At 41.1% G+C, this 144,179-nt stretch overlaps 1 protein-coding gene, 2 long non-coding RNA genes and 1 pseudogene across 4 annotated transcripts; 3 read left to right on the plus strand and 1 right to left on the minus strand.

The window, feature by feature from the left end:
- Nucleotides 1-9,095: 9,095 nt before the first annotated feature.
- Nucleotides 9,096-19,717, minus strand: F3 (coagulation factor III, tissue factor). Its single transcript, XM_079151478.1, has 6 exons — nucleotides 19,511-19,717; nucleotides 18,261-18,366; nucleotides 14,286-14,485; nucleotides 12,089-12,267; nucleotides 11,239-11,398; nucleotides 9,096-10,068 (listed from the first exon to the last, which is right to left on the minus strand). Exons 1-6 carry the CDS (start codon nucleotides 19,608-19,610, stop codon nucleotides 9,932-9,934), a joined length of 882 nt encoding a protein of 293 aa, XP_079007604.1. The 5' UTR covers nucleotides 19,611-19,717; the 3' UTR covers nucleotides 9,096-9,931.
- Nucleotides 19,718-19,877: 160 nt separating this feature from the next.
- On the plus strand, nucleotides 19,878-26,267 carry LOC306654071 (large ribosomal subunit protein eL32-like; annotated as a pseudogene). The gene is made up of 2 exons (XR_013766920.1): nucleotides 19,878-20,597; nucleotides 22,403-26,267. The product of XR_013766920.1 is annotated as a large ribosomal subunit protein eL32-like (transcript).
- An 11,864-nt stretch (nucleotides 26,268-38,131) lies between these two features.
- Nucleotides 38,132-42,450, plus strand: LOC306663237. The gene is made up of 3 exons (XR_013764401.1): nucleotides 38,132-38,733; nucleotides 40,497-40,563; nucleotides 41,845-42,450. It is a non-coding gene; the product is annotated as an uncharacterized lncRNA (long non-coding RNA).
- Nucleotides 42,451-67,764: 25,314 nt separating this feature from the next.
- Nucleotides 67,765-90,379, plus strand: LOC306669128. Its single transcript, XR_013766037.1, has 4 exons — nucleotides 67,765-67,847; nucleotides 81,138-81,259; nucleotides 87,617-87,720; nucleotides 90,286-90,379. It is a non-coding gene; the product is annotated as an uncharacterized lncRNA (long non-coding RNA).
- The last annotated feature ends 53,800 nt before the right edge of the window (nucleotides 90,380-144,179 follow it).

A 144,179-nucleotide genomic window follows, 5' to 3' on the forward strand; every position in this document is an offset into this window, starting at 1 on the left:
TCCGATTCTTAGCCACTGACTTCTATTACATAATCTAGTTTTGCCTGGTTTTTAACTTGATGTATATTAGATAGCCTTTCACTTATGATTTTGTTCTTTTTGTTGTGAGACAGCTATTGTGACAGCAGTTCCTTTAGTTACTGCTGTGATATTTAAACACATGAACAGGCACTTTTCACTTAGCCATTACTGTTTTAGGTTTGGAGCTATTCCAGTAGTCTTTATCAACATTCTTACTGTCTTCTCCTCCTCCTCCTCCTCCTCCTCCTCCTCCTCTTACTCCCCACCCCCACTTCTCCTCCTTCTCCTCCTCCCAACCCCCCCCCCCCCGTTTTTTTTGATACTATGGCTTGAACCCAGGGTGCTTTATCACTGAGCACATCCCCAGCTCATTTTATTTTAATTTTGAGACAGGGTCTTACTAAGTTGCTTAGTGCCTTGATAAATTGCTGAGGCTGGCCTAGAACTTGTGATTCTCCTACAGGCGTGTGCTACAATGCCTGGCTCACATACTCTTCACAATGTGGTTGACATTCTCCATGGTGAAGATCTTTTTTACCTCCCCTCGAACCTGCAAACTTTGGTAACTTCTTTTAGTAAGTTCAGGTACACAAGAGGCAGACAAGGAGATGAGATCTCAAGGGGTTGTACACACAAGCTTTATTTGGGCAGTGGTTGGACAGGGTTGCATAAGAGGGGAAATCCCTCCCAAGAGAGACCTTCCAGAACTGGTGGCTCTATCAGAGATGTGAGAATTTGAGTTTGGCACCAGCAGGATTTGGGATGGTGGTCGTAGCCCACTGTGAAGACGTACATATGGCGCATCTCTGGCCCACTTATAGACTATTTCTGCAGCCAACAGAATGCAGATGTTCTTAATTAGTATAGTTAAATCATTTAACAATCAGTTCACTTTCTGAAGAATGTGTAGTATTGTTCATCGTAGCACGAAGAAGTGTTCTTTTCCTACCATCTTTTTCCCTCTGTCTGATTTTCATTTTCTTAAACCTCGTCCTTTCTGCAATAATTATAACAGTAGTTCTGCATCATCTCCAGTTGTGCCATCACCTCACTGTTCTGTTGCCTCTGGAGATGTTCTTACAGCCCTCTGTCCTGGACTCTAGGCTGGTGGTGCTGCAAACTGAGTGTCAGCCACACTCTGAGCTTGCTCCCTGGACCCTAGGTCTTCCTGTGTTCGGCTTACTCCTTCCATCAGTGGACCATGTCTTGTAGCAGCTTCCTGGAAGAGACTGCAGGGGAAGGGAGAAACATCTATTCTGAAAATATCCATAGTCTATTGAATTTGTGGAAAGTTCAGTAGGGATAAATTTAATCTGATGATTAAATTTAATACTCCTTAAATACTTTTGTTGTCCTCTCATATTTGTTTATTTTTCATGTCCAGTCTGCTGTTGAGAAGTTTCAGTATTCTTATTCTTCTTTTCACATGATGATTATGATTATCACTTACTTACTTTTTCTCATCCTTCTGTCTTTTCCTACCTTGGTATCTCCTCCCTGCCCTCCAAGAATGCTCTGCTCCATCTGGCAAGTCCTGGTGCCTGAGACTCTGGAAATCTTCATGGCAGCAAATTAATTTTCTTTCCTTCTTTGTCCTGTGCATATTTTGTAAGGTATGGATTAACGTCATCTCTCCTTTTTGTCCCTAAGGAACTAAACCTTTTATATTTGCTTAGTATCATTGCGGAGTCTTGGGAACGAAAGGAGAAATGTTTCATTTATAACCAGAAGTTCACAAAGACTCTGAGGTCCCTATGATCATATCTTTTTCTACAAAAGATTGCTTATTTTGGCATTAAAGAGTTTAATTTATTTAAGAAAACTAAAATAAATAAAGGGCCACAATTCTGGGGTGTTCTTTAGACTCATTTTCAGTTATTTAGAGCTGACTCAGGATGCTTAATTTCTTAGAACTTCCTGTTGGTGCAGGTGAAGCTCCTTTTGGAAGTTCTTGAATGGAAGAGTAAGCTCTGTGATCTGGTGGTTATTATGGTTCAATTTTAAAAATTGACAGTCATTTAATTTTTTGAAAAATTAATAAGCCAATACTTTAAAAATATTTTTAAAAATAATTGGCCCCATTCTTTTTTTTTAGCCAAAGTTATTTTGCTAAATGACTGACATTGGAATGTGTGAGGCAACAAAATGTCCAACCTTCATCCAACACACACTTCTGCACTGTCTGTGCCTAAGATGTTGCTTGATGGCACAAGCACCCTCTCTTCCTGGAACACTTCACAAGCTTTTCCTACTTTTCCTGGTGAACTGTGTCCTTCAGCTAAGATTTTAGGAAACTCAAATCCAAAGTAGATGCAAGTTCCTCCAAACACTCTGCTTTCTCTATTCGTAACATTTATCTGCTATTTTAATGACTTATTTGACATTTTGCCCTAAAATGTGTAAGCGCCATAAGAGCTGAGATTATAGTTGTCGTATTTTAATAAAATCCATAATGTCTGGCACATAGTAGGTGTTCCAATATTAGAATAAATTAATCAGTGAGTGAATTTAAATGAATAAATGTGGTTCTTGCCAAGGAAATCACAATCCAGAAAAGGGACTACAAAAGGTGAATGACGGCTGTACCATATTAGAGTTGTAAGAGTGTAGCAAGTAGTGAGGTCACAATGGGAATCCACCAGGGAAGAGCTCTTACGAGACTGAGGAAGCAAACAGTTTTAAAGGCAGGACCCACTGATCACTGGAATTAAGGCAGGAAAACTTGTGATCTATAGAATGTTGTTGATTAAGGCAGAGATGCTCCTAAAGTACTGTCTCCTGGAAATATGTGATATTAGCAATATGATCGGGACTCTATTTTTGGCATGGATTAACAATTTGCTGATAAAATTTAATAAATGGTATCTTCTCATCGAATCTATGCAATTTCTGCCCATTGGTGGTGTTTCTGTCTCTCTTCTCCATCCTACTTCCTCCAACCACTTTTGTGAAGGAAATCAGGAATGTGGATTGAATAACTGGTGTACCAACAAGTCATCTGGAAAATGCAGATTCTGATTCAGTAGGTCTGGGTGGGGCCCTTGAATATCCATTTCGAACGAGTTTCCAAGTGGTGCTGAAGCAGCTCTCCCAGGCCACACTTCAAGTAAGCAGCATCTAGAATGGCTCCTCTAGCCATGGGCTAACGTGACCATTTCAGGTACAGTTGCAGAAATCTGGAAAAAAGTCGCTGGTTCAGTTATTCCGACCACCCCTTCACCCATGTTTCTTCATTTATAATTATTTACAGATAGGGTATTTTGGTGTTTATGATTCCTTTCGACCTTTTATAATGTAGTCTATGAACATTCTGTTTGACCCATTTTGTCCCATCATCCCAGATGTGGAATGCCTATAAAAATTTAAATTGAGCATTAAATATACCACTTTTGGTAATTTTGGAATAATTATATATTTAGACATCTCTTTTGAGAAAGTAATAGGTGACTGATTAGGGCATTTAAAACATCTTTAAATTCACTGGGGAAATGGCGTGAAATTTGCTGAAAAAGTTACATCTAACCATTCAAGTGAACAAAATGTTTCACACATAACTGATATAATAAATGCACTCATGAAAGTATTTTCTAGAACTAGGTTGTCATTTTAAGGAACATACTATATTTCAGATTATCAAATACTATATATTGTTCCATTGTCTTATTTATAGGACAATTTGTATTTTGGCTCTTGATAGCTAATAAGGGATAACTTTAGATTATGATTTGCAACCTATTTTAATGCACCTGCATCAATTTTGTTGAAATATTTTCAGAATTGGAAACTTGGGACTTAATGGGTTTTAAGTTGTCCACACTTCTGAGGAACTGAAGATGGCGCCATAATCTTAGTGACCAAGTTCACTTCCAGTCCAGATGCTGTTAATAATGGAAGTATTTCCTGCCCTTTAAGGGTGATGTCTTTCTTCTTTGACCTGAAATATACTCAGAAATGCAAATTACTGTGCAAGATGTTGCATGACCGTTTTCAGTTGGTTTTTGAGTATTAGACTGGCTATATAGATCGTCATGTCAGGAATCTTTCATAGTTTTTTTAAGATCCCTATTGTAAAGTGTATTAATTTTTGTATTGCAATTTCTCAGTTTTACAACTGTTGGATTCTTCTCCTTTTTGTATTTTTCATCTTCCCTAATAAGAATGATTTTTAAAAATTGTTAATTATTGAAGCTCTATCTAATAAAATGTAATCACAGACTTTAGATTAAAAAGAGACTGAAGACTTATACTGATTAGCTCACTTGTCAAAAGAAAAAACACCTCCCATTTTTGCTTAAGGTTTCTTGAAAGCGTTCCTATTCTTTGCAACAGGGAAAATCCTAGCAGCCCATGTGTGACAAACCTTCATAAGGAGTGTGCAGTCTGCAGATGGAGGATCTTGCCTGCTTTTTCTGCATCATTTGTCTTGACTTTGGAACTGGTTGTGTACTGACCTCTCCATGGGGATGGGGATGCCAGATTTAGGTCTATAACTACCGCCAGCCTCTTTGCAGTAAACAGTAAAGGGATATGACAGTGAAAATGAGTTTCCTCTAGTTCTGGAACAGGCAGGACTAAATACATAGACAAGAGATTTTAAAGAGACTGTAGCAACAAGTAGCAATAAGGCTCCCCTACCCCAGCCGACCATCCCTAGATACAACAAGATTTCCTAAGTAGAGGGAAAAGTTGAAGGGGAAATGGAGGGAGCTAGAGGGCAGTAACGGCATAGTGGGGTTTTGGACTTTGACACAACTGCAACAAAAAGGGATTTTTTACTGACGAAATCACCAAATTGCTTGTGACAGTTTCTACTGTAGAAAGGGAGACTAAATTAAAAACCCAGTGTTAGGAAAATGAAGCATGTTATGGTTACTGTGTACATGGACGTGTACCCCTACTTGTACTGTTATGGAGGTCTTGTGTGTGGGAATTCATGAAGACCCATGGCTCTGGAGCAGGGTGTAAGTGGCTAAATAGCAAAGGGCTGGGTGGTTTCCTGGCAGGGCAGATCCCCTGGTGGGGCAGGGCTGAGCAGCAAGCTCTTGGTGCATGGACCAGCTTGTGCTGAGCAGCCTTTTGATCTTCATACAACCAGGGCAGCCACCAAGAAATCAGATGCTCTACTCTGAAAGCTGGGGAGACCTCAGTATGGGCTCCCATTCACCTCTTTCTTGAGGCCTTTGTAGACCCTCATAAAAGAATGTGGTCTTTCTCTTGGACTCCCAAAGAGAGAGAGCTGGCAACGGAGAGCTGGGGGAGAGCTTGTGGAAGATTGTATCTGGTGCAGGGTGTGGGGTCACACTATTGGTCAGTAGGGGTCAGGGAGAAAAGCCAGTCACAGTAAGGGAGAGGAGGGCAGGGTAGACACCTCTGCATTTGTCTCTCACCACTTCTAACCATGCTGACCTTGTAATGGTTGTTGCATTCCTTCTCCTGTCTAAGTTCTGTGCAGAGATCCCTTTTAGTTAACTCTAATCTAGAATACTACCAAGAAGAGAATTCTGGGAAACATGGTTCCAGATTATCCAAATTGCAACATTACAACTTCCCCTCCATCATCATAGAAACAACCCTCTTGAAAAGTTGAGAGCAGTATCCTTAAAGACAGAATTTACATTTTAAAAGGATTATTCTCGTTGCTATGAGGAAAATGGACTGTAGGGACCAACTGTGGCAACAGAGAGGCCAGCTAGGAAGCTACTGACTTATCTAGTAGGAGAGGAGAGTGACCTGACGCAGAGAGAGCAGAGAAGGAGTTGACTGTTGGAATTAGGACATACTTTACAAATGGAGCTAGCCATCTTGACTGATGGATTGAAAGCAGCATGTCCGAAGAAAAGAAGAGTCAGTGATGGCACCAAAGAACTTGACCTGAACTGCTGATGCAGCTGTTGGTGAAATGGGAATGATAGGAGAGAAATGGTTTGGGGTTGGGGAGAAATTAAAAATTTCTCTTTGGAAATAGGGAGATTACAATGCCTGTTAGACATCAAGTAAAGATGTCGTGTATGTAGTTATATCTACAGTGCAATTCTGGAGTTTGGGAAGGAAGCTGGGGGATGCATTTGGGAGTCATCGGTATACAGATGCTGTGGGTGTGTAGCACAAGGGAGCTAGATAATACAGCATGGGCTTGGCTGTGTTGCCCAGAGAGGGATCGTTGAGGGAGAGTGGGCTCACATGCTAATGAAATCCACTCTTTAGAAGTTGGAAAGCAGAGGGTGATGTCCAAGAAGACATAGGAAGTAAGGAGAAGATGTACATTAGGGCTTTTACAGAGTATGGAAGATTGCTTCTTTAAGATAGGAAATAATACGGTATGTCTGTATTCTGACATACTGATCAGATAATAAGGGAGAAAGAGTGCTGGAAAGGGAAAGCTTTCGGGGTAAAGTCAAGTAGTTGAGAAGGCATGAAAATGGCATGTTATTTTACATTGTAAGTTTACATTCTAGGCACCTTCTTCCTTTGCATTTATACTGCATAGTCTAGTGCTTATATGGCATCACTTAGGGTATTTTGACCACTAGTACCAGAACATCTGACCCAAGCTTGCTTAAATGATGCATCAGATATGTCCAGTGAAAAGTCCATGGGTAGGGGCTATGGGAGAGGCTTGCTTTAGCAGCTTGGTGATGTCACCAAAGACTTAGTTTGTTTTCTTCACTCTTTGACTCTCCAATGTGTCAGCTCCCTTAAAAGCTGGTCCCCAAATGACTGCCAGCAGGTCTTAGGGCCACATTTTCTTCACTATATTCATCAAGAAGGCGAACACTCCTCCATTCCCAGAAAGACTGAGACTCACTCTTCTTAGATTTGGTCAGGTCTCATGCCTAACCCATTACTGCAGCCACAAAGAAGGAATGTGCTGATTGGCAAAGCCAGAATCACCCAGGTCCCTGATGGAAAAACAAGGACTTTGGGAAAGAACTAATGTCCTCCCAAAGCAGGATGAATGAATGAAATTCACTTTGTAATTGTAATGCACCTTCTTGGGCAACCCTTGGAAGAAAAGAATGTTAAATACACTTGTCCTAGAACAAGTAAGAAGGGGGCTGGGGAGATAGCTGTTGGTAGAGTGCTTGCCTCAAAAGCAAAAGGCCCTGGGTTCAATCCCCAGCACCAGGGGGCAAAAAAAAAGGGGGTATTTGTGAATGAGGTTTATCATTTCATGGATACATCAATAACTAAGCTAAAATGTGGACTTCATGAATATTGGTTTCTTATATAAAATCCAAATTTAGTCAATAATCTAAGATGGAAAAAATATCTCTTCAAAGCATGAATGTTTACTAACAGGTTATGAGGCACATTACAGGCCAGGTAATGAAGTATACTTTGGCCCACTAGAGGGCAGTAGTTTCTGGATACAAGTATGGTTTTTTGCTCCAGTGCTGTTTAATTACACTGTTGGCTTTAGCAGCAGCTGTTTCGTGTCAGCAGTAAGGAGAGGTGTGGCAACCTGAGGAGTGGTTAACGCTTGCAGTGTGGAAGCTTTCTGAGCCTCGCGGTCCAGCCTCATTCAGGTTTATAATGAATTCCTTCCCTGTGAACATCCAGATACCCAACTCATTAGTACCCAGACCTGCTTTTGGTCTGCCAAAACTTTCTTCAGTGGGATAATTCAAATTCCTTAGATTATGAAGCCAGGGAATTGCATAATGCTATAATTATTCCTGGCAGGGAAGTGCCTGGTTGGTGAGACAACCACTCCTGTAGCTTGCTGTGCTCCTCGTGGGGTGCGTGGAGTTCTTTGTCCTGCCCCACGTGAGCAGGAACTCAAGATAATGGCTCATGCATCCTCTTCTGAGGACATGAACCCACGCCTGGGTCCTCTCTTTTGTCCACTCTGAAGCAAGTGCTTCCCCTTATTCTCTGGTGCAACAAAATGCTGCACCAGTCAAGATTCAACCTAGGCAGAGACTAATAATGGCAAGCAAACCAAAATAATCAAATAAACTGCTGATCTTTTTCCCTCAATTTCTCCCTAATTTATTTTCCTTTTGGGCTACCATTTTTATGGGGACATCAAAGTTTTGTTTTACTTATTCTTTCTTGGATGTGATATTATATCCAACATTTCATACTTGGATCTATTGACAGGTTTAGAGTTCTTTGGGGCAAAGGAACAAAATGGATTTAAGATTTACTAACAGCCAGCAAACCGAGTCTTTGCTCATTTTAAGTCTTTCTCTGTCTTTGTGAGACCACTTCCAGGTGGATGTATCACCTGATATTCTTCCTAAATGACAGCAGCCAGCTTTCCATAGCAGGACACACAAGCAGTTTTGTGACCCAGCTAAGTGCCAAGAACCTCATTTTCATCTCATTACAATCTTCTTTCTATAATACAGGTGACAGAACACAGGTCTGCTGTATGTGAATGGAGCACACAGTTTCACGTTCTAGAGGTAAAGCCAGCTCAACTCAGCTGTGCATGGGTAGCCTTCCTGAAGAAAGCCTCCCAAGTCTGCCTGCCAAGAGCACTCAATCTGGAGACCTCATTCCACTTCTCTCCTTATCTTTTAGTATCCTTTTACCTAATTTTTTTTTAACACAATGATCCAAATAGGTTTTTTTTCTCCTCTTTAACCTTTATCCACAACTCAAACTAACATCCGTGGGAAGAAATCTCTCTGAAGTCTGCACTAGACCGCAGCATTTTCTTCTTCCTTTTAAGACGACATCACTATCCATTGCCACAGGCTTGTGGTGCTTGTGAGGGGGGCAGAGTGTTGGCATATGAACAGAAGTGACATGGCCAGTATGAAGCATAAGTTTTAAGAGGTGGCTGAAATCCTGAAGATGGGGCTGCCTACTTCTACCAGTTTTTTTGCTTTTACCTCTGCCCCGATCCAAATAGACTTCTTTGTTTTGGGTCCTGCAATGAGGAGACACTATGGGGACTTACAGCCAACCTACAGTTACTGAAATATAGTACAAGTGAAAAATAAAGATATGTTGTTATAAGTTACTGAAAAATTTTTAGGGTCATTTTTTTACTCTAGCAGAGCTGACTAATGCAAATACCACATTGTAAATGATAAATGGAAGATATAATAAATACAATAGTCTCAATTCCCAATCACCTTTATTTCTATAAAAGTACATTAAATAAATTAACTCAATATATACAAATAGAACCTATATAAATAGAAAATTCCCATATACAAAACCTTTTTAAAAAAATTATATAAATATATACAATGTTAACCACAGAAATTTTTAAGTACCTTAAATCATAAACTACGTAGTTTCTTTGTATAGTAGTCTTATAAAAATATAGTTAGCTGTCAAATGTCTAATTGACACCACTTAGTCAGTTAAAGTGCTAAACTGTAATGCATATTAGGAAAGTGTCCAACAGAGAAGTCTCCTGCATTTAACATATTAGTGTAAAAGTCTGCCAATTGCTTTCAACTTCCAAAAGTACTCCTAGGGGGGAAAAAAGAAAGAAAAATAAAAGGAACCTAAACACCATATTACAAAAGGACAGATGTATGTTAGAAAAGCCCACTGAATTTCCATTTTACTTTCCGATAGCATTTATAGTCAGTCTCTCAAACAGCTCTCTGCAAGTTTACCTGGGATGTTTTAAGGCATCTCTTCATTTGTTTTTTGCTTGCATGACCTAGTTTCTTCTTTAGTGCAGAATATACATCTAAAGCATGATCTGTGCAAAAGGTGCCATAGTGTTAAAATAAAAATGACTTGGAATTGGTTGTACCGTTCATTACATTCCAAAGTGACTAATGTGATGTCCAAACCAGAATGCTCAGGAGCTCTTTTGGGATCCAGTGGTCCTTGTGCTCCAAAGTACTCATTTGTGTTTCCATATCTCCTATTGTCTTAAACATTCTTGGTCACAATGCAGCGTAGCAGGTGTGACAGCAGCTCCAACATGCGCTCTCTACGCAACGTTTAGTGGCGAGCGCTCCTTCCCATTCTGCCCCGCTCTGGTCTTTCTGCACTTATACAGTGATAGAGACAGGATGATGATGAAGATGATGACCACGAACACCACTGCTCCCACGATGAAGAACGTTTCTGAAAAATAAAAAAACACCACTCAATTTGGAGAACTTGAATCCACTACTGGTGGCAGAATCGATGGCATGAGCCCAAGTTACACCATCCTTTTTCTGCACAATTTGAAATTTCTTCCACTCTTCCCATCTCACTAAGATTAGGAAAGAATTTGTCAAACCTAGATGTTTTCGAGGAGTTGATGATGGTTAAAAGCATTAAATGGGCCACTTAATGATGTTCACAGTCTAGAAAAGATACACATAGCTGGAAGTAAGAACAGTTGTTGGAAACCAGTAGCTAAAAATGATGCTGAGTTTGGTGGCAGGGCTTCTTGTAGAGGGAGACCAAAGTTCTACCAGGCTGCAGGTGAAGAGGAGAGAGAACTAGGTGACGTAGTAGGTGGCCTTTGAAACACCTTTAGAGGGCACATTTCAGCAGACAGAAAAGACAGGGGAAGCAGAGACCTGGCTGTGCACAAAGGCAGAGGTTATAGAATTAGAGCAGGCTGCGGGTGTGATGGTTTGGGACCAAAAGGAGGGGACTTGTCAACAGCAAAAACAGGAGAGAAAACTTCACTCAGAACTGGTTTTTACAACTGAAAACCTTGTCTTACCAATGAGTTAGGTCACCATTACTGTCCCTTGACTCTTTTGGTCCCTGAAAATACTCAGAGCATGTTCCCTGGGCAGCCTGGAGAGAGACTCATAAACTTGCAGCCTCAGGCACCTGTCATATCCCCAGAGTCACATGTCTGGGCCCCAGGTGTGTGCATACGCACAGGGACGTAGTGTAGTCCCTCTGGTAACAGCCCATCCTGGTGCTCAGAAATTTCTACTGGGTGTTGCTGTAGTTGGTCCAGAAACCACTTCCCTAGGATCCAAGTCAGCAGGAAAAAAACAAACAAACAAACAAACAAAAAAACAAAGAAATCTGTGACTTGATGCTAAATCCTAAACATAATAGTACTCTACAGAGAGTTTGGCACATGGTAGGTGCTCAGGGAAATACTGCTAACACAAGGGAACAACACAGAATCATTTCTAAATGTCCCAAAGCCTGAGAGAACCCAAAACAAACCCTAAAACACCCAAGGTAGTTTCTCCCTGAAGGTTTAACAAAAGAAGTCCATCCTGGTCCTGAGGTGGGGCATCCAAGCCTCCTGGACTAGTCACAAGCAGGGCCACTCACCTTTGAAGACACTTTTCTCTTGGCTTGTACACTCGATGAGGCTTTCCGGACTCTTCTGGTTGACTCTTCGGGATGGTATCACAGCTTGAACACTGAAACAGTAGTCTTTTCCTTTATCCACATCAATAAAAAATTCATTAGTGTCTGTCTTGGCTGTTTTCTGTGAAAAGATAAAAGAGTTCTTAATTCCTCCAGGCTCAGAGCAAATTCTTTACCCTTTATTAAGTCACTGTTGAAGTAAAAACTGGAGCTCTAAGCAAAGCCCATGTGGACAGAGCTGACATAGGAAGAAGTAGAAGTGACTTAGTTAACCAGTTACTCCTGATAACTACTAAGGATGCCTTTTCCAAGACTAAAAAGACCCAATTGAGGCACATCCAACCCCACGTAGCCACTTTAAAAGATATCTGTGGGAAAAGAAATAAGGCAGGCATAATTATTAAATAGAAAGTAAATTTGGGGGCTAGGGATGTAGCTCACCATGTGTGAGGCCCTGGGTTTGATCTCTAGCCCAGGTTTAAAAATAATAAACAAAAAAATGAGTTAATTTTGTCTCTGGGATCCTTAGAAGAGGAAGAAGTGTAAAATGTAAGGCTGATAGGACCTTAGAGATGATCTGGTCCAGTCCCTTGGCTGAGGGTCCTGAGTTTCCAAGGGGGCCCTACACAAAGTGACAAGACAGCTCAGAGTCACAGGCAGAACCAGGACCTGTTGTCCTGTCCCCTCCTACTTCACCCACTACTCTTTCGACCACCCGTTCTGCTGTGTTTGAATTGGGGAAGAAGTGGGCTATAAAAATCAAGGATCCACAATTTAAAACAAGACATAAAAACAAATGAAAAATTCTCACCTTTCCTGTGCTTGAAGCTTTCCAATAATAAAGTGTATAACGTAAGTCTTTGCCGAAAACATCCCGGAGGCTTAGGAATGTGCCATTCCTTCTGACTAATGTACGTGCATCTTGTACTGTCACATTCAGTTTTGTCCCAACTTGTTCAAAACTCTGAATCGTTGGCTGTCCAAGTTTTGCTGAAATGTAGAAATTGATCTTGGTTGAGACCAAATAATTCTATACAAAGTAAACCTCATTTAGTTGTCACAGTTAACAGCTCTATTGTTTCCCATATAAAACACTCGCACAGAATCAACTCCCCAGCCATCAGCCAGTCGTGGTGGCCACGGAGCTGAATGCTAAGACATTCCCTGGCAGCACTGCTCAAAGGGAATACAATGGGAACCTCAGAGGAATTTTTAAATTTCCTCATGGTTCACATTAGAAAAGGAAAATGGAACAGATGAAGTTAATTTTAATAACATACTTTGACAATATATCTATACTATTATCATTTTAAGATAAAACTGACATAAAAACTTTTGAAATATTTTACATTTTAAAAATTCAGTGTATATTTTACACTTACAGCATTAGCCATATTTCAAGTGGTCAATGGCTATGATACTGCAGAGTGCAGTTGTGAAAGTTCCTGTAGTTTATGTACAATAAATTGGGGACTGTGGGAAGGCCCAGGATATGTCCTTGGTATGTCAAGGAATTAGTTTTAACCTTTAGATCCCTGCAAGGGCTCACTTATCTCATGTGCTTTGGTTGAATAACAGCAAAACAAATCCTATTTAACAACCATTTCCTGCAAGTCACAGAAAAGGTATGTGTGTGTACATGCAAAGAAAAAATTCTATTTATTTACTTATTTTTGTATGGGCATTGAACACAGGGGTGCTTAACCACCAAGTCACATCTCCAGCCCCTTTTTAATAGTTTATTTACAGATGGGGTCTTGCTAAGTTGCTTAGGACCTCGCTAAATTGCTGAAGCTGGATTTGAACTCACAATCCTACCTCAGCCTCCTAAACTGCTGGGATTACAGGCAGGTGCCACCACGCCCAGCTAATATTTTTTATCTTGTACTCACAAAGATTTGAACTGGATCACAAAAACTCAACAACTATAGGAGGAAATCATGAGATATCAATGATCCTGCAGTTACAGGAGGGGCAGTGGCTACATCTATGCTCTAGCCCAGTGCCACAGAGATACACAGGTATGGCACTGAGTTTGAAGAGAGTCTTGCCAATGGGGGCCCTGGGAAGGTGGCCACATTCACCTGGGGTAATGAGACTGGCAAAGTGGATACAGAAGAGGAAAGGTTGGCTGATTGTCCCTCCACCCCTTCTCACCATCCCTGCCTGGAGAACCCTTTATCATCACAGGGCAGCTAGAGGGGTAAATATGAAAACACCAACAACTAACCAGCAGGCTTTTTAAAAGAAGGTGATTTCACTCTTGTTAATATGGTACACGTTTATTTAAAATGCCTAAATCAGAACCATAGTTGTGATAAAAATGTTTGAATCTGCTACTTGGCAGGAATTCTCTGAATTCCCTCCTTAGATCCCAGGGTTAGCATGCTAGAAGAAGACAGGCAGGAGAGCACTTCACACTTTCTAAACCAGAATGAGGGAGGCAGGCTGAGAAACACCTCCAGAACTACAGGATCACCGACACAGGCCAAGGGCCGGCACAATGCGGGACACTCAAGTTCAATTGATTGAAAAAGGCCAGCACAAGCTCAAGGGGAAACTCTGGGTTTCCTCATGGATTTGTGACCATTTGGGAATTTCCTTCACTGGGATTTCTGCTCTGATGATGGGACAGATGGGGTGTGATATGTATGGTGGGGAAAGCTGAAAGCCACCCCTGGCCACACATGTTCAGCTGGTTACTGGTAGGGACTGGGGGCAGAACAGTGGAGAAAGTTACTTGATGATACTGTTATCAACTCCAAAGTTCACATTTTATGAACCTCCTGCCATATCTGGAGTGAGGAGGGCTACGGCACTTACCAGTTTCTGAGAAAAAAGGTGTGATTATGGATATATATTTTATCTAGGGGGCCCTAGGAGTCAAGAAGGAGCTTGTGAAATCACTGATATATCTCGCTGGACCTGGATTAGGATCTTAGGCCAAGTGGGAAGAATATCTAGATGCTTAGAACAAGAATGAAGGTATGACAAACGGAGCTACTTACTTTCCAGGTAAGGGATAAACTTCGGGGCATTTTGAAGGACAGGGTCCCCCATAGAACCAATGGTATCTAAGTTCCGTGGCGGGTAGGAAAGAACCCTTGCAGAGTATGTCTGCTGCACATCCTGCACAATCTCCTCAGTGAGGTCACACTCTGTGTCTGTCGTGTAGAAGCATTTGCTCTTCCAATCACCTAATCCAGCGCTAGAGGAAGGAAGGAAGAAAAAGAAATGGAATATAACAATCTGCATCCAACAAGACAGCTGGCTTTCTGGCTGTGGTGTTCTGTGCTAAGGATAAGAGTATCCACAACCAGTCCTTCAGAGGCTGGTGAGTCTGCCCAGCACCCCAAGGGCTGACTTTACAGAGAAGGCAACTGAGAGAGTGAGATTGGGTGACTTGCTCAAAATCACACCTGCATTTTGAACCACTCAGTTGTTTGACTCCTGAGTCTGTGTTCTGAACCATGCTGTTAAATATCTCTTAAAATGGAGATGCTTTGTCGTAGTTACTTGGGAGAAAGAGAAGTTTTGAAAGTTTTCCACTCAACTTTTCCTTACAGTCTACTTTCTATATCATACTACATTCTGTTTATTACATCACATTCTACATTCTATGTAGAACATGGTCTCTACAGTAATAGTTTATCTAATAATATATTCTATAGCATTCTATTCTATTGTCACCATTATTAGTGTGGTTATTAGTCATTTGTTGACTCTGCTGTATGCCAGATACTATACTGGGTCTTTTATACATGTTACTTCATTTGATCTAATCCTTCCAAGAAGGTACTGGATTTTTTTTTTTAACATATGGGAACATGGAAGCTCAGAGACACTACCTTTCCAAGATCACATGGCTAAAGAGTGGCAGAGTGGTTTGTTGGTTTCATTAAACTACATGCTAAATGTAAATACAAGATGTGAACACATCTCATCAAAACTTACAGGATAACACTACAGGTAGTATCTACCTAGCAAAGTCTGAGAGGACAAGTCTAAAAGACAGATCTTTCTTTTGTAAGACATTAAGCATTGCAGAAGAAAGGATTTAAAGAACCTTACTGAAAATGAAATTCTTCTAAAGGACCCAAACAATCACAGGTTAAGTGTCACTGCATCGTGACCCACTGTCACTGTTCTGCCCTTCAGCCTCATCCTGCTGGAGTCTGAACCATCATTTGAGGTCAGGGTCCTAGGCCCCTTCCTCCAGGGATCTCCAGACTGAGTGCTATGCTCAGCATGGGTCTCTCCCTTCCCTGTCCCCGAGCGCCACACTGCCACTAATGCACTTAACCTGGCAACCTCTCTTTGTACCAGGGGTCCTGGCTCTTATGGTCCCTGCCAAGTGGCAGGGCTTTAGCGCTTTTCTGTGAATGACATGGTCTGCCTTTACAGGCTGAACTAATATATCATCAGGAGCATATGAATTCAACTGTCTAAATCCATGTATAAGAGCCATAAATGGGTATTCTTTAAAACTTAGAACTAAATAACCAATCTAAAAGAGTTCAGGTGAGCATAGTTTTTTATCCTAAAATTCACAAACTAAGGTTGCTATTGAGATATTTTTGTTTCTTATATTTAAAAAATTTTCTGTGATAAACATACAGAGGCTATTTGTTTCAGAATGACCCAATTGAATTTTCATCCTATTTGGAAGGGTGAACGGAAACGTGGTGATTCCTCTCCATTGTTGTGGCAGACAAGCCATTCAGTTTGCATGCAGCCACATACTGCCCGGGAGATACAGTATTTAATTACTCCCAACTCAGAAACAGGGACCATACACTCTTTGGCAAAATTTAGCACAAGGGCCTATAGCACGGTGAGTAGTGAAATCCTGTCAATGTAATGAAGGAGCAATTCTCTAGTGATGGAGGGCCCCTGAATACCACAGAGCACTTTAAGAGTCTTCGAGGTTCCCCTAGGTATTGCACAACCCCCACTTTTGGAAATAACCAAAGCCCCTCCAAAATTACTAAAAATTCCAACAGAATACACACCATCACTGAGTTATATGTTGTTTTCAGGAAGCTTGTAAAGTCAGTTTTAGCACTAAGAACATCCCCATGGAATCAATATTACAGGTGATGGTCTGGTGTGGAGGACTGAGCCAATAACATTTCCCACCCACCATTGAAATCTGCTTCCAAAGGGGAAAATGCAGCTGGAGCTCTGCATAGGGACTTTAGGGAGGGAGGCAGAGCTGCCCTGTGATGGAGCCAGGTTTCTAGGGTCAGGGCAGTGGGCAAAGGTAAGATGTTTCCTTAAGGGAAGAAAATGGGAGGAAAGGAGGCCCACCAAGGAGATATGCTGGGTAAGGATTTCCCTCTTCTTCCTAGCTTCAGGACCTCACATTAGACTGGAAGAGCCACCAGAAGAGGATCTAGGGAGACTGGAGCTCCAGGCCTGTGCGGGCACTCACCCACCAGCACCAGCATCATAGATCCTTCACCTTCCAGAGCAACAATTCCCTCATCTAGACAAAAACTGCCGTGCTCCTCTCAGCCTAGAAATCCAGTTTGCCCATCGACAGGTGAAAGAAGAGCTCAGATCTCAGTCTGTGGCTGATGGAAATGCTCCCAGGCCCTTCAGCAGAAAGACCTTGGTGAGATGGACCATCTGGCAAGGCCACCCTTCCCCCACTTAGGTCTGATGTAGGCAGGTCAGGGGTCATGCTCATTTAAATAATAGCAGCTTTTAAAAGTCCAAGAACTTAAGAGTTGACTAAGGGTGACGTTTCAAATTCAGGTATATCATAAATATATTTTAACACATTGCTCAAATATAAGATTGAATATATTTAGCATTCTTCCTCAAATCTAATTTTATTATCTAGAAGAAAAGTGTTTACTAAGGTATACTTAAGGTCTGTATTAAAGAAATTAATTACTAATTTTTAATTCATAGAAGTTGAATTGACGAGTTTGACTATAATCATGGGTTATGAAACTGTGCTCACTCTTTATGTATGTACACAGACACATACATACATTCATGCACAAACAGAGAGTCTCTTCCCTGTTGAATTGGCAATAGTTGTCGTGGAGTTCATTTTGAAAAACAAGGATGTCCACCTAAAAGACCCACCCTGTCCCCAGAAGGTGCATCTTAATGCTATAAAAGTCTGACACAAGCCTGACAAAACAACAGAACTGTAAAACACCTTTGATTTTTGCCAGTGATACATTTGTTTCTTTATACAATTAGTGTTAAATAATTTCCACAGCAGCTCTCCTCTATTTCTTAAAATCTCTACCAAGTCTCCCAGTACATTTTAGAAACCAAAAGCTTGTCAAGAATACGGTGAAAACCATCAAGGAAAACATGTGGCACACCCTATACATTTAAATGGAATATGCTCTCCTAGGGAGAGCTGTCATTTAGAGGTGAGGCTTGAATGAGCCAAAGAGCCCCAGACAGCTGAAGGTGTAGACAATGAAGTCCTTCAGCCCTATTTCTGCGCCGCTCAGTGAGTCAGGAATTTGGCTTCCTCCGAGATCATGTATGCAACCAAATTTTGATTCAGAGTCCAAAGATTAATGAATCAACCACTGCTTAAGGGCAATGTATACATTATTATTGGAATTACTCCCCACCTTTTCCCTAACATGTTGGACACAGCTTAGTCTAGACAGCAAAACAAAAAGACATCTATGTTTAGATGAGATTAGTTACCACTGATCTTAAAGCACAGGCTCAGCAACTGCTCAGGATTGTTCACCTCTCTACAATTTACACTCTGCTTATGAATTTTCTCAACATTTCCAAAAACAGTGAAAACGTTATATAAGTTTAAGGTCTGGAAATGTTGTAGGCTTGATCAGGCATGACACTGGCCAGCGAATTATCATGTAAGCCCTCTTTTTTGTCATCTGCTAAATAACCTCATCCAAGAATCAGCTTTAAAGACATCTGTATTCAGAGCAGAAACATCAAAAACCTTAATTCTCTCTCTCTTGGACCTAACTTACCTTATCTGAACAGTGTAGACAAAATCGATGGGTTTGGGTTCCCACTCCAAAATTGTCTTGAAATTAGTTGATTTCCAAGTTAAATTATATGCTCTAACTGGAGTACCTTCGAACAACAAAGAAAGAGCTATTATTACGTGTTCTCAGTCCATAACTTTGTGCTAACAGTATAAAACACCTTCCCAGCCTCCCATCGCTATAAACTTTTTACACTTCTGTTTTCAACTGCAAAGGTTCTGCTATTGAATTATTAAGCGGGCGGGGGAACCACTTCTCAAATTTTCTTTAGACCCAGAAATTCCTCTTGGCAAGATCTACCCTGTAATCTATGGAAGCAGGCAAGGATCTTGAAATCCTTGTTTGGAAGTATTCAGAAAGCCCTGTCATAACTTGACCTGGAAGCATAGCCCAGGAGCCACGGAGAAATGCACAACTCAGGGTCACCTCACCAGAGAAGGGTAGCTAGGAAGGGTTTTCGGTAAGTTAGGAAGAGGGCAAATCCCACATGGGTAAGAGTTAGGAATGCATACAAATGAAAAAAGTCAAACTTGACCTTTTCCATTTTTATTCAAAACGTCTCTATCCTGAAACTTTCACCGAGATCAATGTGGACATAGTGGCCGGTCTGTTGGCTGTATTGTATTAGGATGCTTTGTTAAGGTCTTCTGGGTCATATGCTAAAGGTCGAAGTCTCTGCCGGGTCCCAAACACGGAATAGGCATGGGGTAGGCACAGTGTAGTGCCTGATCGTGCAGCAGTGTTCTATACAATTCTAAAACAAGGACCGCCACCACCACCACCACCACCACCACCAAAAAAAAAAAAAAAAAAAAAAAAAAAACCCAAGGGCGCTCTTTATTAAGGGAAGATGAACATACAATGAAAGATAATATCCAAACCATACTCTCTGCACGTCGACCTGTGCGGATAAGGGGGCACGTCCCATCAGAGTCAAGGTCGAAACTCACTAGTAAGCTCTTGACTCAAAATTAAAGCGGGAGCCCAAAATTCGCTTACACAACAATGGATACACCAAGCAAAACATCTCTAACAGAAGGCGAAGACGGGTCTGGGACACTTACTACCATCCCGCCCGTGCGCCTCACGGCACGGGTTCATTCAAACCCGGCTAGGGGAGCGCGGCTGAGCTCCTCCGAAGCTGGGGGCACTACGCAGCACGCCCTCAGTCAGGACTGCCCCTTCTCTCCCGCGGGCTGCGCGCCCCGGCTTCCTCCACATATGCAACTCACCTGCAGCCCTAGCCACCTGGGCAAGGACCCAGCCGAACAGAAGCGTCCGTGTGAACGTTGTCTCTAGGCGTGGGATCCGGGTCCAGGCAGGACTCGCCATGTCTACAAACGGGCTGCAAGGTCGGATGGATTCCGAGACGCCTCGGAGGCTGGGGAGGCTGGGCTGCAGGCGCTCTGGGGTGAACAGGACGAGCAAGGGGGTGCTGGGAGCACCGAGTCTGCCCCAGCTCGTGAGGGGTGCGCTTTAAAGAGGCGCACCACCGCCCGCGCCTCAGCTGGCCCCGGCGCCCGCCCCCGCCGCTCTCCCACTCCCCGCCCTGCGCCCAGGTCACTGGCCGCCGCGGTGGGCGGCCCCTGGCGAATCCACACCCCTGCCCCGCCTTCTCCCCGTAGGAAACTCCGGGACCCTGCAAGGAATGACTCACCCGTGATTCAATCGCACCGCCGAGCGCCAAACTGCCCTTTGGCGCAGGCGGGTCCAGGTGCTGAGAGAATCAGGGCTCCGGGCATCCCCAGTCCCCCAACCTTCGGTCTGGGTGACCAGCATATCTACGGGGAAGAAAGAGGGGCGCGTTGGGAAGCGCTCTCGAGTTGGAGGGAAGGGATTCTTCCGTGTGGTCTGTACTAGTGGGAGCGGAAGCGTTGAGAGCATTTCGTAGAAAGTAAGGGTTCTGGGCTCAGCTGGGGTAGAGGAGGGCATTTCCCGCGACCTTGCGCATGCGGGGCTGAGGCTCTGCTGGTGCCGCCAAATAACTGCGCGGTGGTGAGCAAGCCCCACTCCCAGCCCGTCTCCTGGGTTACCTGAAGAGCAAGGACCTCCGGCCTGCCTGCCAAACAGGGCTTTTAGGAGCCCACTGTGTAAGGGTGTTGCAAATACAGATGTCTGCCGTGGATATAAACGGCCCTCAGCCCACAGGTCGGAAGGCCAGTTGTCCCAGGCGCCATGGGGTCCAACTCGGATAGTGATTGAGGAAGAGCAGCCTCAAATCTGGCAGTTTGCCTCTGGAAGAATTTCAGCGTGACATCTGCAGCTCTGTGGTTCCAGAAAGGATGGTTCTCACGTTGAAGAAGACGTCTGTGGGATTGAGTGAGTTCTCCCAAGTGTAGAGAAACCAAAAATGAAATTGAAAAATATGATCAGACTTTCAGGCTACTTGTTCTTCTCCCGGCATCCCCGCCTTACTTTTTTCCCTCGCCGGAGGCTGGGTACTGAAACCAGGGTCTTGCACATGCTAAACTCACGCTCTACCGCTGAACTGTACCCAAGTCCTGTGCCACTAACTTTAAACTTTGTTTTTTTTTTAATAATTTTCCGGCCTCCTCTTCTGTGGTGTGAAGTTGTCAGGCATAAGAATGTTAACAATTATCCTTTTTGTGTGGCATTGTACACCATCTTGTCAAAGTCTTTCCCATCATTCCTTCTTTTTTTTATATTTTATTTTATTTATTTATTTATTTTTGACTATGGATAGTACGGGAGAGTTCTTGGAGAGTGGAGTTTGTGAAGTCAACCTTGCATTTTAGTATATACTATACACACATTCCCATATATTCTGCTGAGGCATAGTATTATGAAATTCATTTTAAACGAAGTAAACTTTGCAAAATTTTAATTTTCTCCCCTTGCCTGAGTGGAGACAACACAACCAGGCTTAACATTTGCCATCCTTCCTAAAGGGGAAAACTGTGCTTACTGGTTTCCTCCTTGAGCTCTCCTCCAGTTCTAAAACCCACGAAGTTTATATTTGCAAAACTAAGCCTGCAGTCCTCTTTTTTGCAGTCTCTGGCTGGAGTCATTTTCCCTACCAGATCTTCAGCCCCACTTGGGATGGATTCTTCCCTCTCTGTAGTTAAAGATCAAGAAAATCGTTACACTTCAACCAAGTTTTCCAAAACCCAAGAAACTGATTGTTCCTCTCTGTGCAGAGAAATTCCATTTGGAGTTACTAACTGTCCAGAAATCATATGGAAAGAGTTTTAAGGGATGTTAAGATCAACCATTTGATAATAAAAAAAAATGTGACACAAAGTGCCATAAATACTGATGAATTAGATGACTATTTTGCATATCCATTGTCAGTCAGGGAACAAAGGAATGTTTAGGGTGTTTGAATAGGTTTTTGAGTAAATATAGAATATTGTTATTTGCTGAAATTGTTCCTATTTTCTAGAAGAGGAGGAAGAAAACTGGTCATAGCAAATCATATTTCATGCAAAGTTTTTCTCTAACTGATCTAATTGTGGCCAGATGATTTCTAGAACAACTGTTGTTTGGCACTATTAAAAATACATTTCTACCTGGGCACGGTGGTGCACACCTGTAAACCCAGCTATTGGGAAGATTGAGGCAGAAGGACCTCAAATTCAGGGTCGTCCTGGGCATCTTGGAGAGACTGTCTCAAAATAAAAAATAAAAAGGGCTGGGGATATAGCTCAAAGACCCTGGGTTCAATCCCCAGTACCAGAAAAGCAAATAGAACTACATTCATGAAATTTCACTATTGATATTTACTGCACAGAAGCAAATTTATTGTTTAACCTACTTCCTACCTTTACGCAATTTTTCTTACTCTCTTCAGTAAAGTTAAGCTTTTGATACATCTTAGAGGTTCTGAAAAGTTCCATAAATTACTAAGCTATCATTATAATCATGCTGGCCTGACCAGTCCTTTCTGATTAAATCTTAGAATGTAGAGGGGTGGAGAGGATCTCACAAACATCGTTTTCAAATGAAGATCCTGAGACCCAGATGACCGACAGAGCAACACAGATCTGATTTTCTCACTCCAAGGGCTTTCCTTCTATGACCGTGCTTCCTTCTATTCCCAGGGCACACAAGTAAGATTGGATCACAAACTCCATTGACTGAAAGATTAATTTGTCCACCCACAGGTACTCAACAATGTTCTGCAGTTGGTTCAGAAAACACTTGTGGTGAAACCAGGCACATTGGCCTTGCCTATAATCCAAGCTACTTGGGAGGCTGAGGCAGGAGGATTGAAAGTTCAGGGACAGAACTTAGCATGTCAGTGAGACCCTCAGCAACTTAGTGAGACCCTGTCTCAAAATAAAAAATGACAAGGGCTGGGGATGTAGTTCAGTGGAATAGTGCCCCTACCCCTGCCCCTGAGTTTAATCTCCTGTACCAAAACAACCCTCCCAAACAACAAACAAACCCCCAAAAACAACAAAAAGAAAGAAAGAAAGAAAGAAACTTTGAATTTGGGGAACTTGTTCTTAGGCAGAAACATCCTGTCAGCTATTCCTTACAACTTACGTGCATGAGGAAGGTTTGAGTTCCCTTTGCACAATAGTGATGAAATGTGGTGAAAATGTCCAGGTGCCGTTTCATTACCAACTCTTATTCATCAAGTATTTTACTTGATCTCAGTTGTGCACTTTTTTGTCAGTCTTTCCCATTCTTGTTGCTTGGGAAAATAGGAACTGCTTTGTTTGTTTATTTGTTTTGTTTTGTTTTTTTCATCTCCCAGTCCTTTGCACAATTACAAGCACATAGTAGGTGCATAGTGCATTTTGAATCAATGAAAACTTTATGGAACCATGCATGCATCAAAATATTTTCATGGAGTTAAGCCAATCCCCCAAAACCAAAGGCTGAATATTTTCCCTGATAAGTGAATGATAATAAATAATGGGAGTGGGGGAGTGGGGGATGGGGAGTGAGAAAAGAATGGAAGAACTTTAGATTATGTAGAAGGAAATGAAGCAGGGGTATGAAAAATAAAGAAATGAGACAGACATCATTACCCTATGTATATGTACGATTACACAAATTGTATGAATCTACATCATGCACAACCATAGAAAGGAAATGATGTACCCCATTTGTGTACAATGAATCAAAATGCAGACTAAAAAATTTAAAAAATAATAATTTTATAAAAAAGAGAGACTAAATCTGTCACTGAACTTTTTCTGTTTAGGGACCAGACAGTGAGCAGTCCATAATGTTCAGATTGCTAAGAAAATGCAAATCTATGGGTAGAAAGGCAGCATTTGACAGCAAGCTCCAACTGTCTAACCAGAGATTTGACAACCCTTCCTGTGGCCAGAAAGTCTAATCAGGAGTGTAGTTGAGAGCAGAAACAAATGCAAAGTCTGGGAACTGGTCACATTTTTCTAAAAGCTTTCCTTCTAGTGTGACTCAGAATATACCCAGTCATGCGATGCGATGATGCTGTTGATAGCTTTCCTTGCTTACAGAGGCTTCATGACTTTTTGGAATAAATTCCTCAAAATGTCTGTGTCCCCAAGAAAGGGATAGGTTAAGATTTATGCAAACAGGTAAATTTGAGAGTAATTAAAAAAAAAACCAAAAACCTATTTTATGTATATGAAATTGCAAAAAGAGTGATGAAACCATTTCCCCCAAAATTCAGGTAAAAGGCAAAGTATGAAAAAGACCAGAGGGAATTAAGAGTTAGTGGGAACATAGAGTTCTGAAAAAAAAAAAAAAGTGACTCAGCAGAACCTAAGAAACATCTGGTAGGGCATAGTTAGTCATGGAAAAATTGGTAGTCATGATTATGCATTTTGTGAAAATAATCATGTACTAGTCTAACGGTTTTTATTTAGATCAAAATTAAATAGTTGAAAGACCATACAATAAAAATGGTTATCCTGATCATTCAAGAGACTCCTATTAACCATCTAGAATAGCTCACAGAAAACTTTACCCATTAAGTGCTCAGACAGTACCAGTATTCTGAAAAAACATAACTTCAGAGAAAAATCTTCCAATACAAGCCTTAGGCAAGGATTCATATTTTCAGCACACAACCATCTTTATAAACTCAAGGCTTATCAAACTGACAACTTTAATTCTGATAAACAGTTCACATTTTATTATCTACATACAATGTGACAAAATGGATATCATAAATATGAATCATGGATTTTTTTAGTAAGAAAAAGCCATTTAAAATGAAACTTTTAGCCCATGTTCATATTAGTATAGTGCTTATACAATTTAAAATTTTGTATATGGTATTATTTTCTGCACACATCCCTTAACTCCTCATTTCTGTAACTTCTTGTATCTGACACACACTAAATTTGATGAACACAAATTCATTCATTTGACAAATACTGAATGCTTACTAGAGGCCAGAGTCTCTGCTAGACCCTTGAAGCACAGAGTAAAACTGAAAAGTCCTTTTTTTTATTAAATATATCATCATTAATTCAGCCAACATCTTAATGGTTTGAATGATTTTCTATCAGCATTTTCTTTGATATAAAACAATCTTAACAATGATGTTTATTAGTAAATTTTGTTCCATGTCCTGACCCAAACAAAAAGATGTAGGTATATTATAGTCAGTCAATCAAACAGGTATTTTTTAACTCAGAAAATTGAAGTATATGTACTTTATCAGTTAGAATGTATTAATGGACTCTAAGTTTTGCATATGCATGAAGTATATGAAGCTCAAACATAAAAAGACAACTCTATAAAAGTCTGGAAGAAAAATTTCTCAGGTAATGAAAATATTAGTAAAACAAAACAAAAACAAAACAAAAAAATTTCTCAGATAATGACAATATTAGTAAAACAAAGCAAACCAAAAAACCAGCTCAAAAGCAGGTGTGCAGGAAATTTCATTGTTATTTACAGGTATACTTGTTGACATTTTATACAATAAAAAGTTGAGAGATGCTCCCAATTTTGTGCCTCCCATTCATCTAATCACTTGCTGCTTTTGATAGATGATATTCCCTCCAATTACACCAATTCCTCTTTCGAGTAGAGCTTTCAATCCAGGAAGTAAGTCCCTAATATGTGAAGTTGTTTCCACACTGGGAACATGTTCATAATGTTTACCTAGTTATAATTCTTTCTAAACCATTACCCATTAAGTTAATATATTCCAGCAACTTAAAATTTTAAATAAACTACAAACAAACCATGAAACAGCTTCTATTCCCTATCATAAAGGGGAAAACAGGATGCTATAGCTTGAATATTGTACCCTCTTTCTCCCCAACAAATTTGTATCTTGAAAAATTAACTTTCAATGTTATGACTAGGAGATGGGACCGTTGGTAAGAGACTAGGGCTCAGGTAAAGCCCTCATGAATGGGATTTATGCCCCTATGAAAAACTCCAGAGAGCTCCCTCTTCCCATGTCATGCACAGTGAAAAGAGCCATCTATGAACCAGAAAACTGAATTTGTAAGCAGTTTCTGCCAGAACCTTGATGTTGGACTTCTCAGTCTCTAGAACTGTGAGATATAAATTTCTGTTGTTTTAAAGACACTAAGGCTCTTCTTCAGCGCTGCCTATAGAGGCGTTAGCCATCTTATTTAGCATCATGGCCGCCCTTCGAGCTCTTGTGAAACACAAAATTGTCAAAATGAGGACCAGGAAGTCATTTGGCAACAGTCAGACTGGTATGTAAAAATTAAGCGCAACTGGGCAGAATCCCAGAGGAATTGACAACAAGTGCAGAGAAGATTCAAGGGCCAGATCTCGATGCCCAGAATTGGTTATGGAAGCAACAAGAAAACAAAGCACATGCTGCCCAGTGGCTTCCAGTTCCTAGTCCACAATGTCAAGCAGCTGGAAGTGCTGCTCATGTGCAACAGATCTTACTGAACTGAGTTTACTCACAATGTTTCCTCCAAGAACCATAAAGCCGTTGCAGAAAGAGCAGCCCAGCTGACCATCAATCCCAATGCCAGGCTGTGTAGGAAGAAAATGAATAGACAGTTCACATGCACTTTGTGTGCTTAAATAAAATCTCAAAAACTAAAAAATAAGTAAATAAATAAGGACACAGTCTATGATACAGAGCTAGAATGGACTCTAGAAGGTGCTTTTGGTACCATGTCAGTGACTGGCTTTTCAGAATTTGGTAAACTTTATAAACACTTACTGAAATAACCAAATTGAAAGGCTTGGTCTTAAGCCTGGACCTTATTTTAAGAATAGTATTTTTTGCATCTTCTATCATTGTAGATTTGTCAACCAATATCCTGCTTTCTGTAGGTTAATGAATATTTATTGAGTTATTACTATGTATGAGGCAATGTACCAAGAATTTTTATATTTGTCCTTTCTAGATATACATGACAGTTGAGTGTATTTTGACATATTATATATACATAGAATAAGTCTAATTAGTCCCAATTAGGACCCCATTATTGTGGTTGTAATATGATATGGAGTTGTGTTGCTCATGTATTCATGTGTAAGGATAGGAAAGATATGTCCAATTCATTCTACTGACTTTTCTATTCCTAACCCCTCCCTTCCCTTCATTCCCCTTTGTGTAGTCCAATGAACTTCCTTTCTTTTCTTTTCTTTTTTTTTTTTGTGGTGCTGGGGATTGAACCCAGGGCCTTGTGCTTGCGAGACACTCTGTCAACCGAGCTATATCCCCAGCCCCCAATGAACTTCTAGTCTTCCCCTCCCTTGTTGTGGGTTAGCATTCACATATCAGAAAGAACATTCAGCTTTTGGATTTTTGGGGGACTGGCTTATTTCACTTAGCATGATATTCTCCAGTTCTATCCATTTACCAGAAAATGCCATAATTTCATTCTTCTTTAAGGCTGAGTAATATTCCATGGTGTATATGTACCACATTTTCTTTATCCATTCATCTGTTGTAGGTCACCTAGGTTGGTTCCATAGCTTAGATATTGTGAATTGAGCTGCTATAAACATGGATGTGGCTGTATCTCTATAGTATGCTGATTTTAAGTCATTTGGGTATAAATTGAGGAGTGGGATAACTGGGTCAAATGGTGGTTCCATTTGAAATTTTCTGAGGAATCTACCAGGAACTATTATATTAATCCTTTTTGTAAAGTGTCTTGCAGTATAATCGGGGAGGACACAGAAACATAAGCTTCCACAAAGGAAAGCAGTAGAAATGAAGTGAGATGTTGCCACGCTTCTCACTAGTAGCTTGAGAGCTCTGTGCTCCCAGAGACTGCTTTATCTTTTTGTTTTTTAAGGTAGTTTTCCCCTTTATTCAGAATTAGATATTAGATAATTCGAAACAACTTGTCCTAACAATGTGAAACTGTCTAAAAAGTTCTCTTCTTCAATTCCAAATTGTGACAGACACAGATCCTGGCACATAGTAGGTGTCCTCCCATAGCCATCAAGATGTTTAAAGATATAAAAGGTGCTCAGGACCTCCAAAGAGAGCGTTTGCTCCTGACTAGAGTGATGGGAGAAGTTTTCCTGGAGGAAAGCAATATTTGAGCTATGTCTCAGTCTGTTTGGACTGCTATAACAAAATATCTAAAAAAATAAGAAATTGAAAAATACATTAGACTGGGTAATTCATAACAAGAATAGCAGTGCTGGCAGCTAAGAAGTCCAAGATCAAGATGCCAGTAGATTCATCGTCTGCTGAGGGCTCACTCTGTGCTGCACAGATGGTGACTGTTGGCTGTGTTCTCACATAGCAGAAGGGACGAACTCTCTTCTATGGATGTCAGGCAGTTTCCGCCTGAGGGAATGCTTAGACAATAACCAAGAAGCAGCCCTGACAAGGTTATGACAGTCTATCATGGTTATGGCTGATTTTTCTGAGAATCTAGGAACTCTGCAAAATGACATTGTTCCCTCTATTATTTCTTATTAGCTCACGTCGTAATACCAGTGGAAGAGCAAGTGATCATTTGGGAACATTCACTGGCTACCAGTACCAGTTTATTTCTATTATTTTCTACCAGTGAAGATGGATTTACTTATATAGTCCTCACAACAATCCTGTGAGAAATAGGTAGAAAATTTCACTTTACAGATGAGTTTACTGAAGCCCTGATAGATTAAGCAGCTTGTCCTTGCATACAGTTGGAAAATGGCAGAGCTGGTGGTGGAGCTCCGGGACACATCCCTGTAACCACCATGTCATGTCACCTCACCTTAATGATGGTGCTAAAATGCACGCGTGTGCCATGAAGGCTCAGGGAAAACTACTGCATCAATCCAAGTCCCATTTTCCTATTTCCCCCATGTTTCTGCCTTGTAAAGCTAACCCTCTCTGAATCCCTGGCTTTAAAACATGGGGAATTTTCAAAAGAAAACTGAGCCAAAACCTGGTCTTAGTAAAAAATGAAGGGCTCTTTATTTTGCCTTGTTTCTAATTCATTTTGTTCTGCATATTTCTCCATATTCAGATTGCTTTTTTTCCAGAAAGAAAAAGAAGCCATATCTGAAAATGGCTCATTTTCCTTAAGAACATGAAATAAATGCTCCTTGGCTCTTTTTGTTATTCATTAAGTAATATGGGGGGTGATTACAATCAATAAACTGGAGTCTGGGTTAGGAAGCCCTTTTTGACCTACTTCTTGCTTATGCAGAAGCGAACTGATGAATAAGTTTGATCCATAATCACCTCCATATATCTACCGGCCCTTCCACTGCGATTTTCTCACTTATGAACTCATGTCCTATTCATCGTCATGATTCAGTGGTCCAGGCTCATGATGGGACTTGTCATGGAGTCACTTGTATTTTCACTGGTCTCTTAGTATGATGATTCTCCTTACTTGGCAGCCCAGTAGGGAGCCTCTGCCATGAGCTCTCCCACGGGATGTCAGGCAGTCTCCCACTGACCCAACTCCTCCATGGACACTCACTTCCCCAAGCTTGGTCTAGATTGTCTGATGCCAACCTCAGAATCTGCCTCTGGGATAGGCTAGGGGGCCCCAGTGCCTGGGTATCAGGTCCCTCTTTGTTGATCAGTCCCTACCTTGTGTCCTCCCCCTGTGGTCATCCCCATTTCACCTTTAGAGTAGCCACTGATGTCTGCAGAAAGCATGGTGAGGCTGATCCCAGGAGAAACCTCTTGGTGCCCTTTTCCTCTCTTGCATCGGAAATATTTTCATGGTTTAGAAATCAGGTTCATTAAGAGCAGTTATAAAAGAAAAACCCCATGGAGGCAATGGTAATTAAGTGAGACAGTGTATGCGTTGGAGGACTTGGGGGAAGGAGAGAGTCTTGGTTTTATAACAGGAGGAGTATGGTGTTGACAATGTGGACATTAACCCTAAATATCCAGCAGCAGCCTCTCAGTGTCCCAAGAGGTAAAGGAGAGTTCTGTGCCATACCTGAGAAAGTCCTCCAGCCTCTGCCCTGATAGGACAGAAAGGCCATGTTTTAAGTGGAGATAGGGCTCCAGTTATACCAGGCAGTGCCAATAGACTAAGTCCCAGCTGCTTTTGAGACTGGGGGGTAGGGTGGTTAATCACAACTTCCTATGGTGATGGGTTATGATGACCCTGGGTGTGAAGAAGTGCCATCTCTGTGGTTTTCTTTCATAAAGAATTCCACCCACTCCAAATCACCCAAGAGAACTGACTCCTTCACGGCTCTGGATGGTACACGCCTTCCTGATAGCATGTGAGGCCTCCCCGGATAACCTAGGCTTCCTCCCTGGCCCAGCTTTCAGCTTTGGTTTTGGTATGCTGTCTCCATTGTGGGCCCCATGAAAATCTGGTCCTAGGATCTCTGACCCAGGCCCTTTCTGTTGCTAAAGAGGTGTGCATGCTGGCTCTTGGCTTCCTTTGGTGCCTGAGACTTGTTAGGTCAGGCGCTAAATGCTCTTCTGTCAGCAATTCAAAGAGAAGATTAAGGACAAGTTAAGCCTTTAGTTCAAATGGTTCACTTAATCCAGAAGCTAAGCACACTGAGTTTTGAGGCCACGTGAAATAGCCTTGGTCTTAAAATCAAACACGGGCATGGAAAAGTGGCACACCCTTCTGCCACTAAGGGTGTGTGTGCACACATGTACTTGAATGTCTAACTATTCAATTTCTGACCATTTTAGTTTCCCTATCTGTGACGGGGACAAGGGACTAGTGATTCAAAGTTTATATTCTATGCTTTGCTTCTTAAAGACTCGGATGTTTGGACTGGAGCTTATTTACACGGCCGATCTATGCCAGTTGTATTGAATAATTACTATGTCTGAGTTTATTTTGAAGTTTTTCATTGACATTTATCCTTTTATCATGATTATATTTCATAGGTTTTTTTTGAACATATGTTGATAATTCACTTATTTCAAACATCTGGTGTTTTCAGATATAAATTGGTTATGAGAATTTGACACCAAATGCAGACTCATCCTTTCTTTTCACTAGAATTAACTCAGACATAAGGGCACTTTGCTTGTGGGTCTCTTTATTTCATTTCAGCATTGGCACATGCAGTAATTATGGTTATTGTGGGCTTAGCACTCTCTATTTTTACTGAGACTCAGCCATGTAGTCAGTGCACAGTGAATGCCCAACTCTTAGGGAAGAATAATTTAGGCAAGAGGGGCCCATACCACAAGTAGAACAGGATGGGTGAGGCCCCAAAGTGAAGGCCAGGTGGAAACAGGTTGCACGACAGATTCTGTACCTGCTTATCAGTGTTCATCACTTTCCATTTTCAGCAGGGATGTGCTGTTCTAGACAGGCTTTGGGAGGAAAGAACTGGGGAGAAACAGAGAGTGAGGCATGAAGCAATTTTTCTGGATTCTCCTATGGCCTATGAGAGCTTCCCAGGCAAACTCACTGAATTCTCCCTTCAACGACCAGCTCCAGAACTCTCAATTCTTCAAAGCCTTCTTGATAATGGACATGTGATTGTGGGTTTTCCCCAGCACTCACCACCTAAGACTCCATCCTGTCTAAGCACCAAAGTGAGTAGGTTTCCCTTTGCCTGAACACTTCATAAATAAGTAATTGGGTTATCAACATTGATAAAGTCTGCTTAGGTTGTTATTTTTTAGTCACTAGTAATATCCTAAGTATTTTGAGTGCTTGCCATGCACTAGAATTATCTAACTTACTTTTCTTGGAACCACAGGGGTTGGGTACTACATTCTTTTACTCTTGAGTAAATGGGGTTAGCAGGGCTAATTTAACTTGCTTAAGAACACACGCTGGGATGTATAGAGCTAGGGTTCAGAGTGACACGGGTGTGGACACATGACCATGACCCAGCCTGCTAGTACCCTCGCCCAGAGCACTCAGTATGCATCAGCACAGAGAAAGGTAACAAGGGGCACCTCAGATCCTCAAGGGATGAAGGCAGAAATACACACTGTATGAGAATATACTGGGTCCATTTCAGGACCAAGTGGATCAAAACAGTGCTATGAGAAAATAGTCATCAATTCTGAATGGGAGACTATTTTATCTTTCAAGTTCATCTGGCTATCATGAATTATTATATACTAAAGTGATAACTCAGACTTTTAAAACTAGGCAAAAGGGACTTTTCAGACACAATGGCTTCAAGTAGAATTTCGGAGCTTGTTTTCTCATTGGTGCCCCCTGGTAGGCAGGGAATATTTGAATGCATCGCTCTTCTTTTTGTTGTTGTTGTTTCTCTTACTGTCTATCCTCTCCAAAGGTGAATTTAGCTTCAGCTAACTTCATTACTTTACGAGGCATTAATGCCGATGTCAAGTCTTAACACCGAGGGAGGAGAAGGAACATCCTTAAAATGATCCACCCTTTCCCACACTGGTTCAGCTGCTTTAGTCAACAAAGCCAGTTAAAAAAGCAAACAAACCAAAAATCCACCCAACCCTCAAGTTCCCAAATACTTCTTTGATTGATGTGTAATGTTTTGATTGGACTGCTCCAGTCAATAACAATAGTGACATTGTTTTGATCTTACAGGCAAAGTCTAAAATTTCACTGAAGTTTTCAGGTGTTGAAAGTAGTACAAATCTTAGATTTGTATCATGCTAATTAATTGCTACTTAAGAATGGATCCAGACAGAATTTTTTCCTCATACGTATTCACTTATGATGAGGCAGCAGGAAACCATGGGTTGAGATGGGTTGAGTTAGAATGGACACAGAGAACTGAGGCAGGGAGGCTTTCCAATCCTGTGGAGTTCCAGGCTCCAAATTCCCATGGGGGTGGAGGGTGGGGAAAGGTCCCAACTAGTTTCCAGTGGAATTTATTCTTTCTCAAAACACAGATTGAGAGATCTGTACAAACTACAACATTATATCCACCATCCTGTGGCCAGGTAGGTGGGGACACTTGGCTAGCGAAATCCTTGATTATGCTTAAAAATTTAACTTTTCAAGGCAGGCAATACTCTTGGAAGCAGAGGTTTTACACCAGGTTGTTCAGAATTGGACATGATTTATTCCCTCTTATGAAACAAATGTATTTGCACTTTTAAGACACAATAATATTGTCCAAGAATGTGAATTTGCACATATTGATAGAAAAAATTGAGTATCTTGAATAATGAATGGAGTTTTCTTTTTCCTTATCAGCCATAAGAACACTTTTTTTAAAGGTTTGCAATGCCAAAAAAATGTTCATGTTTTTGCTCTAATTACTAACAAACCAAAATGTAAATTATAGTACTGGATTAGTTAAATTATCCAGGCACTTTTTGCAAAGCACTAATTTAAGAGGAGAAAATCAGCCTTAGATGTAAATAACATGTCTGTTTTCCACTCCCTGCCCACTCCAAATGGGGAGAAATGGGTTGCAAGGCCTCCTTAGTCAAGAACTGGAAGAACTTCCTCGGGTTCCTGCAGAGCTGCTTGGGGCCTGTCTTGTATCTGGCTGTTCTGAGGTCAGAAGGCGAACTAAGAAAATTTTCCTGTTGTTGAAAGAGCTCCAGAAGTATTGACTGGAGGACTGCAGGGCTGTCAAAGACCAGCTTCACATGACTCTGACTGGTGTCTCTACTCCTTTGTCCTGGTGGGGAAACAATCCTTCACTCTCCATCAGAATCTTTGGAGGACTTGGGTCTCTAGCAGCAATTTCTGGATTTGAAGTTGCATGGATTTGCCACTCCTGCTATCTTGAAGGCAGGGAAGTGTTTTTTTTTTTTTTTTTTTTTTTTTTAAGAAAGTGTTCATCTCTGATGCTCCAGTTCCAGGCATGCAATAGGCATACAACAAATGTTTGTTGGGTTGAGCCAAAGAAATTAGAATCCAGGGAAAATATAATTGTTCTTTATGGTATTATCTCTATTAATGGAGCAGGTATGTCCTTTTTGCACATTTTACTATGTAAATATGTGAACCAGGAATAACAGAGGATGTAAGACTGAGACTTCTCTTTGGCCAAACTCTGCTGGGATACTCCCTCATCCCCTTCCTTCCTCTCCCCATTCAGATGGGATAGCCTGCATCACTGACTCACATGAGGGGTTAGAGGCTCCCAGTATTTGTTTTATTTTCTGCAGTGCTTAAAATACTGCCTGATATACTGTAGGGGGTCAATGAATAGAAATTCAGAATGAAAGAATAGACCAATGTTACTTATCCCAGGGACATAAGGTCCTCACAGAGCTGCAAGCTGGACAGTGACCTCTGTAATCTTGGACATGGACATGAGTAGGTCTGGATGCTCAGCCTTCCACCTCTTGGCCCTCCCAGAGCCTGGGACTGACTCTGTCCTGGTTCCTCCTCAAATAGTCAACCTCTTTCTTTCTCAACCAGCTTTATTATGACATGAATTTAGTTCTTTACGTTAACTCTGCTTCTAAATCTTCTATGTAGCAAACTGAACATGCATTCATTATTCTTTAATAATTCTTTGGAATTAGTGCTTCCTGATTTTAGCCCATTCTTGGGGCCCTCTTTCTCACTTTCCTAAAAATACTTTAATATGTTTGATAATGACTTGGTGTGTCAGTCAGCCTTGCATTACTATAACAGATACCTAAGATAATCAATTTACAGAAGGAAACCTCATCTATTTTATCCTACTGTTTCAAAGGTTTCAGTTCATGGTATTTTGTCCCCCTTGCTTTGAACCTGTAGTGGCAGTACATCACACAGGAGTATGTGACAGAGGATGCCTGTTCACCACATGGTGACCAGGAAGCAAAAAGAGACACAGAAAGGGTCTGAGGTTACAATACACTCTTCAAGACATGCTCCATTGAACTGACTTTCTTCCACCAGGCCCTGCCTCCTAAAAGTTCTACCACCATTCAATAGCACCTTAAGTTGGTGACCAAATCTTTAATACATGGGCCTTTGGGGGACATTCAAGATCCAAACTATGGCAGTTGAGGAGAATACCACTTTTGCAGGAATGAGAAGAGGAAAAGTCCTTGCATACTACCTATTCCTCTTTTACCTACAGTAACACTTCCTTCCTTTCCTGACCTCACCCCTCACCTTGCCATATCTGCAACCTATTTCTTACCACATTGTTGATTTCAGCATGGTACTAGTCATTTGCATGTTTGTCCTTGGATTCATGGTTGGCCCCTCTCTGTCTGGCAGGGAAATAGATTTCCTAGGCTCCCTTGCCTTACAGCTTTGGTTATATTCAGTAATTGGGAGGAACCAGCAGAAGAGTTGAAGGTGTAAGAAGGGAAAAGCAAGGGCATTTCTGCCCACCCTAAGCCCCTGCCTTGGTCAGCATGTCCATGGTTGGCTGTGCCTCCTCCTTGGACCCAGTTGGGCAGTCCAACCCCAAGATCTGGTAGCACCATCTCTTTTTATTATCCCCTTTTCCATAGGAATGGTAGCAGATGTCAGCTCTTGTTCCTCTTGGGATTGACTCACTGTGTCCTTTCTGGCTTCTCAGCTCTTCCATCATCTTTGCAATTAAATTCCTCTATCAAATCTACTCTGTTCAAGAAACCTAGGGTGGTTTCTGACTAGACTCCAACAGATGCAGACTACAAATACTACTGCCGATTCATGTGCGCCTTCACTTTCCTTCTAACTGCCCAATGGAATGAAGCCCTCTCACAAGGCCATGGGCATTGTGTTAGACAGGTTTTGCATCACTGTGACCGAAACAGCTGACAAGAACAACTTAGAGGAGGGAAAGTTTATTTTAGCTCATGGTTCCTGAGGTTTAGTCTGGGTCAATTGAGTCCATTGCTCTGGGCCCAAGATGAGACAGAAACATCATGACAGGAAGGTACGGAAGAAGAGTGTTGCTCCATTCATGTCAAATAGGAAGCAGAGAGAGAGAAGGGGGAAGGGTTTGCTGGGAAGATGCACCCTTTAGGGCATGCCCCCCGTGAACCCCCTTCTCCAGCCAGCCCCACTTTCCTATAGTTACCACAGTCAGTTCATTCAAATGGATGGAATAATTAAATTACAACTCTCACAGTTCAATCATTTTACCTGTGAATATTTCTTCATTAACCCAGAAGCTTTTGGGGGGCAGCTCATATCCAAACCATAACAGACACCCTCACAAGATGCTGTGATGATCAGTTGTTTGTGAAATATCTCTGAAATCTTAGACTGGCGGGTAAATTATAAGTAAGTACTGTACATGTTAATTAATTAGTGTTTATTTAAACCCAATTTCCCCTTGGTGTCTGTGGGAGATTGATTCCAGGACCCCCTAAAGATATCAACATCTGCAGAAATTCAAGGCTTTCATATAAATTGGTATTATATTTGCTATATAATCTACACATACCTTCTTGTATTCTTTAAATCATCTCTAGGTTACTTGTAATACCTAATTCAAGGTAGATACTATATAAATAGTGGTTATACTGTGTTATTTAGCAAATAATGACAATGAAAAATAGTGTATGTGTTCAGTAAAGATGCAATTGTTTTTCAAATATCTTCAATATGAGGTCAGTTGAATTCAGGATGCAGAATGATGAACATTCTCTCTGAATGCTGAAAGTTTAATATCTATCTCTTTTGGAGCAAATCTGAAATATCCCAGATTGAAGAGATTGGAGCACTGTTTTGATGACAGTTTGACTTGCTTTCCAATTCTGAAGGCAGCCCTGGGACCTGGCTTGTTAATCCCTCAATGTCAGGCTACCTTGTATCTAGGTCAAAGTCATTTGTCCCTCAGGTTCCAAAGCCAGTGAGCCCAGAGCTAGATTCAGGGCAGATACTCCAAGGGCTAGAAGATGATGCAGGGGTGCAGCTTTGAGCTGACAAGGTGTAGTGGGAAGGGTATAATCTTTGTAGCCAGACACACCTAAGTTCAAATCTTGGTTTTGCACTTTTAAGCTGTTTGGGGAAATTACTTAACTTCTTTAAATCTCATATTTTAACTCCAGATGCAGGAGAAGAAACCCATTTTGCAGGGCTTTAGGGTTGCAGATGATGGGTGCCTGGCACTTCACAGGGGGTTTTGTAGATTAAAACAGCTCTTTAGTAATATATGTTTGCCTAGGCTGAACCTGAATGTAAGAAGTTCTTAGTTGTATAAAGTGGGCTTTGACTGGCAATTTGTAGCTATGTCCTAAGTAATAAAGAAACCCAAGAGGACAGAATTATGTTTGCTTTGTAAAATAAATTATCACTAGTTCACTCTGCTTCACTATGTACTGGTAGCAATTGTAAACAGTTCATTTTCACATTTCTTTTTCACTTAATGCTATTGCAAAATAGTTTTGCTTTCTTTTTCCTCTTTGCACTGTCCATTTCATTGCACTTCAATAATTATAAGTCAGAACAGCAACCCATAGATCATATATAAAATGTGTTTGCTATTAATTCAAATATTTTATGGCATAGCAATTAGACAAACAATATTTATTTATAGATTACTCTGTTCAGTAATTAAAAGAAATGTGTGAATATGTATCTCTCTTTCAGCAAAATAACTCTGTCCTATATTGCTCTTTCTTGCACATTGGCCAAATTTAAATAGCATATGTCAAAGCATTTTTGCTTTGAAAAATGCCTTTTAGTTATTCAACTGGAATAGGTGAAATAAGATAATATTATAAAAAGTTTTAATAGTCCCAAGATTTTGGCATGGTAGCTATATGGGTAATGATATTGTGTCTTTAAGTTGAAATTTAATTTTAAAAATAATGAATAAGTCTTCATTGAATAATTTGTAATACATGGAAGAATATAGAGAAAAAGTAAAACTCCCTCTTCTCCCTGCCTAATTTTAGTCTCCTTTCCAAAAGCCTACTATCAATTTGAGGTCTGTCCTTCCAGGTCATTTTCTGTGTGTTTACATGCACATATGGGACCTATGCAGGTATTCTAGTTTTATGTATTACATAAGTGAGATTATATAGAATGTATTCTGAAGTTAGCTTTTTGTTCTTTCTTTTTTTTTTTTATAGTATGTCTTGAAGAGCCCTATGCATTGGTTGTTAGTATTTCTCTTTGCCTGCTCTCTTTCTTTCTCTCTTAAAAAAAAAAAAAAAAAAAAAAAAAAAAAAATCCAAGAGGCCTCTGCTGTAGAATTCGAGTGTTCCTTCTACACAATTGGAGTCTTGCCTACTGGGCTCAGGGATGAGGTGCCCAGGCAACTCCCAAGACTCTGAAGCTTCCTGGGCTTTACTGCCAATGGGTTTCTATTAGGGTAAAGACATCAGACTTTTACTTTAGGGTGGTTGCCTCAGAGAAAAAGACCTGCCTCCTGGGAAGACCCAGTGGCATTAAGGCCCCAGCCAGCATTTATAAATCTAAGATCTGGCTCCTGGGAGCTAGCTCTTCTCCTTTATAATTGATACAGTACATAGGGTAGATCATGCTTTACGAGATCTATTGGGAACCCAAAGCCTACTTCTATTTCCAGGTGCGCTCGTAAATAACCAAGAACCTAAGACCTTTTAAGGAACACAAAAACTAAAAAAGTTAGCTTCCTTAATTGATTTCTTTTCTGTGTATATTCATCTGGCTTGCTTATCAAACACATTTGATTGCTTAGTCCTTGCAAGTAGGATACATAAAGGAAAAGATAGGCAATGTTTAACTTTGAAAAGTCCTGAATTCAGACTCAGTAATATTAAATGATGTTGATAGAAATTGGGGTTCTGAACGCATGACCTTGAGGTACTAGAAGGTATTTTCCATTATGAATTGTGGGCTGAGTTCTAGCTCATTCAGACTCTCAGCTGGAAGGCATGATATCAAGGTCATGCTTTTGGTTTGAGTTCTCTTGAAAGCGACCTATTTATGCTGTTTAGAGAATATTGTTGATTCTGTTGATTTGATTTAATAACTCTACTAAATGTTTTCTGCCATTTTTTTTTTCTCAAAAGGAATCTAGTGGCAACTCACATTACAATGTTTTAAAAAGTGAGGTAGGTGGCTGAGAAATGCGAGGGAGGAAGAATTCTGCATCCCAAACCATCCCGTGTGCTGGTTGAGTGGACTGGAAAAGCATAGGGTGGGAACAGCTTGGTGCAGCACTGCTTTGTTGCTGAGCAACCACATGCCTGAAGACCGAGATGGACTAAGAGGCACAGAACATCAACCCTCATCTGACAGAGGGACTTTACCTAAGGAAGGTGACTGAGGGACCTGACTGGCAGCTGAAGGAAGCCTTTCTTTCCTCTTGCCTTTTGAGAATGGGGGTTGGGTGGGGAGAGTGGATCCTATGTGTTCGGAGTTTGTTGATTTGCAAGAATGCAAACTGGTAAATAGCCCAGAGACAAAGTACTTCCAACTTTTAAAAAATAGCTTAGAAGCAGCATATGGGGAGGTTGATCCTAAAATAGCTCCTAATGAGAATGTAGTGAGGGTTTAAGTGAATGGTCCTTATTTAGAATACATGTTGTTAGAATGCCTCTCTTTTCAACTTTCTTCCCTAATCTATAGGTATTTGCAAATTAGCTCTTAAAGAGCATATGAGGTTACCTGTTTACTCTCATGTGCCTGTGCTCAGAGTGAAAATAAACTATAGCCAATAGTCAATTAAAACTTTTAGTTCTGCAATCTGCTTGTCCAGTATTTTATATTTTCCTTCTCCTGCTCTATTTTTATTTTAAATTTTTTAAATAACACATTTTTTTTCTTTCTAAAATACTACATAGTCCTTTCTTTAAAAACAAAATCTTGTTGATTGATGGTCTTTTCCCACCTACCCTCTAGACCACAAATTTCTTGAGAGCAGAGATCTTTGTATATTTTATTCATGGACATATGTCTGTGGTACTTAGAATAGGGCTTGAAATACAACAGATGCTCAGTTAATATTTGTTGAATGCATAAGTGAATAAATCATAATCGTGATTTTATATTTTATACATCAAAAGGCTGATAACAAGATATTTTTTCATTTAGAAACTGTCTTTGGGTGACAGTAGCTCAAAGTCTCTTCCAGTCTACCTCTAGTCTACACAGTTGTCTAAAATATGTGGTCAGCTGATTGGACTAGCAGATTCCAAGTGGGGTATCTTAGCCAGAACATGCTTTATGCTCACTGCTGAAGGCTGTACTGAAAGGCCGTGGAATTCAGAATTACAGAATAGTTGAATGGTTGAACTTAGTGAATTTGCCTGTTGAGTAAGTTTTGTACATTAGGGAACACAATTCATTTTTGTGCTTCATTATGTGAATGAATTCCATGCTCAACTGCTGTCTCCAACCATAAATCCAGTTAATGTGCCAGATTAGAAAAATATAACCCTTAGGCAGACTAGATAATCAAACCAAGTTCATTGGCATGGTCTTTCCCATTGAAAAACTACATAGGTTGTCAAATTATTGGCTTCATGGTACTGGAATCAGAACCAGGGAACATATTTCTAGGACTCAGCTGCTGAATGATCCCGACTCTGATAGCTCGATGTGTTCTTCTCCTCCTATGCCTTCATTGGTGAGAGGAGGCTGTTCTCAGATAGTTACCTCCAGTCAAGACACCTGCTATTCTCTTAGGATGAAGCAAATGCCAAAGTCCATTTCTGAAACACTTTTTTCTTTTATTTCTGTGAGTTTGTGGGTGATAAACACATTGCTCCCTGAAATGAGTTAACACCTCAGTCAAGTCTTACTCTGGCCTGAGCATCATTCTGTCTCACTATTAGATCTGACATGCATGCACTCAGCAGGTATTTCCTGAGTGTTCACTCCAAGTTAACCAGTAGAAATGGCTCTTCTCTAATCCACTGAGTGATTTGACTTTATAGTTTAACTCTTCATAGGGTATCCATTGATCCCTTTTCAAATGGTTGGGTTATCATTCTATCTCCCCTACCTACCACTTTTGCCTATCCAGCAACCCCTTCCTGTTGATGAATTTGTTCTCCTAAGCAGTCTTCTTCTATTCAAGGAAAGAAGAGTGAAGTACCTGACTCAAACATTCTGATCCCTGGCAATTGTTTTCTTCTTATGTATTGGTAAGTTGCCTTTTGAGTATGAAGTGAACTTGAACAGTTTGACTTGTTCCTCTACAGCTTAACCATTTGTAGGTAGTAAAAAGTGGGGAAGTCACTATAGGATTGAGAGAGATGTGGCTTAAGGTAAATTCACATTATGTCTCTGTGAGGGCTCCTTATCCCACTCCCAACACCACCTCTTGGCTTCTTGTGCAGTGGCCCCACCCTTTAGCTTTCATTACTCTCCCTGGGTTTGGAGCCTAATCTATGACAAATCTATGGGTTAGCTTGATCTTTGGGAGGTGAAAAGATGAATTACCAAGATGTCACACAGAATGACCCAGAAAAGCCTGTCTTTCTGGAGAGTCAGTGTTCTTCTACCAACTCTTGAGAAATATGTCCTTAAGATCTCAGACAGAAAACCTCAAGGCCTTTGTTCTGAATCTGTAAGGTAGAAGGCCTCAATGCCAGGGCTCCTCCAAGCGCAGGGTCAGTGGGGAAGAACCACTCTTACCATCTTCAGGATGATGGGGCCACTGAGAAATGTTAAGAACAAAGCTCTGATGATGTAGACCATTCAAACATTGTTCAAAGTTGACCCAATTACATTAGCTATGCTTTTAATGACTTTGTTCATTAAAACCAGAAAATAAACAATACATTTTAGAAAATTTTTCTGTAATCTTGAAATAACCAAGGATTTCTTTGTATAATTCATTTTGTAATACCACTGCTGACTAACAGAAAAATAATTTGAGTCCCATATGCAATTTAAAAGTTTCTAGTAGCCACATTTTAAGAAATAAAAAGAAACAGATGAAATTGGTTTTGAGAATATATTTTCTTGACCCAATATATTCCAAACATTATCATTTCAATATTGAATCAGTATTAAAATTATTAATGAGGTATTTTACACCTGGGCTCTCTCTCTTGGTACGAAGTCTTCAAAACTAAGTGCATAATTTATACTCAGAATAGCTCAATTTGGTCTAGCTGCATTTCAGGTTCTTAACAATCATATGTGTCCAGTGGCTATTATATAGAACTGTACAGTCATAAGACTTTTCTTTTTCATAAAATTTCTGAATAATTGAAGTTTTATAGTGAATTATGACTCAAAAAACTCGTGAGTTCTGTCCTATGACTATTGGGTTGTCCTTCTTTATTAATAAACATTCCCCTCACTCAGGGAGGGTCCCTTGCATGTGTTTTTTTTAATCACTGGAATTTGCAGTAATTTTCCTGTCCAGGTCAGGTGTACACAGCCATGAAGAGCTGTTAAGTAACCATCTGCTCTAGCAGGGCCTCCTGAGTTCAGGCAAAGCCATTAGCAGCTGTGTGCCTCCCATGCTTCTGCCTTACCTTTGTCCTGCTTTTGAGGAGATTGGGGACAGTGCTTCAAGCGCTTCAGAATGAAGCATTTAACATGACTACTGAGTGCCCTCCTGCAACACCTCTGTGAGGTTGTGAAACATCAGCCTTGATAAGAACTACAGAACAAAGCTGGGAGGTTGCTGGTCAGGGCTGGTATGAGACCTGTGACCATGGTAGAGACCCATTATCAGGCTCCAACCTGAATGTCCCCAAGTGATCAACAGACACCAAGTTTCAACCAGACAAACTGCATGATTTCAAGGGTGCATTCTTGGAACTACTCAGAGGGAACAGTGTCATTAGGAAACTCGGCTACAAATGCTGTCACTCAATCCAACTTGAGTGAATGACAGAGCATGCTCAAGGATATAAAGAACAGAGCCTTTATGGCTGAGTAGTATTCCATTGTATAAATATACCACAGTTTCTTTATCCATTCATCAATTGAAGGGCATCTAGGTTGGTTCTACAATCTGGCTATTATGAATTGAGCAGCTATCTATGTAAATGTATGATTACACAAATGGTACGCCTTTATCCCACGTACAAACAGAGAATCAACATGTATCCCATTTGTTTACAATAAAAATAATAAAAAAACAGAGCCTCATCTCTTTTGTTAGTGTTCTTACTTTATAATGATGTAATATGCTATAAATGCAGTGACTTCTGATTAGTTGTAGGACAAAGTTAAAAAAAAATATATATATATATTTTTATAGTAGTGGTGATTGAACCCAGAATCTTGCACATGCTAGGCCAGCAATGAGCTACATCCCTACCCATTTTTATTTTACTTTGAGACAGTCTTGCTAAGTTGCCAAGGCTGGTCTCAAACTTGTGAAACTCCTACCTTAATCTCCCCAGTAGCTGGGGTCACAGGCATGGACCACTGCTCTTTGCTAAAAAAAAAAAAAAAATCTTTTTTTCATATGAATATGAAAAAAATATAAAGACCACAAGACATTGTGAACTACATCTCAAAATTAAGCAAATTATCTAGAATTAATTAAAGACTGCGAGATCTGTTCCTCTTTTGCATGACTGAGGTTGGTTTAAAACATCACTTCTTTAGTGAAGCCTTCCTGGATTACCAAAGCACAGGTCTCCCCTGCTATTCTGTCTTGTACACGATTTGTGTCTTTAACAGTATGTATCATAAACTGTCATTATACATTGGTTTGTTTGTTTTCTTGTTTTTTATTGTGTCCCTGACAAGACTACAAACTCCACAAAGGCAAACACCCAAAGATGTGTGTACTTTTTAACTACATATACTGAGAAAAAGGTTCTATACTTGGCACATAGAAGCACCTAAAAATAATAGTAAAAGAATGAATGGATTAGTGATAGTCTTTTGACAAACATCTTTAAACAAAAACTTCTAAAATCAAGATAAAGCCTGTTCACAAGTCACTGTTGTCAGTATCGATTACAAAAATCTGAGCAGTTTTTCAAAGAGGTAACTGACTAAGTCCAGGAGTTGATGCATGTCAGTTCTTGAAATTATTCTAATTAGGCATACAATAATTTGAATTCTACAATTTTATATTTATTTAATGTTGATTTATCAAAGTTTGCAAACTTAGGCTTTACCCAGAGAGGATAGTGACAGTAAGGATGCTGGTTTAACAAGAGCCAGGAGTGTGAATTCAAGTTGGATTACAGCTGAATTAATGGATGATTCTATTTCCCAGATTAGCACACTAAGCTTCATTCAGTTCCACAGATACTAATTAATGAGCACAGTACTCTAGATAACTAAATGACTTAGATAGGGTTTCTTTACTCAGTTTTTTGGTACTTGATAGACTTAGTGTATTGGAGAGAGATGAACTTGACAATTTCGATAAACACTAAACATGGACACTGAATTAGTCACTCAGATGAGAGGTGGCTAGTTTCCCAGGAGCACTGAGAAGATGTGAAGTTCAGCCCTTGTAAAGTCTCATCTTAGGGTCTTGTTGTCTGCTGTCCCCTCTCCTGGAACAGACTGCCCTCAGATTTTCTAGAACATCTCAGGTTGCCTCCTCCATTACTATTTCTGTTTTCTTCTTGATGTGTACCATTATCTGAAATTATCTTGAAATTTATCTGTTTATTATCAGTCTTAACCCTCAAGAATATAAGCTCTGTCAGTGTAAAGACCTGGTCTTCTTTATGCATTGTGTTTCTATGCACAGTGCCTAGAAATGCACTGGGAACGAAGTAGGAATTTGGTAAATGCTTGTGGACTAACCCATCTGTTATATCAGCTCAGCAGTAGTGGGGAGTCCTTAGAATTTATTAATTGCAAAGTGACATAAAAAAATCACTCTGGAAAAGTCATTCTGACAGTGCAGCTTAGAAATAATTGTATGGGACACAGACTTAGAGTAAGAAGAACATTAGAATGTTCTTGTAACTTAGATATGAGTGATAATAGGAATTCAACATATTTATAGAATAAATAAACAGATTGAATTGGGTAGGAAGGTGATTAATAAGAGACACTATCAGAGGACACAGTCATTAGGAAGTTAGAGTTTGGTAGAAGTTACAAGTTCACAAGGAATGCTCTTCATTAAGACAGACTCAGATAAGCCTGTGTTATCTTCTTACTGTATTGAGAAAAGCATTTAAAACAGTGCTTAACACATGGTTGGCCCTCAATCTAAAATGAATGAAAGAACACCTTGTTTGCTTTTCTAATTACTATATGTTGAGAAATTCATAAAAATGACATCTTAAATGAATAATTTTTTTTTCTCCAGAGATTTTTCAAAGTCATACTGGGTTTTGCTACTATTTGTATGTACTGGTGAAGCTTTGCTGGATTTATTAAACCATCTGTACCACAGATTGTTTTAATGGTTTTCTCAATGGTTTCCCTCGAGGTCACATCTTAATTTACAACTGGGTTAACAACTTAATTCTGATATTATACAAAGCTTTGCTCCTGTAGCATCCCTCTCTCTTTTACTGTTGTTGTCGTATATGTTACACGTAAGTTATGTCTTTACATAGTGTATTCATTACATATTAATTACTATGTACTTATCTATTTATTGATTCTTTTTAGTTATACATAACAGCAGAATCTGTTTTGATATAATTATATGAGCATGGATATATCTTATTCTAGATAGAGTCCCATTCTTATAGCTGTTACTATGTGCTTATCTTTACCAGTGCTCTTTATTTCTTCTTGTGGGGTTGAGTTTTTGTCTAGTGTCCTTTTATATCAACCTGAAAGACTACCTTTATAAACTTCTGTAGGGCAGGTTTGCTGTGAAAAATCCTGTTTTTGTTTATCTGGGAATGTCTTAATTTGTGCTTCATTTTTGAAGGATAGTTTTATTAGATACAGAATTCTTGATCCATAACTTTGAATATATTATCCACTGCCTTCTGGCCTCCATAATTTCTGATGAGAAGTCAGCTATAACTCTTATTGAGAATTCCCTATGTCTGTTAATATAATAATTACCTGAGATCAATCAACTTATAAGGAGAAAAACATTACTTTGGCTCATGGTTTCAGAGATTTCAGTCCATAGCATTTGGCCCTATTGCCTTTGGGCTGTGGTGAGACAGTACATTATGGTGGGAGCATGTGTTAGAGCAAAATTGCTCATGGAGGCTGGGAAGAAAAAGAGAGAACAAGGAAGGGTGAGTGGGGGTCCCAATATCCCTTTCCAGGGCATGACTTCATGTGACTGCAAGACTTCCAACTAGGCTCTACCTCTCAAAAGTTCTACCACCTTCTAATAGTGCCACAGGCTGGGAACCAAGTCTTTAACATGGGCCTTTGGGGGACACTTGCAAAACCTAGTGTCTTGTATGTACTATATAATGAGTCACTTTTTTCTTGTTGTTTTCAAGATTCTCTATTTTTATTTTTCAGTAATTTGAACCTAATCTGTCTAGGTGTGAATCTCTTTTTAGCCTATCCTACTTACAGTTTTTCATTGTTGTTTTAAGCTTCTCAAATGTGTAGATTAATGGTTTTTAAAAATGAAATTTGAATCATTTTTAGTCATTATTTCTTTATATATTCTTTCTGTTCCTTTTTCTTTTTTCTTTCTGGTAACTGCCATTATGCACTTAGGGTGTCCCACAGGCTTTTTTTTTTTTTTTTTTTTTTTTTTTCATTATTTTTTTTCCCTTTTCTTCAGACTAAATAGTATAAACTGACCTATCTTAAAGTTTACCAATTCTATTTTCTTAGTGCTCAACTTCTGCTCCAGTGAATTTTTTATTTAGGTGATTGTACTATTAAACTCCAGAATTTCTATTTTGATCTTTTAATAATTTCTATCTCCTTCTTTAGTGAAACATCCTTCTCATGCTTTCTTTTAGTTGTTTAGATGTGCTTTTCTTAGTTCTTTGAATGTATTTAGAATAGTTAACTTAAACCTGCATCTAGTAAGTTCAATATTGTTCTCTCAGGGAGTTTCTAGTGACTGCTTTCCCTCCAGATGTGTTTTTTGCACATTTCATAATTTTATAGACATTAAAAAACATGACTTGACAACTCTGGAAATCAGATAGATGCTCTCCTATCCCCCTGGGTTTATTATTGTTGGTTTGATTTTAAATTAATTCTGTAAAGTCTATATTGTTTGTCATGTGTGGTTACTGTAATCTTTGCTTAGTTTAGTGGTCAAATAGTGATTGGACAGAAATTTCATTAAATATCTGAGACCAATAAGCTTTTCTGTCTTTGGTAAAGAAATCTGTGTATTTGGAATACACCTTCAACATTCAGCCAGGCAGTTTCCAGCTTTGCCTTGACCTTGCTTGTGCAGAGCGTCAAAGTCAAGCAAAACTGAGAAATTAAGGTCTTTCCATGGTGTTTTTTGAGCATTGGCACAGGCCCAGGCATGCATATAGCATTCTAGATTCCCAGGAATATATTAACACTTTTTAAAGCTCCTTAAAGAAATTTCAGGTCTCAAGCTTTCCTTTTAACCTTTTTATTTAGTTTAATGTTTGACTCAACTATTACTTAATATATTAGGCAACTGTAAAGTTCCTAACCAATGCTTCCAGGAAAAGAGTCTTCATATTGGGTATGCTCCAAATCAGCTCAAATAAAGATAGCTTTTGAGTGAAATCTTTTATGAAACACCAGACAGCAAAATAATGATAATTCTCTGTGGATGGGAACTTGAAAGAGCTCCAACCTCATTATACCCCCTCCAGGGTGCCATGGTTCCCAGGATGTTGTTGGTATTCACTATATTTGAAGGCTATTGGTTTTCAAGGCTATCATTGATTTGAGGAGGGGAAAACAGGGGTAGGAAAATTAAAATTTCATAAATCTTGCTGCTGTTTATGAGATTCAGACAACTTTTTGAATAAACTCTCCTTTTATTGCTGTAAGCCTTTGGATAATTTCCAGAGTTCTGAAAGTTAATTCTGATAATATTTTCCAGTGTTCTCATTGCTTTTATGGAGAAAAATTTCAGAGGTCCTTACTCTGTTATTTCCACTAATGTGCCTCCACATTCAGTGCCATTTATCCTTTCCTTCACATAAACTATTGTTTTCTAAATATTGAAAACACTAAACCCCCAAATGGTTTATATTTGTTCTGTTTTCAAGAAGTGAGTTTTATGAGATATTTGTTCTTATAAAACCACCAATGAAACAAGGCAATTAAAAGGATGTACAAATATATAAACCACAGAAAAACAAATTGCTTATGGCTGTCTACTAATTGTGAAATTATTTTGTCTTTTTCCTTGTTGGTCTCAGAATGGACCTGGTTAACTTGAAAACTGCAGTTACATTTTAATATTGTGTGAGTTCCTCATGTCCTTCATGGGTCCAGGCAAATCTGTTTTCACAGCCCCCTTACTGTTGACCACCAGTGTTGCATTAGTCAGCTTGGGAGACCATGATGAAACACCACAAACTAGATGACTTAACAACAGAAATTTATTTTCTCACAGTTCTGGAGTCTGGAAGTCTAAGATCAAAATGCTGGAAGGTTTGGTCTCTTCTGAGACCACACTCTTTGTTTGCAGAAGACTGTCTTCTCATTGTGCCATAACAAAGCTTTTCTTCTGTGTGCCCATGGTCCTAGAGACTCTTCTTTTAAGAATTTACCAGTCCTACTGGATTAAGTTCCAACTCTTAGGACTTCACATAACCTTAATTATCTCCTTAACTCATTTTGTCTCACTATCCCAAATGTGAAACACCTATAAAAATTTAAACACAGTATATAATTACTTAATAGTAACATAACAGTATCATAACATCATATTAATTAATATTGTGTAAATAGGTTTTCCATGGCTATAATCAAAATATCTGACAAGAACAACTAAGAGGAGGAAAAGTTCACTTTGTCCTCATAGTTTCAGAGGTTCAGTCCATGGTTGGCTGATTCCATTGCTCTGCTCTGGCTTATTCCATTGCTCTGGACCAAGGTGAGGCAGAACATCATGGGTGGAAGAGCATGGCGGAGGGAAGCTACTCAGCTCACAATAGCCAGAAAAGAGAGAGAGAAAGGAATCAGGGAGAAAATATAATCCTCAAGGACATGCCCCCAGTGACTTACTTCCTTCAGCCATGTCCTGTCTGCCCTGCAGTTACCATCTAGTAATCCATTTGAATTATTCATCCAAATGGATTAATCTGCTGATTAGGTTATAGCTCTGATAATCTAATCATTTCACCCCCAAATATTCCTGTGTTTTCTCATACATGAGGTTTTGAGGGGATACCACATATCAAAACCATAACATTGACATACAAACACATGACTATACACACACACACACACACACACACATACACACAAACACACACACACATGCTCTCACTTTCTCTCTCTCTCTCCATTATAATTTCCAACTTATTTTAATGCACCTGTGTCAATTTTGTTGAAATATTTGCAGAATTGAACACTTGGGACTTAATGGGCTAAAGGCCCCATTTCCAATACAGTCACATTGGGAGTTAGGACCTCAACGTACACATTTTGAGGGGACACAATTCAGTTCATGACAAATTCTTAACATGGTAAGTTCTCCATAAACACTGTCAGTGATTACATGCAACCTCTTTTGCCCCGGGTCCTTCACTTTTCTGCATCATTCTTATCCCTTTGTGAACATCTCCCAACGGTCTCTGTGACTTCTGGTATAGTGGGAGAGCAGCAGTATGTGGAGCTCCAGACCTGGAAACTGGACATCTGAGTCAAGATCCCCCTCTGGAACCAAACAGCCATGTGACCTTGAGCAAGTCAGTAAACTCACTAATTTTCTCTAAGTTTTGCATTTTAGGATGTGATGGCCCAATTCTCTTTTATTGCCCTCTACCCTCTGGTCCTGAATTTGTCACCAACCTCCACTAATTGCTTGTTTCATCCTCTGTCTGTAAATCTCAGGACTAACTAGCAAATATATCCTACTAAGTGTGCTGATTAAATAGTTCTGAGTGGTCTTCATTTCTGCCCAGATTTTTTCTGGAAGTGTTGTCCCTGCCATTGCTGCTCAGATGAGAATGGCATTAATATTGGTGGGAAGCTTAGTCCAGGAAGAAAGATGACATGCAGTAAGAGAGTGGGTGTTGATGGATGCGGGTAATTATGGGTAGAGCACAATTTGGGAGTTCCCACATGTGTATTTACTCAACCAACTTTTGCTGAAAATCTATTTGTTCCAAGCATTGTGAAAAATGGATCAGAGCTTACATCAGGACATTCTCTGATGATAGGATGTGGACTTGCATGAATTATAGTTGTAGAAAAAGGAAGATGACCTGTGTTCAGGTCTTGGGTTTGTTTATTCTATTGTGACCATGTGAGCAAAGGCAAGTCACTTAGCTACTCAGTCTTGATTATTCCATTTTAAAAAGAAAGGATGGATCAAGGAATTCTATATGGCTGGCTGTACCACTTCAACTTTCACTTTCTAGAAAAAATTATGTTTCATTGGGAGTAGAGTGTGGATCCTGACTAAGATAAAATCAGTGGACAAAATAGTCCTCGTTCTCCAAATGGAATTTTCTATATGTCACCAGTTTTAAAAGAGTGCCAAAGTCTGAGGCAGAAGGATCACAAGTTCAAAGCCAGCCTCAACAACTTAGCAAGGCCATCTGCAACTTAGCAAAACCCTGACTCAAAGCAAAAACAAAAGCAAAAGCAAACTGTGGATGTGGTTCAGTGGTTAAGTGCCCCTGGGTTCAATACCCAGTACCAAAAAAAAAAAAAAAAAAGCCAAAACCAAAACCAAATTTTAATAGTAACATTGTTCCCTAAATTACTAAAGAACTAGATTTCATTACTTTCAACAAATTCAGTAGAAGTTGTCCATACCTTTGGAGTTAGTGATTTAAGCCTTTGGTTCTCCAGGACCTGGTGGTGCCTTTGTGTTCAGCCTAACTTGGCCTTGGTGTCAGCCTTCATGGGCAGATTGTGTTCACAAGGAAGGTTGTAAAGTATAGTGGTTAAGGCTTGGGCTTCAGGCCAGAGTTGGATTCAAGTCCTGGCTCTGCCATTCACAATCTTGTCACTTTGGCAAGGTGCTAATTTCTCTAGACCCAGCTTCGAAATCTATAAAACAAGGATGATACTGTTACCTACTTCACAGAGTCACCGTGAAGATTAATTTTTCAACTACATTAAAGTACCCAGTGACTGGCACAAAAGTTAAAAGCACAAAAAATGTTAGCTTGGAAAACTGATAGGAAGAACTCTTATTTTTCTAGGATTTATACAGTCTAGCTATGATTATTTTTACTGTTCTTTAAACTTCTATATTAATTTTATCAGGAGATTTGGATGGTTCTGAATTGCACCATGGTTACTTGTCCAGACTGAAGTGTCATTAATTCATCTTTCAGACGTCTTTTTAGAGACAAGAACTACTATCCCTTGTTGTTGAACCACTATCCCATGTTGGTGGAGTGCTTACAAAATCTGGAAGAAACCAAGAAATATGCAGTCAAAAAGAGTCAGGAAAAATTTAAAATATAATTTAAAGCCTAATTCTTTTAAATATATACAGCTATCTCATACATTTATGTTTATAAACAGTACCATGCTATTTATGAAAAATGCTCAAAATCTTTGAGGATAGACATATAATTTCTTCAAATTCTGTCCAAGATATAGAACATAAACAAGTCCACAATACTGGTGTAAATATTTTTAAAGTCTTTCCAAATCAATGAATCTAAATACTACCCTTCCTTTTATTTTCCCCATCCCCCTCCTTCAAAGGAACACTCTTGTTTTCTTTAGACCCCAAAGTTACTCTGAAATCATGTTCTGGTGCTCAGAGGATAAAATATCAAAAATTCCCTGTCTAACGTATGTAAAAATATTTTAAGCCGTGACACTCTGATAAACAGAGATTGGAAGTAAGCAGACTTCGCCTCTAGTTATTGGAAACTTAATAGTACTTTAGAATCTCAAAACAGATCTTAGGCAGGGTCAATGTTGTATTCTTAGAGAAGGGGGAAAATATGGGCTATATCGAAAAGAAAGGTTTTGGCCACAGGAGAGGCCAAAGAAATCTAAGATAGGAAGATAGATCTGCCAGGACCTGAGTAAGTTTCACTGGATTGAAGTTACAATAACCTGTGGCTGAATGAGGTGTCCTAGTTGCTCTGAGATATTTACAGATGACTTTTGAGTAACTAGAGATGTTTATATACACATGCAACTTTCCATGTACTCCTTGCAGATCACTTGTGCTTATGCAGTTCACTTTCCTGAACTCTAGATCGCCTCCTCCTTGTAACCATCATGGTCTCAAATACATAATCACATTTTCCCCCCTAAGGCTGGTGGGGGGGAAGCAAAGCAGAGCAAAGTCCGAGCATTGGAAATATTCTTTTTTTTTCTGTGTGTCAGTATAAAAATATTCTGAGTGTTTTTTTCAAGTATGCAATTTTTTTCAAACTTCCAAACTCTGACAACAAATTTTGCTCCACAACATATTAACCAAATGCCCACCAGACAGAATGAATAATCTGGGAGCATATTCGCTACAATGGAATGCATTACAACAATTAGAATAAACAGCCTACTGTTAATGCAACAATAAGGCTAACTCTCATTAACAAAACGTTGAGTGAAGAAGCCAGGCGCAAGAGTATACACTGTATGGTTCCTGCTACATAAAGTTCAAGAAGAGGAACATGAAGCAAGGTAGGGATTACCCAGTGGGGAAAGAGATGTAAGTGGGTCTTCCAGGGTGCTACTGGCTTTTTTGTTCTGAGTCCTGATTATACAACTGTAGTCTTTATAAAAACTCATGAAATTGTACACTAAAAAGTACCTTTTATGTATATGTCACTTGGTTAGAAATCTTAGTTTTTGGATATCTGAAAATCAAGTGACTCTTAGTCCCTTGGCCAAAATCTTTTCTGATTATATTTGACATCCCTCATTTGTGTTTTGGCTCTTTCTGCATTTTGTAATTGTGTTGGGAGAAAGTCCTTTAAGACTTTTCAGAATTTTCCATGATGGCCTCCCTGGTAAACTTAATCAAGCATTTGTGATATCTGAGGCCTAATGATTCGCAGATTTCTCTATTTGGTTTTCAGGTATCTCTGACAAGCATGGACTTTTCAAGGTACTCTTGCTGGGGTCATGTGAGCCGTCAGTTAAACTACTTTTGTTCACAAAGATTTAGGGAAAGTACATGTTCTTTTATGGCAAGATTGCAATGGTGATTATCCACTGGCAAGGGCTTTGTGTATTTTAGTTAGCAATGGAGAGTTCTTAGTGTCGCCTGATGTTAGAGGGCAACTGGAATAGCTCAGATGTGAGGATGACAGAAGGTCTTGTAAGCTCTGACATGCTAGCAGTTTTTGAAATACTGTTTGTTCTTTATTTTTGTACTGACTGGTCAGTATTAATAACAGACTATTAATGAGACAGGAAACCAAATTGATTATTTCTTCAATATAAAATCAAAACTGGTTTTAAAAGTTATTTAAAAACCTGCAATAATGTGGGAATCTGGACATATCTTGAGCTCATCAGAAGGAGTATCTTAAGACAGTTATAAAGTGTTGAGTCTTCAAAAATGTCCAAATGTAATTAACTATTTGTCTTAATTAAATTACATTTGAAGGAAAACCAAATACACATTTTTCTTGACTAATATTGAAGGCTACTAGGATGTAATGTGAAAGGTTGTTACATATCCAAGAATCTTAGTAAAGCTTTAAGCAATGTCCTTTAAATTTTTTTTCAAATAAAAAGCTATATTTTGCCAAGAAGGAAAAGTTTAATTTGTCTGTGTGTGTGTGTGTGTGTGTGTGTGTGTATTGAACCTGGGGCACTCTACCAGTGAGCACACCCCCAGACCTCTTTTATTTTATTTTGAGACAGGCTTTTGTCAAATTGTTAAAGCTGTTCTCAAACTTGTGATCCTTCTGCCTCAGAAAACTTTAATCTTAAGTCCTTAGATTTAAATTATAAATTCTTTGAACAGCAGGCTTCACATTCCAAACCATAGTGGGGAAGAAAGTACCTTATCATTTTTTCTCTCTGTCTAGTCTTATTTAATGATGAGTTAGCAGCCAAATAAAGTAATCCTTTCTTCTATATTTTCATGAAACCATTTTTAGTTTTGCCTTTAACTTCTATTTATATAAATGTGCTATTACACAACCTATAAAATAGAGATAGAAGAGTATAGTTGAATAGCCCTGGATCTTCAATAAGGATTCAAATTCATTGAAATTTCTGCTGTGTACGAGATATGAGACAAGTTCTCTATTTTCTCTTATCCTAAATTTCCACATTTGCAAATGGGGTTAGTAATTCCTGTCCTGGCTAAATCACTTGACTGTTGTCTTAAGTTAATGTAGCTATGAATGTTTTGAGAAACCACTTTTAAAAAAACTGGACTTAAAACTGTCTCTGATAATTTAAAATATTTAAAACAATAATAACATAAGAACCATTCCTAAATGAAGAACTCTCAAGTTTCCAAAGTGTCAACCTTTCAAGGCTGTAAGATTTCTGGGTAACCAGCTTCCCCCACAAAGAAATGCTTTGCTCTCCCAAGTTGGCTTGAATCTGACACCACTGTTTCTTTCGATTCAGGATGGTCACTGTCCTTTCAGAAACCCTCAGTCCCCCAACAGGGATTGCCTATTTCAATTTACTTCTCTCTCTCTCTTCTCTCTCACTCTGTCTCATCCTCTCGTCCTCTCTCTTTCCTGGGTCAGGCTAGGGAACAACAGTCAAACCTCCCTTCCTTCAGAAGCAGATGAAGTAACCTGATGAAGGCTCAGGGATGTGTGAGTGGGAGGAGCGGAAAGGTGGCCTCAAGTCCGCCCCTCCCCTCAGCTGGCCCAGGGCTCTCTGGCACAGCAACATAATGGGGGACAGAGAGACGCTCTCCTCCAGTCAGACTTCTGACTTTGAAAAGGTGACGGTCCCTTTCCTTTAACCCTGACACAGAGGCGTTTTGACTTATCTGAATTTCTTTGTGTTCAAATGAAAAATAGAGTTTCTTCCTGTAGGGCTGGTACTTCTGGGTCAAATGCTGAGACATTCTGCTAGCCTATTAATTTCTGTGTGATCTCCCAAATCAGCACCTTGCTCAGATTGGGCCTTCACAAAAATTTGAAATTCACTAAATACTGACTGTACCTCACAGTTCATCTGGGTCTTGTTATCTTGTAATTTGAAACAGATTTCTTGCAAAAGAAATAATTTTCTAGTATGTTTGCCTAGCCGATGAAGATTGCCAAAAATTGAGTCTCTCTCGGTCAGTGGGAGCCAAGAGGTCACCTATATTAAGCATTGTACCTTCAGGTGCTTCTACTGAAGGGGCCTGAGCCATATCTGATGCAAAAGATCCATCCTTTTGCATTCCCTCCCCAAAGCTATATTCCAGACATAGGAAATGACTTAGGATGTGCTGTTGACCTGCATTGATAAAGAGCTTATGACATGACCTAGCTCAAAATGGTGAATTTAGAAATTCAACTAAAAATACCAAGAGATCAAAGTTAATACTAGCTACCGCACTCAGAAGGGAGCACATTCAAAAGCAGATAAAGCTGGGATCATGCTGTGTCCATTTCATGACATTCAAAATTATAGGGAGTTAACACCCTAAGTGAGCCAAGAGGGAAATAAGACCCAGAAGAGAATGGCAGAGCATGGCTAAAGGTAGAAGGCTGAAAAAAATAAAATGGTTGAGAATGTTTCCTGGATATTTTGTTTCTTTTCCTGGGGTTCTGTGCATTCCTTGTAATACACCTCTATTCTTTTAAGGTGATATATGTTGCGCCCAAAAGGGCAAAACCATAACAATCAGATGCATGCACTTCCATCTTTCCGCTGAAGTTACTTTTGTTTTGGATTCTCTGTGTTAATGGGGCTGGATAACTCATTAGTAATAACTCCTCATTGCCTCCTCTGGTCCCCTGGCTGTGGAAGGGGCACTCCTTCCCACCTGAGAGAATTTCAGCACTTTCACTTCTGGTACTGGTTCACAGTTGGTAGCAGATGGTCTTTGGAGCAAGAGCCATGGAGGTTGTTGACTCCCAGACTTGTTGAGGGATACCAGGAATTCTTTAAGAATGCATTTTGGATTTCTGGCCTGTAAGAAAAGACTACTAGAAAAATGTTGCAGACTATACTTCCATTTTACATAGGTTAAAAAAAAAAAAAAAAAAAAGACTTAAGCAGCAACTGAACTGTGAAATTTGGGGCGGTTCCAGCCAGCTCACCTGGTAAGGCTGGTATCAGTCTGGGAGGGCTGTAAATTCTGTACCTGTACGGGAGGAGACAGAGGTACTCAGGCCCCTGCTTACTGGAGGAGGCACTATGAGGGCCAGAACCACAACCTGGACACCTCTCAGAGCCTTTTCTTCTATTTTCAATGCAGGATTTTTATTGCACGATTGAATGCTTTATGGTTTTTAATCTTAAAACGAGTTCTCTTATTTGGAAAACTGCATTAGAGAAGAATTTAAAATAAACTAATTTAACTAGCTGTTTTTTGTTTTATTGTTGTTGTTTTCTACCTTGAAAAGCATCTGAAGCTGCTTACTAGGAAAATCGTATTTTCTTAAAACATTATAGCTCATTTCTTTTAGTCTTTTTGTGGAAAATCTGTGAGGGACTGTTACTCTCAATCTGCAAAAGCAATTGGAATCCAGGTTTCAAGCTGAGGAGTGGACCATATAGCGTTGGGAAGCCAGCCCAATGGGAACACTCCAGAAATTCCTAACTCACAGGTCACTGTAGGTGTCATCGTCGTAATTTGGAGTATTCTGACTCATCTCTCTAACCCCCAGTTCCGCGAGGCTCAGGAATCTAGTTCTCATCACTGTGGCAGCACAATGGCTGCAACTTAGAAAGACTTAAGAGAAAAAGAGATCATGTGCTCTCTCTGCCGAGCATAAAACAGAAGCCTGTTTGTGCAGCTCTTCTTTGGTCACCCTGCTTCGGTTCCGGAATAATCCGCTACATGAAAAGAGTAGGCAGGAGCCCCAAATTACAGCTTCCAACTACCCCACCCTCAATCCCACATTTCATAGCTCTTCTTTCATTTTAGTGACAGTTCCCATCAGAGGAATGTCCCCAGTTTACCTCAGAATAAAACCCTCGTTTGGGAAAAGCGCCCAAATAATCTTCAGAAACAAGAGGTCTGATTAGCATGGTGGCATTTCTTTCCTGATGGGAGGGGCGATTCGGGCCTGTTGTTCCCTCTGATGAATTAATACCGTCACTAAGCAACCGTCTTAACCCCAGTCCAGATCTAGTAAGATGAGAAAGAATGAGGCCATTTATTCCCCAGTCTCTGTTCATTACAGCTCTTGGCTTTGTCTGAACAGACTGTAAATATACAAAAGTGTCCTTAGGCTTACTCTAGTGGGAATGATGTATTTTAAGACAGAATGACAGAGAACAACAATGGGCTTAAGGCAGGCTGAGTTCACTCCCTGCAGCTCTAATGAGGCATTCAAAATGGCAAATGGGTACCAAGGACCCAGTACATACAGCATGGTTTTATAAACATTATTTAAGTCTCACAACAACTTCAAAAGTAGATGTTAGCCTTACAGAAATGAAACTCAGAGAGGTAAAGTGACTCGGCCAAGATCATGAGAGAACAAGCTGCTGCGTCAGGCCTGGGTCCTGGCTTCGTCTGGTCCTAAAGCACTTGACCTTTCCTCTATATCCACTGCAATTCCCAACTTCTGCCCTGAGAAGAAAGTAAAGTAGCCAGCTATGTAGGTTATGATGTTTATTAACTGATGTTTCCGTTTTAAAAATCCTGCCGAGTTGCTCACTCAATCCAATCCAATCATGGTTTGCTATTTTTCTGGCTACAGTAGCTTACTATTGTTTATTCATATATTTATGTTCATCTAGTATTTATACAACATTCTGAGGCTTTCTGGCTTTACACAGAAAGAATGAAGAAGGAACAAAGTCAGGTCTTCACAGTGAGATAAGGAGAGAATTTTTTCTCTGAATGTACTTTCCCCTGTCCACCAGATAACAATAGTCCATAGGGACCATATCTCAAATTTACTTCCCTCTTTTGCTATCTGGAAAGATCCTATCCTCTAAGAGTCTTCTCAGTAAAGTCTTCATGTTCTTCCCACAGGTCATTGCTCCTTTTCCTGCTCTCAGCCACTTTTATTGAAGGACTTATCACAGTTGCTAGAAGTTTGGTGGGTAGGTAGCCACCAACTGTCAACTTCTGGGGATTACCCCAGTTACCTGTCATTCCCCTTTCTGGGTGGCTCATATTCTATGACTGATTAATGTAGAGCTAAATGTGGGGTTTCTGAGGCTATCATCAAGCCTAGCTTAACATCTCTGCCCATTCTGCTTCCTTCTCTTCCCTTCCACAGATGTTGATTCCAAGCTCTGTCTCAGAGTCTGCTTCCTGGGGAGCCAAAGTGCCATGTTCTCCTTTAGATCTTTTCTGTACCCGAGTGTTTTGTCCATTAGATTGTGAGCTCCTTAGGGTCAGAAGCTGTGCCTTATTTATTATCAAACTTAATAGTGTTTATCCCCTTAGATCTTGGTGGATGTCCATTGGATGAATGAATGTAGTCACTTAAAATCTATTGTGGGAAGAAAGGGAACAGAGAAACTGGGTGCCTGTGGATGTGATACTTAGTTGCTATCTTTTGTTTATTATCATAATATGCCTTTCCAAGAGTACGCATTTCTATTACCTCCCCACAAGAAACTCCCTTGCCCCAACTGGGAATAGTATGGACTCCTTTCTTCTCCCCTAAATTCCATCCTACTGGACCAAAATCTGGAGTTTGGGGTAATGCCCTCAGGAGCTATGGAAATAAAATGAGAAAACAGCATCAAAATCTGTGTCAGCAGCACAAGTCAGCATATATAATGACCCTGTGCACTATAACTTCTTTCAAGTATAGATATTTTTCTCTTAGTGTATTTCTGTTTTAATCTAATTAAAACAACACTTTATTTCATGCAAGATAAATGTGTTGCTCACACCTGGATAGGTGATTCTGAAGGGTTACCAGGTGATGGCCGCCATAGTGCTTTCCCACACAGAGCAAGGTCATGTAGAGTTAGGGTATAAAAATAGCAACAAGCTGAGGAGCTTGAGAAGAATAAGGATTCCTTTCATGACCCTTTTGTGAAGCTAATTCAGAGGTATGGGGCACCTTTCTCTAAGGAGAAGATAAAGTTATTGCATATGTATATAAACACACACACACACACACACACACACACACCTCAAACAGGAATGAGCAGTAGTCCCAGAAGGAAAGCTGTTCATGAGGGACCCCAGTGAACCAGTGAATGCTTTGATGCATGATGGGTCTCATATCATAACCTCTGTGGCTCTCAGGATTACCATGTCAGGGGCTTCCTTGCTAGACCTCCTAGTGGTTTGAGAAAAACATAGTTCACAGGAAAAATTGTGAGGTTCCTCTTTCCTCACAAATAGTGGGTGTCCTCCCCTTTGTCTTGTCTCCTAAGGTGGGCAGGCACATCCCTCATGTCATGTAAAGCTCAGAATGGCTTCCTCAGATGTGACATTGGAGACCTTACTGATTTGTTGCAGGGCAGTTGTGCTTACATGAGCATTAACATCTAAACAGTAGTCACTAGTGTGTTGTACAAGCAGACTCATAAAGTAAGAAAAATGCATATTTATTTGTAGCCTCTCAATGTTCCTTGATTTTCTGCTTACTATTGTTGATGGTTCCCTGCTGTTGATAAAACCTCTAGCAAGCCCAAGATGTTTTGCTTACTCTTAGGTAAAGGAAAAATTCTGGAATCTTTAAACAGTAAATACTGACTTAATTTAGCAATGAGAATGTTCAGTCCAAGACAGCAATTAAAACTCTGAACCTGATAAAATGTCAAACTCTTCTTCCCTAGTGGGTCTTCCAGATGGAAGCCAGCTTTGGAGATTCCATGGTTGGATTCTCCCTAGTCGCTTGGGGGCTGACCCATGCAGGGGGAAGAAGGAAAAGGTGAGGAAAAGTCTTACTTCAGCTGGAATTATCATAGACTAACCTTACATTTAAGGACCTACCAGTCATTTAAATCTGACTCTTGATGTCCTGGGGTGCTCTCATAAGCAATTCACAGGCTCCCTGCAAGGTAACGCCCTTGGTTGGCTCCAAGTCAGGGCATCTCTACTTTGAGGGTTACTAGTGTTTCTTCTTTAGTCCCCAGGCATTTATCTCCAACTTCTTGCTGCTGGGACCTCTCAGGAGGCCCTTGGGACAACATCCAGGATGACCCAGCTTAGCATCTCTTTCCTTACGCCCATTGCCACAATACTACACAGCCCTCATTCCCCAAAATTTTGGGTGCTGGCCATCCCTGCCTCAGTAGCAGTCTCTTGGCTTAGCTTCCTGAAGGCAAGTGGTTGGTCAAACTTTCATTTTGTGGACTCCCACATTAGAGTAACTTGGTGAAACTTGGGGAACTGGTCAAAGGGAACCCCCAAAAGCTCACAATGCAAGCAAGAAAAAGCAGAGAAGACCTAAGGAAAAGTTGTTAGTCTAGAACTACTGGAGTTCAGGAGATTGTGTATGTGTGTGTGTGTGTATCTTAAGAATGGACATGAGTAGGCATGGAAGTGGGGGTAGAATGAGGTAAGAGAGAATACTCAGAAAATAGTTTGAACTAGTTTGTGGTAGGTGTTACATACTACTACAACAAGGATTGCAGGTTTTACTATGTAGGAAGTAGGGAGTCACCAAAAGATTTGAAAAGGGGGTGACATAGTGGGATAGTGGGATTTTTTTTTTTTTTTTTTTTTTGGTACTGGTGATTGAATCCAGGGGTGTTTTATCACCGAGCTCCATCCCCAGTTCTTTTTATTTTTGATTTTGAGACAGAATCTTGCTGAGTTGCTGAGGCTGCCCTCAAACTTGTGATCCTCCTGTCTCAACCATCCAAGTCTCTGAGATTACAGGCATGTGCAACTGCACTGGCTCCTTTTGTCCTATTAAAAAGAAAATTTAAATAGGCAATGTTTTCTAAGAAGGCAAAAGACCAAAAGAAGTCATCAATAGAAAGGGCCTAGAGGCATTTTCAGTTTTCCATGCAGGGATATTCTATAGTTCAGTGATCACAAATTTCTATGGAAAAAACTCAAAGTGGAGAATGAGCTTGTTCCATACTCTTCTGAACAGGCTGCCAATAGCCAAGACCACTGGCAAGGAGGCTCTAGAGAGTAGTTCAGGCCCAGCTTCTCTCTTTAGTGTTTTAGGCTTAGCCTGGCCACCCAGGAGCAGGGCAACCAAGCCTGTTCAGAAGCTAAGCAGGAGAATGACCTGAAGAGGCAGGAGCTTCCTCTGCCCAAGCCCAGGGCACCTGGAAGGCCAGACTTTCCTGCAGGGAATGAGGGAGGTAGGCTGGTGACTGGCTGGCAGACAAACACATCCCTCATATCCTCTGCCATTTCCACCTATAGTATTCCAATATCCGAGAACTTTATCAGAAGAATTCCTTTGTCATTTAAATAATTCTCAATTCTCTGAGAAGGCACAAGAATTGGGAATATACTTTATTTTACTCCAGAAAATATATCTAGTGTTTTGGCACCCACTGAAAATACTATACGTGGAGGATTGTAAAAGAAAACAATGATGCTTTGACAACTTAAAACAAAAGTCACATCGACATTTCACTGTTACCCATGATTTCAGAATTTTGGAGGCTCACTGGATAAAAGGACTTTATTTTCATTTTCACAGAATGAAACAATATAGGTCTGAGGGAAGTCTTAACTGTAATATTTTATTATTTAGAACAGTAACTTTGAATACTTGGAACTTAGATTTGAAAGATTAGGCACATTGTAAAGTCCCATTTGTCTGGGAGCTTTAAGGAGAGAGGTATTTCAGAAGAATAAAATATTCAGGTATTATTTTAAGTCATACCCCTTGAGGGACTCAACATTTGTGTGAAACATTTTTGATGAAAGATTTGCTCAAATGTTTTGTGTAACTACTGTTGTGTGCGGTGTGTATCAGATCCCCTCTGCTTTGCTGACTGGAGAATGTTATTGTGAAAACCAGTTATTGGGTTGTTCTGAATTCTGCCCTTGCCCTTTGAAGCTACCAAAGCTTGTTAGCTGCTTATTGCTGCCCTCAATGCACCCAGTTGTTGTTGTTCCAAACATCCTGTTAGCCATTAGTTTTCTCTGTATAGTTTCCTGGACAAGAGTTTGAAGATGTTCTGTAAACTGTTACGTGTGCTACCCTTATCTAGTGTTGGCATTAGCGGTCTCAACCCTGGAGAGAGTTGGATTTGCTTAGGCTTGCTTTGATTATCTTTCTTTGCTTAGTCTTGCTTTCTTGTGATGTCAAAAGATCAGAATTCAAGTTCCATTTTTTCTTCTTGTTGCTATATGACCCTGGTTTTCCCACTAACATAGTTGTAGTAACATCACCCTGCTCAGGATTGAGGACAAACTATGTTATACTCTATAACATGTAGTGCCAATGAGAGCTCATTTCACTAAAGAACACCTGCCTGTGTTCAACTTTCACTATAGACATTTATTTCACCAGGAATAAGTTGTTAGAGCAGTGTGAGTTTTGGTAAGAAGGAGAGCGGTTGTATATATGAAGGGGTAACAGTGGTAGATGCAGCAGCAGAGTTTCATGGTGAAGAGTTATGAAGCTGTTATGAAGCTTAGTGTCCGGGACACTATGGTGGATGAGAATCCGGGTTCCTCTTCCCTTTAGGGGAAATGAACCATTAAAATACCTTCCAGTGGTTATATTGGTTTACCATTTCCCTTATCTTGACTTTGCTCAGGGGTTAAGTGTATCTGGCTGCGTCTTTATTATTTCAGTACTACCAGCCCTTGAAGCTCCCTGACACTTCTGGAAAGCAGCCATGGACTCCTTCAGCCCTAAATGAATCTGAACTCTATAGGTTCAGTATCCCATATCTAAAATGCTTGGAACCAGAACTGCTTAAACTAAATTTTTTTTGTATTTTGGAATATTTACACATATGTACTGAGATATCTTGGGGGTGGACCCAAATCTAAACATGAAATTAATTTTATTTCATGTACACCTCATAGACATAACCTATAGGTAATTTAATACATTTTTTGTGCACCTACATCTTGGCTGTGATCCATCACATGAAATCAGGTACAGAATTTTTCACTTGTGGTACTCAAAAAATTTCAGATTTTAGAGTATTTTGGATTTTTGAATTAGGGTGCTCAACCTATAATGGGATCCTAATTCTAACCCCCAATTCATGGACTTCCCTTGGTGCACAAAGGGAGGGAAGAAGGGCCCTTCAGGCTTACTACTGACCCACTGGTATAATGGGGAGCTGTTGGATTGGGATTTGCTACATAAACTGGACCCTGCTCAGAGCCCAGACTCGTTTAGAGTCCCCTGTTTGGTACAACCATGCAGTAGCCACATTATTATGTAAATTCAGGTTTAACCACAAACAATCAAACAGCTTGTGCTTTGCTGGGCAAGGAGTCAAGGAGGGGTCCTACCCTCTGAAGAGTACTTTCTCTTAATAAGGAGGAAGGACTCATTTTGAAAAAAAAACTTTCAAAAAATTTTTGACAAGAACCCTCAGTATTTCAGATTAGGACTCTGTGCAAATTTTGAGTATTGTACACTTTTGGACCACTGCTCCAGCATGTGATTAAAATGATCAAGTGATTAAAATGTTGTTTTAATGCTATTATAAAATTATATTTTAGTTTGGACACAACCTTAGAAAAATTTGGGTCCTTTCCCACAAAAATTGACCAAGAAATTTTGAAAGAAAGCTCAAGTATTTAATGAATTGAATCAATTCATCAGGGAGATAAATTGGCTAAATTAAAGAAATAGTGAATAGTAGAAATAAACCTTTTATCTTGACGATGTAATAAAAGTAAACACAAATTAAATAGCCTGCAGGATTAATGCAGCTGAGTCATAAAAAGTAAACACAAAATTCTTGTGGTTTGGGCTACATAAAGATAGGCTCTTTCCTGTTTCAGATAATGAATACACCAAGGAATCAATACGAATGTGTCTTAGGCCACCATTCCCATATTTCCCCTTTCTTGCTTAAATTGCCTACTCCACAGGATGTGAGAATTAAATGAGAGAATGTGTCAACACACTCGGCACCAAAAGCACCAAATAGATGTTGTTAAATTGAATTCTGGACAGCATTTTCCTTCTCCTTTCTCCTTTCATCTCTTTCCATCCTCTAGTCTGTTGGTCTTACTGAAGACTGTGTGCCCTGGACTAGGACTAAAGTGGCCCTGCTCTCCACACACTTTGCTCATTCATTTACTCAACCAGTATTTACTGAGCTCCTACTATGTGCCAGCTCTCTTCTAGCCTTAGAGATTGGTGCTGAGGATGTGAAGTTCCTGTTTATATGCAAGGATTAATAAATCGTTACCTTAATAAATAGGAACTATAATTTTGAGTACTACTACTAGGTGCTGTGAGAAAAGACATAGGAGAATAATGGCATAGAGAATGGCGGGTGAGAATTGGAGTTTATTTTATGTGGGAAGATCAGGAAATCTTCTCTGGAGGAGGGGTCATTTTAGCAGAGTCCTGAATTAGGTAAGCAATAAACTCACAAGATAATCCAGGTAACATATGGGCCACAGGCCGAGGAAACAGCATGTGCAAAGATCCTGAGGTGAGAATAAGCTTGGTGTGAGCTTAGGAGACCAAAATGGCCCCAGGTGGCTGGAGCAAAGTGAGCTGAGGAGATGTCGTTGAGATAAAGACCCATGTAAAGTGCTTAGAACAATGTCTGGCACTCAAGAGGAGTTCAATCATATTAGTGATTTTTTTTTATAGTTGACGTGAGAGATGATAGCTTAGCTTAAAATGAGTAGGGGTAGTGACAAATGCTAAAGTCCAAAATTAAATTTGAAGAGGTTGTGCTGGCTCCCAAGAGTACAACCACTCCTAATGATGGAACTCAGAGGTATGTTTTTGCCAGGACTTCTGGAGAGATGGATTTTCTCAGTCTGATCCTATTTTGGATGGGAATTTCTCAGCATCTTCTCCACTGGTATGTCTCTCACTTACAGTGATGTGTGTGGTGCATATTTTATAGAGTGATGGTGAGGATTACATAAGATCCTGTAATGTTAACCCCTAACTCAATGCCTAGTAAATTTTAAGTTTTGATAAGTATTACTTGTCATCATCATCATCATCATCATCATCTGAGCCACTCAGTTTTCCAGCAGAACAGATGCAAATACCTACAATGCCACAGAAGAGAGATCTCCAAGCTTTCCCCCTCTTGTGAGGAGAGCTGCAGAGAACAGGGGCCCCTGGGAACTGTCCTGAGGACAGTGTCTCTGAAGAGGTCTGTCTTTGTGCCTTCAGAAGTACTCCAAGCCCTCCAAAAGATGCTGGCAGGAAGTAGCCCAACCAGGAAAAGAAGAACAAAACTAAACAAAGGCATATGATTAAAAATGCATGATTTGTTTTTATTCCATTGATTTTCCTACATATGGAACTTGCTAAATATTTAAGATTGTGAAATGTGTTTATCCTTGTTCCTTTTCTCACCCATTTGGCTCTAATGAACCTGAAACAGGAGTACTGGAGATACCAGCAGGACCCTGGAAGGCCCCAGAGCTGTAGATACTGAACTCTTCCCAGACCCTGCTCAACACCCAGTGTGGTAGGAGATACAGGTAGCTGCTGGGCCCAGTCACATTGCTGTTGGTTACTCATGCACCATGAGGTAACTTCCCTGGTTTATTTGTTCTTGGATATATGAGCCATAAAATTCCTTCTTCAAAAGTTGTAAAGGCAAGATACTAGCCAATAACTCCACATAAAAAGAGGCCTCCATTTTCTCTTTCTTAGGGTTGGTAAGGTTCTTGCTGTGAGCCAGTCATTATGGAAATGACTCAGTCTTTTCTCTCTTGCTTTAATAAGATTTTACTGTCTATGGTCCTGACTCAAACTGGCTTGGAGCAATGTGGGGAGCATAGAAACGGTACTGGAGTGTGTCACTGGGTAACTGTTTACTTGACTTAGCCAGATACTATGCAAACAGGATCCATTCCAGCCGTCCTTCCAAATCTGCTGTAGCCCAAGTCACAAAATGGGCATCCATCACGCTCCTTCCTCACCTGCCAGGAAGCTGAGGCCACAGTTCTCCTCTCTCTTTAAAGGTGTATTGTGCTCTTATAAGATGGTTAGTGTGCTGGACTCAAAATATGGCATCAGATTTCTCCTTGCATCTCTGACATTGGTAACACTAAATTTCTTCTTGAGGGTCCCAGTGTGAGAACGATTCAGGCCAAGATGTTCCATGAAAACTCATAACAGGGTTACTGTGGGGACTCTAAGTGTAAGAGTTTAGTTGAAATTATTACTCTGTGCCACGCCTGAGAATCCTGGAAGTTAAGAATCCAGCTGGGGCCACACATTATTTGGCAGACATTGCCAATCACTTCCCCAGAGCAGATGGTGGTAGGCTTTGAGGATGGAGAGATGAAAGAGACAGTCCCTCAGGTCAGGGACCGTGAGGTCTATTGTGGGGACTCATGAGCACGTGACAATGCAGAGGATGATATGTGATTAGTGCAAAATGTCTCTGGGTGTTACAGAAGCGGGTACCTGACCACCCACTGGTGGTCAAGAGAGATTTCCTAGGGGAAGGCACACCTAAATGACTCCTGAAGGGTGCAAGAACCGTGTTATCCAAGTAGGGCCAGGAAAGAAGCAGAGGGACATTTGTAGAGAAGCAGATATGGCCAAGATGACTAGTTGTGACCCTAAATTCCATTTTTGCTTCTTCCTGGGCACACAGCTAGATTATACTCCAGGGTTCCCCTTACAATTAAGTGAAACTGGGACCGAGTTCTGGCCAATGGAAGGTGTGCAGAGATGATAGGCTAGCCTGGCCCACAAGAACCTCTCGGGTCTTCTATCCAGGCGCTTCCCTACTTCCACCCACTGGGAGCTGGAAGGAATCAGTTCACAAAGGCTCCTGGATGCCACCTAAAGGAACTCCAAATTATGGAGCAGGTAATAAGCAATTGAACACAGGGAAATTGCCATTCTTAGTTCTCAGAATAATGGAAGTGGCCAGATATTAGTGATAAAGTTAAACTTTACCTGAGCTTATGGACTGAATCCCCCTTTTTTCTGTTTTCAACATTCTTTTATTCTCCAAGTCAAACCTCAAAGGACTGCCCTGCCCGTGAATATTTTGAGTAAGTTCTACCTCCATCCTTCCTAAGACTGACTGGAGGATAACTTCCTTGTTCATCTGCCTGTACAAAGTCCAAGGTCCCTTCCTTTGCTTTGAGACATTTCTCCTCTGTGTACTTTCTCCCTGTTGAAATAGCCAAAATAGAACCATTTTCCTTACTGGTCTTGTGCATTTCATCTTTCACATTAACACTGGGCTAGGAGTCAAAAGCCTTCTAAGTGGAACTTGCTTCCACTTGAGAGTAGACCTTCATCCTGCTTTTTTTTTTCTTCAACACATTTTTACCATTACATATTTATTTATCACTGTTTTTCATTAGAAGCATAAACTTCTTAGGTCAGGGAGGGAAGAATAGAAGTTTATTGGATTAGACAAAGGGGAATGAAGAGAAGGGAGGAGGAATGGGCATAGAAAAGACAGCAGAATGAATCGGACACAACTTTCCTATGTTCATTTATGAATACACAACCAGTGTAACTCCACATCATGTACAACCACAAGAATGGGAAGTTAAACTCCATGTATGTGTAATATATCAAAATAATACTCTACTGTCATGTGTAACTAAAAAGAACAAATTTAAAAAGTTTTAAAATGAATATAAACTTCTCAAGGAAAGAGCTTGTCTCCTTTACCATTGTATCTCTAGGGCCTAGCCTACTTCCTCGCTCAATAATTAGGACAAATTAAGGAATGGCAGTCATCCATCCCTCCTATGCTTTCTACCATCTTGCCTCAGCCCCACTTGCATTTCTTCCTCTGTTTCTCTCCCTCTTGTTCTGTACATCTCTGTGTCCTCTGCTCCATTCTCTCTACCTGCTTGCCTCTCTCCCATCCCTCTTTCTGGATCTTTTCTTAATCCCTCTCTTCTTGCTTTCCCATCTCTCCTCCTTGGGTCTTGGGTCTGGTAGTTCCCTTTTATCCATTCAGCCAGAATGTTTCTTTGAGCAGATGCAGGCCCAGGGGGCAGGGCTCCAGCTAGGGAATGCAGAGTAGCCCAGCAGGATTTGAGTTCAAATTTGCTGAGTTAGTACAACTTTATTAATTTTGGACATGCATTTGGCTACAGATTCCTTGAAAGTTAAAGATTCACTCCAAACTGACCAAGGCAGCGTTTCAGCAACAAGTAGTCAATAAACCTTGTTTGACGCAGGCTGCTCAGAGTGGAAAAGGAGAAAAGAACCCAGATGAGGCTCCTGCCTTCCAGGAGCTTCCAGTCTGGTTAGCCTTGGACATCTGAGTGAGTCAGAAATTTTGATTAATAAAACCTGCAGTATGATTGCTGCCTTTTCCTCTGCGGCTCAGAAAGTTGCATGTGTTATGTGTTAGCGTGTGATGCTCTAGGGGCACAGTTCCAGGTGGGAAGCCAGTGGGAGCTGAGGGCAGAAAAAAGAAGATGGTTAATTTGTGCTTTCACCAGGCAGATGGTGATCCATCATGCATGAAACCTGTTTGCTTTCACCAGGCAGATGGTGATCCATCATGCATGAAACCTGTTTATACTGGCACAGAGCTGAAGAGTCCATGGAATTCCTTTTGTGAGTGCTATTATAAATAGGTGGGCCTGAGTCTTTCTGGGAAGTGCAGGAGAATCATGCATCCTCCTAAGACAGGTTTTTGTAGTTCTGCAATTCTAGGGAGTCAGAGAGGGGAAAAAATAGGTTCCTGAGGCCTGGCATGTGGTTTAGGGGGGAAAGTGACAGCAATGAGGAAAGTGAGCAAATGTCCACCAGGAGAATGATTCTTGGAACAAAAATGGATTTGAGGGCGGAAAGAAGCAATCAGCAGAAAGGAGTGTGTGGGCGTTCGCTGGGGTACCTCCCAGGCTCCTTCAGGAAGAGAGCTATGATTTTACAGTCTCGAGGTCGCCTGTCCTCGCTCCCCAGCTTTGCACCCAAGAGCCACAGAACATACCCCTGCAAAGGCATGCGGAAAGCTTGTTCCTTTAGTCACTCCTTCCTTATCGATGACGGTCTCCCTGCTCACATTTCATTACCGCTGCTGACTCACAAGTTGCCTTAAAAGCAGCAGTTTTTACACCTTGGGAAAATAATTTTACAATCCATGACTGCTGGCTGGGTCTGCCTGTGTGCTGTTTGAGTTGGTGTGTCTGGGAGAGTGATAAGTACCCATCTGAAGCCAAAGTTCATAGCCCAGGTTAATGGATATTTAATGTCAAGTCCTTGATTCCATTTCCAAATCTCCCTCCCCAACCAATTAAGCTATTTAGAAAATAACTAAATGACAACACAAAAAAGATTATTTGGCATCTGTCTCTTCATTAAAAAATATTTTCTGGGTTTCCCATTTCAGTATTAAGATGTCTTAATTTATTGGGGTTCAATGGTAATAAAACAAAACAATGAGTCCTGGAGAAAGCCGAGTAAGAAGGGTCCAATATTTCTATGCTTTGCATATGACATCTTAACCCTCACAGCAGTGAGGTTCAAGAAAGTGACTTAACCTCTTTTCAGAGTTGGAGGAAGTGGGGACCAGAAAGGCTAAGTACCACAAGCAAGTTCACACAGCCAATAGACTTGGCCAGCACCAGAATCCACATCTGCATGATTTCAAAGGCAAGGTCCTGCCCGCCACCCCAGACTCTCCACAAAACCCAGGATGACTTCCCCTGCCCCTGAAGTCACTTGCAGTGGCTACTCAGGCAGTTACTATTGCTTTTTTGTCTCTGCACTAAGTCTTTTGTGTGGAAAAGGAGAACTTTGTATTAACAATAGGAACTTATTTAGGTATAGCTGCTTTTTGGTTTTCAGACTTCTCACATTCATACCATTGAATTCTTCCCACAGTCCCGTAGGTTTCATTATTGGAGCCCTGGGGAACACCTCTTGTGTTTGCCAGCCTGGCATCCAACTCTTTTTCTTCTGGCACCAGCACCTTGGCTGTCCTTAGGGGATGACTCTAACTCCATCCTTAGTCCACATGCTTTGCCTGGGGCTGACCGCACTCACTGGCTCTTGGGGACTAGATCTAAAGCTAGCTAATGAGAGCTCCTGATCTGTGATTGGTTTAGGAGTGAGCCCACGGCTTAGCTGGACAATCAGGGCAAATGAGCGTCAGCTCCTGAACTTTAGCAACAACAATAGGAAATTGAAGCTTGCTTTCCGGTGGTGTTGCAAAGCTGGGGATGTCTTTGCCTAAGCTGGGGACAGCTGCTCTGAGAATGGAGCTAATCGGGAGGAAAACAGAGCTGAAGAAGAGGGAGAAGACATGTCTTTGATGACATTGTCCGGATGCCCAAAAGTCCGTCAGTGTCAAAGTCTAGGCTTCCCTTGACTTTTCAGTTCATCAAGCTAATAAATTTGATTTTGTTTAAGCTAATTTAAGTTGGGTTTCTGTTCCATTTTCATGTATTATTCAAGTTATTGTTCCCACCATCAAAGGAAATTTAAGATTTCTATTTCATCGCTGTCCACCATTGACCATTTATTAATTGTGGATTCTAGAGATGTAAGAAACATCTAACCCCGGAGATGTTTACTATTTTGTTATGTGATGGTGGAGAGACTTGCTGATAACAATATCAGATATTATGAATTAAAGTTGTCCTAAAATCTATTCTCCCACTTTTTTGTTCTTCCCTCCAGATCTTTCTGACAGTGGAAAGAGCACAAGGGAGCAGGAGGAATTGACAGAACTGGGAAGAAGGGAGAGGTGGTACTGGGGACATCGTTGGATGGGAGACAGGACCTCCATGTGAAATGCACATTTGGGCAATATTAAATATGACACTAGGCATTTGATGAGAGGTCAGAAATGAATAAGGAGTTTTAGGTGACATACATAGAGGTGAAAGGTGAAGTTTCAGGAGCCTGGGCAAGGAAAGGAATGGAGAGGGCTAGAACTAAAGGGTGCACAGATATTTGGGAGATGGAGGGGAGATTTCAGAGCTCTTAACCTACTTAGCCCCGTGTTATTTGGGGGGAAACTCATGGCATAAAAATTTATTTTAGACCAGAGTAGAGAGACTTCAGACATTACATCAATGTTCAGAAAAATGCAGATTCTTGTTAGAGTCACAAAATCCATATTCTTCCATAGCTCATGTATTACTCTCGTAGTTGAAAAAAAGTGAGCATTTAAAGCAAATTGCCTTCCACAAGTTTGATCATAGTAAATATTTTTGAAATATTTTGGAAACAATTTCAGAATGTCTGAGAATGAAATATTTTTCATGTGTAATTTATGCAAGCAAAATTTGGAATTAAAACAACATAAAATGTCTATCCAAAAGATAAGGCTGAAAAATTATTTTGGAGCAGAGCCTTATTAAGTTTTCATGTACATTTAGGGTCTTTTGAGTATTTTGAGAAGTTTGCAGGCTTGAAAGTACATTATATGAGAAGATCATACACTGATATGGAAATGCTGATGGAAACTTGTACATAAGAATATTATTTCCTGGCATTATGAGTAAACCCTTATTTATGTAGAATGAAAATTTAGAGAGAGAGGGGGGAGGGAGGGAGAGAGACAGGGGAACACATTGCATCCTGGATTATTGTAACGGACCAAGAGTTATGCTATTGAGTCCATTTGGTTTTGGTGCACATTTGTGGAGGATGATGCTGATGATGTTATCAGTGATTTTCAACAAAGTTCCTCAAAGATAAAGCTCAGTTTGTCTGTTCAGTGCTCTGCACCTGACCCAGAACCAAGCACCATTTTGAAGATAGGGACCCACCAAGCAATGCATAGTTCTTCACTGTGCAGAAGGTCCCATCATTGCAGGATGTTTAATATCCTCATTCCTTCTACTAAATGTTTGCAACACTCCACAAACATTGTGATAACCATGACTTCTCCCACATTACCAAACACCCTCTTCTTAGTCAGTGACCACTGAAGGGATGTTAGCTTTGGGACCTAAAAGGAGGAGGAAGCCTACACCTGAGATCACCTAATGCAACTTAACCCACCATCTCTGTCAGTTATGGCTATGCTGCTCTCCTCCTCTTTACTCCTCAGGCAGAAATCACAGGTTCTTTGGGATATTGTCACTCATGACCATCAGTCATCCCAGATTTTACATGCAAGTGTTATATAGATCTGCTGCATTAGAACTAAGTCTTTGGGGTTTTTCACTGGAAAGATAAAGATTCTGGAATTCAGAAATTTAGGAAGTAAGATGGAGTCAAACAAACTTAGAGAACTGTGGCACTTTCTCAGGGTAACATGTGGTTTCTGAAACCTTCCTCTGGGTGTGGTGTGGGTGGAAAAGATGATCCCTCAGCTCACGTATCCACCTTTGCACTTTGTCCTGCCCCTGAAGAGCTCAGAAGTCTATCTCTCCTGGTCTCTTCTGCCTAGACTTCTCAAACTCAGCAGTTCCTGCACCATAATCCTCTTCTCCAACGGTGCTATTTCCTGTTGCCTAAAGCCCCGACACTGTATAGTTTGATAGCTGGAATCTAGTGTTTTTGAGGGAAAACATTTTAAAGATTTTTTTAAATGGATTACAAAACTTGGTTTCAGCAGTAGAATACTGAAAATTCCCAGCTCAGTTTGGCCACCCTGCGGGCATTAAGTTGCAGTCCCCAAAATATTGGCTAGGCCTCATCACCCCTTCCCTTATTTCTAAAAAGGACAAAACACCCGTCCAATGACTGATCATTCCTTTTTCAAGTGCCCCTGGATTAAGAAGGCAACCTGATCACCTGCCAATCTAGGTATCATTTTCTGACTGCTTTAACTGTTTCCATGGAAAGTTAATCTAAAATGCAATAGGTATTCAGTCTTTAGGAATGTAGATAATTTGGGCTGCCACAAGGAATGTGGAAGATTCATGAATTTCTCCAGAAATTTGAAAAAATAATAATGGTGATGAAGCGAATAGTCGTTGGTCTTCTGTATTCAAGTTCTAACTCTCTTTACTGGCTGTGTGACTTTGGGTAACTTAATTTCTCTTATTTCCATGATTCTCAGGTTTAAATTAGGAATAATAGCATTAATTATGATGGGGGAGGATTGTTGAGAAAATTACATGAAATAAAGGAAGTGAGGAATTTTACTAATTCCTAGAATGTAGCAAGTCTCAATACATTGTAAGTATTATGATGTAATTTATAATTTTCCTACAGAAAGCAGAACAGACACTTGAGAAAAAGTTTTTGTGGGGAAGGGAAAGTAAAGGGAGAGGAGAGATGAGGCTGAAGAAGTATAAACCCTTTCTACAATTAAAATTTACTCTCAGAATAATTTTATGGTTTCAGAGAAAAATTGGAGCTTGGGGGAAAAAGAAAAAGATTTATATATGGTGACATACACAGAATTAATAAATGCAGTGACTTTAAAAAGTAAGGTTTTGAAAGCATTTGAATTAAGATACTAGAATTCATAGCAGGTCTCCTTGCCCACCAAGAGGGCATGTTAATCTGGATTCTTTAGAGATCAAAGAGATTTTTAAAATTCCTTTGAAAGCAATAAAGTGACTCTGGCCTTCAGCAGCCCCATTTAAGGGTGAAAGTTCCAAAGCCCCCAGATTGAACCAATGATAACAAAGGGCCTGTCATTCCACCCGCTGTCTCCTAGATCAGATTGGCATAAAGAAATCAGGGTTTGCCTCTTCAAAGAGCAGGCCAGAAGCAGTTCCTGAGGCTGTGTGGATTGCAGTTAATGCCTGAAGGAATGTGTTAGCTCGCACATGCGCGCTAACACACACACACACACACACACACCCCATTCCCTGAGGCTTGTATTTCCTGTTTAAAAGCCTTGTGAAAGGTGTGTCTAGGGATTCTGGAGAATTAATGACAGGCATATGAGTACCCTCTTAGGCACACAGGAGAAGAAATACAGGTTATTAGTGAGATGATGGGTTCTGAGTCCCAATCCTCCTTCAGAATAATTTTTAATTCTCTTTTCTTCCATTAAGCATTTAACACTGGCCCATATTGATAATAATGATAATGGTGTATTAATAATTAATAATATTACTAATATTAACAATTAATTAGTACAATGTACCCTTCATTTAATACCTACTGGATACTAAACATTGTGCTAGGAGCTTAACATAGAATATCTTTTTCTTAACAACAGTCCAATCCTAGAAAACAAAAATCCAACAAGGTTAATGTATATTACCTCTAATTCGTATACCCAGCCAGACAGTCTTTAGTATTCTTGCTTCAAAAGAAAGGGAATAGGTTTAGAGAGGTATGTGCCCAACGCCACACAGTCTACTGCAGACAGAGCTGGAATTTGGACACTGACCTTCTTGAGGACAAGGGTCTTGACATGCATATCTTTTATACCCTTTATAACAGAGACCTCAGCCCATTGTCTGAAGAAGGTCCTCAGCAAAAGCTAATTCATTATGTAATACTAACAAATATTTACCAGTTATACTCAGGGGTGGTACAATGGTAAGTGCTTATGTGTGTATATCCTGGGGCTGGCATAAAATAATCTGGATATGGTCTCTGAAAGAGCTCTGGGCACAAGTATGCACCTGCCTTGTGTTGCCAGCAGCTATGTGGCCTCTCTCTAACCTCATCCTTCCACATTCTAGAGGTTGTCAGGATTAGAGCTGGAACTGACTCACACACTGTCTGTATCAAGCCCCTGCATTTAATAGATGCCTCTGGTCATAAATCTATAGAGTGAAGCTCAGAGAGGCTGAGTTGATCAAGGTCACAAAGCCAGAGAGTGGCAGAACTGGGACATGAATGAAGAGCTCTTAAGCCTTCACTTGTCCCTTTTCCATTAGACAATAGCAAGACAGGGCATGAGGGAATATCAACTCAGAAGGGGACTCCTCTTGCTTAACTATCCTTGGGGATGCTGAGTCTTGCCATCTGGCTGAGGTAGAGTGACACGAATCACATGCCTGCCTGGTCTGGTCTGGCCAGGCAACACTTGGCAGCATCTGGCTGCATATGTAGGCCTGGTAAAGACCAAATGTCAGGGGTCAGGCCTTCTCGAGAATTAAGAATGTGGACCAAGGGAGAAGGTTTATTTCTTTAAAGTTTCATTCTGCATGTTCCCTTAAGACCCATGGTAATGTTTGCCCAAACAAGGTACAAATTTGTGGCAGGTTTCTCTAGATTATATTTGTTTTGTTTTATTTGCTTCAGACTTCATCTTTTATCCCTATCTAAATATTCCAGAATGAACTAAAGGTATGCAAATTTTGGTATTTAAAAATATAAATACAGGCAGCTGAACAGATTTGATTTTATGAAGTAACTTCTTCAAGAAGGCATTTCCAGCAAGAATTTTTTTTTTTTCCAGCAAAATTTTAATTCCCCCAGCAGAAGGGTTTAGAAAAATGTTCCTGTTTCTCTTTCCTCCATTGCCCCTTCCACTTAGATCTTCCTTTTCCAAATATAAAAGGACCTACCTGTGTGAGTTGGCCAGGCTGCTCTGCAGCCAAAGAATCTGGGGGCTGTTTCAGTCTAGGCACCACCACACCCATGACGGCTGTCCCACCCCCGCCCCCCAGTGTTTATCTGTGGGGCCCCAGCACACTGCTGGGGAGGAGAGGTGAGCTTGCTGGTGTGACTCATGCCAAGGAAGTGGGAAACCCAGACACATTTGGCTCATCAGTTCCTCCCAAGTCCTAGTCCAGGCTTACTGAAGCCAGGCAGTGTGTACAGACATGGGGGAACTCAAGGCAGTAACTGGGAGGCCTGGGGGACCAGCTGTGTAAGATCTATGGGTGACAAGCATGATGTGATGATTGGTGCCAGTGGGTTTTTTCTTTTTTCTTCTTTAACTAATTAGAATTTTTTTTAGAAGGGTGACATATAATGGGTTCCTCAAACTTATTTTCAAACTGAGATCCAGTCGGGATTCTTTAATGTCCTTTTGCTTCCCTCCCATGTATAATAAATAAATGCTATGGTCAAATATTATTACATTGTGGAAGCAATGTCTACTGTGGGCCTTGCAGAAACAGCATTTAGAGGAGCCTTGTTCTGGGTCACAGTTCTAGGCACAGGGCAATTATCTGTTCAGGTCTTGACCTTCTGTGCTTGAGGACAGGCCCAGCTCCAAGTTTGAGCCCTCCTTGGCCTCCAGACATTTAGCACTTGAGGAGATGGATAATAATTTACCCAAGGACAGTGATAAGAGCTCACTGCTTGCATAAATTATTTGCTAGAGTTTGCTTTTCACCTGAATTTAGGCTTAATGGAATCCCGAAGAAGTTAATTTTTCTTGAACATTTTCCTCTTTATTTCTGACTCTTCCTTCCAGATCCTTCCTTCTATTACAGGATTTAAAGGGGATGATAGGGAAGGAAGCGAATGTAAATTGTGTTGAATGAGCAGGTTCCCTTGTGGACAATAGCTCTCATCCCACTGGGGACCTCAGGGAGATGGGGTACAGTTTGCCTAACATTATCCACTGGACAGTTGATAGCCAGGGAATGTGACTACCGGTTCCCATCTTTCTGTCACTGGCAAAGACATTAACTCCCCAGCAAGTCTAGCTTGCCTCTGCTGTGACCAGAGACACCTGACAGAGAAATTCTGCAAGCAGCATAGAGTCCATGGGAGAAGGTCAAACCTCCTCAGGACAAGCAGGCCATGTGGGAATGGCAGTGCTAATGCCTATTGGGAAAGAGGAACAAAGAACCATGGATGTCAGCCTCAAGGCCTCACCTGGGAGTAAAGCGGGTGGGCAGAGTGGACAGGGATGTTGCTTTCTACAGCTCTCTTGAGAGAAGTTTCCCTGTGGAAATAAATAAACGCCCAGAGAAAAGGTTTGAATTAGCTGTACACATGTGTGAAGAGGTTTGCTGAGTCCAAAGATGGCCTCAGTACAAACTGAAAGTCTCGCTTATATGATTCTTGCACAAGCATACACTGGTGGCAGGAACAGGTGCTGGCTAGGGAATCTTCTTAGGTCCTGCTTTTCATTTTCATGTATTCTCTGGGACCAGGCATCCACCTCAGACTTTCTGGAGCCTGCTCCACACTCTAGTATCAGGGAGGGTTTCAGTGCTTGGTCTATCTGGCAAGTAGAAGTTTCTGTGACCTAGAAATGGATCTGTGGGAGGCCTCAGCTGGGCGTAATAAGCCAGCTATTTGGAAACAACCTGAGCTGTCTCAACACCCAGACTCAATAGGGCTAGCAAAATCCAAGTCTAAATCCTTCATCAAGGTCTAGACTTGACCCACACACACGTTGGAAGTTACTCTGCCTGGCCTCCAGGTGCCAAGGACTTTGTAGTACTTATGAGCTGTTCATTAGCATTGGAAGAAATCAGCCCAAACCCTTGCAGGAGAGCAGGGCAAGACAGAGGAGGCGGCCTCTGCCCTGTGCCAGTGTTGTCTGAATAGTTCGGTGATTGGTCAGCTGCCCTCCTGTTTGTGGAGTCTGTGATGGCCCTTGTCACTGCCGGCTTGGAGGCTAGACGGGAGCCTAGGGCTAAGCTGGCAGCAGCTCCACCCTACCCGCAGGTACTGACTAGTGAAAGGAACTGTCAGGGCCAACCCGCATCATCCTTCAGCTAGGATAGGTTCAGGCTCCCAGGTATCTTCTCAACTCCCTCGGTTCTCAACTGTATCACACCTGGGTTTTTTTTTTCCTCAAGAGATAGCAAAGAGAAGAAAGAAAGGTACAAATTTCCCTCTTTGACAAAATGCTCCTCCTGTGGTTAGGCCCCAGCTCCCTGATCAGGTAAGAAGATGAGGGAGCTTTTGGAAACTGATCTCCATCAACTCAGAGTTTCTGGATAGTGGTTTCCAGCCCTGGCTTTCTGTACCATCTTGTTTTTCTCCTTCAGGCAAACATAACCCCAAGGTTGAGAAGGGAGCAACAGCTGGCTAGTCATTCTTCAAAAATCTTGCCTAAGAAGAAAGAAATCAAAACTCAACCCTAAGCCTTATCTCAGATCACATCTCCCTCAGTCACTTCTGCAGCTTTCCCACACTGTGGGGGGATTGGGCCTGTGATGAGCTGGTTAGGTTGTCTGATGATGGCTGATTTTAAGGGGTCAGGAGACTTCTGGGAAGGAATTTGTTTTGGCTAGAGAGTCAGGCATAGTGGTTCAAGCCAGGAGCAAAGTGGCAGGTTTTGGAGGCAAGGAGGATTCTGCCTTCATCTGGGTTGAATCTGTCCTCAGTTCTGACATTATTTGAGTCATGGGAGAGAAAAACCTGCCAGTAAAAAAACATAAAATAAAGTGTTCCCTAAAACTATCAGTTTTGTTCCACAGTTCACTAACTGAGCGACTTTGGGTAAGTTCCCTCTCTCTCCTCTGTTACTGCCATTCTGGTTCTGAACTAAGGATGCTGCTATGAAGTCAAAGGAATTAACGTTTGGAAATGACTGGGAACAATGTAAGTGTTCCTTGTTAAATCAATGAAACCTCAAATATCTGTAAGACTTATGGGCATAAGAAGCTCTTCCTTGGGCTCCCTTGAGTCTGCATAAGGTGTTGAGGAGATGCTGCTGGGAAGGGAGCTCAGGACAGGAGTGTGACTGGATACAACCCAAAGAAAACCTTGCCTACCATCTATGATGAGGCTACCACACTGGTAGAAATTTGGGTACTCTACAGTTTCCAACTGAGCCAGGGAAACATGGTATCTATCCCCAAACCCCAACCTAGAGCAACTTGCCCCAGAAAGAGGCAGGGTAGACCACATACTTCACCCACCTCAAGTGTCTAGCTGAAATCTGATTTTCCCAGGGAGAGAGAGGACAGTAGACTTAAGCTGAATATGAGTTTGGAGTTTTGAAGCAGACTAGGTTGGACACCGAATATTATAGGTAAGTGATGGAAAACCCTTTCAGCATCACTACAGAATGGGGAAAGGTGGTGACTTGCAGAAAATAAAACATCGCACTTGTTCCCACCTGGTTGAGATTCCTCAAATAGTTTTTGCAGGGATTCTGGAAACTTTAAAAAATGTGTTTTCTTCTAACACAAGACTTGGAGAACTAGAAAGATTAGCAAGAGTGGTTGCCTTGTTTGGAGCAAAAAATATATAAACTCTGAAACATTTTTCTGTGCTTGGGGAGCTGTTACTCAAAGATTTGTTGATATTTGGTGTATTAGTTTCCTGTTGCTGCTATAACAAATTACCACAAACAGTGGCATAAAGTAACACATTTTATTTTCTAGAAATCCAATGCAGGTCTCATTAGGACCCCACAAATCAAGGACTACCCTCCTATTTTAGTCAGACTTCACATCTCTTTGACCCAAATACCCAACAAAAACAATTTAAAGGAGAGAAAGTTTATTTGGGGCTCAAGGTTTCAGAGGTCTTAGTACACAGTTGACTCCATTGCTCTGGGCCCAAGGTGAGGCAGCACATCCTGAGGGAAGGGCTCTACAGAGGAAAGGTGCTCAGCTCATGGAAGGGTCAGGAGCCAGAGAAATAGGGAAGGAGGGGAGGGGCCACAGGGAAGATGCACCCTTCCAGGGCATGCTCCAGTCACTCACGTCTTCCAGCCATACCCCACCTGCCTGTAGTCACCACCCAGTCGGCCCATTCAAACTAGGAGGGACTGATTAGGCTACAGCTCTTGTGATCTAATCATTCCAGCTGTGAATAGTCCTGCATTGACTGGAGCTTTTGTGGGACGCCTCATAACCAAACCATAATAACTCCCGTCTAGAGTTTCTGGGAGGAATATATTTATTTGCCTTTTTTGTTTCTAGAAACTGCCCACGGAAAGGATGTGACCTTTTCCTACATCTTAAAAATCAGCATTGGCAAGTTGAGTCCTTCTCATCGTATCACTTTAACTTCCTCTTCTGTCTTCCTCTTTCTCTTTTAATGATCTTTGTAATTCCTTGGGTCCACCTAAATAATCCAGGGTAATCTGGTGATGTGTGTCTGTCTGTCTGTCTGTTTGTCTATCTGTCTTGCCGAGGATAGAACCCGGGGCCTTATTCATGCTAGGCAAGTGCTCTACAGCTGAACTACATCTGATCCTTCTCCCAATCTGAAGCTAATGGGTTAGCAACCTTGATTTCATCTGTAATTTCGTTTCCATTTTCCACACAACCAAACTTATTCACAGGTTCTGGAGTTATATCATAGACAACATGGGGGAGACATTATTTTACTATGTGACTTACATATTATTGAATTCAATTCACTTTAACAAAAATGCATGTGATCCTTGCAAAATTCCACCCCCATTCCATCACCTGCCTCACAGGAGTGGAGGGACATCAGGTGTACTGGGAACCCTGAAAACCAGTACCTAAGAGACTACTGGATGTAGGTCACGTCTGGATAGTCAAAGAAAAGCCATTCATTCCCATTTGGGGCCCAAGCAGGGATGACTGGAGGACATGTACTCTGCACTCATCCCCAGAATTGGGGAACTCCAGTCCTTGGTCACCCAGCAACTATGTCTTTCCCCACTCATATGCTCTGCTGCCACCAGGACTTACCCTTGGCACTAAGTGTCTGCAGGGACCTTGATTTCAAATTTCCAGGTGGCTGAAATGAGTTTCAGGCCCCACAAGATGCTACTGACTTAGGGAACAAGAAAGGCAGTGAAGTCCCTGTCTCTGGTTCCTGAGTGGCGAGGCTCATTCTGGTCTGAGGTGGAATCTTCTGGGGAAAGCTGCATTTGCAAGGGTGCTTCAGCCTGTTGGGAGGAGAGCTAGAGTCCCCCCACCCTCTCTTCAGGGAGGGCTGTGGAGAAGGGCTGTGTGAGACTAGGGCCCAGCACTCTTAACTGTGCTCTTGGCATCAGATTTGGAAATGGGATTTCACGCACCCCACGCTGGCCCAGGCTTGCTGGCCTTTATGAGTGACCAGGGGTGTTGAGGTGGGGTGCAGAACAAGGACACTGAAGCTGAGAGTTCTCACCCGTGATAGGGAGCACTAGCAAGCTAGGCTGCCCTGGGGCAGGGGCAGGGACAAGGGGTAGTGTGTGGTCCAGCCCTTGGACATCAGAATGTTTGCCTACAGTGCTCTCCCTTCCAACTTTGCTACTGGGGCACTGTGAGGACAGCGAACCCACTCTTAGATCACCCTCAGTGGCGGACTCCCTGGCACCTGAGACATTCTATCTTGGTACCTTTTTTCTGGAGTACTGCCCTTGTTGGCTGTTTCACACAAAAGCCGTCATTTGGCTTCTTTCTTTATATGATAAGGTTCTTACATGATTAGGCCTGATAGACAGTTGGAAAGGTGGTGATGGCTTGTTAAAGCAGAACCTCAAACCCTGGGAACATAGGGGAGGAAGAAGGACCATCCTCCTGTAGAAAAACTATACCACCATGACCTTGACATGGCCTTTTCCCCAAAATGTTCATTTGTTTAAGATGAGGTCACCTTCCCCCATGAATAGACCAAATCGTTCCTTCTGAAGCACAAAAATACATAAACTCACTCTCTAAGCAGGTTTTAATGAGCATTATTGTTTTCAAAATGGGAAAAACAATCATTCATGTTTTTAAAAGTTTGAAGAGCAAGGCCATGTGGATTACAACCAAATGAGACACATTTCCAATTAAAATGAGAGATTTCTAGGGTTCAAGCATGTTGGTGGAGCCATAACCTGACGCAACAATTTTGTCTCAACTCAGGAATGACTGCACATGGAAGATTCCTACTCCAGAAAAGGGTCCAGGACTATGAGAAGACACGGTTGTTCACCTCAGGGCTTTCCCTCAGCTTCCAACTGACTTGGAGCCTCCGGTTCTTCTTTGTGAGTTGGAAGAATCATGTAGCTCTCCCAGCCTACCCGCCTACTGGGTTGCTGTGAGAATCTTAATGAGGGAAAGAGAGTGCAAATGTGTCAGAGGCTCCATGGTGTCCTGCCTCGCCATCAGCTGTTCCTGGAGAAGAGACTGTTGTGAATCTCCTGAAATTCTGGTGATTCTATCAGGCAATGGTCGCAAAGCTGTTGCCACTCAAGCCCCAGCTGTCCTCAAGCACAATGTTCAAGGGATGCCCGAGGCAGAGACTAGGTCAGCTGCCACATGTCAGGATAAGCCAGGGAGAAGAGGCAGGGCTGGGTGATGGGGCAGGTGAGAGGACAGACTTGCCATGACTTCCTTTTGCCCAGGACGGCAGAGAGGCAAGGTCCACATCTACTCCAGGGGCACATTTCCCACAGAGCACTTTCACTGCAGGGGTCCCCCACTCTCAGCTGGTGCTGTAGGCCCAAGGTGGGGCTCCAGGGTGACATGGCCTGATGAACAGCCACAGAAGCTAATATGCCCTGCCACTCTGAGACTTCACCTTCCAATCCCGCTCCCTCTCATTGATGGAGAATGTGCATGTTTCTCCTGCTCAGCAGAATTACAGAGCTCTGTTTGAGGACTGCATGCTGTTACTTCTAGAAACTGCTTTCACTAAATTGCATTTCATGTATGATGTCATAGGATTATATTGAAGGTGAGAATAGAAACTGTTCCACTTGGACAACCTCCTGCAACATTAACATGAAGTCACTGTTCCAGAAAACACTTGTCTTGCTTCAGGAACTTCCCCTCAAAACCATTTAAATTAACTCATGACTGTTGAACTTTTCAATAATTAACATCAAACAACTATTTCCTTTCCAACACTCTTTGAAAGCCTCCCTCAAAACCTTTGCTTTCTTGTGTCCATCAGTCTTTAAGGATTGTGCTGTGATCCTTACCCAAATTTTAATCATGCTCCTGTACAGATGGACCTACTTTTAATTTGACCACTAAACCCCAAAATCTCTTTCCTATGAGATGTTAACAAGACTTTGCCCAGGAAGTGCAGGATCTCCCTTCTTGGCATGAGCAAGCAACTTCATTTTGAACTTTCAACAGGTGTTTTTGAATAGTCAACCTTTAACACAGGATGTGCTGAGAAACACTATCTATTTTCTGGGTCTACTAGGATGGTCATTATCCTGTCAGGAAGACTTATTTTTCTTCTATTCCTTTGTTTCCTCTTCATCTTTGCCTAATTCACGGAATTTTGTGTGTTCTTGTACACCATCTTCAACCCCCTGTGGAAGGAGAAAGGGTATTGCTGCTACTGCTGTCAGCATCCCACCTGCATCCGTGGACCCCAAGTCCTTCCTACTAACAGTTCCTGGACTCTGCACTTGTGCCTGAGGGCTCCCCCACCCACCCTGTCCTGACTAGGAACTGGGGAAGGCTGCAGAGTCAGTGCCTCATAATTAACACATCCACAGCTCCCGAGTTCAACCAGGACTCAGGAAACAGTATATAAATATCACAGTTCCCTCAGCCCTCAGTGAAACAGTTTTTCCAACCCCATGTTTTCTGTCTTTTGGAGTTCCCCCTTAGGATTGTTAGTGGCTCACTGTAGTGGCTGACTTCATAGGTACCACTTCTTGGCTTCTTTTCCTTTCTTTCTTTAAAATTTTTTAATTCTTTAAAAAATTTGTTCTAATTAGTTATACAGGATAGTAGAATGCATTTTGACACATTATACAGAAATGGAGCACAACTTCTCATTCCTCTGGCTGCACATGGTGCTGAGTCACACCAGTCGTGTAATCACACATATATAGAGTAATCATGACTGTCTCATTCCACCATCCTTCCCACCCCCTGGCTTCTTTTCTTTACTTGAGTTCCTTTCCTGCTTCCCTACAAGTATTGCCAAAGTAATTTACTTGAATCTCTGTCTCAAGATCTACTTCTGGAAGAATCCAAACTAAAAATGTAATAAATAAGCAGAAAGGCATAGAAACCAGTCAAATGTCTTGCATATTACAAATGTTCAAATAAATGTTTGTTGCACTGAAGAGAATGATGCAAAGTGCACTTGCAACACATAGCACAGAACTGAGCACATAGCAGGTGTCCAATGAATGCTTGGGGAGGAGGGGAGAAACCTAATCTAGGACAAGCTGGATGATACCCTGGTGGATCTAGTAGAGGGAAGGTGAAGAACCATTGGCCTTTGGGCATCCTTCTAGAATTAGAGTTCTTTGAGTGTGACTGGCTGTAGTGGAGATGGGGAACCTTCCGGGGGTTAAGAATGAGGGCTCACTGGGAGTATTCAGTTAGCCTCTCTCATTTCCCTATTGAATTTTCTTTTTTTTCTTTGATCACACAAAATTGATTTTAAACACCATGATAGAGATATAATTTATATACCTTATTATTTACCATTTTAAAGTGCAGAAGAGTTGCACAACTCTCATCACTAATTCCAGAATATTCTCCCTGCCCCCCTCAAAAAAATCCTGCATCCATTTAACAGTCTCTCCTCATTCCTGGCTCCCTCAGATTCTGGCAAACACTAATCTATTTTCTGTTTCTATGGATTTGCTTATTGTGAGCATTTCATATCAATGGAGTCATAAACTATGTGATCTTCCTTAACTGGATTTTTTTACTTGTACAATATTTTCAAGGTTCATCTATGTTGTAGCATGAATCAGTACTTAGCATGATATCCTCCAACTCCATCCATTATTATTATTCTTTGTGGCTGAATAATGTTCTATTGTGAATATATGCCACAGTTTCTTTATCCATTCATCTATTGAAGGGCATCTAGGTTGGTTCCACAATCTAGCTATTGTGAATTTAGCAGCTATAAACATTGATGTGGCTGTATCTCTGTAGTATGCTGATTTTAAGTCCTTTGGGTATAGGTCAAGAAGTGGGACAGCTGGGTCAAATGGAGGGTCCATTCCAAGTTTTCTAAGGAATCTCTACACTGCTTGTCAGAGTGGCTGCACCAATTTGCAACCCCACCAGCAATGTATGAGTGTGCCTTTTCCCCCACATCCTCGCCAACACCCATTGTTACTTGCATTCTTGATAATAGACATTCTAATTAGGGTGAGATGGAATCTTAGGGTAGTTTTGATTTGCATTTCCCTTATTACTAGAGATGTTGAACTTTTTTTTTCATATATCTGTTGATTGCTTGTAGATCTTCTGTGAAGTGTCTGCCCATTTCCTTAGCCTATTTATCGATTGGGTTATTTGTATTCTTGGTGTAAAGTTTTTATAGATTCTGGAGATTAGTGCGCTATCTGAATTGTGTGTGGCAAAGATTTTCTCCTACTCTGTAGTCTTTGTCTTCACATTGCTGTTAGTTTCCTTTGCTGAGAAAAAGCTTTTTAGTTTGCATCTATCCCAATTATTGATTCCTGCTTTTATTTCTTGTGCTTTGGGAGTCATGTTAACGAAGTCTGATCCTAAGCCTACATGATGAAGATTTGGGCCTACTTTTTCTTCTATTAGGTGCAGGGTCTCTGGTCTAATTCCTAGGACCCTGATCCATTTTGAGTTGAGTTTTGTGCAGGGTGAGAGATAGAGGTTTAATTTCATTTTGCTGCATATGGATTTCCAGTTTTCTCAGCACCATTTGTTGAAGAGGCTATCTTTTCTCCATTGTATGTTTTTGGCATCTTTGTCTAGTATGAGATAATTGTATTTATATGGGTTTGTCTCTGTGTCCTCTATTCTGTTCATTGGTTTACCTGTCCATTTTGGTGCCAATACCATGCTGTTTTTGTTACTATTGTTCTGTAGTATAGTTGAAGGTCTGATATTGTGATACCACCTGCTTCACTCTTCCTGCTAAGGGTTGCTTTAGCTATTATGAGTCTCTTATTCTTCCAAATGAATTTCATGATTGCTTTCTCTATTTCTATGAGGTACATCCTTGGTATTTTAATTGGAATTGCATTGAATTTGTATAGCACTTTTGGTAGTACAGCAATTTTGACAATATTAATCCTGCCTATCCAAGAACATGGGAGATCTTTCCATCTTCTAAGGTTTTCTTTAATTTTTTCTTTAGTGTTCTGTAGTTTTCTTATAGAGGTCTTTTACCTCTTTTGTTAGATTGATTCCCAAGGGTTTTTTTTTTTTTTTATTGTGAATGGGGTAGTTTTCCTAATTTCTTTTTCAGAGGGTTCATCACTTATGAATAAATGTGCATTAGATTTATGAGTATTGATTTATATCCTTCAACTTTACTGAATTCATTTATGAGTTCTAGCAGTTTTTTGGTGGGATTTTAGTTTCTTTAGTTTACATTTTCCTAGTGACTAATGATAGTGAGCATCTTTTCATGTGATAATTAAACATTTTTTATCTTCTTTGGAGAACTCTCTTCAAATCCTTCGTTCATTTAAAAAATTGGGCTTTTTACCTTTTATATTGTTGAGTTGTGGTAGTTCTGGATACTGAACCCTTACCAGGTAATACGTCTGCAGATACTTTCTCCCATTCTGGGTATAGTTTTCACTTTCATAGAGTCCTTTCAAGCACAAAATTTTCAATTTTGATGAAGTCTAACTTGTTTATTTCCTGTCCTTTCCTTGTGATTTTGGTGCCATAATTAAGAAACCATTACCAAATGAAAGGTCATGAAGGTTAAGATCTGTTTTCTTCTACAAGTTTTTTAATGTTAACTCTTTTTGTCCAGGTCTTTGGTCGATTTCAAGTTAATTTTTGTAGATGGTGTGAGGTAGGATCCATCTTCATTCTTTTCATGTGGATATTCACTTTTTCTAGCACTTTTGTTAAAAACACCATTCTTCCCCTCACTGAATTGTCTTAGTGCTCTTGTCAAAATCAATTTACCATAAAGGTAAAGGTTTATTTCTGTACTCTTAATTCTATTTCATAGATCTATATATCTTTCTGTAGGCCAGTACCACACTATCTTGACTACTGTATTTTTGAAGTAAGTTTTAAAATCAGGAAGAGGTGTAAGTCCTCTAAACTTGTTCTTTTTCAAGATGGTTTTAGCTTTAGCTATCCTGGGTTCCTTGCATTTCTGTAGGAATTTAAGTGTCAGTTTGTCAATTTCTGCAAAAAATAAAAAATAAAAGCCAGTTTAGATTTTGACAGGGATTTTGTTGGATATTTAGATCAATTTGTAGAGTGTAACCATCTTAACAATATAAATATGAGATTTTTTTGCATGTATTTAGGCCTTTCATTTTCTTCAATAGCATTTTATAATTGGCAGTATACAACTCTTGTACTTCTTTTATTATATTTATTTCTAGTATTTTATGCTTTTTGATGCTGTCGTAAATTGAATTGTTTCTTAATTTTGCTTTTGATAGTTCATTACTAGCTCATAGAAATACAATTGATTTTTACATGATCCCATGAAATTTTAAAATCTATGCTTTTTTCCTTCAAAATCAAGGATTATTAAAAAATATATTTTCTCTATCTTAAGAGAAGGGATTATTTGAGGTCTGTCATAGAGCACCCAAAGTTTGTTGCTGTCCTTGAGATAAACATAAAAAAACTTTGGTTGATATGAAGTATCCTTAGTCCTAGGATAAAGTAGGATAGCAGAAAGTCATGAACTTTAAAACTGTCTGAGATGTACTTGAGCACAGAACACAGATCTGGAAGTAGTACAAATTTATAAAATGAAATATTAAGCTCAAAAGCTGGTATTACAATGATTGCTGGGGAAATATATGTCTGAAAACAAAACAAAACAGAACATAAAAACCCTCCCAGGAAAAATGGGTGTATGTGGTTCACTACCAATTTTGGGTGTTGGTTATGACATTTAGACTGATCATGCAGCCTGTGCGTCTGAATCACCAGATAAGAAAACTGAATCCAAAAAGGTACAGTGACCCAGGGTGCTATAGAGGAGAAAAAGCAAAGGGTCTGGAAATAAATTACCCAAGTCCATAGAATTGTGAGACTTTTAGAAAGGTTGTTTGTCTCCCATCATCCTTAGGTAGTCATTTGTAAAAGGGAAAAGTGAGACCTACCTTGCAGGGTGGTGATATGGAATCATTTATCCAGCCAGTTGAGTCTTTCCCAGGCCTTGTGTGTCAGGTACTGCTCTGGGTGCTGAGGACAGAGTGGAGAGTAGAGTCCATGACCATAAGAATAGGTTCATGATGAGGATTAAGTGAGTTAAATTGATAATAAGGTGCATGGCTTAGCATTGTTTCTCTGGCTCCTTGTAAGATCCAGTTACATTTCCCAAAAGCAGACTCTTAATGTATTCAGTTTTGAATCCTGAATATCACATTCAGTGCCTGACACAATGTAGTCCCTTAAGAAGTATTGAACTAAACACATTTTCTTCTTCTTACCCTGAGTCAAAGGAGGACTTGGAGCACTGAGGGAAGCAATGGGCTGATGGAGTGAAGAAGCAGAGCATCTCAGGAGGAGGAGGTGACCAACACAAAGATCATGAGGCCAGGTCCTGATCCCAAAGCAAAGGTAAATAAATCAGTCAACCCAGGGTTTATTTCATTTTAAAAATGAAAGCAATCTCTTGATAAAACACTTCTGGTCACATTCACATGTGAATGTCTTTTCCCCACAAGATAAATCATTTTATCTTGGAAGACCAAGTTTTAAAATAGAAATAAATGCAATTTATGTCAATATCACTGAGAGAAAAATAAAAGCAATTCTGTGCATACTGTTATGACTTTGAGCCTGTCCAAACTGGGATGATAAGAATGGTGAGGGTGGTGTGGTTACAGGGAGGGGAAACTTCAGGCCTAGGAACAGGAGACCAGGCCCAGAGCCTCACCCTAGACTTCTGCATGGACCCTGCATTCTTCCTGCTGGGTCCCAAACATCCTGAGGTATGCAGCCCCATGGGGAGGGGCAGAGGGAGCAGGAAATGGGATGGGACCATGGGAGCCGTTGATGATCATGAGCCATGTGTCAGGCATTACACAGAGACTGGCCAGGTCTCTAATCTCTCCTTGCCTCATAGAATCAGCCCTTTCTAGACCTTATGACCGAGAGAGCAAAAAGGAGTTAGTTAGTATTGAAACAATACTCAACTAGAAATCCAGAGGGTTGGATTCCAGATCCAGTTGTTTCTCACTGGCTGTATGATCTTGCTGCAGTACATTAACTTTCTAAATATCCATTTCCTCATTGTTAAATGGGAAGCCAGAACTAGATTCAGCATGGCGAATACCTGAGAGGAGTGCCCCTTCACTATAGTTCGGCCATAGCGGACATCACTAATCAATCACACTCCTCTTCCCAGCCAGTTACCTGGGAATCTTTCACAGATCACTGTTGCATACAACCAACCCCAATCATTTGGGATTGGGTGCAAGATACAAGTTATTTGTCATGGGTGACTAGATGATTTTACAAGGGTTTTTTACATTGGACCGATGGGATTATAAATCATTTTCTGTAGGTTATTCACTACGGTCATTATGAGGTAGAAAACTGATGATTCTACAAAGTCAAGAAATAACCCATGGTGGATCTACATAAGTGTAAGCTGTGATGACTATTGTTTTTGTAGAGTACTTTCAACAATATCACCCTACAGCCTCTGAAGAAGGGGGGCTTCCTATGAGCTCAGTCAAGGATGGTCAACATGGAGGTTGAGTAGCAGGGGAGATGAAGAAAGAGTTGTGAAATTTTTTTACACAAAATATAAACATGTATTTCTGTGCCAAGATTAAGTCCATTCCATGCATCATTCTGGCATCGTTGCTAGGAAATTAGCAGCTATTTGTCAGGCTGAGTTAGGACAGGAATGTGTCATTCATACAATACAAACAGGGAAGGGCTTTGAAGCATATGAAACTGGTCTCTGTCCAATTCTATTCAGGGAAACAGAGTCAGGGCTTTTTGGACATTGCTAAGGTGGAAAAATCTTTCAAGGTGATCTAATTTCCAGGGCTGGTGACCTGGAGCGCCACCCCTGGGTCCCATTCCATCTGCCCAGGCTGTCACTGCTGTCCCTTGCAGCTGTTGCCTGGCTTCTGACCCAGGGCCTGGCTGCTGTGTGTCTGGGACCAGAATGATGGCTGAGTGGGAAGGAAATGATGCCTCTTCAGACAGGAACTTGGAAAGCAAATTTCATTCCCCCAAAAACCACCCTTTGGAACTGATTGGGGCTCTGAGGAAGACCCCAACCCGTCACTTGAGAGACTTGCCCCCACCCAGCCTCTCCTGCTCTCCTGCCCTCCCTCCTTTCCTCCACCGGTCAGTCTCTTCTGTGTTGAAGGATTTCTGTGGTCAGAGTTTCTCCCCTCTCTGCCGTGGAAACTCCCGGAGGGTGTGGATTTCTGTCTGGTACGTTCACAGCTGTTTCTTTGGTACCTAACAAGACTTAATAACTGATAATAATAACTGACACTTAATAGGTGCCCAGCATTTGCTAAAGGACTGAAGCCACTCATCTTTTCAATACTTTGTTCACTTTGACAAGATTTAAGTGAATATCTTTTGAATGCCTGGAATGATTCCCCAGGTTTGGGCCTGGGGTCTGGGAGGAGGTTTGAAAAGGAAAGGAAAGTCCTCGCTGAGGATGAAGGGAAAAGGCAAAGAAATGATTGTCCACTTACGTGTCACCTTATAGTTCATCAAGTGCTTTCATGTTCATTGTTTACTTGTGCCTTAAATCAAGCTTTTAAAGTAAGTAGCCTTATCTTGGTTTTTCAGAGGAAGAAATGCGGTTCATAGAAATTAACTTACCCCAAACCACATAGCTATTAGTGGTAAAGCCTAGGCCTTTACTTAAGTTAGGAATGTCATCTTGAGCACCTGGCCACTCTGCTCCCCATCCCTCACCCCTGTCTATTCTCTCTAGTGCTGCTTTTCAGGAGGCAAAGCTGTTTTGACAATCATTGTGGAATAGAGGTTCCTCAGGGACTTGAATACCATTATTTTTTTGGTTTTTTTTTTTTTTTTTTCTTTTTTTTTAACTACTTTGGTTTGAGATATCTATTCCCTATAAGCCTTAAGAGACAGGGTAAGTTCATTTGATACTTATCCACAGGATGAGAGAACATGCATGGAGAAGAGACATTCAAGTTTGGAATCAGATTTCCCAAGCCCCTACGTTTTTGGCACTTCCCAGAATACCCGCAGCAGGATTCCCCGTGGACGGTGATCTCATTTCCGGGGAAGGTTTGGTTTGCACTGTTGAAGTATAAATCCAGTCCATTTCCGGTCCTGGTAGGCTTAGAGATTCTTAGTGATATACTCCATTTTCCAGGCCCCAAGAATTTAGCCCTCTCCCCCAAAACTGGCAACTGGGAACACTTTGAAATTCTTGTGTTTTGGGCAACTGAGGACGCCAAATAGCTCCTTTCTCTCTCTGTCCCCAGTGGCCAGGACCCATCTAGTGTGTAAGTTAGTTGTCCTGAGACCTCTGAAAAAAATGTTTAAATTCTGGTTTTGAGAAAGTTCCCTTTTATTTTAGTTTATTACAGAATCATCCAGAGGTCCAGGCAGTGGTGCCAGTCTGGTTGACACAGGAGGGTGAATAGATGAGTAGATTTCACCACAGAGTAATATCTTTCAAGTAAGTATTTAAGTAATAAAATTTCTTTCAATGAAGTTTTATTATATCTTGTTTATATTACCTTATTTTTCTGGGCTACTGATTTAGTGTGTAAAAATCATTTTGAAATCATTTTAGTTGATTTCTTTTGCTAGGTTCTCAGGCAGAAACCACATCTCTTAGAAAGGGCAGAGGTATTTGCTCTTACCCTTATAGAACGTGCTTCTCTGTAGACTTGTTGGGAAGGGGTTAACAAAATATTCTAAATAGATCATATCCCTGAATCCCAGCCTGGGGACCCAAAGCCCTGAGGACAGGAAGGACTGGAAAGGGACAGCAGGATGCACAGTTCTGTCACAGCTTCCTCGAATTTAAAAAGCATAGTCAATGACAGGAGCGGGTCAGCCCTGTGGCTTCCATATGAAACTCCAAATTCTAAGTTGTTAGGTTTGCTGTGGTCCTTGTTGCATACCAGGTTGTTCAGGGCAAAGCTAAGGGTGGATATATGAAGTAGAAGATAGTGCGTGAAAAAATACTGGTAGTCAGGGTACACAGAACGTATAAACACGAAGCAACTGGAGACTGTCAGGCAAACGTCACAGTGTGAAATGTATCAGCACAGACTGAGCGGAGGCGATGTGACTGCCTAAGGGAAGGGGGGGATCCCAGCATGCACCCATATTTTCTCCCTACACTACTCCTGCTGCTCATCAGGGGAATCTGCTCAAGCCTAAAATAAAACCTTCATTTATTCTTTTTGTTTCCTAATGAATATTGTCATGGATTTCCAGCAACGGCAGAATATCCTAAATTAATTAGTAGGGAGAGAGGAAAGAGATGCCCTGAGTAGCAAGGAAATACAGGGAAAATGTGATGTATAGATAAGAGACTCAGTAGAATATAAAAAAAAAAAATCAGAACTGAAAGACTAAAAATAAATAACATATGCTAAAAAGAGAATATCCAAATGGCCAATGAACATATGAAAATGTGCTGAACTTCACCAGTCTTTAGGGAACTTACTGTGATCTGAATTTATCTCACCAAAAATTTACGTTGAAATCCTGACTCCCAAAGCAGCAGTATCAGGAGGAAGAGGTTAGGGGAGGTGATCAGAAGGGGGAGGCAGAGTCCTCATGCATGACATTAGCATCCTTACTAGAGACTGGGAGAGAACATTCCCTGTTATGGTTTAGATGTGAGGTGTTCCCCAAAAGCTCATGTGTGAGGTAATGCAAGAAAGTTTAGAGGAGAAATGATTGGGTTGTGAGAGTCTTAACCCAATCAGTAAATTAACCCTCTGATAGAATTAACTGAGTGGCAAGTGAAGGCAGGTAGGGTGTGGCTGGAGGAGGTGGGTAGCTTTTGGGGTATATATTTTGTATCTGGTGAGTAGACTCTCTCTCTCTCTCTCTCTCTCTCTCTCTCTCTCTCTCTCTCTCTCTCTCTCTCTCTCTCTCTCAATCTGTGTTTCCCTCCAGCACACTCTTCCACTCCGATGTTCTGCCTCACCCCAAGCCCTGAGGAATGGAACCACTTTCTATGGACTGGGACCTCTGAAACCGTGAGCCCCCAAATAAACTTTTCCTCCTCTATAATTGTTCTGGTCAGATCTTTTAGTCACAGAAGCAAAAAATCCTGTGTAAAACACTCCCTTTCCACCGTGAGAGAACATAGTAAGAAGGTGCTGTAAATAGCCAGCAAGCTAGCCCTTACCAGACACTGAAACACCTTGATCTTGAACTCCCACATTCCAGAACTGTGATAAACTGTGATTTCTGTTGTTAATAAACTGCCTAATTTATGGCATTTTGTTATGGCAGCCCAAAAGGACTAAGACAGAACTGCAAATTGAAAATCCCAATGTAACAACACCACTTGCCAGTTGAGTGTCAAAAAGGGAAAGGACGGGTGATACTCAGTTTGGATAAAGATATGGAGCAACTAGAACACTCATTCACTTTTAATGGGGATGTAAATTGGTATCAATGACAGAATATATACATATGTATATCCTATATACCAGTAAGAATAAATGAATTCTAACTACATGAAGTGCCATGAGTCTCACAATGTTTAATGAAAAAAAGAAAAACAGGCACAAAAGAGTACGTACATACTATGTAATTATTTCTATAAAGTCTGTAAACAGACAAAACTGACTTAAAAGTCAATATTGTGGAATCCCTTGTAGGGGGCAGTGGCTGGAAGGGGACACGAGGCCTCCATATTACTGCTTGGTTCATGATCTGGGGACTGGGTATACAAGTATGCTCTTTGTGAAAAATCAGCAAGCCATACATCTTTGATTTGTGCATTTTCTTTGTGTGTATATTTCTAAAAAATTATAAAAGATAAAATAAAAATAATACATACAAGAGTGAAGTTGGAATCTTACCTCATGTTACATATAAAATTAACTCAAAATGAACCAAAGATCAAAATATAAGTGTTAACACTTAAGAGAAAATGTAGACATAACTCTTCATGACATTGGATTTGGCAATGTTTCTTAGACATGCCACCAAAAGTACAAGTAATCAAAGAGAAAAATTAGATAAGAAGGAACTCATCAAAACTGGAAACCTTGGTGCTTCACAGGACACAATAAAGAAAGTGGAAAGAAAACCCACAGAATAAGAGAAAAATATTTGTAAATCTGATAAGGATTTAATATCCAGAATGTATAAAGAACTCGGACATCTCAGCAAAAGAAAAACCAATTTAAAAACAGGCACAGGGATGAATAGACATTTCTCCAAACAAGATCCACAAATGGTCAATAAGACATGAAACGATGCACAACATCAATAGTTGCTAGAGAAATGGGAATAAATCACAATAAGATATCACTTCACACACAACAGGATGGCTAAAATAAGAGACAGATAACACAGACAATAACAAATGTTGGTGAGCATGTATAGAAGTTATAACTCTCATACATTGCTGGTAGGAATATGAATTAGTGCAACTACTTTGGAAAATGTTTTGTCAATTCTTCAAAAAGTCTGACATAAAAGTCCTATGTGCTCAGGAATTCTACTCCTAGTCCTGAATTTCACTGAAGCATTATTTATAATAACCCAAAATGGAAAGAGTCCAAATGTCTATCAACTGATGAAAACAGATGAATGGATAAATAAAATGTAGTTTATCTGTAAAAGGAATATTATTCAGCCATAAGAAGAATGAAATACAATACATGATACAGTATGGATGAACCTTGAAAACATTAAGTAAAAGAATTCAGTCACAGAAGTCATATGTTGTGTGATTCCACTTAAACGAAACATCAGGATGAGGCAAATTGAGAGAAATAGAAGGTAGATTAGTGGTTCCAGGGGCTGTAAGGGAGAGAGAATAGGGAGTGATGAAAATATTCTGAAATTAGAAGGTGGTGATGGTGTATGACTTTGTGAATATTCTATATGCTATTGAATTGTGTATATTTAAGATTGGATTTTGTGGCATGTAATTTGTATCTCAATAAAAGAACCCAGTAGAGGAGATTTTTAAACAATAAAATAATTGTGTATTATGAAAAAAATCCCTTGTTCAGTTAAATTCCTCTCTTTGGAAACCATCTTTGTATTCATTGCAAGAGCTCACTGTTCCCTTACAGACCATACCAAAGAGTGAAACTGTGAATCTGTTCTCTGTCCCCAGTTTTCTCCCTGTTGTGTTTCCTACCTTGACCCTGGATGCCCATTTTTGCCTTGATAGACCAGAGTTTCTCAAAGTATCACCTTAGTTCCACTGCATCCAAATCTCTCATAGGGCTTTTGAAACATTCAGGAGCCCCTCTCCAGACCCACTGAAACAGAAACTCTGGGTATGACTCTGGACTTAACATTTTTAAAAAGTTATGCAGCTATAAAAATAATACTATTGATAATAATAGTATCTTTTACCTACAGAATATTTTGCACAGAACCAGTCCAGGTGCTTTACATAAATTAACTCATTGAACCCTCAGTATAATCTGTGCCTAGGTACTATTATCACTCCCATCTTACAGAGTAGACTGAGGTGTTGGGGGATTAAGAAACTTTCCAAAAGGCATATAACTAGGAAGTGGAGAACCAGGAGTCAAACACAATCCATCTAGCTTCAGATTGCAAACTCCACCACTGCCACCTCTTCTCCCCAGTGATCCTTACGTTTAAGTTTGAGGTTCACTGTTAAGGTTATAATTTAATACACCCCTTGCACATGCAAAAATAAAATCTATATTTCTACCTTTGATGTGGGAGTTCACAAAAACAAATTTTCTTAAGGGGAATGTGCCAAGCCGATTGTGAAATTGTAAGATTAGAAATTGGGACGTTAAAGGCCCCAAAGGGTGTGGGAAAGCACCACACCCGTCCATGTGCTCCCATGAACTCCAGTGACGCAAACTGCTGGGAGAAGAGGCCTATGTGCTGCAGGGAAGCCCGGGCTGCCTTTCCCCTGGCTGGCTCTGCCTCACCAGGGCAAGGAAAAGAATCTCCTTCGTGGTGTCATGGCTTCTGTGGCAGAACTCGATCATACTGTTCAGAAGTCCCAGCCAGCTTCAGGCTGCCCACTGATGGCCCAAGCCTCTTTTGGAGCTGGAATTCGGTCCTGCATCTTCTGATGGGCCAGTCATCATGGACAGGAGGACCACAGTTGGTCCCATATCACATGGGCACCTTCCAAAGCGGCTCTTGACTCAAGTGACAGGCAGCACACTGAGAAGAGCTTGGTGTGAGTGATGGAAAGAACAACAACCTGAGGACCAGAAGACACAGGTATGGGCCCTGGGTCTGCCCGTGGGAGTGGCACCTTGGGCAAGTCATGCGGCCTCTGAAGCCTCCGATGGTTCACCTGCAGTGTAAGTTCCCAGCCAACGCCTTGGCAGGTGGCTGAGACGACTGGTCAAGATAACATCAGTGAAACAGCTTCCTACGGTATCGGCGTCATCATTCTGAACGGCCACTCTAGCTGTGCGTCTGGCCTTCTCGTCCACAAAGCGCTGTCATCCACTCACTCACTCAACAAATATTAATTGTGCAGAAGTGTGACTTTCTTTGTAGATAACATGCAGACTTGCCAGGTGACTAATAGGCATCTCGGACTTGACATTGGTGAAGCAAAGCTCTTTCTTTCTCCTTGAGACTTGCCCCTAGTCTAGTTTGCCCCATCTCATGGACAGCATCAACATCTATCCAGTTGCTCAAGTCAAAACCCAGGTGTCATCTTTGACTTCTCTGTTCCTTCTTTCCATTCATTGGTCGCATATTCAAAATACATCTGGGCCCCTCCCACTTGTACTTCTCCAGCCCCATCCAGCCCCATCTTCTGCTCCTGGCCTGCTGCAGCATCCTCCAGGCCCACCTCCCTGCTCCTTTACAGGCCCTTCTACATTCAGAGTCAGGACAAATCACACATCACCACCCTACCCCACCCCTACCCCCATTGGAAATCTGAAGTGGTTTCCCAGTGCCCTTAACACAGGAGCTGATTCATCTAAGAGAATAGGGCTTTCCTGGAATAAGATGGAGGGTATCAGTGTAGCTTGAGAGGTGCCATAGTGGCTTATGTACATGATAGTCCCTAGAGTAATGCAGCGCACAGTCTGTACTGCTGTGAGTGTCCCTGTGAGTAAGGTTGGATAAGTAGAGACATAAGCTCTAACCAACAGCCAAAGCAGAAGCTTTCTCATTTATGTATATGAGTTTCAGTGACAAAAAAGAACATGTAATAGCTCAGGTATTGTAGAATTTCTGGGGCTGGGGACATAGCTCAGTTGGTAAAGTGCTTGCCTCTGAAGCACAAGGCCCTGGGTTCAATCCCCAGCATCGAAAAAAAAAAAAAAAAAAAAAAAAAGAAAAGAAAAGAAATTCTGTTAAAGGTACAGCAGGAACAGAGACAAGAAGTTTGCCATAGTTTGACTATTAAGAGTCCCCAAAAGCTCATGTGTAAAGGCTTGGTCCCCAACCCATGGCACCACTGGGAAGTAGTGGAACCTTTAAGAGGTGGGGCCTAGTGGAAGGAATTTAGGTCACTGGGGATGTACTCTTAAAGGGTATACTGGGTCTCAGCCCCTTTTTCTTCTTCTCTTTGTTACCTGGTTGCCGTGAAGTGAGAAGCTTCTTTTACATGCACTCCCACTATGAGGTACAGCCTCGCCACAGGCCCCAAAGCATGAGTCCAACTAAGAACTGAAATCTCCAAAACTTTAATCCAAAACAAGACTTTCTTCTTTTAAAGTTGATTATCTCAAGTATTTTTTTTTTTTTTTTTACAGTAATGTAAAGTTGCCTAACACAATGTTCTACAGAAAGAATTTGAAGTTGAGTCTACCACAGAATGACCACAAGAAAGTTAGTTTGGAATTTTAAAGCAGTTGACTAGGGCTCCTTGCCTGTCAGCTATAGCACATCTGTGTAGAGATACCAATGTGATTTTCCCTGTGACACTGTGAAGTCAGCATCGAGGTAGAGACTGAATTATATTGCTATTTGGAATTGCTAGCCATAAGCAGCTAAATCAGGGATGCTTACCAAAACCCATGACTGTAGTTGTTTTCCCACTAAGAATTTTAATTCTATAAAACTTACAGTATTACAAATATTGGCCCCACTGGGCATTCCAGTCAGTTCTGCCCATGGCTCCTATCTTGCACATAACAGGAAAATTAATATTTCCCTATTTCCACGTATAAAACGTACATGTCTTGAATTTCTGTGGTGAGTCAAGGACTTTCATGAGAGTTAATTTTCATACGCACACATACACATTCAAAGACACACATTTTTCTTTCATTTATTGGAAGAAATTAAGAAATTGCATGGTAATTCAGCTGAAAAATATGTAAGGTGGTGGTGACTAAGCCAATACCCCAGCTTTCCCGCTCATGGGTGACTGATCCCCCAAGAACGCATTTACTCAGAGTCAATCCACCCTGAGATCCCAACGTGCACTTTTCTGAGACTGGGTTTGGGGACCGGGTGGAGACAAAGATCAAGAAGACAAGACCCTCAACTTCAAGAAGCTCCCAGTCCAGTGGAAGAGTCACAACTTTCTCACCTAAAGTTGTCTAGCATGGCAAGGAGGTGCAAGTTGAGTCCCCTGAGGGTTGTGACTATGTGTGATCCCTGTGGATATGAGGGATCTGGGGCCTCCTGGAGGGAGATGAAGATTAGAATATAGAAATTTAGGTCTCATAGAGGAGAGCTGTTCACCCACCACTTGCCTCTGACTGTTGTTGAACATTTGGGCCAGTACATTTTGGGGTCTTTTTGTTATAGCAGCTGATCCTATAACTTAACAGACAGCTCTCTGGATGGGATATTGGCCTTCCCTCCTCCTACCACATGCAGCACAATCTGACTTAAACGGAAGAAAGAAGGAAGGCAGCCAACTGGTGAGGAGGCAAAGATTATTCTATTCACTTTACATGTCCTAACTCCTACTTCCCACTGACTGCCAGACAGGAGCTAAGCTCACTTCTAGTGATAAAGAGCAGAGGTCCGAAGGCTTTCCAAGGTCACACACAACTGGCTAGCAGCAAAGACCAAGAATCCAGATAAGTCTCACGTTTCCTATTACTCATGAACAATCCACTGTGGACAGGGAAAGCCTCAAAGGGCTGGATCAGGTACCCCATGGGTTTTTCTAATTCACTCCTTGAGGAGAAGAGAATCCCCTGTGCTCTGTTGCATCCAAGCAGGCTCAGGTTATTTATTTATTTATTTGGGGGTGTGCTTGGACTCTGGAGTAGCAGTCTTGGGAAAATTTCCAGTTTGACCACCTTGTTTACAGAAGAGGGAGCCGAGGTCCAGAGAGGTAAAAAGATTTGCAAAGCTGATTGATGCCTACATAGTTCGTGGCTCTTCATGGCAACATAAAGTGAACCTTCTCCCGAAGGACCTTCATGAACAAAAAGCAAATTCGGGTGTCTGCTTTCTTGTAGACCTTCTCCGAGTCTCTCTGGGCTGAAAAAGCTGGTTATGTTGGAAGGTGCTCTGTGTTAATGTGGGAGGCAGAGGGCAGAAGGACGCCTAATAACTGTGAGCTAGATATGACCCTTGACCTAGTTCTAAAGTAGACCAGCCTTGTCTTTGTCCCTAGCTTCTTCTTTCTGGGTCCTTTGCTTTTCTCCAGATTGCTAGCTCTCTTCTCCACATACTCCCCTCTCTCTCTCCTCTGCTTTCAGGAAACAGGTTTCAGCCTGGTAGAAATTTAAGTCATTTTATGGGGTATGCACGTTAATTCAGGCTGCCTCTCAATAATCAATGAAGTATTTTGTCCTCGTCAGAGAGACTTTAGGCCCAGTCAGGAAACAGATAAGAATTGGGGCAGGGTGGTGAGGGAGGACTGTCATTGGGAAATGTGATATTCTTAATAGGGGGGCAGTCACTTTAAGCTGACTTGCACCCTGAGAATTGTATCCAGGCTGTTCTGCATGTCGGGGTTCAATGCTGCTGTTCAGCAAAGATGTTTTGGTGATGATATAAGAGCTCATGTATCTGTTTCAGGAGCTCAATGCATTCCTGCAAGGCTCCTGACTTGAGCAGGCTGAGTCAAGGATGGGCCCATTTGTTAGATAAACTCAGAGAGTTACAGGTTTCTCAAGACTTTGTATGCTGATACCATGTGGGAGTATTTCTCTTTCCTTAAATGGATCATTAGAGAGGATTGGATGCAAATCAAAAATTCAATCTCTAACCAAACAAATTTCCACCCACACAGATAACTCAACCCATTTTAGTACAGCCAACTTCTAATAAAAAAAGATTTTCTCCCTCTTTGAGACTGATTTTTTGTTGGAATGAGATGAGAATCTAGAGGGGTCCTTTTAAGGTCCCTATCTAGGCTCCTGTAATCTAACATGTCACAGCTAAAGGCACCATGTATACATCAAAACCCTTTAAGCATGAGTTCTCATTTGCTGTTCATGCTGTGCCTGGGCTGAAGACCTGCTGAGCAAGTTCTACACTCCACCAGGAGGAGCAGAGCAGGTTATGACCGAGGGCCCTTAGCACAGGGTCTATGAGACTCCTGCTCTGATCAGGAGGTCAAGGGCAGAAGAGTGCCTCCGTAAGTGTGAGCTAGAGCTGACCCTTGACCCACTTTACAGTGGGCCAGTGTTGCTTTTGTCCCTAGGTTCCCCTTTCTGGGTCCTTTGCTCTTCTCCTGGTCACTGTCGCCCTGCCCCCTGCCCCAAGTCTCCTCTCTTCCCACTCTGCTTTCAGGAAACGGTTAGACAAGTTTCAACCTAGTAGGAATTTAAGTCATTTCATGGGTTATGCATGTTAATCAGACAGGTGTGACATCAGATTCTGGCCCAGGAAGCTTGAACAAGATCTTAAACAAGACCCTTAACCTGAGCCTGTTTCTTTCTGGATCTAAAAAACAGGGTGCGAAGGCCCACTCCCAGCTCTGCTGGGAGGATCACTTAGGATTCCTGTGTAAGGCTCCTGCACATGGTTATCACTCTGTTGTCAGCTAATAGTGGTATAAAGAGCTTTTCTAGGACTGCTTTTCTCTTTTCATTTTCTCTTTTCAGAGAAATTATCTCCTGATCATGTAGAAAACTTTAATTATAGACATTTTGGAAAACATAGAAAATATAAGAAAATAAAAACTGCTTAAGTTTCCAACACACAGAAAGAACCACTGTGGATATTTTGGTATGCTTTCTTTAATGTCGTACCACATATATATGTGAATAGCCATACAGACATACCTGTAGCTTTGTGGTTGAGAATGTATATTGCCTTTTCTTTTTTTAGCTAACATTATATTTTGAGCATTTTCTCAAATTGTTATAAAGTCTTAAAAGCATCATTTTCAGTAGTTTAAAAATAATATTTTTTTCTATCTTAAGTTCATTGGGCATAAATCTTTGTATTTTTTATTTCATATTTTCTGTTTATTTCCAGTTTTGTAGTTGGATTGACTGATCAAAGTTTGTGAAGTGTTTTTTAGAATAGTGAATTTTCTCAAATGAGGACAAATGCAGAAATGAAAATATTAGAAATGTATATATAATAAAAAAGTGAACATAAACTAGCCAATTCCACCCTAATTTTTGATTAAGCATTCATACAAATACACATTCATCTTTTTCTTTTATAGAGGGGTAACATATATGTACATGACATGATGATTCTGGCAAAGGAAGAGAATAAAAATATTCTGTAGTTCTAAAAATGGTACAGAATAAGTTTCAACAATATTCTACATGATTATAAATCCCTGACTTATTTCTATTATTTTATCATGACAGATGCATAATTTGTTTTATAATTTTAAAAATAGATATTCGTATCTTAATAAATTAACTTTTTAATAATTAAGGTATTTCCATACACAGTATCTCAGTGTGGACAATTTTTTAATATTGATTATTTATTATGCAATTTTAAACTTTCAAAATCCTTTCCACAACAAAAATAGCTACACATGTTTTACTATTTTCTAATAAAATATTATCTTTAAAAAATTAATGAGAATTGATCTTTTTGGTTCTTAGTAATGTCATATTTTCTCATATAGTACAAGTTATATTTTTATGCAATATGCAGGATTGCACTAAGACCCAGTAGTTCTTAAACAGTGTTATCAAATAACATATAAATGCTGAATGCAGCAGAATCAAATGATCTTCATCATGTACTTTCACCTTGTTGAATTGAATGCTACTCCTTTTGGATATTTTTCTATTTTAATACGAAATATATTGTTAAGAGTTTCATTAGTGAGTTCATTATGTGGCTTTTAAAAGGCAAAGTGGTTTCAAATTTCTTCCAAAGTTCACAATTCTCAGATGACATTTTCCTGGAAATCATATAGTCATGGGTTGTCTTGAATAACCAAATGCTCTTTCATAGATGAAATCTCTCAATGCAGCTGCAATAAATAAACATTTACATCTTTAGTTGTATTGCCAGTACATTCTGAAACCAAAATAAGATGGTTTCCCCCACTCAGTCCACTTAATTATTATTTTAAAATTTGAATATGCCCATAATTTATCATTTGTTCTGAAGATAGTCTGACCACCAACTTTTTATCACTTCTTGAAGCTGGTTTAAACTATTGCATGTTCCTCAAGTTTGCTTTTATGTAGTGATTTTACATGAGATAATAAGTCTACACAGCAGCCAAGTGAGATGTCTTGTTTTTCTTCCTGTAAACTATTGGTGAGTACAGGAAGTCAGTCCATCAAACTCCAAGATCTGCTATCCTCACCAAGTAAGCTGTAAGTTCACTGACACTTCTTTTTCTCTGCAAAGGTGAAGCTACATTCAATTTCAGATTCCTGCTGAATAATGTTTGTGTCATCATTTCATGGTCCCAAGAATCCTCAGGGAAAAAAGCACTATATTTTAATGATGGACTTTCTGTCTGTGAATAATCAGAACCACTGGAGTTAACCAGATATATTCAACTATCTTGTCATAATCTCTCAGGTAGGTGGCCTTCACAGGGCAGTTCATTTTCTTTATTTGCCATGTCTCAGCCCTGATATAAGGGACATTTTTTCTTTTTCTTTTTTTTTTTTTTTCCCTATCAGGAAGATCTGGATAAGAATGAACTAACTTTCTGTTATAGATATCCTTACATAGTCTATCTGGATATTTCACAGCTTGGAAACATTCAACTGGTTTGTAGAATTCTCAAGCTCTTTCATGTTCTTATTATTCAAATTAGAGATCCTTATTTCTAGGAACATCAATGGAAAGATCTTCAATGTTATAGAAAAAGTTTCATTTTATTTTAAAGTTCCATTTTTTAAACACTGTGGTTTCAGATACCATAATCTTTTAAATACCAGTACCTCATACTACCTCAAGGCACATCAACTTAACTCTGGCTACAACCTTGAGTATCCCTTAGCTCCCAGAGGTGCCTTCTTGGGACCAGATTCCCATTGGGAGAGCTCCCCATGGGTGGGACACCTGAGGCATCTGCCCAATGGTGGACTCAGCCCTTTCAGGTCTCAAAGGACCAGAGGGGAAGGGGAAAAACTAAAGTACATGAACTATTAAAAGCAATATTGTTAGTTTGATTTTTCAGAAAAGTTGCACCAATTTAGCTCCCATCCATAGGGGATAGAATTAAAGATTTGGGAATATCTTGGCCCATCTTGTGTTGCTATAACAAACTCCCTGACACTGGGTACATTTTATAAAGGAAAGGGGGTTTACTTAGCTCACAGTTTTGGAGGCTGAAAGTTCAGAATCAAGCAGCCCAATTTGTTTGGCTGCTGGTGAGGGTTTTCTGGCTAAATCACAACATGGTGGAAGGTATCACATGTTGGCAGCATGTGCAAGAGCAGGGAGTGGTGCCTGTGGAAGAGGTTACATGGTGAGAGAAGTAGCAACAGGTCAGTGAGGGACCAGGTTTGCCTTTTTTCTAACAACTCACTCTTGTGGAAGATAATCCACTCTTCCTAACACACTAGGTCCCACTTCTTAAAGGCCCTACCATTTTTTCAATGCCATCACATCAGAGATCAGCACATGAACATTTGGGAGACAGACCATATTCAAACCAAAGCAGGAACTTTTGCAACTTCTACATGCCTGTTATTCTTAATTTGTTTTGATAGCAATTAACCATCAAATACATAAAAAGACAAGAGGGAGGGTCTTTGAAAGATATCAGAGGACCAGAAAGGGAACTTTGGGAAGTCAGTCTTCATTCTCAGACTGTGGAAAGTAACAGCAGGAACTTGGATATGTGATAAAAACTTATAAGAGGCCCAAGAAATAGAAGAAAGAGGGATGGGGTGAGGGAGATAACTTTGATGTATGCTTTACTCCCGAATTACACAGAATGCTTCTGGGGGCATGTCCAAGTGCAGTGCTGGGCCCACAGTGGAGCTCAGCAAGCACTGATGTAATTGTGGCCTTGCAGAGAAATCTGGAAAGTGAAATTTTTAAAATGGCCTCCTCCAAAAAGAACAGAGAGTGGAATTCTTGGGCCTCATCAGCTCCAGGAAAAATTAGGAGCAAATGTTGAGTGGAGGAGACAGAGAAGCCTCCAGACAACCAGCTCTCAATAACCTCAGGCTCATTCTTAACACACTATGGAAAGCAGGTGACCATCCAGGCTTTGTGGACTTCATAACCAAATCTGCTTTCTATCAATCCATCAACCAGCTTTCACAAAGTCCTTCAGGTTGCAAATGAGGTGGAAACTGGAGCACCTGCTGGTGGGGGCTGTGGCAGGGGTGTGGTATGGGGATAGGCTGGCACCCATGAAAACAGCACAGACCATATGAGACTGCGGAGAGCTGAGCATCTGGTTATGCACTGGGTGCAAGATGGTGGGGTGGGAGTCTTGAGGACAGGTGAGCAGGATTGGGGCTACAGTAATGAGGCTCTATCTTTGGTGATTCCAGGGGTGGCCTTTGAATCAGTCCTTGCTTCTGTGAGGTGTGAAGGGCTGATCCTTCTGAGAGGATGGAAAGCATCAGCCCTCACTCTCTGGGTCTCCTGCTTTTGTAGCAACCACCTTCAACCTCATGTCAATCTAAATAACAATCAGAGAGAGATTCTCAGAAGACTAATGGTATTTATTGAGGAACAGCAGGGCAAGGCAATGGGAACACATGTATCATAGCAAATAATGAGTGTATCCAAAGAGGGGGAGGGAAGGGGAACAATTTTAAAAGACAAAATGAGGAGAACTATATGACACTTTGAAACAATTATCTTGGACCACAAGGATTAATAGCAAGGGTGGCCCCAGTCCAGGTTGGGTGAGCAGTTTTGGACAGATGTCTTCACAAAAGTATTTTTTGTGTAAGGGTATGGTGGCTTTTGTGCAAGTTTGTGGTTCTGTAGAGTCTTTTGCCATGGCAGGCAAGTGAACAAGAGAACCATTCCTTCAGAACTTCCCCCCGCTTATTTACTAGGGATGACACAAGTGACTCCATTTTGATTCTGGCCACTCTCACAATTACCGCACTCAAGAGCTAGTTATCAGTGAAGGCAAAATGAAGAAAGGCACAGAGACACATGGTGAGGGTTGGAACACAGCTCTGGCCCCTCCTACTAGGCCAATATTTGTGACTGCCTCCAGGCTGCAGACGTGACTCTTCTGGCTGACCTTCCTCTGGGACACAGGGGAGACTCCTCTGTGCTTCTTCTGAGAGTTCGTAGGATCAGACAAAAACCCCAGCTCTGTTGCAAGGTCTGTAAACATCCTCATAGTTGGATATGTGAAGTGCTGGCATACTTAGTCTGTTTAATCACTGCTCCGCCCCTCTCAGGAAAAAAGCTGATTTCAGCCACTTGAGGGGAGAGAAATAGCAGTGACCTTTCCGCAGAACTGATGATAATTCACTCCTTATAAGGAGTAGACAAACAAAGAGCCCCGCACTCATGGCTCAGGAATGTGTGCGCTGTGTGTGTTCTTCCAAACTTACCTGGTAATTGGGCTCTACACCTGAGTGCAGTGTTTCTCGTGGTCTCCAGGGTAGCAGGATGGGGGTGGCTCCATCCCACTGAGCCAGCGGAAAGTATCGATTGCCAGAGTGATTACAACCCTACGGTTTCTGGATCAGCACTGCTATTGGATTGAATGGAATTAAAGAACAGTTTAAAGAAAGTTTCTTCACCCCTATTATGTAAGAAACTAACTTCCTATCAACTGTAATTCTTGCTTCTCAAGGGGTTATTTAGCTCACAGTAAGAGAAGAGCCCAAATTTACAGAATAATAAATAGAAGCTGGCAGGTAATAAAACCATCTGTCAGTCAGTTCAGCTATTGTTTACTCTAGGTCAGACATTCACCTGTGGTCTGTTAATTCCTACGTTAGCCCAGTAATTATGACCATTTTACAGGATGGGATGTCGCTGAAGCTCAAGGAGAGGTGGTATTGTTTGTTTGAGTTCATTCAGCTGGTAAATGAAACACAGAGATTTGAACTCAAGTCTTTCTGACTCCAAAGCCAGCAGAGTTCTTTGAGTTGGAACCACAAACACCCTAAGGTTCACAGGTGACCAGGGTCCCTCTGGGTCTTGCAATGTGAAGAGGGTGTTCAACCTCAAGAACTTGTCTAATTCCTCATGAGATTTCCCAGACCTTCAAGGATTAAATGAATGATGTATTCCTTTCTAAACTTTTCTTCTTTTTCGTCTCATCATGTGTTGCTCAGAAAAAACATGGAACCAGAAAGTCAAACTCCAGAGACCTCTTTACTCAACACTGGAGAAACTCAACTGGCAGAACTCTCCATGGTCTTTTTGTGAAATGCTCCATGAGCTTCCCTCCCAAGTTGGCCTGCCAGCCTGTCCTCTGGCTGCTCTCACAAGCCACCCACGCTGCACCCCTCTGGCTCCCACAGTTATTCAGCTGGGCCGACCCCTACCCCCATATTCAGTGGGTAGTCGCCCAGAATTCTGCCCCACCTTGACCAACCTTTTTATTTCTTGTGTACTCCTTATGTATACAGTGCAGGTCCCAATGTTGTAGGGGCCAACAGAGAGAGAGATGTGCCCTGACTTCTGGGAGCTGACACTCACATTCAGGAATGTGAAGTAAATACTCACTGGTTACTCAACTAATTGCTTCATTACAATTGTATGAGTCCTTCAGAACTGCTAGGTTGCTGAGAGAGTGTACTGGGGCAGGGATGAGGGGCCTGACCAGGATTGAGGAATGAGACAACACATCCCCCAGAAAGAAGATGAGGTGGCTGAAGTGCCCCTGAAGAGAGGTCAGTGGAACAGAGTGAAGCCAGAGAAGTCCACAAGGCCCCATCTTCAGGCCCTGCTGTAGTTCTTGGCTTTATCTCAGGAAGGATGAGACTGCATTGGAGGGTTTAGGTGGTGACCCAATATACGTGAATAAATCAGGGGAGAAAGAAATGAGGCATATGCCGATAAATTCTAAATGGTACTGTGAATTAACAACTGCCTTTTTGGCCTTTGGTCTCTCTAAAATAGCTAAGTTTGTAGTAACATGAAAGTTGACTCTTAAAGGGTGTTAGTAAATGTTTGTTCTTGACTATGAGGATTTAAGCCCAGGCAATCCTCTCCAAGTCACCCCTGCCAGCAGTCTGAGTCTGGAATTTCTTCTGGGTAGCTACCCCACAGTGAGTAGTCCCTTCAGGCCTAGACAGGTGGATTTGGAGGGGCTGTTGGGGCCAAATGTGGGGAGACATGCAAGGCAAAGAATAGTGCCAAGAACCAAGCACCAATCCCTTTGGTCAGGACGCCCTGTGCATTGCTCTTGTGGGCCCTGAAAAAACACTAAGACTACAGACATCAATCTCAGAGTTTGCCCTGACAGGTCACCACTGAAGGTGGAGTTCTTTGGTCCTTGAGCCTTTTTCTAAGTGTCCAAAAAGGGCTTGCATCAAGGGATCTGCCAAAGTCTCTTCTGACCCTACCACAGTGGGACTTCATCACTTCAAAGGAGGCATGCTGTTCCCAGTGAGGCCCAAGGAGGAATGTTTTATGGTGGACAACTTGGAGAGAGAAGGGGGTCTGGAGAGGGGCCAGAAAGGAGGAAGATGGAGTGGGGGCTACCCATAGGGCATTTTGATCCTTTGAATGATGGGAAAGCAACAAGGCAGAAAAACACTTGTGACTGCAGTATGATTCCACCAGAGATGGTCCTGCCATGGGAAGTGTTTCCTGTGGTTCAAGGGCAGGAAGATTCAACACACACACACACACACACACACACACACACACACACACACGCACCCACGCATGTACATACGCACAAGTGCATACATGCACACATTTTCTGTACTCTTTTTCCTCCTTGTGCTGGGTGTGGAATCAAGAGCCTTGTGCACCCAAGGCAAGCACTCTATCAGTAAGCTACCCCTCAGCCCTATAGAAGGGAATTCTAACATTTTTAAAACACTATAATTCTTAAATTATATCTGGAGACCCCACTTTTTAACTGTGGGAATATATCTCCAGAATCTCAATAAACTGATTAAATTTCTGTGACTCAATTTCATTTCGGTGATAAAAACATATGTCAACTTGCATCATTAGCAACCTTGCTGCAAGTCCTGTTCTGTCAAATCCCTTTTCCCCGTATTTCATATGTTACCACACATCTGCAGAATTTTCCACTGAGTTTGTTCCCACTGAGAGAGTTCCGGGGAGGGCCCCTTTCTTGCAGTTTATCAGCAGTGCATAGTGCTACTACCATGTGTTGAAAGAAAGGGAGAAAAAAGAGATAATGTTTTAAAAGAAAAAAAAAAGTAGAATTTCTAAATCACATGATCCAATATTGCCAGTTCTTTTTCCCAGCTTTCATGAATTAATAATGGATTACCAAAAGGCTAAACTCCTGAAGGAGGCATTGCCTTGGGTTGTGGCCAAGTCTGGGAATAACACAAGCCTCCAGAGGTCCTCTGACTCCTGGCCGACAAGCCATGGCTTTGTGAAGTACCTGATGAGGCTCTTTTCCCAGTAGGGTGGGAGGAAATATTTCCTTGTGTTCCCACTTAGTGTAGCAGCTTGTACCCTGGCTGGGAAGCCAGGAAAGTGGCCAGAACCAACTCTACTCATCATTAGCTGTGTGCTTTGGCCAAGTCTCCTAGCCTGCTGGAATCCCTATTTATTTCTTTATCTCTAAAATGGCAGCAACAGTTCAACACCCTATGACTGGAGACAGACTGTATGCTGGATCATGTGTGAGTTAAGATACAGCCATCAACTCTTGTGAGAGTGGAGCAGAGGATGCATGACATTTGAGTAAGCGCCCATTCACCCAATGAGTTCCTAAGACTGATGACTTAAATAAAAACATATCAAGCTCAAAGGAAATGGTCAAACGTCTCTATATAATAATGTATTTTTAATTGTTTATACTTAAAATCACAGATGATATTCAATTACAAATATTGATGAATATCTTAATAGTTTCAATTATGTGTTTAAAAATCACATCATCTTTATAATGTAGAAATATTGCCTTTACTCTCTCACAATACGATATTATTTTTTTCTTCTGTGCTGAGCATCCAGACTTGAGCCTCAGGCATGATTGGCAAGTGTTCTACCATTGAGCTACTCCCCTAGGCCAAACAACAGTACTTTTAATCAGACTCATTCAATGCACCTTTGAAACCAGTGTCTGGATCTTCACTAGCCCACTTTCTCAAGCACAACATCTTCATATCCGTCTAGGCTGCCTGAGATATAGCACTTTTTGAATCTAAGTATGATGTTGTCATTGGAAATTTTATCCCAAACTGCAATAATCCTTTCCCTACTTGTGATCTGAGAGGATACCCATCTGTCTTAAAGCACAGAATGTAGCAATACTGATTTTAATGTGATCTGTATGCGATTTGTTTACTGTGACCACCAGCACTTAACAATTGAAGTATCAGATTCTCCAGGGATAATTGCCAAATGTGTGTCAGCTTTCTTTCCTTCCTTCTCTTCTGTATTTCCAGGAGTCTCCCATAAGATACCACATTGGCATTGCTTTCATTGGTTTAAGACTAATATGTGTTCATCAAAGAGAAGGTTGCTCAGAATCAAGTAATTGAAACAGTGCTCTGTTGAGTAGTCTGTAAAGACTACTATAAGACAACTCTGAGGGATAATTGGGAGGGGGTGGTGGCATGATTATATATGATACTTGCAAGAAAAGTTAGAGGGCATTAAAAGCTCTTAATGAAAACTGTTAAGAGATATGAGAGGGTGCGGATTAGCTATATAATGAGTCATCAAGTTGTTAATTTTTTTTTCTTCACCTCCTTATTTAGAAAATAAGGCCAATCAAAATTTCCAATACTTGGTTACTGGGAGGAGGAAATGTGGTTTTAAATTCTAGCACCAGTGTAGCACCTGGCTCAGGTGTGATTCAGGCTGATTGGTCTTGCAGCTCTGCTTCCACCCTTGACTCTGTGGGACATGTTAAAGGAAAAGTAGTAGGACAAGACATTAACAAAATTTCCTCACTTTTTATTCAGCTGCAACAGATTAGGGTTTTTCCATAGGTGCCTTGCCAAGAACCAAGGGGGAAACTAAGAACTTAACATCCAGAGACTGTAGTTGCGGAGGCCCTCCTGGACCTCAGCATCATTGCTTCCCTCTTCATTCTTCAGACCTGTATGCATTTTCCTAATCTCGGGTCTGTTCCCTGTGCATGCAGACACGATGGGATGGGGGATGGATATTGGGACAATAATAGCCACTGGGATTTGAAGGAGGAGAAATTGACTCCAAATCAGTCTCCACCTGTGGGGAGCCATCCATGACTTGTGTGAGAACCAGGAGAAGTTTGAGCCATTAACCAGGAATATCTGGCCTCAGGAACTCACAGTTGGATATTGACTGTTCAAGAACACCCGAGTCACATGGTATCCTCCATTAGCTCACGGCTCATGTTCAAGTACAGGCACCCAGAAATGGGAGTGACTCACTAAAACCAAAAGGCCTACTTACTTCCACCCCCATTCTGTTTTTCTGGAAGAAGCTCCCACAGCTTCTTCCCATTTGATCTGTACTGCTATAAATAAAGCAAGTGTGGACTCCTTCCTTTGTTAGAGCCAGACCCTTCTGGATGGTTCAATTGATCACACCCCTGCTTCAAAAATATTCTTGCCTTTTTGTCTTTGTTTCTGCTATATATATTTCTTAGCTTTTATTTCTCAGCCAGCCCATCCCTCCAATGGGAACCCTTTCCTTTGCCCACATAGGACATGTGTGAGATCCACCCCTCATGGTTCAGACTTTCCAAGCCCTCACTTTCTAAGCCTTGGTTTCCTCATCTGTATGATGGACAGAAATCTGTTGGAGAACTATTGAAGATTCTCTTGAAAGATAAAATAAGATCATGTATCCAAGGTATTCAACACAAAATCTGTTTAGCCAGTCAACAACTATAACTTCTGTTCACTTGTGTATGTCCTAGAGTGGGCAATGAAAGGAGAGGAGATACAAGAGTCATAGCAACTACTATGAACCCCTCTGTTCCCTTTTTTTCCTGATGAGGTTTAAAGTTTTGTTTGATTTTCACTAAAAGAAATAGTGCTTGTGACAGGTCTAGGTCTAAGGTTGGCTGCTTTGATTAGTAGTTGATCTGGAAAGGGCAGCCACCTGTGAGGTACAGAGTCATTCCTTGGAGAAGATAAAACAGCACTTGGAGAAGATCCCAGCAGCACAGGGAGAACTTCCCCAGGTAGAGGAAGGATGAGAACCTTCACTGCCACATTTGCTTCCTGAACCAACTTCACAGATGTCACAGATGCAAGAAAAGTCCTGACTCTTTCCATGACAGAAAGAAAAGCAGCTTCATTCCCCTCCTGTAGTCTGCTTCAGTCAAGCTTAGCAGAGTGAGAAGAAATTATTTTACCTTTTCTCAGAGGGGCCTATCTTGATTAAAGAAAAAACTTTGATAAACATCAGATTTAGAAGGTCAAGGCTAAAGAAAAGATCACTGAATGATAATTAAACTCTGAAATGGAATTCCACAGGAATTGGGGATGGAAGCAAGCTGGAAAAGATCGTGGAGGAGTGATGGGGAAAAAAGAAAGATGGCGAGCTACTTGGTTGAAAAGCCAACAAGCTGCTAAGAGAATGAGAAAGTCTACTGAGAATCTGAAGTCGCCAGCTCTTCCCTGATGTGACGCCCTCTGCAGTGTCCTTATCCCTTCAGCAAAGTCTGTTTCACAGGCATTCACATAGGTGGGGTGGGAGCAGCATTTTTCATGGAAACCAAGGAAAACGGTGAATTCCACATGTGGATCACCATGATGTCAAATGAAGACGACATCTACAGAACAGGAAGCTGAGTCAGAAACTGAATGCACTCTGTGGAAGCAGGAACACAGAGGTAAGGCTGACCACAAACGAGCCTCCTGAGGATTGCTAGATGTCTTAGAGGTGATCTGTATGTTCCACAGGTCTTTGAATTGGTATTTGAGCCCATCCTGATGTGAATTAAAGGATGAGGTGGAATTTTTTGAGAGCAATGCCTGTGGCATGTCCTGGCAAGACAGGCCTGTTGTCCCAGTGTTTCTGGGCATCTGCCTTGCTACAGGAGTGTCTGCCACTAAGCAGTGAGGCTTTCTATTTTGTAAGGTGAAAGTACCACCACCTTCCTCTTAGTCTGTCTCCCAGCTCAGCATTTCAGAATCAGAGATGCAATTCTTTTGCAATTGCTTTTTCCTTTGCTCAGGGTCGCCAGTCTTCTTCTCCTGGCTTTGCATTGCTATCAGAGATAGCAGGCTGCTAACCTCACATGGCAGGTCTCATTGCTGTCTACAGGGTGTCCAGACACTTGCTTTCCACTTTATAGATATACAGAAAGAGTTCCAGAGTTGTTTGATAATGGGTCCCCCAGGGCCTTTGCTGTCTACTCTGGTGGCCCACTCCTTCCATCTGTTCAGTTCATGCTCCCCAGTCCCTATCCCCAGGATAGAGGGGATCTCTTCCTATTAACCACAGTATTGTCCATCAACCTGACCTTGACTCCCATGTTCCAGGGAGCAGTTGGCCCAAAGAAGCCTGTAGAGAGTGTTCCCCACCCTTCCCTGCCAGGGACAGTATAACCTGACCTTTCCATCCTACCCAGATGTCTGATTCCAACTAGGGTCCCTCCTTCCTCCAGACATTCCAGTATGTTGGCAGAAGCCACCATGTTTTATGGGAAACCCTCTGTCTTTGACTTTCCTGAAACCTCTGACCTCCCTTTATCACTTGCTTCCTTGGGGGAATATTTAGTAGAGAAGAGCCAGGACCCCACAGGCTCAGGGGCTTTGGCTGCCTTGACTTGCAATGTTCCAGCAGGCTGTCCTGGCTGACAGTGAGCCCCTTGTCAGCATCCTGCAGGATTTCTGCCCTTTAAGTCTACTGACCTCCCTCCCTCTGTTCTTCCAGTGGATGTGTCTCAACAAAGGACTCTTCTCAGCAGGGCCTTTCAACCACAGGATTGGATTGAGCTGCTGCTGGACCTCTGAGAACATGAAGACAAACAGATGGATAGAACCACAATTTAGTCCCTTCATGCCCAGTGGCTGGGTTTTTGTAAAATGTCCTGCGGGCTTATCCATACATCTGACTCATCCTTCTGTCCCTTAAGAAACTCCTTTTGCCCAAGGCCTCTTGTGTTTTTTTTTTTTTTTTTTTTTTTTTGGCGGTACTGGGGATTGAACCCCGGGCCTTGTGCTTGTGAGGCAAATACTCTACCAACTGAGCTATATCCCCAGCCCACTGCCCAATGCTTCTTTAGACTGAAGAATTCATCCCTGGTTATACAGCTGTCCTATTTTTAATAATAACTAGAATTTCATGAGCATGTCGTATGTGCCAGGAACTGTGCTAAACATTTTACTTTTAATTCTTATAACAACCCTGTAAGCTGGCAACTACTATTAATTCCCTGTGAGGTACTGAAAAGTTAGGTAACTTTCCTGTGCAAGTAAAAAGACAGAATCATGTTAAAACACAGCTTAGTCAAGAATCTGGACCCCTTAGCTCTTGATGGGCTTTATCATGTGAATCAGCCATTTCCTTCACCAAAAACATCTCCCTACTTCCTGCCTACCCAGTGAGTAGATGGTGGGTATACGTGACCAGCTGTTCCTAACGTGGCACTTGTAAATGGTATCAACTAGTGTTTGGAGGACAAGTGGGTAGGTGGATGGGTGGGTAGACAAAGGGCAGATAGAAGGATATCGGTGGGTGGGTGGATGGATGGATGGATGGATGGATAAGTGTGAGTATGTGGACCGCCAGATGATCAAGGGTCTTTCATGCAGAAAAACCTTTTGGAACACAAGGATCTCGAGTAATACAGAGCTACACATTCTCTAGCTTCTCTGTTGCCTCTCTCCTCCAGATCCTATGGTCTGTTCTGTTTGCGGGAGGAAGGTATTCTTTAGGTACCTAACCCCACAGAAAAAAACGAGAACAGCTGTGTTCCCTCTAGCAGTCATTTCCGCCTGGGTTTATTTTTTCAGATGCTTCACACCAACTTTGGAATTCAAAATGGGCTTGTCAGGGAGGTTTGGTTTTCAAGTGTCGTGATCCTGGTGGGGGTCCTGTGGCCTAAACCTGACTCAACAGCACGCTTGAGGGATGTGTTGTTTATGTCTGGAGGTCAGTGACAACCCTGTCACACAAAAACAAGGAAATCCTCATCTCCCATGCACTGACTGCAAAACAGAGGCTGAGATAGCCTGATCTGTTAACCTTGAACAAACTCATGGAAAGGTTGGAGATAAACTTACCTATTGGCCCTCTTCCTCCCTCATTTCCAGGTCCCTGCCCATCATAATTCCAATCCACAAAACTCCCAGAGCTCTCTTCTTATTCCCTGGTTCCAAGTGACAAACTCATTCTTGCTAAATTATTAGTGACTTACTGCTTTCCTTTCCCATTAGAAAGAGCTCCTCAGGTTAGGGAGGGGGGCAAGTATGGAGGAAGGAAGTACTGTATAGAGGGTAAAGAGGGGTGGGAGGGGTGGGGGGAAGGGAAAAAATAACAGAATGAATCAAACAACATTACTCTATGTAAATTTATGATTACACAAATGGTATGCCTTTACGCCATGTACAAACAGAGAAACAACATGTATCCCATTTGTTTACAATAAAAAAAAAAAATATCTACCAGTAGGGAGTTTGACAAAGTATGTAAAACCATGTAATGAATGCTATGAGCCATTTAAATTAATGCTGAATATGTATATTCTATGTTACTAGCAATTAAAATGTAAAAATGTCCTCATTTTAGTTGAAAATTCAGGTCAGAGAAGAACATGTCATGTATGTGATTCTATTTTAATAAAATTTTAATGTGTAAAAAAAAAAAAAAAAAGAAAGAGCTCCTCAGTAAAGCCAGGTCGAACTCAGAGGCAGAATCATTCCAATTGCTCCAAGCAAGTGATACTCACTGAACCTGTCATTCAGGCAAGCTACCCTTAATGAAATTAGCTTTTTGGATTATTTTATTGATATTAATATTAAATCAAATGGATCTAAGGACAATTCAAGGCCAAATTCATTTCCCATTGACTCTAGCATCTCTAGAGAGGCTCTTCCTGTCCTCAGACTGAGAGTTTGGAGCATGAGCACACTAACTGCTCTCACCAACCCCAGCACCTTCAGCCCACGTCTCACTGCAGGGTATCTAACTGATCAGGAATGGCCTGGCCTTCCGCTTATGTGAATTCAGCTGCCCCTGCAGAATGACCAAAGGCCCTGGTTGTGAAGACTGGGCTGTGGTGTGCCTCTGGCAGGTTCTCATGGTCACCCACAAGCATCTGTAATACAGAAAGGTAGAGTTACCTCCTTGGGAAAGTTTTCAAGATGTTGACTAATGTGTCTAGTTTGACAAGGGCATGAAAAAGAGAGGAAAGGGAAAATGATATTTGTCCTTCTTGGTCTCACTTTAAGCTTTTCACTAATCCCTACATGACCAACTTTAATCTTTTTGCCTGGTTGTGAGCTAGAATTACAGGTAAACTCTGCGAACTTTCTACATGAATAGTTATATATACACATAAAACAAAAACCAGCGAGTTCTTTTCCTCGTTCTCCAAAACCCTTTCAGTCACTGAAATGAAATAAGGAAATAGGAAATTGTTGTCATAGTCAGTCAGTCTATTTAATGTAAAAACAAATTAAGCCTTCATGCTCCACGGACTGTGAACAAACCTGCCCACACAGGTGTGTCCCAGACCCTGGCAACCATTCACGTTGAGGTGCAGGTTCCTTTATTTTTCAGATGGGAAAATGTTTACATGGGAAGGAGGTGTGCTCCTGGCAGGGAGAAACTGGTCAGGGTGGCACTTTTGTGAAGACTGAAGAAAGGTGTCCAGTCTTCCAAGGCACATGGCTTGGCAAGCAGAGTGCAAGTGGATTTCAACTCACACTTGGTCCCTTCTTAGTGAGTGTGTGTGAGGCAGCACTGGCCACTTTACTGTGGAGATCTCTTCCTGCTCTGGATTGGGAAAAAGGTGTCTTAGTTTTTGGAATGCCTGCTGTAGATTTCTTCACCTAGATCTGAGAATGGCAATCATGTCAGCTATGGAACAATGAGTTGACCAGAGTTAACCTGGCCAATGTTGGCATCACCCCTGCTAGTTCAGAGGCATTCACCATCAGCCATTTAGCTAAAAGGCATTGAATTTCCTCTCCTGCAAACTCTAAATTTATCTGAAATCTTCCAATCAAAACAACTCTTAGATGTGCAAAGGGTAATTGATAGAAATGAAGCTAGAAGCATCCTTGAGAGGCTATCTGGGTCACCTCCCCTGTTTTGGGTAAATCCCTGATCTATTCTAGAAATACTTCTGACAGTTGATGGAAAGGCTGCTGTTTGATTTTTCCCCTGGAAAAATGCAGAATGAATGCTGAAAGTTTCTTGAGTACTTGTATTTTTGTATTTTGATTATACTGTGCAACGAAAGGAAAATTCTCTGCAGAGTCAAACATCAATATCCCACCCCTATTGCTATCTTGCCTCTTCCCTTCCCCTCTTCCTTTTTGGTTAATTCCCTGGGAAACCACTCTGAACAGGAGAAAAATGGGCAGGAAGGTTGTGAGGCAAACACTCAGGAACAAAACCTGTGTGCTGGGGAGATAGCTCAGTTGGTAAAGTGCTTGCCTTGCAAGCACAAGGCCCTGGGTTCGATCCCCAGCACCGCAAAAAAACAAAACCAAACAAAAAAACCTGTGAGTGTAAAAGAATCAGACCTGGGCAGAGGGGACACTGCAGTATAGTTGTCACAGGAACCACCACAGCCTCAGTTTAGCAACCCCAGCAGAAAGCACTTCTCTTCCCAGCATCAAGGTACCAGTCTCAACAAAGGGCTGTGATTGGTGCAGGGTGGGTCCTGCACTCACCCCTTAGTCCAATCACTGTATCAGGTGATGCATGATTATAATTGGCTAGGTCCAGGTCACATGACCCCCAATATCAGGGTAATAAAAAAAGCTTTCTGAACCAATAAAAACAGTAGCTACCCTCTAAAAATTGCTGAAAAGATCATACATATACTAGATTATGTAAAAGGAAATGAGAGGGAGGTGGGTATAAAAAATGGTGGAATGAGATAGACATCATTACCCTATGTATATGTATGATTACACGAATGGTATGAATCTACATCGTGTACAACCATAGAAACGAAAGGATGTACCTCATTTGCGAACAATGAATTAAAATGCAGTCTGTAAAAAATTAAAAGATAAATAAAAAAATAAATAAATAAAAAGAAAAATATTTCTCTTAAAAAAAAGATTATACATATAAATATATATGGCATATTGCTGAAAATACACTTAAGTACCTAACAGAGGGCCTAATAGGAGATGCTTGACAAGTGATCAGGATTTTTTTCTCCACTGCAGCATAAGAATGAATACAAACTACCCTTCTTCTAAAGTCCTGGGGCAAACAGGTGCTGATAAAAATCAACGTTGGATCAAACCTCAGCCTCAAACTTGAACTGAGCCTGAACCTTTCTGAAGAACAGAGAATGCTCAGCAAACATCTTCCTCCAGCATGTCTAAACATCATGCATCCTTGCACTTCCTGAGCCAGCTGGGCCCAGATCACCAGGACCATCATGAGGATGCTTATCTCCCAGACAGCTCCCATGGTCTGAAAGTATTTCCCAAGAAACTCAGTGTCCAGTATATTTCTGACCTCTTCACAGAACCAGAGCATTTGGCTGAAGTGGGGAGGATTCCCAGGTCACAACTGAATATCAACTTCTGCAATGACTTTTTCCTAAGAGTGGATTATGTATGTTCTTCCCTCCTGGAAACTGAAAGCCTCTCCAGAGCCTCCTAAAGAATTAAGAACAGATAGTTCTGCGCCTTTGGTTCCTCCCCTGCCCCCAACTCCCTGTTCCAGCACTCTGAGGTCAGTTGGCTATCCCAATGCGCCCCAAACTCCAGAGGCACTGCCCTCTACACTCTTAACATGCTCACTATTTCCAATGCAAGAACACATTCTTCTCAATTTCCATCTCCATAACTCACCCCTCTAAATCCTCCCCCTTTTTCAAGGAATACCTCAAAGTCTCCCCTACTCCTTTTTGGGGTACCAGGGATTGAACTCAGGGGCACTCCACCACTGAGCCACATCCCTAGAACTTTCTGTATTTTATTTAGAGACAGGGTCTCACGGAGTTCCTTAGCACCTTGCTGATGCTGAGGCTGGATTTGAACTCGCGATCCTCCTGCCTCAGCTTCTGTGTCCAGCTACCCTACTTCTTAAGCCAACTGTGCCCTTGACTACTTTTATTCTTATGAAACATACATTATGCTGTAGGCTGTGTTAACTTGAGTGGTAAGATTCACAATTCATTTTAAGAACCTACTCTGTAGTTTCTTCACGCATGAAAGGTAGAGATGCAGGAGATAGAACTAACCCAGCCAACATGAAGATCTTAGTAGCTCAGGTAGTATATATTTCCACCAATTATTTTCCAACACTTTTAAATTTGTTTGCTAGTTTTAGGTCATTCCTGAGATAATTCAGTCACTAATTTGCTCTGAGCTTCAATGTCTTCAACTACAAAATGAAAGATTCAGGCTTCATGATCACTAAAGATCTTTACCCACTTAGAAACGAGTCCCTCTTTTATTCTGTAGTTCAGCAGTCACTTTGCTCCTGTTATTATCATCTGGTGATACAGGGTGTCCCTCAGAGCTAAAGAGAATTTGGAGCAGCGCTTTTGGAATAATACATAACGTCTTATGTATGTTTGTTGAATGTAGTCAGTGTGGTGGTCAAGCTAGTGAAAAGCCAAGCCATACCTTCTTAAATAGACTTTAGTCTCCTCATCTATAAAATGGGGCAGCTGAAACAGAGCCCATGGTGGCCCCTTCCAATGCTGATATGCAATGATTCATAATCATTCTCTCTCTCGCTCCCACAGGAGCACACTGTGTTCTACAAGGACATGGTTACCAAACCACCTGGCAAAGGGGAACAAAAACACAGCCACTCCCGGCCTCACCCAACAGAGACAAGCGGAGCTTTGAAAGCAACTGTGACAGAGTTCAGAACGCTTGAATTCTGAACTGGTCCCAATTCTTATCATACATTCAGGACAGGAATAGTTAAACAAATTTGATCTCTGGAGAGGAAGGGGCAGTGGCCAATGCTGCTTAATCAAATCACTCACCCTTCTTAACTCATCAACCTACTTCCTCTCTCCCTGGTTTATTGCCTCCTAGGTCTTGGCCACAGTCTTATAATTTGAATGAACCACTTTCTATAGTACTATGATGAGTCTTCTCCAGACTCAACATACTTGTTGGTCAGGTACCCATCACTCAAAGAACTTGGTGGAAGATGAACAATTCAGTCAAACAACTTACATGTTGCTCCTAATAAGAACAAGCTTTTAAAATGTGGCCTCTTAGCTTACTATACTCATCATGATTTCTGTATTAGTTCATTCCTGCTGATATAATTAAATGACTTAGACTGGGAGTTTACAAATAATAAGAATTATTTTTTGCAGTACCGGAGACTGGAAGGTCCAAGATCAAGGTGCCAGCAGATTTGGTGTCTGTTAAAGGCTTGTTCACTGTTTCCAAGGACATCACCTCACTAGGGGGTCACCTTGGGAGTTAAGTTGCAATGTATGAATTTTCAAGGGACACATATTTCCATAGCACTTTCTGTCTTCCTGTGAAAGATGCTGGCTGGTGCCTCTCAGTTAGAAGACTACACCATGAACTTTTACTCCCACTAACTAAGCAATGTGTTTACCAAGAGCCAACTGCACTTGTCCTCAAGGCTGTCTTTGGCAGCAGAACCTCGGAATCCTAACAATATAATTCATTTGACTGTTATATAAATCAAAACCAAGTACAAAAAGGGAGTTGTCGATTATACTGAAGAACAAATTAAGTGGCAAACAAAACTAAATACCTAATATTTACAATCAATTTTTGTGTATATGTGGTGGTGTTTGGTGAAAAATAATAAAACATGTAGAAAGGTTCTGCACTCAGGTTTACTGTAGTATCTAAACGTTCTTCTTCCGCCTTGAAGAAGTTAAAACTAAAAAATTATAGGTAAGACCATTATGGCGATAGCTTATGTTAAACAATAACAACCCAAATGCCAGTCACAAAGTTTATCCTCAGAGAATAAAGCCTCAACCCAACATCAGAACATGAGCTAATGTTACAGGCTTTTAGCTAAAATACTATGTATAATACATGGCTTGAATCACTTTTTCAACTTTTCAAGTAATAGGCCTATATACTTTAACTGAATGTAGATGAATGACTCTATTATCTGGGACCCAAATATTTTCTAGTTTTATCAATTTACATTTATGTTTTAGGATTGCATCCATAATTATTAGTAGTAGATTATTACAAACTCTAAACGTATTTGAAATTAGAGATGAGTAAATATCGATAGCCTATTGTACAGATTTTGCCATCCATACTTCAACTGTTTCTTTCTTCCCTTTGTTGATGTATTTTAAAGCAAATTTTATACATTGTGTCATTTTACCCCTACTTGCTTTAGTAGATGTCTGTAAGACATAGGGATATTTTCCTATATGACCATAACACCATCAGCATGCCTAACATAATTAGCAACCATTCTTTTGTATCATCTAGTACTTTTGCCAACTCAATTTTCTCAGATTCCCCTCCAAATGTCTTTCTACTATTGATTTGTTCAAATACTGCTATGAATATAAATGCACGTTACACTTGTTATCTCTCTTATGTCTTTCCAAAATTTATAATAATATTCCTTTACTTTTTTCTTTGTGCTATTAATTTATTGAAGAATTTCTGCTTTTGTAAATAAAGGTGTGAGAAATTCAAACATTCTGAGAATTCCAAAGAAGAGCAATTGACAAGGTGAGATGCCTAAAACAAAACAAAAAGCTAGAAGAGACCCAAAGTTTCTGAGAGCTCAGGGAACTGATGACATCATGGCCCAGAAAAGAGTTTCTACCCCTTGCAGACTGCAGACTGAAAGACTGAGCAAAGAACTGGAGATTGGGTTGAAAGATGACAGAGTCAAAGTTCTCAAAAACAAAGGTTCAAGCCATCAGGGGAAACAAGAATCCAACTCACAAGATATCACTTCAAACAAAAATCAATTTGCAAGCATGTCAGACTTTTTTGGGATGAACCCACTATTATGTTTAACCATAAAGCTCTAAATTAAAAAATAAAGAAATAAAAATAAAAAAGATACCACTCCACACCATCTGGATGGCCATAATCAGAAAAAGATAGATAATGCACAAGTATTGTTGAGAATGTGAAGAAATTGGAATCTTCGCACATGCCATTGGAAATACATTTTGGGAAATGGGCAGAGGGACCCTCAAAAATAAAACACAGTGATCATATGACTAAGTCATACATGTACTCACAAGAAATAAAAATGATTGCACACACAAACCTTGTACATGAATGTTTATAGAAGATTATTCATAATAGGTAAAAAAGTAAGGAATGGCCAAATGGCTAAGTAATGAATAAAGTGGTGTGGTGTACCAACATAATGGGATATTAAAGAGTCATTTAGATGAATGAAGAACTGCTGTATGGGACAACATGAATGAATCTTGAAAATATTAAGTGAAACAAGCCATTCAGGAGAATACACATTGTATGATTCCATTTATATGAAATGCTCATTGTTAATCAACCTGTAGAGACAGGAAGTAGATTAGTGATTGCTTAGGGCTGGGATATGGGGAAGAAGTGGGAGAAGGATGGCAAAGGGGTATGGGATTTCTTTTTGAGGTGCTGAAAATGGTCTTAGTTGTACAACTGTATTAACATACTAAAAGCCACTAAATGCACACTTAAAGTGGGTGAATTGCATAGAATATGAATTACACCTCAATAACAGAGTTTAAAAAGTTTTTGTGTGATCAAAGAATATTCAATTGGGAGATAATAGCAGCTAACTGAAAAATTCCAACAGTTAGAACTCACACATGTGCCCGTAAACACACAAGTGCTCGCACATACACGTGTGCACGCAGAAGGGTCCTTTATTGGCCCACTTTCAGCATGTGGGAAGCCCCTGTGCAGGACGTGTCTGCCTCCACAGAGTGCCCCATTGCTGTTGGAGACTATGACTCAGTGTCACCCTGTCTCCCTGGGTGAGTGCAGTCTCCCCTTCCTGGCTCTGATCTTCTGGAGTGGGCTGGTCTTGGGTCATGAACTAGATGACCTCTTGACCCTGCGTTCAGTAATACCATGAAAGGAAATCCAGGGGGAACATGAAGAAAATTTCATTTTCGATTTGACCCATGATTGACTTGTTTCATCTGGGTTTGTGTTCACTTTTTCCAGCCTGCTATCACAAAAGACAGCAGACAACGGATGCAGATGATTCCTGGGAAAAGAAGGAAGAGTGGAGAAAGAGGCTACCACTCAGTAGCTCTGCTGTGACAGATTCCTTGCTTCTGAAAGTGAGAACTACCCAGTTGGGAAGCTGAAAGCAGGCTCCCCAGATAAGACTCCATTCCCACGTGGTTTCAGATGGAGCTGTGTAGCAACTGGTGGGGCTATTGAGCAGCACCCAGCTCAGGGTTACAGCTGAGGAACAGGGGGACATTGGTGCCAAGGTTTCCTTGCCTATTTTGAAAGTCTGCTTCACGTTATTCAAACTGTTGTTCTTGTCAGAATTGGGCATCTGCCTGACCCATGCATTTCCAATTATCCCTCCAGCCACAGGATCCTATGCCCATTTGGCAAAGGACAGGCCTCAGGAGAAGCATGTGGACTCACTGAAATTGTAGAGCTCAACTTTCTGTTGTCAATATAGAAAGCTCCATTTATGGAAAAGCAAAGATGGGTGGGTCCAGGTCCCATAAGGCTGTGATTATGTTCCTGGGCCTCAGAAGACTTCAGCCCCCATCTCCATACTCCCACTATGTCCATCCACTCATCCCATCCAGAGGCAAAGTGGCCACAGGCCACAGCCCTTCCTGGAAGCTCTAAGAGAACAGGTAAATAAACAGAGAAGACAAACATCAATAAGAAAGAGGGGAAATTACCAAACACATATTTCTAAAGAGAAAAATCCAGAAAAAACACAAAGTGCTATCTTGACATCCCACTTTAGATGCTAAAGAAGTACAATCTTCAGCCTCTCCTCTTACTCTTTCTGTTTCCAGTCCTAGGACTCCTGAGCCAGTCTCTCTGTCCATCTTTCCTCCAATATCTCTCTTCCCCTCCATTCTGCTTTCTTTCCTTTCACCCAGCACTGAGACCCTCAGTCAGAGAGGCAGGAATCTGACTCCTGACTGGGTGATGTAGGCAGAGTTCTGGACCACTGCACTTCCTATTTATATCAACATGTCCTGGGGATAATAACAGACTCACCTTGTGGGGCCATGGAAAAACTTAAAAGAAAAAGTGTGTGCTCAGCATTGGGCAATTAAATGTTATTTTTTCCTTCTCTTTTTTCTTTCCTCCTCTTCTCTTTTCATTTTTCCTACAATATTTCCTTCCCTTAAAACTAGACTTTTCTAGGCTCAAGACTTCATCTCAGCTTCAGCAGTAGCCCAGGCACACCCAGGATGCTGCGCAACACAATTCTGAACCCAGTGAGGGCTGATCCATCCATGTCCAGTTCCCGGTTCTGCTAATCTCTGGAACACCCTGCACTGTCCTTGTCAGTCCTGCCTCGTGCGCAAGAAAGGGGTCACAGCAACATTCAGCACACATCCCTGGAAGCCACATGCTGTGACTTGCAATCATTTCTATGCTGGTTGACGTTTACTAGGTCGAACATTCAGCAGTGAAAGAAGGCTTCATTAGCTGCTGCCTTTTAGGGACCCAACCTTCCTCCTCCCTAGCAGGCTGGGTCCTGTGAATCCAAAGCTCTAGTTTGTTTCCTTTTCAACTTCTTCAATCTCAGTGTGGATGGCCTGTGACTGTTACATGGACACAAGTTAGGTCTCTCTGAAGCCCCTGAAACCAACAAGAATGAAAGGATGAGAGGTGCTCTTTGCTCAGTTCTAAAACTCCATGAATAAGAATTTGATTCCTCACTTTGATACCACACATTCCAGTGCAGCAGCTAGAACTGTCTCTAGTGGGAAGTGCTGTCCCTAGGAGGAATGTGATCCATCCTCTCCAGGTGACCAGAAGCTGCCTGGAAAGCCATGGCTCTGCAAGGAAACACTCACCAGATGGGCTCTATGCCCAAGGTTGCCACCAGCTTCCTTATACCCAGGCCATCCCTGGCCAACTGGGGCTAGGCAGCCTGCCCTGCCTTGGCCCCACTCCTACAGCATGGGCCTTTGAGGTAATGGAGGTCACCATTTTGTGAGCTTCTAGGACAACTTTCTCCCAGATAGATGCTTATTGGAGCCTTGCTCCATATCCTGCGTGGTCTTGAGGAATGCTCCACCAAAGAGAGACAGAGAGACAGACATTGATTCTGTCTGTGGTCAGATACACTTAGAAAATTGTGGCGGGCGGAACCCGGGGCCCAGGGTTACGCCACGTGCATCCGAAGATGGCGATTGGCAGAGAGCAAACAGCGTTCTGAATATGCGTGGAGAAAGGCAGAACGCATTTACAATTGGCTGTATTATAATCAGTTCAGCTGCCTAGCACGTGGACAGATATACTTTACATGTATGCTGGAGCGAGTGACTGCTTGACCTTTAACAGGATTGGATGGACATATCTGGTTACAATTGCTTATGCATGAGACTGCTTATATATTGAGGGTGTTATTGAAATAAAGAGGAAGCTGCTTCATGAACTTCTAAAGAGTACGTATCTTCTGTCCTGCTGGTTGGGCCGTAAGCGCGAGGAGCGGCGGTTTTCTGCAAGCGGGTTTCGGTAAGCGAAAAGACAAAGAAGCCGCAATTTCCCGTAAAAGAAGCCATGCGGTGAGCCGCTTGAAGCAGCCCTGTCGGCAAGCAGCCGCTGTTTTCCGCAGAAAATGTAGTGTAATATATTTCTCTCCAACTCCTGGCCCCACCTCTTGCAGGTTCCTAAAGTGTGCCCGCTTATAAGGGAAGTGAGCAGTACTGCAATCAAGACAACTGACCAACATCATTAGACCCAGCAGCTCCCAGATCAGAGGAGCACAGTTTGGGAAATGCTGCTCCAAGAGAGGTTCTGAAATTTGGCTGGACTTCCAAGTCACATGGGGGGCTTTTTGAATGCCAGTTCCTACGCCAACTCCAGGGGTATCTGAAAATGCATATTCCTAAATATTCCCTAAACATTCCCTAAATGTACCCCATGTGGATGGTGCTGGAACTCACTCATTCAGGGCCAGGGGCACTGGGAGGTAGTTGGGATGCAGCTCCATTAGGCCATCCAGTGAAGGAGGCTGCTGTCCACTAAACAGAATGCCTGCCCCTGGGTCAACTCCCTGCCCTGGCAATGGCTGCACAGGAATGCCCTTTCCTGGAGTCAGCCTCTGCTTTCTTCCTAAGAAAGCTGGGGTGGCTCTTCCTTTACTTTTGGAACCTATGTTAGGTCACAGGGAAGTGGCAGAATTAAGAGGAATGGTAGCTAAAAGAACTGGGGTGCACGTTCAAGGCACATGCCTAGCGACCTCTCAAGCCTTTCCTGGCCCCCTGGGTCCTGCTGGGCCCCAATGGCCTCCTTCTGTCCTAGATACAAAATTGCATTTGAATGTCTCACACACTAAGTTGCTTCACATCTCCGTGCCTTTACTGTCACTGTTCCCTCTACTTAAACTCCTTTACTTAATACCCACTTTTTTCTTGAATAATTCTTTTCCCAAAGTCATTCCAGGAACTATTTTCATTAAAAAAAAAATCTTGAGGATCCAAGATGGCGGACTAGAAGGAGGCTGCATTCCGTGTCGCTCTGTAACTCCGGTTTCAAGCAGAGGATATCTGTTTCCTGGTGAGGCAGTTTTTGCTGCTTATCGAGTCACTACTGTTTACCCATTTGTCTGCTGTGACCACCTGCAATTTGCCAGCATATTGATGCCTTTTTTGAGTGCAGATTGCTCACTGACATCCGCCATTTGCCTGCCTCTCGCCTGTCCATCGCCTACCTTACACCTATCCATTGCCCAACGCACAAGGTTCACCTCCCGATCCTCTGACAACAGTCAGCAAACTGATCGCCGACCACCAGTGGAGCACCAGCTGCCTGCTGTTGCCTGGAAATTCACTGTTACAGTACCTGCAGCTTTGATTACACGTGGCTGCTGCCATTTTGAAACAACAGCCAGGCCCCATATGACCCCTGGCCAAACTGACTGAACCCGGTCTCCAGGATACCTCAGCCCCACCGATCACTCCCTGCGTCTGGGACCCTCACATAGACTGACTGCTCCCTGCCACCAGGACCCCCAGACCAACTGACTGCGCTCTATCACCGGGACCTGTTGGGGTCTTAAGCCCCCTTGCTCTGCTCGACCAGCGGCAAGGGAAGGGGACACTCCCCAACAAGGTCAGACGGGGATAGGTAAGGCCGACTGACCGCCCGCTCCCAGCCCTCTATGCAGAGGACAATCAGACGCGTCAGGGAGACCCGTCACAGCAGGAACTTGTTTATTGAGGAAATAACACAGCTTTTATGTAGGGTGGGGGCTAGGCAGGAACCAATCAGCTTAAAGGTCAGCAAGGCATGGGGTGTTCACGCAGGCAAAAGTCCCATAAGACTATATGGCAAGCACGAGCTGATCACGTTCGCGGAACTATTGTTAACCAATCCCTGACGGTGGTCCAATTCATCGTCATTAACTATTGAAACTGCCTTTGAGGCCTTGATCTTGCTCACTCACCAGGAAGTAAGGAGTCAGCCTGAGTTAGTTAACGTGTCATTAGTCCCAACAGGGACCCCAGACCGAATGCACCCAGCCTCCAGAATCCCCCAACCACACCAAACACACCCGACCTCCAGGACCCCTGCCTGACCAATCATACCCCACCTCCAGGACCTCCAGCTGACCATGTCCACACCCTGAGCTGCAGCTCCCCATTTGCCAACACATTTGGAAGCCAGAGCAGCCATCTTGGGTTATCCTGGAAGCCGGAGCTCCGATCTTTAGGTGGGGCAAATCCCATCCTGAGACGCCTCCTGGAGACTAGAAGCTCAATGTCAGATACCTCTCTTGCATCAGGCTACTGAACTCTGGGAGGTTTCATTACTATATGACTGTCACACTGTAGATTTTCTTTTTTCTCCTTATTGAAAAATTTTAAGTTTTTATTTCTTTACTTTTCTTGCTTTCTTTTCCTTTTGTTTACCTGTTCCCTCAGTCTCTTTCTCCTTTTTTGCATGCTAACATCCAACTTCTTTTGATTACACACTCACCCTTACTTTAATCTACAACTTCTGTATATTCTTTTCTTATCCCATTAACAGCCACATTTTACATCCCTCTGCATCCTCTTTGTCCTCCATTAGAAACTGCAGACCTTATTGCAAATCTGTTTGTTTTATTGAAGATAATATTTGAACTCATTCTGTTTATTATGACAATTTTGTTATTGTCCTTATGGGGCTATTTGGTCTAGGATTGCATAGTGTCTGAATTGGGCACTGCTAATACTGATCTCCCCTTCAAGAAAAGGTTTTGGAAACCTATAGGGCCACTATAAGCCTATAGGGGGAAATCTGCAATACCCCAGATCTGCAGTGCTAGAGGGGAAGATACATGAACAACATGAAAAAACAAGGGAAGAAAATGATCCAAACAAATCTGGATTCTATATTAATAGAATCCAATGACAGTATGTTAGAAGAAATGTCAGAAAAGGACTTCAGATTATACATGATTAAGATGGTTTGCGAAGCAAAGCATGAGATAAGAGAGCAAATGCAGGCAATGAATGATAATACCAATAAGCTGACAGAGCAACTGCAGGAAGTCAAAGATCATTTCAACAAAGAGGTAGAGATTCTAAAAAAAAAAAAAACAAATGGAAATCCTTGAAATGAAGGAAACAATAAACCAAATAAAAACTCAATGGAAAGCATCACCAAAAGACTAGACCACTTGGAAGGCAGCACTTCAGACAATGAAGACAAAATATTTAATCTTGAAAATAAAGTTGCCCAAACAGAGAAGATGGTAAGAAATCGTGAACAGAATCTCCAAGAACTATGGGACATCATGAAAAGACCAAATTTAAGAATTATTGGGATTGAGGAAGGCACAGAGATACAAACCAAAGGAATGAACAACCTATTCAATGAAATAATATCAGAAAATTTCCCAAACCTGAAGAATGAAATGGAAAATCAATACAAGAGGCTTACAGAACACCAAATGCACAAAATCACAACAGATCCACACCAAAGCACATTATAATGAAAATACCTAACATTCAAAATAAAGATAGGATTTTGAAGGCCACGAGAGAAAAGCATCAGAATACATATAGGGGGAGACCAATACTGATAGCAGCTGACTTCTCAACCCAGACTCTAAAAGCTAGAAGGGCCTGGAACAACATATTTCAAGCTCTGAAAGAATATGGTTGCCAACCAAGAATCCTATACCCAGCAAAGCTAACTTTCAGATTTGAAGATGAAATAAAACCCTTCCATGATAAACAAAAGTTAAAAGGATTTACAAATAGAAAGCCTGCACTACAGAATGTCCTCAACAAATATTCCATGAGGAGGAAATGAAAAACAACAATGGAGGCAAAAGGAGGAACTACCTTAGAAAAAACCACTCAAAGGAGAAACCAACCCAACTTAAAAACCAAAAATAAGCCCAAATGACTGGAATAGGAATCATATCTCAATAATAACCCTGAACATTAATGGCCTAAATTCATCAATCAAAAGACATAGACTGGCAGAATGGATTAAAAAGAAAGACCCAACAATATGCTGCCTGCAAGAGACTCATCTCATAGAAAAAGACATCCACAGACTAAAGGTGAAAGGATGGGAAAAAAAACCTACCACACACATGGACTCAGTAAAAAAAGTGGGGTTTTTTATCCTTATATCAGATAAAGTGGACTTCAAGCCAAAGTTAGTCAGAAGGGATAAAGAAGGACATTTCATACTGCTTAAGGGAACCATAAATCAGAAGACATAACAATAGTAAATATTTATGCCCAATCAATGGTGCATCCCTGTACATCAAACAAATTCTTCTCAATTTCAGGAATCACATAGACCACAATAATTCTGGGTGACTTTAATGCACCGCTGTCACCACTAGATAGATCTTCCAAACAAAAAACCAACCAAAGAAACCATAGAACTCAATAACACAATCAATAACCTAGACTTAATAGACATATATAGAATATTCCATCCATCAATGAGCAGATTTACTTTCTTCTTAGCAACACATGGAACCTTCTCAAAAATAGACTATATGTGATGACACAAAGCAGCCCTTAGGAAATGCAAAAAATAGAGATACTGCCTTGTGTCCTATCAGATCATAATGGACTAAGAGTAGAAATCAATAAGAAAATAAAAAACAGAAATTACCCTAACACCTGGAGACTAAATAATATGCTATTGAATGAAATGTGGATAACAGAAAACATCAGGGAGGAGATAAAAAAATTCTTAGAGGTCAATGAGAATGACGATACAACATATCAAAATCTCTGGGACACTATGAAAGTGGTACTAAGAGGAAAATTCATTGCATGGAGCGCATTCCAGAAGAGAATGAAAGTCAACAACTAAATGACCTAACATTACAGCTCAAAGCCCTAGAAAAGAAGAACAGAATAACAGCAAAAGTAGTAGAAGACAGGAAATAATTAAAATCAGAGCTGAAATCAATGAAATTGAAACAAAAGAAATAATTCAAAAATTGACAAAACAAAAAGTTGGTTATTTGAGAAAGTAAACAAAATAGAAGAACCCTTAGCCACACTAATAAATTTGAGAAAACTCAAATTACTAAAATTCGTGATGAAAAAGGAAATATCACAACAGACACCAGTGAGATACATAACACAATGAGAAGCTACTTTGAAAATCTGTATTCCAACAAAATAGAAACTAACGAAGACATTGACAAATTTCTAGAGGCATATGCTCCTCCCAAACTGAACCAGGAGGACATACACAATTTAAACAGATCAATATCAAGCAATGAAATAGAAGAAGCCATTAAAAACCTACCATCCAAGAAAAGCCCAGGACCAGATGGATTCTCAGCCAAGTTTCTACAAGACCTTCAAAGAAGAACTCATTCCACTACTTCTCAAAGTATTCCAGGAAATAGAAAAGGAGGATACCCTACCAAACTCATTCTATGAAGCTAATATCACCCTCATACCCAAACCAGGAAAGACACATCAAGGAGAGAAAATTTTAGACCAATATCCTTGATGAATATAGATGCAAAGATCCTCAACAAAATATTGGCAAACTGTATCCAAAAACATATTAAGAAAATCGTGCACCATGATCAAGTGGGGTTCATCCCCGAATGCAAGGATGGTTTAACATCCATAAATCAATAACGTAATCCATCATGTCAATAGACCTTAAGGATAAGAATCATATGGTTATATCAATTGACGCAGAAAAAGCATTCGACAAAATGCAACACCCCTTTCATGCTCAAACACTAGAAAAAATAGGGATAGTAAGAACATACCTGAACACTGTAAAGGCTATTTATGCTAAGCCCATGGCCAACATCATTCTAAATGGAGAAAAACTGAAACCATTCCCTTTAAAAACACAGGAACAAGACAGGGCCGTCCTCTTTCACCACTTCTATTCAACATTGTCCTCGAAACTCTAGCCAGAGCAATTAGGCAGACTAAAGAAATTAAAGGGATATGAATAGGAAAGAGGACCTTAAGCTGTCACTATTTGCTGATGACATGATTCTATATTTAGAGGATCCAAAAAACTCCTCCAGAAAACTTCTAGACCTCATCAATGAATTCAGTAAAATAGCAGGCTATAAAATCAACACGCATAAATCTAAAGCATTTTTATACGCAAGCAATGAAACATCTGAAAGGGAAATGAGGAAAACAACTCTATTTGCAATAGCCTCAAAAAAAAAAAAAAATACTTGGGGATCAATCTAACCAAAGAGGTAAAAGATGTCTACAATGAAAACTACAAAACATTGAAGAAAGAAATTGAGGAAGACCTTAGAAGATGGAAAGATCTCCCATGTTCTTAGATAGGCAGAATTAATATCATCAAAATGACCATACTACCAAAAGTGCTATAAAGATTCAATGCAATTCCAATTAAAATCCCAATGATGTACCTTACAGAAATAGAGCAAGCAAGCATGAAATTCATCTGGAAGAATAAGAAACCCAGAATAGCTAAAGCAATCCTTAGCAGGAAGAATGAAACAGGGGTATCGCAATACCAGAACTTCAACTATACTACAAAGCAATAGTACCAAAAACGGCATGGTATTGGCACCAAACAGATGGGTAGATCAATGGTACAGAATAGAGGACATGAACACAAGCCCAAATAAATACAATTTCTCATACTAAACAAAGGTGCCAAAAATATGCAATGGAGAAAAGATAGCCTCTTCAACTAATGGTGCTGGGGGAAAACTGGAAATCCATATGCAACAGAATGAAATTAACCCCTATCTCTCACCCTGCACAAAAATGAACTCACAATGGATCAAGGACCTTGAAATCAGACCAGAGACCCTGCATCTTATAGAAGAAAAAGTAGGTCCAAATCTTCACCTTGTTGGCTTAGGATCAGACTTCCTTAACAGGACTCCCATAGCCCAAGAAATAAAAGCAAGAATCAACAATTGGGATAGATTCAAACTAAAAAGATTTCTCTCAGCAAAGAAGAAACTATCAGCAATGTGAAGAGAGAGCCTACAGTGTGGGAGAATATCTTTGCCACTCATACTTCAGATAGAGCACTAATTTCCAGAATTTATAAAGAACTCAAAAAACTCTACAAGAAAACAACACAGTCAACAATGGGCTATGGATATGAACAGACACTTCACAGAAGGAAGATCTACAAGCAATCAACAAACATATGAAAAAAATTCAACATCTTTAGTGATAAGAGAAATGCAAATCAAAACTACACTAAGACTCCATCTCACCCCAATTAGAATGACAATTATCAAGAATACAAGCAACAATAGGTGTTGGAGAGGATGTAAGGAAAAGGTACACTCATACATTGCTGGTGGGGCTGCAAATTAGTGCAACCACTCTGGAAAGCAATGTGGAGATTCCTTAGAAAACTTGGAATGGATCCACCATTTGATGAAGCTATCCCACTCCTTGGCCTATACCCAAAGGACTTAAAATCAGCATACTACAGAGATACAGCCACATCAATGTTCATAGATGCTCAATTCACAATTGCCAGATTGTGGAACCAACCTAGATGTCCTTTAATTGATGAATGGATAAAGAAACTGTGGTATTATATATACATGGAATATTACTCAGCTATAAAGAATAATAAAATTATGGCATTTGCAGGCAAATGGATGAAATTGGAGAATATCATGCTCAGTGAGATAAGCCAATCTCAAAAAACCAAAGGACGAATGATCTCGCTGATAAGCGGATGATGACACATAATGTGGGGTGGGAGGGCAAGAATGGAGGAAGGAGGGACTGTATAGAGGGAAAAGAGGGTTGGGAGGGATGGGGGGAAGGAAAAATAACAGAATGAATTCAAACATCATTACCCTATGTAAATATATGAATATGCAAATGGTATGCTGTTACTCCATGTACAAACAGAAACAACATGTATCCCATTTGTTTACAATAAAATAAATTAAAAAAAAAATCTTCCCAAATATCAGGTTGGGTCCAGAATTCCTTTTCTGCCCTCCCATGACAACAGTACAAAAAAATCCCATTTTACCCTCCATAATTCAACTTCATCCCCCCACACACTTAAAAATTGTGTGTGTGTGAGAATGTGAGGTCTTATTTCAGAAATTTCTGACTAGAAATTTTTGTTATTTCTTAATCCACACTGCCGATTTATTTCTAATTCCTCAATAGCACTTGCTGAACTTCTAAAGTCACCATTTCCAATTTACAGTGCTCCCCTTCCCTTGTGCAGGGTTGGTACCCCTCTGCTCAGTCTAACAGTCATTAAGGTCAGGGGACATCTTATGTCTTTGGACCCATGAGCCTGCATATTACAAGCTGAGCTGTTGAGATCTTCTTAGGTGACAGATTCATTGATATCTATTATCTACATGGTTTCAAATCTAGAAACCGAGCTAATGATTTTTCTTTTCTTTTTCAGACTTCCGCATTGAAGACTCGGCAATTTCTATCAGTTCACAAGGAAGAGAGGAGAGGAAGTTATTTGGAAGTCATAAATTCATAGGAACTCAGCAAGTTGGCACCTAGGAATAGAGACAGGCAGGGAAATTTGGATTAAGACATAACACCAATTAATCAAATGTTCATGAAGAGACCTCACATTCACCCCCCCCAATTTTTTGGAGAAATATAGCTTTTCTCTATAATTTAATTTCCTCTGTTTGTTTAATATGCTTCTGGACATGGGCATCTGAAATCTGACAGCATCATGGGTCAGGGCCCAGCAGGGGACCAATACCTGTGAAAGTCTAAGGAAGAGACACTTAAAAAAGGGACAGGGTTAGGGAAGTGAGTGAGGGATGGTGAGCACCCAGGAACTAGTAATGGGGGGAAGCTGTCAGCCCCACTGGTACTGAAGCAGTTGCCAGAATTTCCAAAGAGTGTGACTCTAGAGGAGGTGGTCCAACAGGAGCTGTGCATTGGGTAGATGGAAGCTGCGCTTCTCATGCCCACAAGGCAACTGGGAAATACTGAGCCTCCCTTACTCTCCACAGGCTCGGGTCTCCTGCCAGGGTTTCCCTTGGCCAAACTCAACCAGAGGTCACAGAAAAGGAGTCTGTTGATGCAGATTCTCAGCCTCCTGGGACACAGAGGATGATAGAGAGGGAGTAAGTGGAAAACTTCCTGTGCAGCAGAATATTTATTTATATAAACAAAGTCACATTCCTTTACTTACTGTCCAAATCAAAGCAACTCATAACCCTTACTTCCTCTAAATTAGTCTTCTCTCCCCTGAAGAGGTATGGGCATCCAGCTTCCCCTGTCACTCATGCATAAGCCCAGGCCCTGGCCTGCTGCTGACTTTCAGCAGGATCAATGATATCAAATTATATTTGTTCTTTTCAAATCCTAGATCATATGAACTAAGAAAGTATAATCAGAGATTCTGGGAACTTCCTGACCACCTGATCACAAAGTCATAGATCTAGCTATCTTCTAAATTAAAACGACTTTCCACTGACCTCCCAGGCCATGGGAAAATATATTAAATTTCTGGAGCCCTTTAGAAAAATTGACTGCTTTGTGTTTTGCTACTATACATTACATTAGGAAATGTGTCTTTATTTTGTAGTCAGAAGATGATGGTGTAGCAGACATCTAGTTTTCCATGTGAATGAATGTTAGGAAGATGAAGAGGTATGAAAAATTTAAAAACTGATTCTAAGTTGTAAGAAGAATTTTTGCTTTCAAAAACTCATGATCATTTTGGTCATTTCTTACCCCAAATGCCATGACTATTTGTGATTTGAATTTGGTAGCTTCAGAATCTGATTATCCACTTACCTACTATTACTAATCCTGAACACTACGTGTTATTGTAATAAACTGGTTCTGAAATTTACTGGCAACTTCCAGGAACCCCCCAGGGTAGGATGAATAGGTGCCTGAACATCTGGTGTGCCAAAATTATCATTCTTAAAGTCTTACCACCAACATTTCAAGTCTGGAGCCTAGAATTCAGGTTTTAAGAATTTTGGCAAGATAGTCATTGCCAACAAGTCTGAAAGATTTTGCCTGACTTGAGCATGTGGATGAATCATTCCACCACTTTCCCCTCCAACCAGATGTGGTAAAATCTATCTGATTTGTATTCATAGCCAGCGTGCTAGAATGCTTTCCCCTGTGAGAGGGAAGTAGGAGGAGAGTCAGATACTTCTAATTCCCCTAGTGCTAGTCAAAATTTTTGGGTGTGACAATAGTGGGGATTGGATTAGTTAGATGTTTTTGGCTTTAAGTAACTAAAGATCCCAAGTAAAAAAGACTTACGAAACAAGGAATTTGCTTATTTCAATCCAAAAAACCCTGCTAACAATGGCTTCCAGGCTAGTGGTATCAGCAAGAAATGGTGTGCCTCTACACAGGTACAACCAAGAAACAAGTTGTACCCCATTTGTTTACAATAAAATAAATAAAATAAATAAATACAAAAAAAAAAAAAAAATCCAGCGACTCTCCACCATCCTTAGTGTAAATCTGTTAACTTGTCCTTGGATTATTGAACTCATGGCTGTAAATGGCAGCCACCGTGGTACTACATGACAACACAAAAACGTCAAGCAAAAAATGTTCCTGTGTCTCTTGAGAATAGGGAATAATCTCAGAACCCTCCAGAAGTCTCCTTGTATTTCCTCTTCGTAGAGTGGCATTACCTGTTCAGCTTCACCTATCCCTAACGAGAGCAGCAGGGTCACTTGGATTGGTTTAAATTCGTCAAGAAAGACTCTCTGGCACTTGCCTAGCATGTTGTGACCTTGATTTGATCCCTAGTACTGCAAAAAAGATTTGGTAGCTGTCCTTTAGGAGTAGCAGCTAAACTTTTATGTGGATTATGGATTAGCCTAATCAGAAAATGATCAGGCATAATCAAGAGTGAAAAGAAGACTATAGGAATTTCACTTTATACAACTGAATTTTAAGAGAAACATGCTTTTTCACTAAATGATCTAATATTTCTTTTAGATTCCAGATTCAAACCATGTTTTAAAATATAAATTGAGCTATCTTGGTTTAAATGGACTTGCTGGGAAGTGCAGCAGGAGCAAGGCCCCTGGCAGAGTGGAAGGTGATGGGCAATGCAGGGAACTTAGGGCGGGATGTTCTCTTGGGGAATGCTGCCTTCTGGGCTCCCCTTCCACACTGGTGAGGACACTGGTTTGAACCCAGGCAAACCCAGCCGATGTTCTCCCAGAGCCTAGATCTACAAAGAATGGCGAAAAAGATGGAAGGAGTAGAATTCTGAGTCAAGTACCCGAGTACTCAGGGGTGCTATATACCTTCCATTCCTGGCATCCATCTTCTAGGTATTCTGACTCATTAGATATCTATGTGTCAGACCAAGTGTCTTCACTTGGAAACAGGTGTCCCCGCACCTCTGAGCAGGCCAAGGACTTTCAAAGTCTCCCACTGAAGCTGGCTAATATTGCCTTTCTGAGTCACGGTAGTCTGCTGCGCTGCAGGCTGGAGGACTGATACTGAGTGAAGTCTAGACTTGGATGCCTCTCCTCCCAGCACTCACCTGCCTGCCCTGTGACTCATCACCATAGAGTTGGCCCTTAGGCACCTGACCTCCCACCCTGGCCCACTTTTTTTTTTTCCTCTTGGTACCGAACTGAACCCTGGAACACTCTACCACAAAGCTACATCCCCAGCCCTTTTAATTTAATTTTTTAATTTTTGAGACAGGGTCTCTCTAAGTTGCTGCAACTTGCAATCTTCCTGCCTCAGCCTCCTGGAAACACAGGTGTGGCCACCACACCAGGTTCCAACCCACTCTGATAGTCACTTGCTGCCCCTGCCCTTTAAGCCCATTCTTACCCTTTCTATGACTTGAGGTAGACTATATAAACCCTATATGAGATTTAAAGAATAGGTTTTCATAATATTTAGGTGCAAGTTAATAATTTTCCAAAACACACTTTCCTGTGACAAATGAATGATTCCTCCAGCCAAACTGCTAGTCAGATGACCAAAAGCAATGTTTTCTCAGTCAAGGACCATTGGCTGAGTTCAAGAGGGCAGCAAGAAAATACAATATTTAGTGGGTCAAAAATGGGACTCCTGGAGATAGAGATAACTCTCACTGATGAAACATCTTAGCTGCATCCAAATCACCAATGGGGGACATGATTGTGAATTGGAGATCCCTGTGATGTCATTTATTAAATAAACAAATGTATCCATCAGCATGTGGCCTGTCTGTGGGTAGCACGTGGCCTATTGGGTTAAGTTCTTGCCTGTGGTTGCCACCCTTCCTTCGAGGCCATAGCAGGAATCCTGTTACAAACATTTCTTCCTCACGTTGCCAGCTTATATCAACTTCCAGGTATCCTCTTCCTAAAATCTTACAGCTTATATGAGCTGTACACTTTAATTTATTATAATTGTGACTTGTACTGACCAGGGAGGTGGTACCAGGCTCTGAGCTGGAAGAGTTCCTGCTTTTGAATCTTATCGGTCTCTTAGGCAAGTTATTAATGTCTTAGTGGGTGTCCTCCGCATAACGGTATGATCAGGGGGTTTACTTTGTAGACGTGTAGTGAATATTACATCTAAAGTACTACAATCAGCAAGTGCTCAGTGAAAGGAAGCTATTACTATTTTAATATTTTAAATCATTTAACCTAGAAATTCTGGTTCAAGGAATTCATTTTCAGAAAATAATAATGAATTTATATTTTTAAAATTCCTTCAGCATTTTTTATGAGATCTAAAACTGGATACAGTCCTAACTATCCAAGAATAGAGGATTATTTAAATAGATTATAGTACATCCTAAAAAGAAATACTATTCAATAATTAAATACTATTATTTCTCTATGTATGACATGGAACGGTGCTCAAAATATGGTTAAGAGAGAAGCTGTAAAAATTCAAAGAATCTCAAACCGTCTTGTATTATTCATGTTCTGGACCTGGCTGACTGCCTCCCATCTGGCTCCCTGTTTCAGGAACTAGAGCAAGGCTATTCCAAGAGTGGGTACCTGGCAAAGGGCAGGCAGCCCACACCTGGTGGCTGGGGCTGTGGGTGACCCATAAGATGCGAAGGGCTCTGTTCAATAGGAAGATGGTAGACATTAGGCTGAGCAGCTCCCTGTGGGATCTAGACAGGAGAGTGAGGATGGAGCAGGCAGACTGGTAGGTGAGAAGAACCAGAGATAGCAGGAAAGAGAAAACTGAGGAGGAAAGGAGAAGGCGGAAGACCCAGTGTTGCCTCTGATTCCTGAAGGCTTGCTGGTTCTTGGACTAATGCCAGTTCACAGATATTCTTAAAATGAATCCCAATTTCTGAGAGTATTTTGAAGCAGCCTCTGTGCCTGGTAATGAAACAACTAAGCCACCAGTTCTCTTAGCATTATATCCCAAATGTTTCTGAACTTCTTTAGGGCAGGCATGTATTCAGCAAGGCTTGGGCACATGTAGCTGTTCCTTAATGCTTTACTCATTCATTTTTTCACACAGCAACTATTGAATTGTATGTAGGGTGTGCCAAGTACACTGCCAAGCACCAGGGATACAAAAGTGAACAAAACAGAAATCCCTGTCTTCGTGGGACAGGGAAACATGGTGAAAAAAATAAACTAAATACATAGGATGTGAGGTCAAGTATAGGAAGTCAAGGGCTAGTAAGAAAAATAAATCATGAAAGGGAGTACAAGGGCAAGGGGAGGGTGAACAGAGCTTGTGATTATCAATAGCACAGTAAGAGAGGCCTCCTTGTGAGAGGAACACTTGAGTGAAGTTCAGAGGAAGGGGACAGCCTTGCCATGCCAGGCTGCTGGAGGAAGAAACAGGCAGTAACAAGAGCAAGAGCCCTGAAGGGAAAGGGAGCCTGGTGTGCTTGAGAAAGAGCAATGACACCATTGTGGCTGGAGTAGAATGAGCAGGGAGATGGACCTGTAGAAAGGAGCCCATTGTCTAAGACTGATGTGAATTGTGTTGAACTCCATGACGCTGGAGGTCAGGAGAGGCACAAGGAGGGCCCGTAATTGTTCCTGGGAGGGACATGTTGCGGTGAACGCTTGACCTTCAATCTGAGACTGGAAAGAAAACACTGAGCCTTTGTTTTGGATCCTGTCTTTGGGTAAGAGAGGCAGTTGGAGAGGGAAGGAAGGAGCCAGACTGAGTGTGGTCGGATCAGAGGCCACGGCCCTTTCTGGCATAACATGACTCACGTTGCTTTAGACAATAGGGCATTGCCAAAGTCTCCGCCTGGATGAATCTTCTCTCTTAGACTACTCCCACCTTTCCTCTTTTCTGACTATCGCTGCTGATTATCTAAAATGATTGAAATAACCACATTGTCCTTTGTAGACATCCTTATCAAGTCTTTGGCAATTTCAAATGAAATAACAAAGTCCCTTTTAAATTAACCCACACATTTTCTTGACGATGAAAAAGAGTTTCCCCATATCCTTAGGAGGGAGCAGGGCAGGGAGCAAAGGACAAGAGACGGTAAGGAAGGCTCAAGTCCAAGGCTCTTGATGTAATGCTGCCCTCGAATTGGAAGATGGGAAGAACCTGGCAAGAGTGATTAGAATTTTTTTCTGTGTCATGTGTCACTAGTGAGGGACATCACGCCTCATGACCTCCAAGACTTAACATGCTTTTGAATATAGCTAATAAATTACTAGGAAGAGACTTGACCCCTTGATAAATGTCTCACTGAGATTGATCAATATAATTTCTGTGAAATCAATAACCAGCCTTCCTCCCCTATCTCTACCTTCCACAACTGAACATTATCAATCAAAGAGGTCAGATGGCTTTGAAACATTCATTGTCCCTCATCTTTCTTGTCATTACCAAAGTATTTTGATTAATAACAGGGAGAAAATTATACTCAAAAGCATGTAGGAATGGGGCTACTGACTTTCTGAGTTATCAGAACCAGAGCTTATGTTTGCCATATGTGCTCAAGGTCACTTTCAAGGAACTAAGCTAGATGCTGACAGACTTTGTTGGAATTGTTGGAATTTTCAGGCCCAGTCATGTTGGCCTCCTTCCACGGAGAGTCAGATAGAATGTCAAACTCTAATCACACTAGTTCCTCCTGGTCTGTATTCACTGGTTTTCCTAAAGTCTATTGTGTTTAGGTGAAACAACCTGCTTTTGAGATATAATTTCACTACTTTCTAGCATGGCCATTAACAAATGGCAGATATTTATTAACACCCAAACTACAGGTGCCATAAACATGTGTTGTTTACAGATCTTTCAGCCTTGGTTTCCTCATATACAGATGACACTAATATTCCTTTCTTGAAAGTAAACTCTGTAGGTGATAGGATTAGTGAGAGAGTGAAGGGAGAAGTTTGCTGAACAGTTCAGCCAGCCCCTTAGTAGGTGCACAGTAAGTACACATTAATGTAATCTTAGAAAATAAGCAGATTTTAAAAGGTGGTAGAGAACATTTTCTCAACCCAACACCCCTTAGCCTGTCAGGTAAGAGAACCTGATCCTTTTTGAGATGGTAACTAAAAGTTGGCTCCAGAATGTCCACTCATTTAAGATGGTTTCTCACCTGTTCATGCCTTTTATGTGTCAACTTGATGGGTCACAGGTTGCCCAGATATTTGATCAACCATTTTTTGGATATTTCTGTGAAGGTGTGTTGGGTAAGATTAGCGTTTAAATCGATTAACTAAGTAAAGCGGATTGCCCTCCCTAATTTGGGTGGAACTCATCCAATCAATGGAAGACCTAAGCAGAATAAAAGGTTTGACCCTCCCCTGAATAAGAGAGAATTTTCCCTGCCAGATTGCCTTCTCACTATAATTTTGGCTTTTCTCCTGCCTTTGGTCTCAGATGAAACATCAGCTTCCTGGGTCTTGAGATTCCCAACCTTTGGGCTGGGGTTGTAACTCAGTGGTTGATGTTTGCCTAGTACAGGTGAAGCCCTGGGTTTGAGCCTCAGCACCACATGAAATAAGCAAATAAAATAAAGGTATCATGTCCATTTACAATTAAAATGTATAATATTTTAAAAATTCCCAACCTTCAGAGGTGAACTATACCATCAATTATCTTGGTCCACAGGCTTTTGAACCTAAACTGGAACAAAGCTACAGACCCTCCTGGTCTCTTCAGCTTGCTTGATGAAATGGTGACTTAGCCTCCTCCATAACTGCATGAGCCAATTCTGTCTTGCATTTTATCTTTTACCAGAGAACATAACGCTGTTCCAATGTCAATTTGTTTTCTAGCCTTCCCTTAATCTACTCTGTACTCCAGTTGAGCTGAACCCATAAAATTACATGGGCTGCCATGCTCCTGTGTATCTTTCTGCCTTTGTACAAACTTTATCTCCTCTGGAAAAGCTCTCCTTCACCCTAATCTTCAAGGCCAACTCCTGCTCATCCACCAAAACTCAATTTTAGCATCTTTTAACTCAGAATTTTATTCTTTAGAGTTGGGGTCTTCTCTCAGGCCGGCCAATGCTTGCTTCATTCCAGTACCTGTAGCCTGCACATGTCCTGACTTTGCCTTCATTTGATTCCAACAGCACAATGTGAGACCTTTCATGGCAGGATGGTGTTCATGTACTTAGCCTAATGTTAGACACGTAGCAGGAAGTCAATAAATGTTTGTTGCATGAATAAGGAGAAATAAATAAGCAAGTGGATTTCTTCAAATGAAATATAAAACACAAGGTTAAGAGAAATCTGTTCAAAGATCATTGACCCAAATCAGGGAATTCATGAAGTCACTATCTAATGACTTTAAAACCCTACTGAGTGAGGGCTTCAAAAAAGCAGTTCAGGGTTTGAAGTAGAAGTAGGGAAGAGGACTGTCTCCTTTAGTACCTGAAAAAGCTTCTATCATCTTGGTAGATTTTTATTAGCTTTGACAGAAGACACTGCCTCCTCTAAAGACAGACTTCATGTTGGATCCTGTTAAGGTCTCCATTACAACTAAACCTAAGGGCAAGGTGTTTTAAATCATCAGATCTCAGCTTTTCCAGGCTGTTCTGATCTGGTTGGATGGAATGACTCTGACTCAGGGCTGTGCTTAGGTTTAGTGTGTGGCCAATAGATTTCATTCCCATTTAAGCTAGCTGCCTCTTCAGGATTTTGGAAAATGAAAGAATTATTATGGGTAACTTTTACCAATAAAAGAAGTGTATAAATCCCAACCAAAGATTGGAAGTAGTAACCTGACATCTGCCAGTGAACATGGAATTTTTTCCAGATTAGATGCTTACCACTTTGGCCAGCTTGCCTCCAAAAGCCCTTTTACAATTGAAGCTGAAAACCCATCCTACCGTAAAGGCAGCTGTAATTATTGAGGGCTGGAGGCAAGACCCAGGCAGCGATGACAGATATGTGTTAATCAAACCTCCCATAGGCCAGTGCTCTTTGTCATATAATCCAAAGGCGGATGCTAGCAGATTCAGGTTATGAGTGACACCTTGAGCTGAAATTAGAGGACAGTTGCAGCAGCTCCCCACCTCAGAGCCTTGGTTTCTCATGTGTTCTAGGAACAACCAGGTTTCTCCAGAGAAACCAAGGAGAGAAGAGGTGACACAAGACACAAAGGTGAAGCAGGGGCAGGGACATCAGAAGCACAGAGAGGGAGTCTAAAAGTTCTGGGATAGAAGATGTCTGGGGTCCCCATAGCTCATCCTCATGTCTGCTGACTCAGGGTTTGCCTGGAGAAAATAAAAAGGCTCGACTTCACATCTGAGTGTCAGTATTGGGGTGAAGTGAGAGGGTCAGTATGCTACAGACCCCAGTGATGGAAACTAGAAGTGCTCACCCCACAGGGAGTGAGAGGAGGTGAATCCTGCACCCGATGGAGCCAAAGCACCCACTGCCTTCAGACTGGAAAGTCTCACCCTCATCTACTGCCTTTGGATTGAGAAGTCTCATCTGCATCAGTGGAATTATTTCTGAAACTGTTAAACAGTGCTATTATTTATTATTAGTGCCATAACAGCTCTTAAAGTGTACATGGTATGGGATAAACCACAGAAATAATAAGAATTCAATATCCCAATTGACTATATTTTGCTTTTAAATTTTCTTCTAATTTACCATTTTCAGATAGACTTAGCTTTAAATAATGTAACTTTGTCTCTTGTTTTATAGAAAGCAAATGAAGGTACTAATCATTTTGGATTAAACAAAAATCTCCACAGCCAAGCATACATCCAAGAGACTGCATTCTCATTGCTCCAACGTCTTTAACATATCCACCTTTAACAAATCTATCAATTAAGCATTGCATACAGTGTGATATTTCAGTATATTCCAGCCACGAATTACCTAATACTTTATCAAAGTAAATAGAACTTTTTTTTTTTTTTTAATCCAAGTAGTTTGAGTAACTGGAGATTTAATAGCACTGAATCCCACCACCCCAGCATTGCTTGTACAGCTCCACAGATGACTCTGGATCCTCATATCCAGCCCTAGCTTTGGCTTGTCTTTTTGGGATGTGTATATATTACTCCCTTCATTTCTATGTGTGAATGCATTTTCTTCCCTGATCCTCACTTTTGACATGTTCCATGGGCATCGAGGACACACTTCTCTTGTATTTCCCAAATATTGTTTTTCTATTCAAATTCAGAAGCTCAAAGGTAAAAGAGACTTTATTGGCATCTTAGGTATTGAAATTCAGGAGTCATGGTTTTAGATATTTCTGAGTCAGTGTTTTGAGAAGGTAGGAAAATCAATAACTTATAAGAGTTGGATGTCGAGAAGGAACAGGGCTACCTGATAGAAGGAGGTGAATCTTGCACCCAATGGAACTAAATTAAAGGACCTACTTTCTTTGCATTGAAAGGTCTCATCCTGCCAGTGTCAGCATTTCAGGTAAAACTCTCTTGGCTACTACCAGCAGTGAAGTTTACTGCTGAAGCTCTTACAATAGTGTTGTTATTTCACTGCAATAATAGCTACTTCAGTGCATGTGGCAGGGGATAGACCACAGAAAACAACAAGAACTTAATAACCCCCTCAAAAAAAAAATGTATGAACAGAACAGAATTGTCCATGAAACAAGAATATAATGACTAACACTAACTGCTCTCACCAACCCCAGCACCTTCAGCCCACGTCTCACTGCAGGGTATCTAACTGATCAGGAATGGCCTGGCCTTCCGCTTATGTGAATTCAGCTGCCCCTGCAGAATGACCAAAGGCCCTGGTTGTGAAGACTGGGCTGTGGTGTGCCTCTGGCAGGTTCTCATGGTCACCCACAAGCATCTGTAATACAGAAAGGTAGAGTTACCTCCTTGGGAAAGTTTTCAAGATGTTGACTAATGTGTCTAGTTTGACAAGGGCATGAAAAAGAGAGGAAAGGGAAAATGATATTTGTCCTTCTTGGTCTCACTTTAAGCTTTTCACTAATCCCTACATGACCAACTTTAATCTTTTTGCCTGGTTGTGAGCTAGAATTACAGGTAAACTCTGCGAACTTTCTACATGAATAGTTATATATACACATAAAACAAAAACCAGCGAGTTCTTTTCCTCGTTCTCCAAAACCCTTTCAGTCACTGAAATGAAATAAGGAAATAGGAAATTGTTGTCATAGTCAGTCAGTCTATTTAATGTAAAAACAAATTAAGCCTTCATGCTCCACGGACTGTGAACAAACCTGCCCACACAGGTGTGTCCCAGACCCTGGCAACC

This window comes from Sciurus vulgaris (genome assembly GCF_902686455.1).
Source record: "Sciurus vulgaris genome assembly, chromosome: 1".
Taxonomy (NCBI): Eukaryota; Metazoa; Chordata; class Mammalia; order Rodentia; family Sciuridae; genus Sciurus; species Sciurus vulgaris.

What these genes read in the sequence shown, in the direction of transcription:
- F3 (XM_079151478.1), bottom strand. Translation starts at nt 19,610, where the DNA reads ATGGCGAGTCCTGCCTGGACCCGGATCCCACGCCTAGAGACAACGTTC. An exon ending in CCAGGTGGCTAGGGCTGCAG is followed by an intron (nt 18,367 to 19,510) that starts GTGAGTTGCATA and finishes TGTTGTTCGAAG; the next exon opens with GTACTCCAGTTAGAGCATAT. An exon ending in GTCTACACTGTTCAGATAAG is followed by an intron (nt 14,486 to 18,260) that starts GTAAGTTAGGTC and finishes TCCTTCCTCTAG; the next exon opens with CGCTGGATTAGGTGATTGGA.